The sequence below is a fragment of the Myodes glareolus genome, chromosome 11 (assembly GCF_982192425.1).
Source record: "Myodes glareolus chromosome 11, mMyoGla1.1, whole genome shotgun sequence".
Classification (NCBI taxonomy): domain Eukaryota; kingdom Metazoa; phylum Chordata; class Mammalia; order Rodentia; family Cricetidae; genus Myodes; species Myodes glareolus.
Window position 1 is genome coordinate 22,272,878 of NC_142036.1, and position 121,896 is coordinate 22,394,773.

Below are 121,896 nucleotides of genomic sequence, written 5' to 3' on the forward strand. Positions count from 1 at the left end.
TCTCAGGACCTTCAGTGATGAGTCACATTTTGCAGAGGCTTAAAAAGGCAAAACCACAAAGTCAACATACCATCAAGTCTAATCAGGAGCAAATATATATCTTTTTTTAAAAATTATTATGTATACAGTGTTCTGTCTGCATGTATGCCTGTAGGCCAAAAGAGGGCACCAGATCTTATTACAGATGGTCGTAAGACACCATGTAGTTGCTGGGAATTGAACTCAGGACCTCTGGAAGAACAGCCAGTGCTCTTAAGTACTGAGCCATCTCTCCAGCCTGCAAGCATACATTTTAACATACTTCCTGCCCAAGTGCCTCCCAGCTATATGTGATCAGGCATATACAGTTAGGTCAAACAAATTTATTTAGGAGAGCAAAACTGGTTTGTTATTGCCCATAAACAGTAGCTGCCAGCATTCCAGGGAGTTATCTGTCCTTGGGCCAGTGGGGCTTACAGGTTAACTTTGGCCCTTACAGTACCTGCTGCCAAGTCTGATGACCTGGGTTCAATCCCCGGAACCCACATGATAGGAGAGAACACATACACTAATAAAAAAATTTTTAAAGCTGTAATAACGCAAGTACTGTTGCTTAATTGAGTGGGAGTTAGAAGTAGGATAGACTGACAGTGAAATAAAGACCCTAAAATTCTTGTTCACTAAATTGTTTTATTTTAAAAAAAAAAATTAGGTAATACCTAAAAATGTCACAGGAGTGTTGAGAGTTACAGAGGCAGAAAAAAACTTTAGCAACAAAAACTGACAACCCCTGGAGAATGGACTCTGGGCAGAAAGGTCAGAGGCAGGGGATCAAACTGTGGCCAGCTGGTTAATTATATACTTGTTAATTATATATATTGTTTCAAGGAAATAAAAATTAGCTAGTTTAAAACTCAAAGGAATGGGTTATGAAAGCACAGATCTTATTTGGTCAGGTTGTCAGGAGTGGGGGAGGGGACGGTGACAAAGGGAAAGGCTAGGAGGTGGACAGAGGAAGGAGGGTGGAGAGGAGGGCTGGGGAGGGCTGCAGGCAGGAAGTGAGAATTTAGCACACTTTCAGGAGACCATGAAGACTCCGGTGTGGCCACATGTCCGTACACCACAAGGAGCCTTGGGGCCTTTCCCTGGGCATCACATTTGCTCACAGTCTGTCTACCCCAGGCCTACCCGCTGCCGCTGATTCCACACAGAGACCCTCCACCTCCTCAAGTCCTTGGCCATGGTGACCAGGGAGGAAGCTCCAAAGGCCTGGTCCTCCTGGTTCACTCAGTATAACGCCACCTATTTCTAAAGAGACTAACAACACACGATTCAGAAAGTGTGACAAAAATTCGATATAGTCACAGCGAAATACACCAGACATCTGTGAAGCCATGTAATGTGCCTAGAGGGCAGGTGAGATGCAGTTTTGTACAAGGAACTTGTGTGTCCCTGCTTAATCCTCACAGTGAACTCTGATTATGCAGACCACGAAGTTACACAGACTCACGAGATAACATCTTTAATTTTCTACTTGGTAAAGGCGTGCAAACCATAGAGAAAGCATTCTTAATTAACTTCTGGAAAGAACATTACACTTCTTACAGGGATTCAAGTGGGCACGTTTTGGGTGACTGATAAGATCTCACCGATTCACGGGCTTTGAGCGGATCATTCCCTAGGCGGCCTATTCTAGTGCAGCCAATATCCTAGAGGACGCTGTGCTGCTTTGCTAATATGGCTTTTATCATTTCACTTTCTTTTCCAAAGGAGCCTTAAGGAATACAGGTAGAACCAAGGAAAAGCCAAAAGTGGCAAAAATGGAAAAGCAACTCAATCCACAAGGGACAAGGTCAGCAGACTGCTGTGTGTGACCCACGGTCTGGCATTCATGCTCAGGCAGGAAAGTCATCCGTCGATGGTATTCCTCCCAGCCAGAGGACATGGCTGTCAGCAGGCAGGATCCTGAGCACAGCCTCCCTTCCCGGTTCCTTCTTTACCTGCGGAACAGGCTTCCAAGAGGTTCTAGCCCTGTGAGAAATCCATGCAGACTCAGTTGCATGCTCAGAAGAGGTTAGCATGCAATTAATGCAATTAAAACCTTTACAGACTAACAAGTCTTTTCCTCTCCCTAAAGCCCTGAGGTTAGTCGCTGCTGAGGGCTGTCATCTTCTGATCTGGCTCACAGGTCCCTGGTGAGATGGGGGAGGGGCAGCCTTGGTCTGCAGCTTTCCCTCCCCTTTTGGAGAATCCTAAACACTGGGAGCCCAGCAGACCCTGCTTGCAGGAAGGCATCCACCCTTCGACCCTATCTCATGAAGAGAGTGGAGCTAAAGATGACTAAATACACAAAGCCCTAGACCAGCTGTTGGGAGGCCAATATTCAGTCTCTGCCCTTTTCATGGGAAAAAGCAGCTTTCCTCTTGCCATGCTGTCCAGCTCCTGGGGACTGAACGTGGTTTCTGGCAGGGCCAGACACACTGGGAGAGAAGTTCTTCCTTCCCACTTGTGGGGTGGGGAGCCGGGTCCTCCACACCAGCCTCTGGATGGATCAGCCCTGGAGAAGTGCCTCCAAGATACTATACTGGAAGATGAACACAGTTCCAGTTAATTCCACTTAGACCCTGTTTCATGGGACAGAAAATGCTTCAGAGGCCAGTTGATGCCTGTTTCCCCTTAGCTATTGGCACAGGCTCCAGGAGTGGGCAAGGGAGGTCCCCTTCATGTGCACCACATCCCTTTAGCACAGTATCTATCACACCTGGCTCAGGGGCACACAAACCGTACCTGCGCTCCCTAGTAGCCTAAAGGAACCACAGCCTAATGGTGAACATGAGAGCCACTGTCAATGAATTAGAGTAAGGGGACACAGGTAAGATCAAGGGGCTGTACCTCTGTTGGTAAAGGGTTTGTCTAACATGTATATCACCCTGGATTCCATTCTCAGCACTACAGTGGCAGGTGGCTGACATCCCAGCACCTGGAAGGTGGAGGCAAGAGGACCTCAAGCTCAATTTACCCCTTGGCTATGTAATGAGTTCAATGCCAGCCTGGGTTTAGAGAAAGAAAGACAGATGGGGGGAGGGAGTGAGAAGCAGAGGGCAGTAGAGAGAAAAGAAAAAAAAAGGAAGAAAACACAAAAGAATTGGTGGCTGGTCCTCAACATCCTACAGATCTATACTTGCTGGGCTAATCACTCACACACACACGGTCTGTGTTGGCAATTTATTTAAAAAACAACAACACTCCAGCCATCACATTTTCTTCTCTGTTCATCATTTCCCTTATAGAAGAAGTTACAGAAACATCAGGGGGGTTTGCCATCTTTACAACCCAACCCACGTAGGAGTCAGGAATGACTCCTGAACCAGGCAGAGAATAAAGGACAATAAAAGAACCAATTTGGGTTCCAGCAACAAGGGATTACTATGCTGGTTTACAGAGCAGTGGTTATAAGGAAGTTCACCACGCAGTATTCTGAGCCGAAGACCAATAAAGCCGCCTGCCTGCTTGCAAGCCAGGAGGCCCAGCGCAAGCACCCACAGCAACAGAACCGACACGGTAAGGCTTTTCTGGCAGCGAATGTGGTGGGGAGGGCGCTCTGCTTGGCGAGGATGCGGAGGCCTCACTTTGAGTCTTCATTCTTCTCATCTAACAGCGCAGAGCGGATCCCCAGCTTTTTCAGTTCCTCCACCAGGTCCCCATTCTGGTGCATCTGCAGAAGGATGTCACAGCCCCCCACAAACTCGCCATTGAGGTACACTTGTGGGATGGTAGGCCAGTTGGAATAGTCTTTAATACCTGTGGAGAGATGGGAGATGCGTCACTAAACAATCAGCGGAGTGTCTCTTCCACCACAGGCGCCACATCCCCCACTCCTACTAGAAATCCAGACCTCTCCCTGGGCCCCACCCCACTCCTGGACAGCAGTGAGTTTCAAAGGGACAGCACATCACTTGACAGGTCACATGCTCCCTCAGCTTCTCTTTCAACCTTCAGTCCCTGAGGTTTCCGCGAGATTCAGGGAAGGTGCTTGGTAAAACTCTGACGTATTAGCCAGGGAATGGAACTGTGGAGCCAAGGCAAAGCTGTAAGTATCCACACAGGTCATGCTTTCAGAAATGTCACAGCTTCATTTCCAAATGTGCTGTGAAATGTGGATCCAGCTGAAGGTACTGGCTGACTGGGTGACCCCACTGCTGACCTACACCTAAGATGCTAAGTGGATGTTACTTTTGAAAATTACCAAGAGGCACAGAAAACCCTTGGCCTAAGGCTACAATTCTTAAGCCCCATGTTCTCAGCTCTTTGGATAGGCTCTACAGAACCTGGTGACAGGCATAGGTATACAGACATGATGATTGTGACTAGTATTAGATGTCGTTCAGTATGTGTGTGTGCACTTGCACACACATGCACATAAAACAAATTAAGAGAAAGTTTTTGAAGGGCTGGGAATATAGCTCAGCAGCAGAGCATTTGGTTAGCATGAGTGAGAGCCCCTAAGTTCAATTCAGCAACAAACAAATTAACAAAGACATAAATACTATTGCCAGTGTTTTTAAATGGCCAAAACGACCGTTCAAACACAAAGTAAGTGAGCAGGTGCCTCAAAAAAAAAAAAAAATAGCACACACATCTAAAAACCAGTCACACAGCGGGCTTTTTATGCAGACAAACTTGTTCTTATAACCTTATCATTCAACAATGGTTTTCCAAACAAAATTACAAATTTGAGCCAGGTGGTGGTGGCGCACACCTTTAATCCCAGCACTTGGGAGGCAGAGACAGGCGGATCTCTGTGAGTTCAAGGCCAGTCTGGTCTACAGAATGAGTTCCAGGACAGCCATGGGTGTTAAACAGAGAAACCCTGTCTTGAAAAAAAATTACCAATTTGAGTTACAACCCAACGGTCTCAGGAGACAATCTATTTTCCTTTTAAAACTTACTGTCTTTCTCTGAAAAGTACTGAGTTTGCTGTAAATAACAGAGCTGGAGGGAGCCCGAGTCACAGCTTTTATCTTGCTTCTCCAGACAGCAAACACTGAGAAACAGTCACAGGCTGGGCGTGGTGGTCCACACTTATAAAGCCAGCACTCAGCTAAAGCTGGCCTGGACTTCACAGAGAGGTCCTCTCAGGAAGAAGGGGAGGGTAAATCCTACCAGTTTTCACAATATCAAGTGCCTAGGCACACTAAACTACCTGCTGAGTCCAAGGTGTTCGTCATACTGATAAGGGGTGCCATGAGCCCTAAACAACTACTCAGTACACGGTCGTGGATTTGTTTTTGCTTGCATTTTAAACTTGACCCTCAAGTATAAACAGCCTATAGGTCAGCTGTGAATCTTTTACCTTTATGACTGAGGGTGGGGTGTGGGAATGAAGAACTATTTTAAATACAAGCTCCATCTAAGCCCCCTGACTAGACCTTTCCTCCACAGGGAACACTGCCTACCTCTACCGAGGGCTCACTGCTTTGGAACATCGAAATGAAATACATTTGCTGCCTGAGGACCACCCCAAACCACACTGGACCCGAAACAGTGCCATTGTCTTTAGTAAAAACCTATGCTGAGAAAGAATGGATTGTTTTCCCATCACTGTTATTTATTTCCAAAGGTGGTGGGTTTGCTTGGCTTACAGTGCCCTCCCATACAGTCCACAAGGGCAGGGATGTCATGGTGGAAGAAGCGGGAGGCCGGCCGGCCATGTGGTAGCAATTGTATAGCACCTCCCCTCACCCAGCCCTGGGCTGGTCCCACAGAGCAGCTCCACGCTGAGGGGTGTGTTATGGGGTCCTCCACCAGAGCGCCCATCACTTAGCTGCCAACAAGTGGCTCAGACCAGATACTGCCTCAGTTCTACTCTGCCCACTGTCCTGCCTCAAGGCTGATATTTCAAGAATTTCGCCTCAAGGACAAATGACGGCATCTTGGCAGGACTCAGGGTGCCACACACTGACTGACAGGTCACTGGGATTACTTTTTGCTGATGTTGCTTGCTGGGAGGTTTTTTGTTTTCTTTTAGCCCAATCTGGCCTGGAACTCCGTATGTGGCCCAAGCGAGCCTCAAACTTGCAGTTACTCCTGCCTTTGCCTCCAGAGCGCTCTATCTGCAGGTATAAGCTACAAGCCCCAGCTTTCATGAGCTTCAATAGTTCAGGAGATATCTGATTCTTCATACGGAGTAAAGCGGGAAACTTCTAGTAACAAAGACTACTGTCTATACCTTAAACACTAAAATGAACCATAAAGGCTTTTTTACTTCCCACTTAGTTTTCAAAAACGGCAATATTTAGTGACAGTCAAGTAGCTCCTGAAAACTAGAAAATCAGACCACGAACAGGTTATAGTGCGAATCATGTTGTCTACAACAGTGATCAAACTCACACCAAGTGCTGAAGTCACCCTAAGCAGAGACACTAGCACGGGGCTGAGAAGCTATGGACTCAGGCCACATACCACCACTCCAGCACACCAAAGACCAGACAGACAGGCAATCAAAACTCGCAGGCTGGGGAAATGGCTTGCTTCCCAAAGTGCCACCCTGCATCATGAGGATGTGAGTTTGAGCCCCCAAAACCCACGTAAAAGAGCTGGGCACCACAGCACACATCTGTAATCTCCCAGCTCTGGGGGTGGAGCTAGCTAAGAGGGCCACAGGGTTGTGCTGGCTCCAGGTTCAGTAAGAGACCCTGTCTCAGACACCAGACATAGACCGCTGGTGTCCACACCCTTCAGTCCTGAACACACACACGTGTGTCCCCCAACATTACAGTTTATCAATCCAGAAAAAATACAGTTGAGAAAAGATATGTAAAATCCCCCTGCCCTGTGCATTTTCAATGGTGCTTCCCACACTGAAGCACTTCAGCAAATGGCATTGTGGTTTTCCTGGCTCCCCGATGAAGTTCACAGCAGAACTCCAGGTGTGGCCACAGACCAGGCTCTGGGATCTCGGGCTAGGTGTCAGTCACATCCTAGGGTTACATTTCCTTCATGGAAACCGCAGAGCCTCAGGAGAGGAGAGCAAATGCTGGGAGCAGAGCAGGCAAGGCTCAGGCACACGGGTCGGCAGAGTGGCTCACTGGCCTCTAGGTACAGCCCCCCCCCCCCACCTCACCATCCACGTCCTCAGCTGCATAGCAGAGCTCCGCTGCCTCGCAGGTTTCCTGAGAAGACCAAACAGCATGTAACTGGTGAAATGGCTTGCTTCCTAGCACTGAGGCTATGGATTATGGATGTACGTGTACCACATAAGCAGAGCCACAAGGATGTTCTGCTCTGTGTGTCACAGAAGTGCTTTCTGGGCAGCGCAGTAAACAGAAAGCATGGGGCAAAGAACACAGGAATGAAACAAGCTGGAAAGTCCACACAGTAATAAGAAAGTAATATGTGCAGAGCTCAGGGCTACAGCGCTTCATACTCACGTATCTTCCATAAATAATCCCATTTGACAACTACAGATGTATGATAAAATTATCCTTGTTTGGCGGATGACATTAGGCTTTAGGGAGGCTAAGTAACTCACCCAAAGCCACAGAGTTAGCATGTGGTGGAGGACCCAGGGCCAGTCTCTGAACCCATGGGCCCTCCCCACAGTCCTGACCACAGTCTCTTGATCACTGCACACGCATGTAACATATATGGGACCTCTGACATCAGTGTACAGAGACAGTATTGATCAAACGTGTTTCTGACATTTAGCCTTGTCAAATGCACCAGGATCTGGTTTGTTTGAAGCACAGTATAGTTTTACCCTCCAGCACTGAACTCCCATCCACTCATCCAGTCTGCTAACAGACCAGGATTGCATTCGTGGGTTCATCCCCACCACAAGTCATGTTGTCATGAACACACTACACATGTATCTTGTCCTACATGGCCCCTCTAGACCTGGGGTAGCAGGCCGGTATCAGGCTAAACCTCTTTCTGGATTTGCAAATATAGTTTTATTGAATTCAACTTGCTCACTGAGTATGCAGCATCCAAGTCTACTTTCAGCCTCCAACAACAGAGCAACAAACCAAATGGGGACCCAGGAGCCCACCGACATCCTGGCCCTTCACAGAGGAAGTCTGTCTCCACTCCAGACTACCTCTCTGGGAGAAGGGAAACAGCTCTGCTCATCTCCAATACACTGTTACAATTCCAAAGTACTGGTGCCAGACACATACAGCACATGGCTTCCTCCAATATTCGCCAGAGCAGTAAGTGCCGGACTACTGCCTTGAATGCTCAGACACTGCTTCATACACATTTACAGGCTGTGGGAAGAGGCCTGGGAGAAGGGTGAGGAAGAAAAGGAAGTTCATAGGTGGGGCACAGTGAGAGTCAGAGATTCTAATAAACATGACAACCAGTGAGAAAACTATGGGAGACAACAGTCAGCAGAGAGGACTCCAAATGTCCCAGCACCAAGACATCACCATGTTCAAAGTGACAGCTAGGCCAGCTACTCTGATGGTGTTATGTAATGTACACACGTATGGCAAAATGTCACATAGGCTTCTGCGTCAAAAAGTTTCCAAGTTACAAGGACAAACAAAAGCAGGGTAAGAGTTATGCATTCATCAACATCCAGCCTCCTACTCTGTCAGGCAGTAAAGAACACATGGGGACGGACACAGGACTGCCAACATACTCAGAGGAGTCTGCGATGGGAACAGTCACAGAAAGCCTGTCGGCTCAGGTGGTGTTCCCAGCGCCACAGGCTATTGCCTAAGGGTGAAATGCTGTGTACAGACAGGCAGGATCTCGCCAGCAGCAACAAGCCCAAGGAATCATGCCCACACTGTGCCCTGGGTTCCTCAAAAGCCCTGTGGCTGTGGCCTGTGTACCTCCAGGTAATAAAAGCGAGGACCAGGGCCCTTTGTAAAATTCTGGCACAAGGGACAAGGGCTGATGCTACGCTGCAGTAGGGCAGGTAGGAGGGCCCCTCCTTGCCTGGCAAAGCAAGGATGAGCCTCCTGCCTCCCTGCCCCTGGGCAAACTCAGGGTGTAGACAACAGATTGAAGAGTCTTCACTCAGTAAAGGCCTGACCTGGCTAAGAAAGGCCCCACTGGGGGAGCACAGTCACATTGCTCTCACAGTCCAGAGGCAGCTCTACTCTTAGCCACATGTTTAACACAGGTTTAATTATTTTGATGACACACTTATTAACCAAATTAACAAGCCAATAAAATCAACAGTCAAGAAACGTAAGAGTTGTGGCTGGGCATGACAGCTCACACCCGAAATTCCAGCACTTGAATAGCAGCAGGATCAATCCCTGTTCTGGGGCAACCTCGTCTATACAATGAGTTCTAGGCCAGCTTGGCTCGCCTGTCTCGATACAAGTAATGGGGAAAAGGAAGGGTTAAATTCTTCTCTCGTTTGGTCACCTAATGAGACAGATCAGAGGCCAGACATGTGAGATGGAGGATAGCAAACCTCCTTGCTTTTAGTGCTCATATTAGCCGTATTCTGTTACAGCTTGCCTGCAGTTATACTACAGAGAGGAACATAAATTCTAAACCAAAGACCCCAGGACTTCATATTAAGCAAGATACCCACAATGCAACTGTCTGATAGGAGTCATACTTGCAGGGCAACTGTGGGTAGGTCCCAGGTCAGACTGCAGAGTGGGAGCTTATCTTCCCCAGCAGGGAGCCACCTGTCTCAAAGCTACAGCTTGCTCTGGGCTAGATAACCAGGGCTTCACAAACAGCCAGCATCAGCTGAGGAAAACACGAGGTTCTGAGCAGAATGCATGGCTTGCCACTCATTATTCCTGATAGCATAAACTTGTCTTCCTCCTTCAGCTTTACCCTAGAGTTCGGTCCATCAGTACTATCAAGAGAGCAAATGTAGGGCCAGCTGCTTTGGACAACATAGAGAAAAGTACTTTGGAAACCATCAAGTTTGATAACAAAGTAACTGCCACTAGTGAGTGTCTTTTGTGCCAGATAGGATGATAATATGTACAGTGTATAAGGGGATGGGGACATTCCCACCACGAAGTGCCGTTCTGGCCATGAACTGGTGATCCTCCTGCCTCAGGCTCCAGAGTGCTGGGATTACAGGTGCTGAATTACACGCTCTGCTATAATTTTTATTTTTCTCGTTTCTTCGTGGGCTCTTGTCAGTTTTGGTGCCATAATCTTCACTTTCCCGAGAAGGAAAAGCAGACGGACCACAGAAGATTCCAAGCCAAATCTGCTCTCCACAGCCCAGCCTGTCTCGTCCGGGGACGGACACATGAAGAATGACTATAGGCAGGAATTTCAAGCCTTGAACACTCCGTGCTAACACAGAAATGTCTCATTTCAGCAGTGACCAAACCAGAGCGCTAGGTCAGGAAGATGGGGCGGAGGTGGGGGTTGGGGGAGTTGTTACTCCAGCCCTGGAACTAGGGAGCAGGTTCCCCCGATTACAGTAGGCATTAGGACCCGGTTTCTCTGCCTCGGGGTCAGTGAGTGAAAAGTCACAGGTCCGGCTGTTCTGTACAAAGGCGTTTGTTAAACAAGTTGGGGTCAGAAGTCATTGTGGCTTCCTCTTCCCGCTGAGCCTTTCCCAAGCTCCAGTCCTCACACACTGCTACGGTATCTAAAAACCCAAGTTCGTGGCTTTCCCCCCAAATCGGATCCCAACGTGAGTCCAGCTGGACTATGGCACAACCCTCTGTGCAGCAAGAAGACAGTCCCGGACACTCGGGGCCTTAAATATGAGAGGCCAGCCTTTGACCTCAAGCACACACGGGTAAGCCTGAACCTCCCCCCCGCCCCGCCCCATACACAGTACCAGTGCCTCACCTAGCAAGTAGGCCGCTGGCTTCCAAGACCCTCAAAGTGTCCCTAGTGTGCCAACAAGTCGCGGGTACTCGCTGCGAGCCCCTCACAGCAAGCTACTGCCGAGCTGACCCGCTGGGGGGTCATGCTACTGACCACCCTCTTCCGACGCAGCCCGAGACAGCTTGTCCCGAGGTGAGGGCGAGGCGAACCCCCGCTCCTCTCGAGATCTGCTCAGCCCACGCCGCCGGATCCCACGGGCCTGACCTTGCCGCAGCTCCGGGTCGTCCAGCACGTTGTAGGCCGCGTAGTCGCGGACGCCGTGCAGTCGCAGGATCTGCACCACGGCGTTGCTGAAGCCGCACTGGGGCTGCTCGGGCGTCCCCTTGAGGAACACGACCACCTTGTCCTTCTTCACCATCGCGTCCAGCTGCTCCGCCTGGCCGCCCGAGCTCGCCGCCCGCACGCCGACTCCTGGCAGGCGGCCGCCTCCGACCGCGCCGCGACCCCAGCGCAGCAGAGCCGCCGCCGACCGGCACACGGACGCGCTCATGCCCGCTCGCTACCCACCGCCTCTGCGGCCAACCCGGGGCTGACGGTGGCCCAGGTGCCCGACCGGCCCCCCGGAGGCGCTCATTGGACGGGTTCCGGGATGAGCCTCGTGATTGGACAATGCTGGCTTGATTCCACCAATCATATCGCCTACATCGTGACGGTGGCCCCTCCCTGGAAGCCGCGTCCTACAGGCTAGCTAGTGAGTGTGGACGGTCGCTTTGCGGGTTGATTGGACAAACTGGACGTCCATCAGGGTCACACAGAAGGACTGAAGGGCAACTAGCGCAGGAAGTCGACTTTCCTTACGAGGACGGTCGAGGCCTGCCGGGATACCCCAGGACGGCCGGATCGGCGCTGGGCGTGGCTTCTGACGCCCGCGGCACGCCGGGAAGGAGTTACTTCCAGACGCAGGTTCCGGTTCCGTTGGCGGTGGCCGATTGTTAAGGTAACGCGGCCGGTAGTTCTGCGATGGCAAGGAGCGGAGAAGTGACGGGCCTTCGCGCCTCACCAGCGGAGCTGAGCCTCGAACCTGGCGTGTCCGGCCCTGCTCGAGACTCCGATCTCGAACTCGGCTTCATGTCCAGGCCAGCCTGGGCTCCAGCCTCGGACCCGCCGTGCACGTGGACGGCCAAGCCGTGCCTGTTTCGCGTGGAATTCCTTCTCTAGAATGATTTTTAGCATAAAAATCTAATTATAATGTGTACGTATGATGTAGTGCATGCACCTGCCACAGCGTGGGCGAGTCGGGTCCCTACTTTGCCTTTTACGAGGGGTCCAGGGACGAGAACTCGGGCTTGCCGGGTAAGTGCCGTTACCTTCTGAGCCACCACCCGTGAAGTGCGCGGCGGGGTGGCGATCGGCGGCTTCTGGGCCTGGGCGACCCTTCTGTCCGCATAACCTCTTGTACCAGGGTTAGGAAGGTTTATTGGCCCGAACTAGAAAATTGATGTGTTGCTCCTGTGGCCTTTGCCTGCAAAGTGCCGCCGCCCTGGAGGCTGAGACGGGAGAATCTGTTGAACTCAAGAGTTCCAAACCAGCCCGGGCCATATAGCAAGATCTTCAAAACCGGCCAGGAAGTGTGAGGATATACCTCAGTAGTAGATCGATTTCCTAAGTGTAAGCGGCATCGTGAGTTCCATCCCCAGCACATGCACACGAATAATAGTGTTCTGCCCGTGATTTCCCGAGCAGGTGATGCCGGCCACTGGGTGGAGCTCTCGCACAAAATGTAGCCGCACTTCTGCTAATGTTACTGCAGAAGACTGGGAAGGCCCATTGCTTTCTCTGCTCTCCGTATATACTCCTTGACCTGTACTTGTCCCCTAGGAGAGCTCAGCACATGGTCAGTGCTCTTACTTGGTAGCACGTGGGTCTGGATCCTGGCCAGCAGGACTCGGTGGCATGCTCCCTGATCTGTAGTCTTGGACCTGCGCTGGGTTGGTGGTACCCTAGAGCACACCAGACTTGCAGAAAAAGCAAACTCCTGAGGAACCCGAGGCATGCCTGCTTGAGAACCAGCGGTTTCATGTGCAATTCTCCTCTGATAGGTCCTGAGTACTGTTGCCACGGTGACAATGGCTGTGCCGTGCCATTGTCGATCCACCAACAGTAAGAGAAGCTTTGCAGACGGGATATAGTTTGACAGACTGAGTGGTTTCTGTTAGACACTTAAGTACTGCTACAAAACCTCGAGCCACTAAGAATGTTGCTAGAGGTGACCTGGTTGCGTCTGGGGAGTAAATTGTAAAAGCAAGAAGTCCACACAAGTGAGCGATGAAGTCTACTAAATCATGGCTCAGCAGGAAACATGAGCCATGTAAACTATGAAGACAGATGGGGACAGTCGTTGTTGTGAATGCTTGTTTTTCTAATGGCAAACCCGAAATTAAAATCTCTTTATTTTGCAGACACTGTGATCCCAGGCTGCAAACAAGAACATAGACAAGAAATGCTGGAAGGCGCAGCTGCTCCGAAAGTCAGTCTGTGCCCTCGGCAGCAGAGAGTCTGTTAAATTGCATCCAGAATTGGCAAGCTTTTATTCATGCTTGCATTGCCGTAAGTAGTTGTACTTTAAAAGATGAAATAAAGACTGGCAGATGTGCTCATGGGAAGCCGTGTGTGTTGCCTACTCTCTCGTAGACAGCCCCAGAAGTGTGTTTTCCTGGTGATTATAAATGCAGTCAGGTTGACAGGAAAGGTGGAACCCTCACACAGACCTAATGTACCTCTTTAAGTTAGGAAATGGTTTAAGTTGTCAGATAGCTAATACAGCTGTCACATGACAAAGGAAGCAAGTGGGCTGAGTGCTGAGCCCATTTTCAAAAATGTGGCCCAGCTGGGTGTAGTGGCGTGTGCCCTTGATCCCAGCGCTTGAGAGGCATAGGCACAAAGATCTCAGAATCAAGGCCAGCTCAGTCTACACAGTGAGTTCCAGTCCAGCCAAGGCTACAGAATAAGACTGTCTTTTTAAAAACAGAGAGAGAGGTAACACTTTGGTTTGCTGTTGTTTTAGATAAAATGAAAGTGAAAAAAATACACTTCTTTTTTTGTTTTGTTTTTGTTTTTATGAGACAGGGTTTCTCTGTGTAATTTTGGAGCCTGTCCTGGAACTTGCTCTGTAGACCAGGCTGGCCCTCAAACTCATAGAGATCCACCTGCCTCTGCCTCTTGAGTGCTGGGATTAAAGATGTGCACCACCACTACTTGGCAAAAGTGCAATTCTTTGGGTCTGGACCCTTAGTGGGGAAGGGAGATGGAATTTTACTTTGAAGAGTCCTAGGATTTGGATAAAAAACATAATTAGCCCCCAAAGTACACTCTGGGAACACATCAGCTCAGACATCCTGACAGTCTCCTCTCGGTATACGGATGAGGCTTTGCTGTATTTGATAAAATCCTCCTTTCCACCCAGCTCCCCAAAAGCACCATGAAGCCAGTGAAAACTGTTCAGTCGCCCTGTATCTCAGCCCCAAATCAGCCACTTGGAGATTCCAGAGCTGAGTGGGCTGCGGGCCCTGTGCCCTTCCCTTCTCTCACACCTAGTGCCACCACCTTGTGTCCTTCATAGTAGCTGGCTCTTACAGGGGAAGCTGGGCTGGAGAGACGGCCCCGAGGTTAGAACAGAACCCACCTTGTGCCCCACAACTGCCTGTAACTGTGGCTCCAGGGAATCCAGCACCCTCTTCTGGTGTCTTGGTGCTGTGAGGATATGGTTCACAGACATCCATGCGGGCAAAACACTCAAATACAATAAACAAAAACTTAGAAGGCGGGGTGGGGGTCCTGATCCTGCCCTAAGAGAAAAGTGGCTGCTTGGGTTACAGGGGTGAAGCCACCAAGCATTTCTCCACTAAAGATCGCTATTGGAACCCAGAACACCACAAATTGAGCTGAAACCTGGCCCATCCCTGTGAGACACTTAACTATCAATCCCACCAGTCTCCCCAAATCTTCCATTAACCTGATGTCCTGACAAAGGCTAAAACAGTGTATGGAAACCCAGGCAGAGCCAGTGTTCCCAGGACATTTTTTTTCATCCCTAAAATAAAGCTAGGAATGCCCTTTGGGTTTGACTTCCTTTATTTCCAGCAAGGTAGGTGGTCTTTATTTGGGCTTAATAAATACTTCTCTGACCTTGGGGTTGGCCTGTTCCCTACATCATAACAGGACTCTGCCTGGTACACAGGTTTCCCTTGCCTTGTCTACCCAGGTTACAGCATAAATAGAGATAGATGGTGTGCTACAGTTGTGTTAGGTCTGTCCGAATAGACCGTGGAGGTGTGCATTATGAAGAATCCGAGTGCTGTCCTGGGATTTGGAGTGTGGGGGTATGGTCCTGGGTTCTGGTCCTAAACATACTTGAGTTTTCCCACACTTCTGTTTTCTCTCCTTGTGTTTTTGGAGGGTGTTGCTATGATGGCCACTGGAGGTTGTGTCTATTTCAAGCTTTGAGTGTTGTACAGTTGTAAGGTGATCTGTGTCCCTCTTCTGTGTTCCCTGGTTGTGTTCCTGTTTCCAAACAGTTGCCTCAATATGTTTTTGCCACATATGTATATATTGTGATTTTTGTTCTTCAGACAGCTCTGTGTACACAAGTCTGTTGGAACCTTACTCAGCCTAGGATGCAAGGTGTGGCAGTGTGTGCCTACAATCCCAGCACCAGCACTCAGGACTGAGGACAGAGGATTCAAGTTGAAGCTGGCCCTTTGGAAAGAGGGGGTGCAAGCAATAAGATTTTATTACTTTTGTATTCCATTTTTATATTCCTGATGAATTATAGCAATCCCAGAAAATCCTGCAGAAGACTAAGTGATCTCTGCAGACCTGGAAACTCACGCATACTGCATTTATGTATGCATATTGTATAGATAGCATGCATACATACTTAGGATTGCTCTATTTACAGTTTATAACTTTGCAATGATCATTTTGATCCAAAGACTAATAGGTTTGGTTTTAATTTTTTAGACAGTCTCTGTAGCTCGGGTTAGGTTTGAATTTGCAGTGGCTTTCCTGTTTCTGCCTTCAAGTGCCAGGCTGGTTATAGGTGTGTGCCATCGCACCTCTAAGAGTGTGCTCCCATCCCCTTTGTCCTCCTGCTTCTTCCTATGCCAAGGACGGAACTCTGACTAGGTGACTTTACTTTATGGACTTTTTTATTTTTTGAGACAGGGTTTCACACTGACCTTGAGCTCATAGTCTTCCTGACCAGCCTCATGAGTGCAGGAGTTACAGGTATGAATCACACCCAGCCAGTATGTCTTTAAAGTTATACTGTCAGACTTTGTTTTATTGAGAAGTTTACTATACACCAAGTCTAAAAGAAAACACAGGAAAGGTTTCCTATAAGTTAAGAATTAAATAGTGGGCTGGCAAGATGGCTCAGTGGGTAAAGTGCCTGCAACAAAGCTTGGTGACCAGAGTTCAATCACCAGGTCCCACGCGGTAGAAGGAGTGGACCCACTCCCCCCATTGTCTTTTCCTCTGCTGCCTGTTTACTGTGCAGAGCTGTTTGGTTCGGTTTTTGACAGAAGATAGTTTCTGTTATGCATACTACCTCCCAGGGACTTGTGAGGAGCTACCTAGATCCCAACATAATAAGCAAGGAGCCAGTCAGTGTCATGAGACCCACAGCTCCTCTGATAATTGCTGCCTGCCACAAGGACACTAAGGCACCCCGGGCTCCTGCTGAGTCAGAATCTCACCCTGCACTTCCCAAACCTTTGAGGCTTGATGATTTCATGCCTTCAAAACATGACTATTATGAGAGTCCACTGCACAGAGATCCCCTAGCCAAGAGAGAGAAGTCACCCCAGGGTTCTGGCCAGGATGGTCACTATTAGAAATGGGGAAAGATAACTTTTCATTCTTCTTTTCGGAAGAAAATTGGGAAAGGGTTTTATTTTTTTATTTATTTTTTTAGTATTTATTTATTATATATGCAGTGTTCTCCCTGCACATTCCAGAAGAGGGCACCATTGTAGATGGTTGTGAGCCACCAGGTGGTTGCTGGGAATTGAACTCATGACTTCTGGAAGAGCAGCCGGTGCTCTTAACTGCTGAGCCATCTCTCCAGCCCCGGAAAAGGGTTTTAAATTGTTTGTTTATGAGGTATGGCCCAGTAAGATACCAAATTCTGAGTTAGAGAGATGGCTCAGCAATTAAGACCACTGACTGCTGTTCCAAATGACCCGGGTTCGTTTCTCAGCACCCACATGGCAGTTCACAACTCTCTAACTCCAGTTCTCGGGGATCTGGCACCCTCACACAAACATACATGCAGGCAAAACCCCAATGTACATTAAAGAAAAAAAAGTCAAATCCCAGAGGGTTTTAGTGAAAAATTATTAATCTGGTTTTTTTTTTAATGTAAAATAGGAAGCTTTTTTGCTATCTTGGCTGAAGTTGACATTTGTGGGTGTCTTACCTAGATAAACTGAGACCTGGTCTTCCTATAACCTTTTCCACGAAGCCTTGGTTTTTCGAGTTCTACCCTGCCTGACACTCCCATCCACCCATGCATCTGTCTTTCACATTATCATAGCTGTAGCCCTGTGATCATTCCTGTGTGTGCTAGGCTGTCTAGGGAATCTGTTGCTCCACCACACCCTGCCTTGGAACTGACCTGTAACTCATTGTGATCCTCCTGCCTCAGTACTGGTATTAAAGGTGTGCAGTATTACTCATGGCTCTTACAAGGTTCTCCTGAAAAAAATGTTGTCTGGGGCGGTGGTGACTTCAGAATCTGTTTGGGGCTTTTTGCGGAGCTGTGAGGGGGAAGTTGGGCATTTTAGTGAGTCTCTGTCTTACCCTCCAAGGCCAGCAGGGGGCATAGTCCGTCACCCTTTCAGAAGCCGGAGTATTGCCAAAGGAGTCTGGGAATCAGTGAAATGGCCCAGACCTGCACTTCTCCCCTGGAGCCTTTGCTAGAGCATTAGGAGGAAAACCACACTCTCAAGCCCCAGACACCGCATGGTCTTGTAATGAGACATGCAAGAATGTCACTAAGAACTGACAGGAGTGGGGTTGAGGGGACATCACAAAGGATCTCAAGGGCCAGGGAAAGCCCAGAGGGTGACACTGAGGCTGCAACTCAAAAGGGCCTCCATGAAAGAGGGAGGAAAATTCCAGAAAGAGGAAACAACCAGAGTGGGGTATAGACCTCAGAGTACTTGGGGAAGGCATGTACTTTTCTTAAGAGATGCAAAAATGTACTGGTTGCCCAGTGTGTGTATGTGTGTGTGAGAGTGATGGGAGCTTTACACAGAAGGAACGATCCCAGGAAGCCTCTGGCTGCCCAGTCAGGAGAGCGCGCAGTAGGAACTCTGAGCCTTGACTATAGTAGGGTGGACCCATTCTGGTCTCAGGCGGTGTGGCGGTGCCCATGGGAGAAGAGCTAAAACCCTGGAGCATGGAAGGCCGCTGCTGGGTGATTGATTGGTCGGCTGTAGGAGGTTCTGCTTAGCCATGTGGGCTCCTTGCTGAGTGGGGGTGCATGGGAGGAGGACAAGCCATCACAAAAGAGACCATGGATTGCTTTAGGACTTTGTGGTCTCGGACGCCTGAGGGATGTCTACACCATCAGGCTCCAACAGACGAGATTGTTTCCACGATTGCCTCTACAATAAAACTACTTTTACTGTAGTACCAGTAACAGGTAGGTGTGGGCCTGGAGAAAGGGCAGACGAGAGAAGAACCTTGGATCTGTGTGGTTGCAGAGGGACGACCATGAAGAAGAGTGAAAAGGAGGAACGAGAGAAGGACAGTGATGGAAAATGTCCAAGCCATAGAGAGGCCAGGTGAGGGCCCAGGCTTCCTGCTTTGGGCAGTGAGGGAAGAGTTGGGGGAAATCTACCAGTGGTTTTCTAGCTGTGAGTGGCCCCTGTGTGTGAGTCTGGGTTCTAGGCCATCTGGAGAGCGTGTGAAGTAAGCAGAGGGCCCAGCATTTCCCCCACATATGTCTATAACGAGCAAGCATTTGCATGAGATTGAAGAAACTGCCTCAGCCGCAGAAGCTGGTAGCTGACCTTTTCATTGAGTGCTTGCAAGACCTTCACTGCCCCGAGGCCACTGCGATGGGAAGACCTTCAGTTTGTCTCTCCACCAGCTTTCTACAGGGCTTGATTCTGCTTGCTGACTGTGGCTTTTCACCAAATCAGCAAGTGTATCCAGTGGCACTTACTATTTTTCTCTGTGTACCCACTCTACCATCAAAGAGGAAATTTAGAATCAACGGTCTTGGGCATTTACAGTTGTGAGGGCTTGCAGCAATCACTTGGAAAGCAGGTTATCTGTCTGGGTCAGGTGCCAATCAGCAGCAACAAGATTCTCAGGTTTCCTGGAATTAGGCTATTGCGGTAAAACTTGGTCTTCCCTATTTAGGAAGGGCCCCTTAACCTCAAGGATTGTGATCAAGAGGAGGTGGGAGAGATGGCTCAGTGGGAAAATTGCTGGCTTAGCCACACGAGCATGAGGACCTGAGTTCAATACTCAGCATTCACATAAAATGCTAGACACAGCGATGTGCGTATCTTGATTCTGGTGCTGGGGATGCACAGACAGAAGGTTCCCTAGAGCTTGCTGGTCAGCAGACAAGCCAATCGATGAGCTCCAGATTCAATGAGAGACCCTGCCGCAAAAATTAGGATGGAGAGTGATTGAGAAAGACATCCAGTGTTGACCTTTGGCCTCCACATGCGTGTGCTTGTAAACACATGTGAGTATACCACAAACACAGAGACACAGCGAGAAAGAGACAGACAAACTGCCATAAAAAAACAATAGGTTCCCCCCCTTTGAATTCTGTTTGAATTCTTTGACAGTTTTACACATAATGTATTTTGGTCATTGTGGAGTGAGTGCTTCTGAGGGAGAGGTGAACAATGTCTATTCACCCAGAGGGCACCAGTGAGGGACAAAGCACGATTCCACCAAAGAACGTTTTGGGGAGCCAATGGTTTCCTGGGCTTGCTTAACAAGCATGGCAGAGGGGTTCTTTATAGAACTGACCCCAAGCAACCACAGCAATGTAAAGTATCACCCCAGCACGGATGACAACTTCCCCACATCTGCCTACGTGGAGTCCCCCACCCCTCCAATTAACTTTCCTTCCACACTGCATTTACTCTTTGACTCCCAAGGATTACACACAGCTGGCAGGGAGGAAGAGTGACTGGAATTCTTCCCGGTCCCGCCTCCTAGCCGGGAACATCAGCTAGCCACCCACCCCTACACACACACCTTTGAGGGACTCTCACAAGCTGTCACAGCTACTCTAATAAAGATGGCAAGGGCTCTTGTGCGTTGTGCTGGGAGGACATCATCCTACAAGTCCCTTTCAGCCCTCACAGGGACCTATCTGACCCAGGCCCCAAATGCAGGCCTCCCCAAAGGCGGAGTACCTGTTTGTCTCTGGACGAATGGAAGCGGCACAAATGACCGCCTGAGCTCTGCTATCCTGGCTTGGATGCCAAGGCCACGCCTCTGGGAGTCAGACAGGGCTGGGCTCCTGGGCCTCCCTCGGCTTCCTGGGCACCCCGCCTATCACACGGCTTCTAATATTATCACAGTCAGTAAACAGAGAGAACACTCCAACGACTTTGAAAACTGTCTCCGGAGAGCAGAAACCAAAACCCTCCTCCTTTTCCCAACTCCAACTACTAGAAACGCTTGCTGGGAGCCTCTTCCTGAGATGATTTCTATGTCAAGGTTCTGAGCCGGCATTCTGTTTATTATTGCAGGTCACACTCGGGCAGATCTTATAATTCATGGCATGTTTCTGCCATCATATTCTGCATGATCCCCCTGACAACTGTCACTGGGAAGACAGCAAGAACTGGTGTTTTCTTTCATGGCTGTTTGGGGCCTGGAAGATAAGACATCGGGCCCTGCTCCGCTTGCTGGGGGTGTCAGGCCCAGAGAGGAACCTAGGCAGGAGGCTTTGATCCTGGGAGGCTTTTTTTTGCTCTGCCAATCACCCCGGGGCTGGAAACGTTGCTATTATGAAGGCTGCACGTGGCTTTCAAAAGAAAAAAGGACAAGCCGACAGGCCAGGTTGGCAGTATGTTGCTGCTTAAATATGAATGAGTCTCGGAGGGTGGGCGACCTTCAGCACAGTGAAAGTTTTGCATGTTTAGCCACTAAGGAGAAAGCAGAGCAGGGACATGACTTTTCCTGGTATGCAGCAGTTCCGAGAAAACAAAACCACACTCATTATGTGCAGCGAGTTCCAAGGCCTTGCGTGCCCCGCACTATCAGCCCCAAAGCTATGTTTTCTTGAGGCACAGGCAGATAATCCAACAGGACCGGAGGATCTGTGCTTGCACATGCGCAGAAGAGTGGTGAGCCTGTCTGGTGCTCTCAGGCAGCAGATCCATCAAATAATTTCTGTGTTACCAAAGCTGGTCCTGTTTCTTTACAGTGGATTTTATCTTACCGATAACCTTGACTAAGAACAAACTTGAACATTTTGGGCACTGTGTGGAATATACCCTAACAAACCCATTGGAATTTACTCATGACCCAGAAAATGGTTCTCTGCTCTGGCTACCACCAGAATTTGAATGACTAGAAGGTTGGTTAGATGGCACAATCGGCAAAGGTGCTTGCCACACAAGCCTGGCGACCTGAGTTCAGTCCCTAAACCCCACGTAAAGGTGGAAGGAGGTCACAGCTGACCCCATAAAGTCCCTCTGATCACTCCTACACCGCCCCTGCCCTATATACACAGTATGCCCAGAGACACTAACTTAAAAACAAACAAACAAAACATTAGGGCTGGAGAGATGCCTCTGCAGTTAACACTTGCTCTGGCAGAAGACCCGGGTTTGGTTCCCAGCATCCACATGGCAGCTTAGACCCCTCATGGTTCCCAGGGATCAATATCCTCTTCTGACCTTTGTGAGCACCAGGCTTACAAGTGGTGCAGGCATGCATGCAGACAGAACACTTAAAATGAATTAAATGATTTTCTTTAGAGAATTAAAGTGATTAAGAATATGGACTACAGGGGCTGGGGCGATGGCTCGGTGGGTAAAGTGCCTGCTGCACAAGCATGAGAACCTGAGTTCAGATGCCCAGTAACTGTGTCAAAAATGCCCGTCATCGCCGTGTGCACCTGACGCCCCATGCCAGGGAATGGAGACCAGCAGATCCTGGGCCATGCTAACCAGTTACTAGAGCAGAAATGGTAAGTTCCAGATTCAGTGAATAGACCCTGTTGCAATGAAATAAAACAAGATGAAGAAATGACTGAGGAGGAATGGCATCCCGACATTGACCTCCAGCTTACACACACACACACACACACATGGGGGAGGGGGGGACACCTGCTATTGTATATCTGATGAGGCACATGATTGATGGCTCGGTGATGATGGGCAAGGGGTCATTTCTCTCTCATTTGTAAAGCGAGATGGCAATCAAGGCTTTCAAGAAGAGCAATGATACAGGCAAAGGGTCAGAGTGTTGCTTGCCTCGTGGTAAGCCCTTAATAAATGCAAAATATCTTTAGTAGTCTCCACCATCCAAAGTTAATCCACAGCCCTCAGTCTCCAGAGGGCCTTCCCTCAGACACTCAGGGCTTCTCCTGCTTCTTCTGCCTCTAGGTTCCTCCAAGAGGCCATGATGCAGCACGGCCTGGCATTTGCTGCTTTTTCAGTACCCCGTGTGCCCCGGTGTTACTACCCCCACACACTCTGCAGGAACATGTAATTTGCTTTTATTGGATTTTCACAACTCAGAGCTTGGTCCAGAGCAGTTACTGGCACGCAAACATCCTCCCATCCCCCGCGCCACCATGCACACACCCCGAGTCCGTACACTGGCGGAATAAATAATTGGGAAGAACAGAGTGGGTGAGGTTGCCTAGGGGGACTATACCAGGCAACTGAAGATGTGAAGGCGCATGTGCGGAGCGTGTAGGGCAGCGTCACAAGAGAACGCTGAGCCAGAAGCAACCAGAGTTCTTCCATAAGGAGATGATTAAACCAGCATACCATGGACCAGGACTCAGCAAGAGGAATATGTTAACTCTCCACTTAAAACCAGAGTGGAACGAGCCAACTGTAAAGGTTACATTCTGTACGTAAAAGGTTACATTCTGTACATGTCTGAGACATGGTTTCTTTATGTAGCCCAGGCTGGTCTTGAGCTCCAAACCCTCCTGCTTGATCCTCCAGAGTGTTGAGGTTGCAGGCTTAAATCACTGTACCCAGAGGATCTGAGGTATGGATATCTTATGACAAACAAACAAACATGCCACAGAAATAAGAATGGGTTGATTGTTCCAGCATTTGAACGTTGCAGATCGGACAGGCTGGCAGCTTGCTGAGACGGAATGTTTTGTCTTTTGGTTTCTGAGTCAGTGTCCTCCCTGGGACACCTATCATTGTTCGACAAGATGCTGGCAGCCGCGGAATGAGAAGAAGAGGGGGGCCTCTGTGAAACTTCTTGTAACTACTTGTAAATTCACAATTCTCTCGAAGTAAAACACATAGTTAGCACATTTAACGGAAGCCCATGGAAGCAGAGAGCGCAGCTCTGGCTGCTCTCCAGGAGACGCGCAGGAAGCCTTTTCCAGAAGGCTTTCGGTTTTCAGAATCAAGTTTATCAACCATATGCTAGCATTTTTTTTTTTAACTTGGAACTTAGCAGTAGCAATGTCTAGTCACAGTGAATTGTGCTTTTGTCTAACACAGTGGTTCTCAGCCTTCCCAACGCTGCGACCCTTTAATACAGTTCCTCATGTTGTGGAGACCCCACCCATAAAATTATTTTCATTGCTACTTCATATCTGTGTTCTTGCTACTCGTATGAATCATAATCTGGATATCTGAAATGTGACCCACATGTTGAGAACCACTGCTCTAACAAAATCAAGATCCTCACTTTTTAAACTTTGACTTTATGTGGACAGGTGTTCCCTATGTATGTATGTCAGAACACCATGTTCATTCCTGGTGCCCAGGAAGGCCAAAAAAGAACTTCAGATCCCCTGGACCTGGAGTTAGCTGTGGTTATGAGCCACCATCTGGGTGCCAGGAGTAGAACCCAGGTACTCTGCAAGAGCAGCCAATGCTCTTTGTGTAGCTTTGGCTAGCCTGGAACTTGCTCTGTAGACCAGGCTGGCCTAGAACTCAGAGATCTGCCTGCCTCTGCCTCCTGAGTGTTGGGATTAAAGGTGTGTGCCATCACCGTTGGGCTGCAGCTAGTTCTTTTAACCAGTGAGCCATCTCTCCAGCTCCAAGATTCTCATACTTTTTAATTGTTTTAAAAAAAGAATTTATTTTTACTTTATGTGCATTACTTTTCCTGCATGTATATCTGTATGAGGGTGTCAGATACCCTGGAACTGGAGTTACAGGCAGTTTGTGAGTTGTTCTGTGGGTAATGGGAATTGAACCCTTGGAGAACAGCCAGTGCTCTTAACAGATGAATCATCTCTCCAGCCCCTCTCACAATTTTGGTGGGGTTTTTTTTTGTTTTTTCTTTTTTTCTTTTTTATTGATATTTATTGAGCTCTACATTTTTCTCTGCCCCCCCCTCGCCTTCCCCTGCCTTCAATCCTCTCCCAAGGTCCCCATGCTCCCAATTTACTCAGGAGATCTTGTCTTTTTATACTTTTGACTTCCCATGTAAATTAGATCTACATAAGTCTCTCTTAGTGTCTGCATTGTTGTCTAAATTCTCTGGGATTGTGGTTTGTAGGGTGATTTTCTTTGTTTTATGTTTAAAAACCACCTATGAGTGAGTACATGTCATAATTGTCTTTCTGTGTCTGGGTTACCTCACTCAAAATAATGTTTTCTAGCTCCATCCATTTTCCTGCAAAATTCGAGCTGTCGTTATTTTTTTCTGCTTTGTAGTACTCCATTGTGTAAATGTACCACATTTTTCTTATCCATTTTTTGATTGAGGGGCATTTAGGTTGTTTCCAGGTTCTGGCTATGACAAACAAAGCTGCTATGAACATAGTTGAGCACATGTCCTTGTGGTATGACTGAGCATCCTTTGGATATATACCCAAAAGTGGTATTACTGGGTCTTGAGCAAGGTTGTTTCCTAATTTTCTGAGAAATCGCTACACTGACATCCAAAGGGATTGTGCCAGTTTGCATTCCCACCAGCAATGCAGGAGTGTTCCCTTTTCCCCACAACCTCTCCAGCATTAAGTTGTCATCAGTGTTTTTGATCTTGGCCATTCTTACAGGTGTAAGATAGAATCTCAGAGTTGTTTTGATTTGCATTTCTCTGATGACTAAGGATGTTGAACATTTCCTTAAGAGTCTTTCAGGGGCTGGAGAGATGGCTCAGTGGTTAAGAGCATTGACTGTTCTTCCAGAGGACCTGAGTTCAACTCCCAGCAACCACATGGTGGCTCACAACTATCTGTAATGAGATCTGGTGCCCTCTTCCTACATAATAAATAAATAAATAAATAAATAAATAAATAAATAAATAAATAAATAAATTTTAAAAAAAGAGTCTTTCAGCCATTTTAGATTCCTCTGTTGAGAGTTCTCTATTTAGGTCTGTACTCCACTTCTTTATTGGATTATGTGATCTTTTGGTGTCCAATTTCTTGAGTTCTTTGTATATTTTGGAGATCAGACCTCTCTCTGTCTGATGCCCTCTCACAATTTTTTAAGTTGTAGAAAAAAGCTGGAGATGGTCTTTTCCACTTTCCTTTTGTCACAAACTGGAAAACTCAGACATGTTGGGATAATCTTTTTGTACATCACTTGAAGGTGTGTTTCTGTCCTTCCTCATTGCCTAAGGCACCTTCTGGTTAGTTTAATAAAGAGTTGAATGGCCAATAGCTAGGCAAGAGAGAACAGGTAGGATTTCTGGGGAGAGAGAGGAACTCTGGGAAGAAAATTGGAGGTATGGGAGATTCACCAGCTGAGAAAGTTGGTCATATGGTAATGGAGGAGAGGTAATGAGTCATATGACAATGTAAATTAATAGAAATGGGTTAGTTTAAGTTTTAAGAGCTAGTTGGGAACAAACCTAAGGCCAAGTTTTTATAATTAATAAAAAGTCTCTGTGTCATTATCTGAGAGCTAGTGATATAAAGAAAGACCAGGTATACAGAAGTGGGGAGCGAGAGGGTGGAGCCAGGAGCTGGGGTGGGGAGGGTGAATCAGAACAATGTGTAAATATATATATATAGTGTGTGTGTGCTTATTATATCCATACATATACATAAATATATTTGTGTGTCTCTCTCTCTCTCTCTCTCTCTATATATATATATATATAGAGAGAGAGAGAGAGAGAAGAAAGTGTTACAATGAAACCCATTCTTTATATACTAACTAAACATATTATTTTGAGACAGGCGGGCCTCAAGCTCACTGTGGATGATTGTGAATTTCCCATTCTCCTGCTTCCAACTTCCAACACAGGCATGTTGGACACAGGCATGTGCCACTATGCCTGTTTTATCCAGCGCCAGGCATCTGACCCAGGGCATCACAGATGCTAGGTGAGTGCTCTGCCAACTGAGCTACATCATAAAAAGTTAATAATAATAATAATAATAATAATAATAATAATAATAATAATAATAAACAAACTTGTTCTAGTTTGCTTCTGTTGCTGTGATAAACACCAGGACCAAACATAATTTGGGGGAGGGAAGAACTTATTTGTCTGACACTTCCAGATAGGGCTTCTGTCCCTGAGAGAAGTCAGGACAGGAACTGCTGATTGCCTTGTCCTCAGTGGCTCCTGCTCAGCCAGCTTTCATGAGACAGCCCAGGCCCACCTATCTGGGAATGGCACCGCCCACAGCGCCACCATCAAGAAGATGCCCACAGACCAATCTGATGGAGGCAATCTCTCAACTGACATTCCCTGAGATTATTCTGGGATGTGTCAAGTTGATGGCTGAGGCTAACTAGGAGAGGGGAAATTATCTTTCTAAATTGCCAAGAATAGTGATAATTCCACCACTTGGGAGACTGAGGCAGGTGGATTGCCACGAATTCCAGACTAGCTTGGGCTGCACAGGAGGTACCAGGATAGCTCAGGCTACATAGTAGCAGACAACCAACTAACTGGCAACTAGACAGAGGCTTGAATATTTTTAAAAAAGACCAAAAGTCTAAAGTGGCCTGGCTTGAACCCAGTCATACTAGAATCCAGTCCTGCGTAGCCCTGTGCTGCGTGCGCTCGCTGTTTAAAATCAAGGCAAGGGCTGGGGGCGTGGCTCACTTAGTGGGGTGCTTGCAGAGCACGCAGGAGGCCCTAGGTTTGATCCCCAGCACTGCAGAACAAACACAAAACCAGAGACTAAAACAAAACAAAACAAAACAGACAAACAAACCCAAAACCACAGCAAAACAAAATCCGGGCAAGTCAGGGTGCCCAGAAAACACTGCTACTCTAGTTCCGAGGGTTCCGGGCTGAGAGTTAGCTCTGAGAGGCAGCTGCCCACAGAATTGAACCTACCAGGGCAGTGGGTTCCAGCAGGACCCCAGTGGGGCAGTACAAAGTAAGATCTGGAAAACTGGAAGACAGAAACAAAGCTATTTAAAAAAATCACTGCCGGGTGATGGTGAAGAATGCCTTTAACCCCAGCACTCCGGAGGGAGAGGCAGGTGGATCTCTGTGAGTTCGAGGTCAACCGAGTCTGCAGTGCAAGTTCCAGGACAGCCAGGGCTACACAGAGAAACCTTGTCTCGAAAAACAAAACAACAAAACAAAACAAAACAAAACAAAAAAAAAATCGCTGAGAGTATGGTAGGAATAAGAACCAGAGAACGACTTCTCCGCTGGTGTGCCCCAGAAATTGTGTACCCAAGTGAGAGCCTTTCATCTGCGTCTAGCCAGCACCATTGCATAAACCATCGCTGAAAGAAAAGGCAGACAAGAGACAGGAGATAGGACAACACTTACCCTCCTGGGACTTCTGGGCAGGGTACCTCTTTCCTCTCCTTGCCTCTATTTACCCATTCATACAAAGGAGCTGTGTAAGCTAGGAAAGCCATGTCTCCTTAGCCCTTCTTTCCGGAGGCTGAACACATAAACAAATAGGAAATCACACCTACAGAATGGAGGAGTGGCCGAGGAGGCTTGGCTAAGCAGCCGCCAGTGTGTAGTGGGACGGAAGGACTCCCTGGGTTCTTTGAGTGGGTTCCGGCTTCCCCGTGAGTGTTGGTGGAGACACGCCACAGAGGAAGGGGTGGGAACAGTGGGAACTTCACTTTTGGGGAGACATTTTTTTGCCTTGCACAAACAGCTCCACAACGAGTGAGTCAGAATTTCCGAAAGGCATAATTTTAGTGCCCTTCTTGCGGTTGCCTCTGAAAGGGAGGCCTCGGGCGGGGTTTCCTGTGCTCAATTCCAGAGATGACAGAGGGGCTCTCCCCCAGCCATTTGCCAGAATTTTCTTTCCAGATACCGTTCTTTTTTCTTTTTCTTTCTTTCTTTCTTTTTTTTTTTTAAACTTTGTAGCAGCAGTTAATGCCTTCCTAGCTGCGAATTCTCTCCACACTTGCACAGCGTCCTCAGGGTTTCTTCCATGTGTGTGCGCTGCTTCGAAGTGGAAAGGGATCACTGAAGAAAACAAGGGCCTAGATTAGTGAGATGGCTCGGTGGGATTGGGGTTTGCTGCCGACTGTGAGTTCGATTTCCGGGACCCACGTGGTAAAAAAAACTACCAATTTCCACAAGTTGTCCTCTGACCTCCACGTACTCACTGTAGCACTGGACCCCTCCTTCTCCTTCAGTTAAATAAAAGAATGTAATTTAAAAACTATTTTTTATGGGGCTGAGGAGATAGCTCAGTGGTTAAGAGCACTGACTGCTCTTCCAAAGGACCTGGGTTCAATTCCAAGCACCCACATGTCAGCTCACAACTTTCTGTAACTCCAATATCTGATACCTTCACACAGACATACATGCAGGCAAAACACCAAGGCACACAAAATAAAAATTAGTAAATTATAGAAAATAAATAAAAACTATTTTTATTTTATTTTTACAGGAGCTGAGTGTTAAGTTGGGAGCGTAGTACCCAGCCCCTTGCATCCATCCCAGCTCCCTGGCCTGGGAGTTGTAATGCTCTGGACTCCAAATCCCAGCATGCCAGGTCCTGACCCCTGGGGCGGGGGAGTGTCAGGACCACTCCCACTGGGTATTTAAGTGAGCTCCCAGAGGAGAAACACGTGGTTTGTGGTTTTGGGTTTGCGTGAGCTCCCTGCTGTCCTGTCTCCCCTCCATGCACTGGGCCACCCGAAAGCATCATTCTTAATAAAATGATGGGCATTTTGATTTGGTTTGATTTGACCTAATTGGATTTCTTGCACCGGCAGAGCTGCCCTTTTCTTATAATTTTTACTTATCCCTGAGGCTGGAACCCAGGGCCATATGCATGCTAGGCAATGCTTGACCACTGAGCTAAGTTCCCAACCCTCAAAATATTTTTTTTTTAAAAAAAAGCTGTATTATGGGGGTAGCCCAGTGGGTTCCACCCAGAACCACAATACCAATAAACACAAACACCAATGCACAGTGAAGTCCTGGTTTTGATGGACGCACACAGCAGCCTTGTGAAAAGCGCCAAGTCCTGTAAAGACCAAGATTACACAAACAGCCAATCAGTACATATGCCATGCTTTGCGTGTGTGTCTGTGGTGTGTGCCTGGGTGTTTGCATGTAGGCACCATCATCTACTAAATATCCTCCTCTATTACACTCTGTGTTATTTTTTTTTTTTTGAGGCAAGGTGTCTCGCTGCACCCGGAGCTTCCTTCAGCTAGACTGGTGGGACAGAGAGCTCCTGCAGTGTCCCCACCCCCATCCCCACCTTAACAGGTGTGCCAACACATGGACTTTTTACGAGAGTGTTGGTGATGAGCACTCAGGCTTCAGGCTCGCGCAGCAAGTACTTACTGAGCAATCTCCCCAGCACTTTAATATCTGATGGCATTCTGCTGCGGCCAGCGCAGCCTGGATAGCCAAGACTGGTGGGGGGGGGGTGCCAGGATTGACACATGGAGGCTTCTTTTCAGGTGGAAGAACAGCAACCTTTATTTTGCCCAGCAACCTTTTATACCTCTGCTCCTTCTGTGGAGACACCCCCCCCCCCCCCCCTGCGAGAAAGAACACAAACATCCTTGTCAATTACAGACCACAAGGAAGTTCCACTGTCGGTCCCGGGGAGTGAGGGCAGCTGGATCACAACACATTCTTCAGGTTTTATTTTATCATTTTTTATGTGTTTTCTCCTGTGCAATGTCATTGCCATCCCCCTCTAGAATTCTAAAGAGTTACCTGGCTTGTTAATAAACAACAGAAAGGCAAGGGCTGGAGCTTGAGTGTCTACCGCTCTGAAAGTCTTAACCATGGTAGGGACCGCTGTGAACCCCTCCCCACATCCCCAGAGACTAGCATATGGTTGACCTCCGGAGATGTTTGATGAAAGACGTTAATAATCATATGCCGGAGACCCTAGCCACCATAACAGACTCAGAACCATAATGCAACGGCTCCTGCCAAGTGGTCCTCAGGACACAAAACTATACAAATATCTGTTAGATCTTTTTAACAGAGGAGGAAAGCAAGGCTGAGTCATCAGCTCAGGGTTGTGAATTGAGGTGATTTGGCACCATAGTCCTGCCCCCAACCCCAAGATAGGGTTTCTCTGTGTAGCCTTGACTGTCCTGGAACTCTCTCTTTAGACCAAGCTGGCCTTGAACTCAGAGATCTGCCTGCCTCTGCCTTCGAGGGTGCTGGGATTAAAGTCCCGCAGCTCTTCGTGTTTGTAACTCCTAGCTAGCTGCCTTAGGCCAGCTTTCAGAGCAGGTCTGTCCGTGACTCCAGCAGTCATAGCAGCGGCAGAGCAGGTAGCTCTATCCCAGCACAAAGTCCTGACCCCTCCATGCCTTGCTGTCCCTTTCAGACAAAGCTAATTACACTCCTCTCAACCACGGGAAAGCTCTTTGTAAGGGTTTAACAAGGATGCTGGTGGAAAGCTTTCTGAAGAGCAGAAGCCTTAACTAAAGGTGAGAATTATAGTAACTGTTAGTCATAGCCTGCTTGGCTGCTGGAGCCCCCGGGGCACACAGCAGCACCTTGATGGGCTCAGGACCAGAGGTGCTAGACCAGGGGAGGCCCTTTGTGTGGATCTTCTCAGAGTAATTATGACTTCATGAATGTGCTTGACTCAGGAGTGGCTGAGCCTATGGCACCCAGCTTCAAACTGGGTCCACAGCTGAGTTAATCCCCAGGAGTTAGGAGCTTTACCTAACTCCTGCCTCTTCCTCAACCCGGAAAAGAACACACACACACACACACACACACCACTCACTCTCTCACACACACACTTTCACACACACTCTCATACACATTGTCTCTCACACTCTCACTTTCTCACACACACACTCGCACACAAACTCTCTCTCTCTCTCTCTCTCTCACACACACACACACACACACGCACACACACACACACGCGCGGTCCTGTTTGACTTTAATCTCTTAGGACAGTGACTTTTACACTGACTTATTCTGCCAGCTCTGCTAAGACATCAAGGAGGTGAACATTGTGAATGGCCTTGGGCTCTGTTGACATCTATAAGTGGACCCGTCACGCCTGTGCCAGGAAGACAGAGGCTCACGTGGTGCTAGTTTTTCAAGTTGTGAACTCCTTGGCAGCAGGCTCTCCTTTCAGAAGAGACTCAATCAGGAGGATCTGTTACTGCCTGGAAGAGATAACTCTGGAGCCCCAAGGTGTTTTGTCTTTTTTTTTTTTCCTGAGGGGAAGAGGGACGGAGAAGGGGGACGACTAAGTGCAAACCCTAGGAGACTGGCAGGTAGAGGAGACTGGCTCTAGGCAATTGCAAGTGCAAAGGCTCAAGGGCAAGAAGACTAGCATTTTCTTTTCAGAAGCAAGGTTGAGAGGGGTGAAGTCTGAAACAGGGATTGACCAATGGTGTGGGAGGGTGCTGAGCAGGGGCTGGGTCAACAAAGAAAGGAGATGGACATTCTTGGGTCTTGGGTTTAGTGGGAGGTTCACTGTATGGGTGGCTAGTGGGCTGGAGAGTGGGAAGAGATGGGTAGAGTACCTTCTATTAGGTTGACTGAGGGCTGTCGTTTCATTCTTGTATTTGTTGACCTTGTCTGTGTTCCCAGCTCTGTTTTGTAAGGGCAATACCTGTCATCCTCTGATGCCCTCTCCAAGTCTGGACAGGTGGAAGAATTACCTCCCCAGACCTATCTCCTCCTGGGTGGTCCCCACAATTCTCTGGATTGGGCTGGAACAGGTGAAGAAAATCCCGGGTCGGATTGGTAGACCATCTAGGCATGGACACAGTATTCCCGCCCTCTCGTGCTTTAGGTTTGTGACTTGTAGCGGTGAGGTTCGTCCTCAGCCTTGGTTCCACTTCTGCTGTGTGGCGGGGCTCCGGGCAGGGCTCCGGGCGGGTCCCTAAGGGGGCGGGGCAGTCGCGTGTCCCCCGCCCCGCCCCTGCCCGGCCCCGCCCCGCCCCGGAGCCGCCCGGGACGCAGGGCGCAGTAGGGACTCGGCCCAGCAGCCCGCGGCGCTCCGCACGCTCAGGGCACGGTGAGTGCGGTCAGGGAGGCGGGAGGCCGCGCCGGATCGGGGAGGGTCGCGTCCGGGTCCCCAGCGCACCCCTGTTCTGACGCGTCCCGGGAGATCGGCGCCGCGGGAAGTCTGGGGACCCCGGGAGGAGCGCGGGGGCGGCGGCCAGAGTGACAGCTGCGGGCGGGCGGGGCTTCGGTTCAAATGCAACCGCTTCACCCGCTGCGAAATCCCGGCACCCTAGAGACTCGGCGGCAAAACGCCGCAGTGCCTAGGATAGCGCGTCCTGGGGGCCAGGTGTCTTCTCTCTTTGCCTCTAGAGGCCGGAGGACTTGCTAATGCGCTCTCATGTCCCCATGGCCCGGAATGTCCCATTCTGGAGACCACGAGCTCGACCAGGAGAGCCTGAGATCGCACAGAGAGGAAGGGAAGTCCCACCCGGTGTGCTTCGTTTCCTTTCCTTCAGCCACCTACCTCGCTGGGCTAGCGGCACAGTCTCGCTGATCCCCCTCCTACCTCTCTAAATGGGGGAACTAGATGTTCGCTTCATATGAAGTCGATCTGGAGCGCGATCCCAGGCCGGGTGTCTCACACAGCCTGGCTGGCCCCCTGCTTCGAAACTGTTCCAAGGGTGGTAACATTTAATCTCTGGCTCTGGCTCTGGGACACTTTTCCCTGTGTCTTAGAGACCTGCTTCATCTCTGTAAGGATGGCTTCTTTCTATAATGAGTAGGCAAAGTATGCTTGTGGGGTGGCTTTAGTGCCACGGAGGGCACACGTCGTACCTCATGGGTGGGAAAAAGCGACTCGTCTTCTTGGCGGGGAACTGTGTGTCACACTGGCTCAGTAACCGAACTGGACAGCCCCTTTCATCTACTCAGAAAAGAAGAAACAAGTTGAGAAAGGGGGCGTGACCTGCTCAAGGCGGCATAACCAGGATCCACGTTGCACGGGAACGTGGCTCTATGAAAGGGCTTAGCTTTGCCTCTTTCTGGGGGAGCCGGGGGAGAGGGAGGGAGAGCCGACAGCTCACAGAGGTCAGGAACTAGGAGGCAGGAAGGTGCATCTGTGCCAACGGACTGTTTTGCAGGCTTTCCTATGAACTGTGCTCTAGACCGACACTCCAACACACGTGGGCTGGCATATTCCCCCTGGCCTGCTGACAGTTACAGCTGAGCCAAGCTGCTCCCCGGGAGCCAGAGAGGCCCCTCTGGGGGTGGCTGTGTAGGAATGTACCAGGAGGCCTTATTTCTGGAGTCGCTGAGGAAGGGATGAGAACCCAGAATCATTTGTCCCCTCAGTCCTGAAAAGATCTCAGGGTGTGGCAGAGTTGTTCTGTCTCCATGGGAACAACTGTTTACCCTCCTTGGGGGCTTTGCATGCTTTGGAATGACTATGGACCTAGCCCTGCCTGGACATCCCCTTTGCCTAATGATACAGAGACCTGTGGTTGTTGGGGATCCTGGTGTGGCCACTCTAGAAGGCATGACTGGGTGGGGAACCATTGCCTCCAAACATCCCTGAAGTCTGTAAGCCGAGAGGTCTCCAAATCAGATAGTCACTTTGGCCTCACCTAAGTATTCAGCCTTAGGCTGGTCATTTCACTTGTCAGTTTCAGAAAAAGGGGCACCACAGCTCCCCACGGTCCCTTTGTCATGAGGCATTATGAGCAGTAGGCGAGATATTCGCAGTGTTTCCTGGGGTGTGGATGGATGTAGCCAAGAATGATTCTGTGGTCTGGTGGGGGGGGGCTGATCAGGATACCCGAGGGCTCTGCTGTGCCTCTTGCCTCTTTGTCTTAATTTCCCCAAATCTGTCTGAATCACTCCCCTGGGGTCCTCTCAATATTGGAAGCTTGTCCTTGATTCTGGGAGGAGGGAGATCAGAGAGAGTCTATAGGGTTTTCAGGTGTGGCTATGGAGTCTTAGGATTAATGTATCCTGTTGTTCACTTCCTGTGTCCCTGGCGAGAGTCAAGGATGCCATTACTAGCAACTACAGATAAGGGGACCGATAGTGCTATTCCCTGACTGTGTCTAGGGTTTGGACTCCAGACCTTTGACTCGCCGGTCCAGTGTTTGAACTCTAGACCTTTGACTCAATGTTGTTCATTACTTTACACATCCTATATTGGACAGTCCAAGGACAATGTTGTGTGCTAGCCACTGGAAAAACTGCAGCTCAGGCAGGTCCCAGTCATCATCAAGACACTGATGGGAAGAAATGAAAAAATGGAAAAAATGAAAAAATTGTGACCACCCCCACCCCCTTGTAACACCAATATGTTTTAGTGCCAAGACAGGACCCAGGAGGAACAGACTTCCGTAAGGAATATGACACCTCCCAACCTCAGGATTCTGAACTTTGGGTTTCGTAACCATTCCTGAGGCTGTGCAACTAGGAATCGGATAGGAAAAGGTCTCCAAATCCGGAGCCCTGATTTCATCTCTAAGGTGATGCCACTCCCTTCCGGTTGCTGAGAAGATAAGTCAGGGCAATGCTTGGGGGCACCTACCAGAGGCAGCAGTCCAGGTTCATACTCTTGCTTGTCTTTTTACTGCCCTTATGACATAGTGTCGCTGGGACCCCACTCTGCCTGGTGTCCAAACTACAGACTCCTAGCATCTTCTTAACCGGAAATCACATGCCACCATGGTGTGACAAGGAGCAGGACTAGGAGAATGTTGGCCCTTAGGAAAAAAGTTACTTTTCAATCATTTGCTAAGCATTTGTACAGGTTCTAATTTGTATAGCATTTGTGTCGATCCTAATTTACACATGAAGCTTTTTTTTTTTTTTTTTTTTAAAGAGCGAGGGTCTCTTATAAACTAGGGTGTCCTGGAGTTGATAGACAGCTAAGGAGGACCTTGAACTCCTGTCGCCAACTCCCCTTGCTAGAATTACAGGTATGTGGTACTCCTGAATGCCATGCAAGCACCCCACCAATTGAGCTACATTCTTGTTTATTTTGAGACAGCGTCTTGATATGTAGACGGAGCAGGCCTTGAACTCGTGATTCCCCTGCTACAGCTCTACAGTGCTGGGGTTGTAGACATGCCTTGCCACATCAGTGTAAGGAGGTAGATAAAAGAAAAAAGGGCAAGGGGTGTTCATGTAAACCATGTGGCTGTGTGGGGGATAATGTGAGAGATGAGCCTGTTCCCTCCCCTGTTCTTTTTCTTCAACCCAGTGCAGGCCTTGTGTGTATATATATTTAAAAAGTATGTAGAACGTTTATTACAGCATCTGTTGTATGTAAATGCACATGTATGCTGTGATCCACATATGAAAGAACAACTTTCAGGACTTGGTTCTTTCCTTCTACCATGTGGGGTTGGGGGCTGGAACTCGGGTTCTCAGGCTTGGCTTCAAGTGCTTTAGCCAAACCATCTCCATGTATTTTTAAAATATTTTCATATTCTATCATTACAAACTGGAGCTTTACTCTCCATTACATCAAATCTTACATAGTATAAAAAACTGAAAGATAGCAAGCATGATCAGAGTCTTTTAGAAAATTATTCACTGGACTTCAATGTTCATCTGGCTGGGTTTAAAAGAACAAACAAGCCCCTGTGTGACACATGAGTTCCCTTTATTGTGGGGACACAGTCTCCCTCTCCATTTGTCCTGCAACACCTGGCAGTGGCACAGCTGGGACTCTCAAAATAAAAACAGAATGTCTTAAAGTTCTGGCCTAATGATTTACATTTCCAAATCATGAATCGTGACATTTTTGAGCTGGGAGGGACTTCAGGTCACCTGGTCCAGTTTACTGGTTTAACAACCCAGAGAAGTGCCCTGGCCAAGGTCAACATAGGACACCAATGTACACAAGGAGGACAGTGCACAATGGCTAGCCACACCTGTGCGTGACTCTCATGGGAATTCCACCTGTCACACTAGCCTATCGCCCCGGGACTGCAGCCTCCTCTTGAGGGCGGGCAGGGAGGCACAGGTGTCTGGTCTGAGATGACATTGATTTGACTGAAGATGTCGGGGGAGCCACAGCGTGCAAGGTGACTCATGAGCAGAAATCTCACCGAAGGCGGTCCACGAGCTTGGCTGAGAGTCCTGTTTCCAAGTCCACTAAGGCAGCTGCTCCTTCTTCTCCTGTTTGATAATTCATTCCCAGACTGCACAGTGCTCTGGGAATGGTCACTCCTGCCTGGTTTGCTGTTGCTGGGGAAACAGGTTCACAGAGGTGGGCGATTTCCTCCAAATCCCACTGCAGGAGAGGGTAGGGCAAGAGAACCTGCAGTGAGATCTGAAAAGATGACTGTTTTGTTTTCTCATGTGCTGGGCTGTGAACACATTGTTTTCACTGTCAAGAAGCAAAAAGTCTGGCCAGCCCAGCCTGGCAGGCCATAGGGAAGTGGCCTTGTAGAAGACAGATGGGCGGGGTCCTTGTAGCTGTCACGCTGCAGGACTCTCTGAGCTGACAGCTCCCGCCTGGCCACACTGCACCATGCACAGAACATGCTGTCTGCAGGACAGAGGCGGGGTGCGCCTGAGGTCTGCCTAGTTTTGTTCCGGTGTATCTGGCGTACCTTCAGATTCCTAGCAACCTTCTCTGTTTCCACCGGAAGGTGTTCTTCCTGCCTGCCCGCTGGAGAGGTATCTGTGTGCTTACGTTTCCTAGGTACCTATGCATAAGGTATTACTGCCCTTGTGTTTTGAACATAGGAGGTCAGGGGTGGCACCATGGTGGTGCTTGCGGAGTTCTGGATTTTGGAGATTGGGAGTGTTCAACCTGTGCTTAGAAGTCACAGGTGCAGTGGAGAACAGAGAACCCCAGAGTTCTAGATAACCTTGTCTGAGCCTGTAATTTCACATACAGGGAAAGTGAGTCTCCACAAGCAGACAGAGTTGTCGTGTGTGTGTGTGTGTGTGTGTGTGTGTGTGTGTGAGAGAGAGAGAGAGAGAGAGAGAGAGAGAGAGAGAGAGAGAGAGAGAGAATGTCTGGCATGTAGGGGCCAGACAACAACCTGGGAAGTTGTTCCTTAGGAGCTGGCCACCTTGGATTTTAGACAGGGTATTTCACTGACCTGAAGTTGGCCTGGCTGGCCAAGAAGCCCGAGCATTCCTTCTGTCTTTACCTCCTCCCAGGGTTCTTCCTGACTGGTGCACACCCAGCACTGGGGTTAACAAGTGTGTGCCACCAAACATCTCTTGGAAAATGTGGGTTCCAGGGATCAAATTCAGGTCGTCATACCAGTAAAGCAGCAAGCAATTTGCCAATGAAGCCAGCTTCCCAGCCTGACTGGCTCAAGTCTTCTGGCTCTCAGGGTCAGCAATGGACCTCCTGACTCCCACCCAGTGCCCTCTCTCTCACACACACTCCCTAGTACTCTGCGCCATTGCTGATGGTGGTATGACGTCATGACCGCCTGAAGATGGGAAGGCTGGTTTACTGGGTTAGGCTCCAGCCATCATCACCGAGCTGGGAGTGGTGGGACTCCAATTAAGCCTCAGGTTTTATGTAAGTTCTGAAATGGCCAAACCCCTCCCAAGAAACATTTACTAGAATAATACCATAGGCTGACTCACTGAGTCTGCCTCTCTCCTCCTTGATGGGAGGAGCTAACATTTGACCTTTCGCCTGCATTTAAGGTGGGAGGCTCTACTTAGCTCTCTGAGGAGTTTGCTCACTTGGAAACCTAGCAATATGTGTTTGGGGATCTGAGATTTGCCTCTGCAGTGTGCCACCCACCCAGAAAGGAATAGATTTCTTAGGCTCCTCTCCCTTTCCCGGAGCGTTGGGTCTGCCTTCCTTCCTGCCCCCAGGGCTGCTTTTGGGTCCCACAAAGCCCCACATTCATTCAGACCACCTGTGGCAAGCAAGCAATTCTGCCAACTGCCCTTCTCCTATTCCTCCACCACGTGGTAGACATCGCCTCCTAGAAGATTCCATCGGATCATGATTTCTGTTTTCTGTTCTTTTGTGCGTTGTTATTGATATTTAATCAATGGCTTCCAGAACTCAAGTCTGGCTTCCCACCTGCCTGTTGCCCATTCATCTCACAGCTCGCTGGCAGCCCAGAGAGAGGCAGTTATTCTTATGACTTAGACCAAAGGCTTTCCAGCCTAAATCAGACCTGACAAATGCTAGGGGAAACACATGCTCCGGGCTGGGGAATGAAGTGGGAGGGGCAGACCCTAGTGTTTCTAGGCTCCTCAGAACCTCAGTGAGCCCTGGAGGGAAGGCGCAAGATTAAGTCCTGACACCTGTCTTCATCCCTCACGACCCTTGTCACTCGGGGTCTGTCTGCTGTCTGTGCTGGGAGCTCTGAAGGTCAGCACTAGAACTTTGACAGTGTCTTGACCTCACTGGTGGGGCACACCCAACTCCTCGCTTTTGCTGAGAGTCCCCAACCCCGCCATTCCATTTGGATCTCAGAGCCTGGTTCTGGTCCCAGAGAGAGAGCTCTCTGCCCACACAGTAGCCTTCCGGCACTCACCAGCAGGGTCTGTCTTTATCACTGGGTCTCTGTCATCTCAGCACTGTTTGAAATGGGAGCGCCGGGCCTGCAGCTGTGTCTATTGTCTATCTCTGCTACAGGAACTTGAGTGACACAGGGCAGGGACTGACACCAGCCAGCTTTGCTACTGTGTATATAGTTTCTCTCTGGCATCTCTAGAGGGCTGGTTCCAGGAACTCTGAGGATACTGGTTGAGTTATTACAGAATCCCCGTGGGAACGACTTAAAGAAGGGAGGGTTTATCTTGGCTGGGGGTTGGAGGGTACAGTCTGTTATTGACAGGGAAGGTGTGGCATGCTTGGCTTGCCTTTCCCCCTTTAATTCAGCCCTGAACCCTAGTCCGTGAGTGCTGCTGTCCATCCTCATGGGGTCTTCCTCCTCAGGTAAACCTTTTTGGGAACACCTTTCCAGCCACGCCCAGAGGTTTGTTGCCATCGTGATTCTACATCCAGTCATGTGGACAACGAGGAATAACTATCACAGACACCAGATCAATGACACGCAGACCTTTCTATAAAACATGTCCTTGTGTAGTTTATATACGCTACACACAGCTTCCCCCATTTTCTTTCTTTTTTTGTAAAGATTTATTTATTTAATGTACACTTGGGGTTTTGCCTACATATATGTCTGTATGAGGGTGTCAGATCTCCCCTGGAACTGGAGTTACAGATCACAGTTGTGAACTGCCATTTGGGTGCTGGGAATTGAACCCGGGTCCTTTGGAAGAGCAGCCAGTGCTCTTAACTCCTGAGCCATCTCTCCAGTCCCCCCCCCCCATTTTCCTTTTTAGTGAGCTTTCTGTTTGCTCTTAGACAGGATCTCTATCTAAATGCCAAACCTGTCTAGAACTTGAAATTCTCCTGCCTCAGCCTTCAAGTCCTAGAATTACAGGCAAGCAGCACTATTCCCAGTTCTTATTGTAGAGTTCAGGCTGACCTGGAACTCACTGGAATCCTCCTGCCTCAGTTTCCCTAGGGCTGGGATTATATCATGAGCCATCACACCGGCTCTGGTGCTCTTGTAACCGTCTCCAGGCTACTTACACTCTCAACCCAAGGTAGATGCCACGTGACTCGTTCCTAGGCTGTGTATTTAATGAAGAATAAAAAGTAAGCCCACTCTGGACAGATGCAAGTGTTTTCTGTCTGTCTGACTGCATCCTTGACAGTAGACCGAATGACTGATTATGCCTGCAGATTGCAGTGGTGGATGGACTGGGTCACGTAGGAGATTTCCTGCCCAGTCTTTCCTGACAGCCAGCCTCTCGGGGGCACTTGCTGCGGGTCAGCATTGCACACAGTTCAAAGATAAAGTTCTTTATCTTTTCTCCTCATTCCATGGCACTTCAGAGAGGTGTGCTGACGCCATCCCTGCTGGACAGAGGGTTAAATAACCTGCCCTTGCCATCGTCAGATGCCAGTGGAGTTTGGACTTGAATAGAGGTGCCCGGATCCAGGCATCACAGTTTGATTGTGAAAGTGGAGGGCAAACCTACCTAGACTTCAGCCCTCCAGCTGGGCAGCTCCTCTGGAGCTCCAGGGTCTTTCCTACACCAAGCCAATCCTCAGAGGAAATCCTTTGCCCAAGACCATGCACGGGCCCAGGAATGCCACAGGTCCCCCAAGAGCAAGAGCCCCACCCTGGAGCACCCTGCCTGGTCCCTCCCCCCTTTTCCCCAGAACTCCATTTACAACTTGTTGGTTAGTCACTGAGACTTGCTGACCACAGGCTGGAGGTTGTAGGTGGCACGTGAGCCAGTTGAGGCTGCCAGGTTAAACAGCCGGTTGTTCACCTAGCACCAGGCAGCCAGCCTGATTGTGTAATTTGCTTACTTGTCTATTTATGGACCTCAAACTCCAACTTTTCTTGGAAATGACTTTAAGGAATAAGGAATGGATTCGATTTTTTTTTCCTGGCGACTTCTCTTATTTCTGCTTCTTCTCTCTGGGTAAAACCACCCAGATGCCCAGTCTGGCTACTCCTGGGCAAAGTTTTGACTTCAGTAAAGAGGACCGAGGAAGGCCCTGTGAGTTCCTGTGTCTGTCACCCACAGGAAGCAGCAAGGTTAGTCATGAAGCTCCTAGCAGGAGCTGGCTGTGGTCTGGAAGCCAGAGAGACATGTGTTTGTGGCTGGGATCTGGGCTCTTCCACCCTGTAACCCACATACCCTGGGCAACTGCATTCCATCAGTGTACTTGACCTTGGCTGAGATGGGATGGGTAGCAAGATGCCAGGGACACATCGCTGCTCCCGTCCCTGCTCCGTGGGAACAGTTTGATGGGTAAGAAGGGTGCTCTAAACATAGGCCGCCCCAGCTGGTGAGAACCTGGAGGGAGGAAGCTCAGGGCTGGGCAGGCCAGAAAGCCTTTAAGCCACATACACACACGTGTGTGCGTGCACACAAACACACACACTCACTTTTTGAGCTCATGCGTATATATCATAGTGTGCAGGGGACAGCTGAGGAACCTCTTTCTCTCTGGAGTTTCTGCCGTATGGACCCGGAGAATGGAACTCAGGTGGTTAGGCTTGGTGGCCGGCCCCCTTACCTGCAGAAGTCATCTAGCTGATGGGCAGGGCCTTTTCATCTCACCCAAGAACAGTCTCGCTGAGCCTTAACTCCCTCTTTTAGGGAGAGTGGGGGAGGGAGGGGCTCCTTTTATCATCTTAATGGGTCTATGTGGTGAACCCTCCCACCCCAAGGAGTCAGGGTGTGTCTGGTCACCCCACAGAGCAAAGTATTTCCTATATCATTTCTCTAGGCAAAGGTCAGTTCCATTTTCTATTTAGTCGGCTGCTTTCTGTTCCTGGGCCTCAGGTACAGGGTGACAGACCTGCCGGCACCCCGATTCTCTCTCACCGGCAGTATATCTTGGCTGTCTCATAACCTTCTTGTACAGGGCTAACTCACCTGTCCAAGGAGCTGGCCACGCCTTCCCTGATCCCTGAGCATCTGTCCTCCCCGCGTACTCCTCCCCTTTTCCTGAGTGCTCCCAGGTGGGGAGGACAGGCTGCAGGAAGCTGAGCAGTTTTGTCTCCTCCACCCAGGGCACCTGCGTGGAGATGAGCTGGCACAGCTGCTGGTGACTCTGCCCTCGGCTCAGGTGACAGGATGCAAGCTACAAGCCCCAATTGCAGTTGCTGTTTTCTCTTGTGGAGCTAACCTGGGTGTGGGACCCAGCCCAGGAGGACCTGCTGTCGGACTTCCATCCATGATTCTCCTGGTTCTCAATGTAGATCTCAGAGTAGGGAAGAGCTCCCAACCAAGGACATTGCAGGACTGACCAAGAAACTGGATGTTACCAGCTCAGAGCACTGGTGTGTAGACAAGGACGACCTTGACCTTCTGACCCCCTCCTCCAATACCCCCCTCCCTGCTTCCACCTCCAGAGTGGTGGGATTACAAGAATGTGCCGCCACCACACCTGGTACAGGACGTGCTGGGAATTGAGCCCAGGGCTGTGTGTCTGCTAGCTAAGCACTCTGCTAGCTGGGCCACCCCTCTGGCCCTTTCTGGTCTTTCTAACAGTCCTGATTATAGGATATTTTCATGGTCACTTGGGTTGCTAATGGGCCAGCAGAATTAGCAATCTCTGGAAGTGAGGCTGCTTCTTGGTTGTCTTTGAACACTCCCAGGCAATTCTGATGAGTGGGGATAGTTGAGAGTCCTGGGTTAGCCTGGGACAGCCTGGACCACTTCAGGGTGGCACTAATTTGTCCTCTTTCTGTCACTCCTCTCTGTCAAGAAGCAGGTTTGCGCGCAAACTAGAGACACATCCAGAGAGAGGCACTCAAACGAGTTCCTATCCCCTGCCCACTGATTTCTTAGGATGTGTAATAGATACGCTTCCTGCTTCCCTATTTGAGGCAAAGATACAAAGTTTCCTTTCAGAATAAACTTAAGTCAGGAGGGACTGAAGGCACAATCTACTTTTGTGGTCAGCTCCATTCATCCCTTTGAGACACGCTTGCAGGGCAGCCCTGCAGCGTGCTGGGATGCCAAGTGTGTGCTTGTCCAGGCGTGTCCTGTGTACAAGTGGCTGAAGGGTGGGGCCAATGCTCTGGAGCAGCCCTCACCTCAGGTGATGATAACCCAGGACTCTCCAGAGAGCTGGGACACAACGGTGAGTGGGTGAGTGGCTGCGGGTTAACAAAGGGGCTTCCTGGGCTGGCTTTAGTCAGCCCTCGGTACTGGTGTGGAGATGTCTCTCAGTACTGCGTGTTTGCCTCTTATCCAGAACATTCTGAGATGTTTCCATCTGGTCCTCAGAATCTTTTCCTGGAGTCACCATTGCCCTGTAAACTTGGTGAATATATATATTACAGGACTTCGGTGTCCACGGGTGCCCAGGACCTCCCTGGCACGTGGGCAAACTGGTCATTCAGGAGCCGAGTCAGGAAGAGGCCCTGCTGCTTGCCAGGGCTGGATGTGGGTCACACCTGTAATCCCAGTGTTTAGGAAGACTGAGACAGGAACATTGCCATGAATTTGAGTCCAGCCACCGTAGTCTGAAGTAGGTTTTAGTGCTGTCTGCTGACTGTCCAGGGGCCTGAGGTGAGGTAACTCACGTGCTCCTTTACTCAGCAAATACCCAGCTCTTTCTGAACAATGCCCTTGCAGGGCCCTGCAGGAGATTACATCCAATTGATCTGGGAGCTTGCTGACAGGATTAACTTAATCAGCTTCTTTATCCTGGGGTGGGAGCTCTCATAACTCTGTCCTGCTGGGCCTCACATTCTTGGAGGACCAGTGTTGTTGAGGGGCCTCACCAGCTGCCACAGCAGGGGATGGCTCCAGGCTGAGGGGCTGCTCCACAGAGAGTTCCAGCCTACGGACAAACATTTGGGAAGGATTATGTTTTTTCTGAGTTTCTTCTGGACAAGCGAAGAAGGTTCTAGAAGGAACAGGATTCTGGAGTGGTCCTTTGGGAGAATGGTGCCCTCCAAGTGTTGTGAAACACACTGGAGATGAGCCTCTTACTAGCTCTAACCCTGGTGGTTTTTATTGTAAAATTCAGCATCAATTTTATTTTTAATTTTTATGTAGTCATTTTATTTATTTCTTAAGTCTTGCTATGGCTGTGTAATCCTGGCCTGGTTATTGCTTTACAATCCAGGCTGGTCTTAACCTTGTGGCATTTCTCCTGCCTCGGCCTCCTTAGTGCTGGATTTCAGGTGTGTACACCAGGCACTGCCAGCTTTGGTTTTCCTTGTGTGTGTGTGTGTGTGTGTGTGTTGTGGGTGGTCCAGCCCACGAGGCAACGACTGACCAGAAGCTGCTGTCTTTAGAAGCAGGATGACCTGAGCCAGGGTCTTCTACGTCCAGTGTAGAGATGGGGACACCTAGACATTGGTCCCTGGTGAGAGCCTCCCTTGTGGTCCCTAAGAGAAGCTGCTTGGTTCCTGGCTGCCTCTGAGAGCACACACACACATACACACACACACACACACACCACACACACATACACACACACATACACACACACACACCACACACACATTCATACACACACATACACACACACACACCACACACACATACACACACATACACACACACACCACACACACATTCATACACACACACACACCACACACACACCACACACACACACACACACACATTCATACACACACACACACACCACACACACACACACACACACACACACAGGCTGCAGGACGCCGTGAGTGGCCCCAGGAGAAGCTGCTTGGTTCCTGGATGCCTCTGAGAGTGCGCACACACACACACACACACACACACACACACACACAGGCTGCAGGATGCCATGAATGGCCCCAGGAGAAGCTGCTTGGTTCCTGGCTGCCTCTGAGAGTGCGCACACACACACACACACACACACACACAGGCTGCAGGACACCGTGAGTGGCTGTGGGGAGGGGAGGAGGACCTTGGGAAGGGACGTGAAAGTGAAAGTAAGCAGACAGCTGTCCTCAGTTTGCCCCAAAGGGAATATTTACCTGAGCTCAGTATCAAAAAAGTGCCCACCAAACCAGCACCAATGGATCATTCAAGGTCATTGCTGCCACCCTGATGGTGGAGGTCACCTCAGGTCATCCCTGCTGTTCTGACTGGAGATGGATGTGAGGGGGTATTGCCTCCCCTTGGGCCTCCATGTTCTAGAAGTCTCGAAGGTCCTGTCCCTCAGTCTGCTGAGAAGGAGGAAACTTCATTGTCCTGGGGCCAGCACTGCCTGTCCAGAACTTTGCATTTAATAATTGTTATCTCTGTGAGTGTGTGGATGTGTGGGCTAGAGGGGCATCCTTAGTTCCTCCTTGCTGGAGATAAGTGACTTTGAAGCAAATTCGTGCCTTGTACGACATAGCTCCCTCTCTGTATGAGCCTTTTCCCTAGCCACCCCCACTGTCCTTCCAGAGGTGCAGCCACCTTGTCCCTGTCTCCCCTCCCCTGAGCAGAATCCTCTCCCCGTCAGAGTCCCCTCTGCACTGAACCAGGCTCAGCCTCTCTCTGGGGCTACTTTGAGCATAGGAGATCCTCAGCATGGTGCAGGGCAGCAGGGAAGCCCTCTGAGGCTGTCTCCAACGAATGAATGGAGCTCACTTTCCTGGTGGAGGTCATGGGTAGGGAGACTGAGTGATGAGCAAGACTGGGAAAGTTGTGGTTGCGCTGGAATTGATATTCTAGAAGGAATAGAGATGTCCTCTTTTTTTTTTTTTGGTCTGTGTATATGTCTGTCTGTCTGTCTGTGTAGGTTATGTCAATCTTAAGTGCCATTCCTTCTTGGTTTTTGAGACAGGGTCTCTAACTGGCCTGGAGCTTGCCTAGTAGTAGGCTGCCTGACCAGGAGACCATCCTGTCTCTACCTCCCTATCGTTGGGATTATGGTTATGTTATCATACCCAGCTTTTTACGTGGATTTAGGAAATGGTACTTGTCTTAGTGTTCTTTTGCTGTGAAGAGACACCATGACCGACTCTTATAAGGGAAAACATTTAATTGGGGTTGGTTTACAGTTCAGAGGTTTAGTCCATCATTGTCATGGCAGGAAGCATGGCAGCGTGCAGGCAGCCATGGTGCTGGAGGGGTAACTGAGAGTTCTACACCTGGCTCAGCAGGAAGAGACACACAAAGGAGTTGGCTTGAGCATTAGAAACACCATCACCCCTCCCAGCAGTGACTACTTCTTCCATCAAGGCCGCACCTCCTCTGACAAGGCCACTTGTCCTAATCCTTTCAAATAATGCCACTCCCTATGAACCTATGGGGGCCATTTTCCTTCAGACCACCACAGAACACAAGTCTTCACTCTCGTGTGGTAAATAATCTAAAGACTTGGCTATCTCCCCAACCCTCGGTGTGTGTCCAGCCTAGCCACATTACACTGTGATGTCCTTTACCAATGTTTTAGGCCATATTTGCAGCTCCTGGGATGCCTGTGGACTGGTAGTTCAGTAGGTAAGTCAGTAAACAAACTTACCAGCAGATGGTAAGTGCTGCCAGGCCCAGATGCTGAGAGGGTTCAGCTGGGAAAGGTGTTTGCTTTAAAGGCCGTACCATCCCTGAGCTCTCAGGAACCCAGGAAGGGTAGAGAGAGCTGACTCCAGGAAACTGTCCTCTGACCTCCTCACAAGCGCTGTGGCATACACACCCCTCCCCCATCATACACCCATGTGTGCCTATAAGTGCCCGCATGTGTGTGCACGCACACACACGCGCACGCACACGCACACGCACATACACACTCACACAAGTGATCGGGCCTGGAACCCATGCCAACAGCTTAATAGCTATAGGGGAAGCGGCAAGAAGCATAGGCTCAGGCTCTCCTTTGTGATCAAGAGAATGCATCCTCCCAGAAACTGAGGCAATTTACTCTTTGTGGGTCCACTTTGTGGGATCATGGCATTTGCCTTTTATGCAAAGCCTGTCAGTTTCTTCCAGGAACTCAAATCAAAGCCAGCATTGTCTAAGAGGAGAGAGAAGATAGTTTAGAAAGCCAGATGGGTTTGTGTGCACAGTGTGTGTGTGTGTGTGTGTGCATGCCCCACCCCCAGAGGGCTCACATTCTGACCATCCTTTCCCAGCATCTAGGTGGGTGCCCTCAGTTGCTCCAGGGAGAGGCAGAGCCCTTCATTTCCCCCTGGCTGAAGAGAACGAGGATGCTGGGTAGACTCTCAGCTCCGCACACAGCAGGCAGTACCTGTCTCTCCGTGGGTCTGACTGGAAGTTCACCCAATAGAAGCCTTCACAGAGGGAGGGGGAAGGAGGGAAGAAAGGAGGGACTGAGGCTGAGGCCAGTGCAGTCAGGCTTGGGAAACAAACCACTCCCTAGGATCCTGGGGGAGGTTCACACTTCTACTGCCCAGGGGTTTGAAATAGTCCCCATTCTGCTGAGGTTGCAAGATGACACCTTGGCCATGTGAGAAGTACATGGGAATTTCTGTCACCCAACTTGTAGCAAGACCTGCAGAGCACCGTCATGTCATGGCTGGCAGGCAGTGGAGATTATAAATACAATGTACCTGCTCTTGCCAGGGCGTGGGGACATCAGACTGGCCACCTGTCTATGTGAAGCCCAGGGCATGTGCCTGGGGATGGACTAGCTTCTCTCACCTCTTTGTGGCTGGGCAGGGAAGACTCAGGCCTGCTCCTCCCCCAAGGGACTGTGGGAAGGACAAGGCAGCCTGTGGTGTGACTTGCTGTGTGACCTTGCTCAAGTTACTTCACCACTCTGTACCTGTCTGTGGATTTCTCATCTATTTAAAGAGTAGGAGGAGGAGTCAAGGAGCTTAGGTGCCCCACGCTGCTGGACGGTCCCCAGATGCAGTGATGTCAGCTTACAGAAACTAGGGAGGCAGGGAAAAAGGAGGGGCCCACAGGCGCAGAGGCAAGTTGGGCTGAACCTGGGAGCTATTTGGGGCTCCTGCTACCAGCAGCCAAGTTGGAAGGCAGGCAATAGGAAGTGGGTGACAAGGGCAGAGAAGGAGAGAGAGGCTTTGCTGAGCAGCCTGGGCTTTCTGCTGTAGGGCGGTTGGAAGAACCCCACAGCTAGTTCCTCAGAAGACTCTGCCACTCCCCCCCCCCCCCCGCCTCCCCCCATACACACTCTGGAAGATTCTCCGAGAAACTGGCAGGTGTCTGATGTGCCTCTCATCCACCCCTACCTTTTAGGTCCTCCCCTCCTCCTCTCCCAGCCTGGCCCTTTTATTGACTCAAGTGAAACCAAGTACTCTGGGCTAGTTTATAGGACCTGAGAACAGCCAGAGTTTCCTCAGACTGAAAGTGAAGCCACTCATATTCCACCTAAGGAAATGAAGGACCAGAAAGGTCAGTGCCCTGAGGTCATACAGCCAGTAGGTGAGGAAGCTAGATTTAGTCCTAGGACTTGGAAGCTATCTGGTTTCTAGACAGCAGATGGTGAACGTTGTGCTTGACTCTGTAACTTGTGCTGGACGTCTAGGGAGCCTGAACTCACTTGCTATGTTAACTTAAAAGCTTTCCTTTTCTTTCTTCCTTTCTTTTATTTAATTATTATTATTATTATTGTTCTGAGACAGGGTTTCTCTGTGTGGCTCTGGCTGTCGTGGAACTTGCTCTGTAGACCAAGCTGGCCTCGAACTCACAGAGACCTGCCTATCTCTGCCTCCCGAGTGCTGGGATTAATAGAGACTGCTGCCACCACTGCCCACCAAAGGCTTTTCAAATAAACAAATGGGGGCTGGGAGATGGCTTAGTCTACTGCTCTCAGAGAGCGCCTGAGTGCTCATGCCTGGCACCCGTGTGTCGTGAGGCTCATAGTCACCTATAATTCTAGCCTCAGGGGATCTTTTCTGATATCCTCAGGTACCTGCATTCAAATATACACACCTGGGGACATGTACGCTCTTGTGCATAAGCACGCGCATGCACACACACACACACACATCTGCTTATAATCTAAGATCCATTAAAATACCTCCTTGCTCCTATCACTTTAAGGACATTTATTTGTTGCTATTATTATTATTATTGTTGTTGTTGTTGTTGTTTTTGTTTGAGAAGAGGTGTCATATAGCCCAAGCTGGCCTTGGTCTCCTTTTGTAGCTGAGGATGACCCTAGAGCAGGGCATGCAGGCTGCTACCACCAGCATCCAGATTGCATTCTGAGTGCGCGCTGAGGATTCCTCTGCTCTGTTGTCCGTGTCTGTTTCTGTCTCCCTCAGTTTCTCACACAAGTAGGATGTGCGCAGTAGGGATGTGCGCAGTAGGGTTGACAGTGGTGGCCCACTGACCCGATACCACCCGCTCCAGTCAATCAGCTGTTGTTGGAACACAGCCCGCTCCTTCAGGGGTCATCTGCAGCTGCTCTCACACCCGAGGCAGGTTCCGTGACAGAGACCACGAGACCACAGGGTGTATTTACTGTCTGGTCCTTTCCAGGAAAGCTGGCTGGCTGGGCTGGTGCAGGAGCACACGGTTCGGGTCCTCCTCTGGTTGGCGCAGGAGCCTACGGTTCGACAGCTTGCCTCTTCTCTCAGCCCCGGCTGGTCTAAATATTAGTCATCACATTTCTCGCGGCAAATGGCCCCGAATATTCCACGGGATGGATGCCACATATTTTCCTTCCTTTGCTGGACTAATCTATCGCACCTCTGCCTCCCCCTCTCAGAGGCGCAGGCGTTTGGTGAATGTATAATTTAACAAACACGTCGGCAGCACCCACTGTGTGCCAGCAGGGCGCAGATTTAAGCACTTTACCAGTATCAGGTCTTCGGGGAAGCAGCCAGCAGGTTGTACTTGGAGGCATGGCACCCATTGACTGAGAAAGCGTTAAAGTTAGGCTTGAATCCAGGCCAATTGGCCCTGCTGTCTGACTCGGATCAGTTGTGAGGAGCTGTCCCGGGGAATCGGCCTTTGAGAACCCCTGTGCAGGATAAATCCTGTGCACCCATCGGGCTGTAACTCAGGTGTTTCCTACTCCACCCAGCAGCCCACACCACCCAGACTTAGCTCTGCTCTAGTCTTTGTTAACCAGGCTACTCAGCCCAAGTGACCACAATTGGTGTTTTGTTGATTAAAATGCCCCGTGCTATACAGAAGGCCAAAAGCATCAGTGACTTCGATCGGGAAGGTGCCTATGGGTCTGCAGTGGCTTAGACCGGAAGGGATGTGCTTCCCGACCTGAGGGTCCTGGGGTTCACCAGAGGTTAAGCAAATGATACAGTCACACATGATCCAGTTGGACTGAGAAATCCGAATATAGAGAGCATGACGGGGCTGGAGAGATGGCTCAGCCGTGAAAGGCTAGGCTCACAACCCAAAATATAAGAGCATGACCGTTTTGCAATCAGGAAAGGTTAAGGAGAGCTCAGGGTATCTCCTCTATGGAACATTCTGGGCCATTTACAGTAATAACTAATAGCAAGGATCACTGTAGCAGGCATGTTAGTTTTCCATGGGTCAGAATCCTTAGAAGGTTCATGAAAATTTCAGACATTCTCCCTGGAAGAGAAACATGCCAAAACGCTACTTAGAGTGATGGCTGCATCTGGCACCTGGTGACCCCTCCAGAAGCCCAGCAATTTTGGAAAGCGATGTTAGTGAGCACTTCTCAAGGACATTTATATTCTGGTGGTGGGTCCTTGAAGGTTGTGTCTCAGACAGGTGTGGGGAGTCCTCAGACCAGATGCTGTTTTTCCCATAGAGGGAAGAATCTGAGTGGTTGAGTCAGGGTCGGCTGAGAGCAGGGCTCTGTTGTTGGGGTGACAGGATCCTACTTCTTCACCTCTGTGATCTCTTGCCCCCACCCCCAGCCTTGAGTGGGCGTTGAAATGTGATTTGTCATCAGATGAATTTGGCGTCTCCCAAGCTTAGGAGAAAAGAGATGCTGACCACGGTACCCGTGGGAAGATAAGAGGCTCCACACCCAGGTGACTACGCAGGGATACAGTGTCTTCACCCATCCTTGGATGTGGGATGAAAGGACCACGCTGAGTGATGCTTAGCTGTCCGTCCTAGGCCAGGCCAATGCTCCTGTAGAATCATGGGCAGCCATGTCCTTTGGGAATGCTCGAGGAAGGTTCACCAGGCCCAGCAGCTCTACGTCCGAGCCCTGTATGCTGTCATGGTTGTCCCCACATCAGGGACACATACTCACAGGGAGGGGGCAGCCCGATGGGTCTAAGCTGCCACCTTGTCTATCTCTGCAGCCTTCTGGGTGTGAAGGGAAGTCCTGTTCTGACTCAAAAAAGGAAGCCCCCCTGCATTGCCTGTGACTCACTTCCGCATGTGGGTTACCGATTCACTGCTTGGCACCGTTGCTGGCAACAGACACACACGGACCCGTTTCCGAGTCAGGATCTCAGTGACTAACTGATCTGGGGAAGGAGAGCTGGCCTCTCTGAGCCTAGTTTCTCCGTCTGGAAGGTTGAGGGTTACTCAAGCCCTGGTAGTCAGTGAGCTTGTCAATGCACATACACGTGGCTGCTGCTAGGCTGGCCCCCTGTGGGAGAGCTTGCTATTGTAACTGGAACTTGTAACATTCTATCCAAACTATAGGATCCTCCTCTGACATACATAGATGACCTTGACAGGGCAGTTGTAGGTCACTGATGATCATGATGGTGGGAAGACTAGTTACCTTTCAGTGGCACTGGAGAGTATAGAGGGTGTGACTGGGCAGTTTTCTTTTATGCATTTATCTATTTATTTTCTCTCTCCCTCCCTCCCTCCCTCCTCCTCCTCCTCCTCCTCCTCCTCCTCCTCCTCCTCCTCCTTCTCTCTCTCTCTCTCTCTCTCTCTCTCTGTGTTGTATGGTCACACTCATGCATTCCATAGCATGCACGTAGAGATCAGAGGACAGCTGTGAAAATTAGCTCTCTCTTTTCCCTCTGTGGGCTCTGGGGATCAAACTTAGAGTTAGATTTGGTGGCAAGTGCATTTGGAGCCATCTTTTTGTTTGCTTTGCTTTTTGAGCCTGGGTCTCCCTATGTAGACCCGACTGTCCTGGAACTCACTGTGTAGACCAGATTGGCCTCAAATTCACAGAGATCCTCCGGCTTCTGCCTTCAGGGTGCTGGGATTAAAGGCATGTGCCACCATGCCCAGCCCTGCTAAGTCATCTTGAGGACCCACAGTTTTTAACCTCACGTAGTCCAGGCTGACTCGTTGTGTGGCTGAGGGTGACTGTGAACGCCTGGTCCTCCTGCCCCTAAGCACTATGGCGGTGCTTGCTTTACTACATTTTGTTTCCAGCTCCTACATTTAATCCTTTGGTCACTTTGAACTGGGGTTTGTATATGATGTGAAGAAGGGCTCCAGCTTCGTACTGTCTGTAATGTCCTGCATGCTTCGTTGAAAACGTATTTTCTCCCGTGAATGCTCTTGGCACCCTTGATGGAAACTAAGAATCTGTCTGTGTCAGAGTCGGTGTTTCTTGATCTGCAGGTCTTTGTGAAGAACTAGAACACCGCCCCCCAGAGAGGCCCAGGCTTCTTTGATGCCACAATTGAATCCTCGCTGTAGCTCTATCACTATTCCACTGTCCTGTGGGCCTGGCAAGTTAGATGTGGGTGGCACACCAGCACTCCCAGCACTCTGCGAGGTGGAAGCAGATCTATCTCCAGTCTGAAGCTAGCCCTGGCTCCATAGAGGTCGTCTCAAAATAAGATCCCAGGGTAACTCTCTTGACTAGACTCCAGCCCAGGTAGAGAGGATTTCCATGTGACGTGAATGAGGGATTGCCCAGAACTTTTCCTCTTCTTGGCTTGTTTGGGGCTTTATTGTGCTGTGAAGACCTACCCTGCAGCCTGAGACCTGGAACCACAGTCAGATCTGGGGTGGTCGCAGCCTGGCTGTGGGAGGCAGTGTCCGTGTTAGTGAGTGCTCACTGGGTAAGCAGCAGCAGGCCGGCTCCTCTGTGTCACTGCACACGCATAGGGGCTTTGTGCACTGAGCAGAAGACACGTGCTGATTTGAGTAGCAGTCCAGGGACTAGTAGGGGGCATGCTGGCTGTGCACTGAAGGCTGCAGATTCAGAGGGAGGATGGCAACACGAGGTACTACTAACGGGGTCACTCCGCAAACCTTGACCCAAAGCTAAATAAAGGGTGGACAGATGGAAGCAAGGAACAAGACAGACCACCATGAAGTGGACTTCTGGGAAACACTCTCCCACCTACTTCCCAGAGCAGCTGTTATTTTACTTGCCCATCAGATGGTCAACTTGACCACTACTGACCAACTGGATGTTGAACAAATGGCTCAGGGAAACTTCTCGAGTCAAATTGCTCCATCCTCCATCCTGGTTCTTAAGGTATGTGAGCAGGTATTTAACATCCCATTTCCATATTCATAACATACCTCATTATAGCATCCTCCTCATGAGGATGCTCCTAGAACGAGAGAGCCGTGGACAATGGCTGGAATTGTAGGGTGGAACAATGTAGCATTTAATGCAGCATTTTAAGGCCGCTCTGCTGATGGTTTTTCAGCCCAGGGCTAGGACGCCTTGTAACTTGGTAACAATTAACCTTTAGAAGGTCAGAACAGAAGACGCTAATGATAGTGCTTCAGACTTGGGGCTGCAAGCATTTCCAGTTTTTCCAGTGCATCTGTTAGAAATATGTCCCGAGGGGATCAAAGTGCCCCTTCCCCTATCAGCAACCTTCCCATTCGCAGCTCATTGATCTGGAAGGGCCTGGAAGCCAGGTGGCAACCAATGCTCCTATTTTAGCTGTGAAGAGACTGGACTTCAGAGCTCATTGGTGAGGGGGCTCCCCCATCTGTGACCTACAGAAAGCTCTTACTTGGGGATAAACAGAGCACAAGCTGAAGTCCATCCCTGTCTCTGGTTCTGGCCTTTTTAAGGCTTCCTGAACTGGTTGCAATTGTTTACCAAGGAATCAAATAAGCAGAGAGCCCATTGTGAAGATCCTCTATGCTGCAAGAGGGGAAAGACTCCTCTCTGCATTTCCAGTCTCACCGTCTCTCCATTCACACATTTCTGTGAGTACTTGCTGTTCCAGGTGTTGGAATCAGAGCAGGCCAGGGCAAGACCTCCTGTGTGTTTATAGTCTTACAGGCGCCTGGGCACACAAGCTCGGAGCTCAGAGCCCTGTGGAGCAGGTTGTTAATCTTCCGTCTTGATGCTGTTTGTGACAGCCTCAAAAACTACATGGTGGTCCAGGTCCTCTGGAGAGAGCTGCTGGGGGCCGGCAGGAAGGTGGGACCGAGCTCAGAGAGGTGCCTTTTGGAGCTCAGATTGCCCGATGCACATTGGGTGAGTCTGTTTGTTTTTCTGGCTTCACACCCTTTTGGCTGTTGGTTCAGAATGTCTGATTTTGGCCTCAGAGAGCCAAAGAGTTGGCAAGCAGAATCCCTGGGCCTGGAGCAGGTTTCTCTTGGCTACCTGCTCCCCATCACACAGCTCCTCATCATCTTGGCCTTCAGCCAGTGCCTGGCACTAGCGCACTAAGGAGCGTGGCGGGTGAGAGGTTTGGGCAATGCGTGGTGGAGTCTCCGAGCTCAGAAGCCCAGGAAGGGTATACTGGATCACAAGTGTAAAAACATTGGTAAGATAAGGCTGGCACGGTGACATATGTCTGTAGGGCCAGATATTAAAGAGGTTGAGCCCTGGAGTTTGAGCCCTGGGCAAAATAGCAAGACCCTGTCTTGTAAAATAGGAAGCTTATGGGTTCGGAGGGAGGAAAAGTGAGCTGTTATGTCTGGAGTCTCAATGGGAGGTATGCAGTGAGGGGTCCGTTGGTCACTCTGGTACATAGACAGTCCTTTGAGGAGGCACAGGTCTTATGGGAGAGGCCCAGGAAGTGGCTAGCTGGCCGGGCAGGTCTAGTGGGTTCTGAGACTTTCCCCTTATGTAGGTAAAAATCCTGCCTGGGGAGACAGAGTTAGTTCCTGAGGGTTGGGCCAGTGCTAGCTTGGCATGTGCCTTCATTCCCAGGATCAAATAGTGAGCAGTGAGCCCAGGGATGCTGGGGCTGGACCCCTGTGGGAACAGGATGTGACTTCCTGAATGACTCCACCTTGCTGAGTCAGGACTTCATAGGGGAGCACAGGCCAGGACTGGGGAACTGTCCTCCCAGCCCGGGTAGGCCCTTGGATATTCCTTCTGCAAATCCTTGGGCATGTGAGCGCTGTGTTCCCTGCTGAGGTGTGGACAGGACAGATCTGCTTACCCAGGATTCACTTCTTCCCACATTGTGAGAATGACTCTGGGTGGTACCCCTAAGTGAAAGCTTCTAACTTTGTCTGCTCCCCTGACCATACTTCCCAAATGGGACTCTGCTGGTGCCTTTTTTTCAGAGTACACACTGCACTGAACTCCTTGGGGTTGGGGGAGACAACTTGCTGGGGGCAGAGGCAACAAAAACTGGAGTTTAAGAGTTCTGGAAGGTCAAGGTCTGGGAGACATGGTTGCCATAGGGAGGTGACATCAGGGAGTGTTGCCATCTTGGACAGCAGCCAGCTCCTCAGGTGACCTTCAGTGCCTCTGGGGAGACAGAGAGCGGCACTCAAGACTACTGATTACTCTACAGAATCTACTAGAAACTTCTTGTAGTGACAGCTGTTAGAGTCTGGAGATGGTACTTGGAGTCTGGCTGGGCTGTTTTCCTCCCAAGGAGGAAGTCTGCTTTGCGTTCTGGAAGAGAAATGGTTGAGGCCATGTAGGCCAGAGTGTAGGGAGCAAAGGTAGAGGGTGACTGAGTTCCTGTTTCTCTCCTTAGCTCACGCTTACCCAAGCCAGGCAAGGCCTGGTAGCCCCTCACATCGTATATATGATGGGGACAGCTGCACACACAGCTGGAAAAAGCCCTGTCCTTCCAGAGCCTTGGTCATCCTGAAATGCACATTAGTAGTCAGAAATACACACCTAGGAAAGAGGCAATGGCTCAGGGAAGCCAGGCAATTCCTTGTAATCCCAGCAGTGGGGAGGTGGAGGCAGGTGGATACCAGGTCTCACTGGCTAGCCAGTCTGGCCTACTTGGAGAATTCCAGGCCAGGGAGGGACCCTGCCTACAAAAACGAAGGTGGATGATTTCAAAAGGGACAGTACCAAGGTTTTCTCTGGCCTCTATGCATACCAATTCTCTCTCTCTCTCTCTCTCTCTCTCTCTCTCTCTCTCTCTCCCCTCTTCCACTCCCCCTCTCTTAACACCACTCCCCCAACGCACACAAAGTGAAAAAACTCAACCAAGTTCTCAGGCAGTGAAGGACCCTGCTCTCCAAAACCAAATGGCTGGCTCTTGAAGAGGGTGCTAGGCTTGACATGTGTCTCTAAGGTATGTGCACACATGCCCATGGCCTCTCACACTCGGACACCTTCATATTCTCTCTCTCTCTCTCTCTTTCTGTCCTATTTCTGTCCCACTCCTTTGTTTAAGTGTATAAATATTCTACCATTCAGTGCCCACAAAGGCCAGAAGAGGGATCCCCAGAGCTGCATTCATAAAAGGTTATGAACCTCCATGTGGGTGCTGGGAATCTGACTCAGGCCCTCTGGAAGAGCAGCCAGTGCTCTTGACTGCTGAGTCATCTATCCAGCCCCCATCCCACTATTTTAGACTCTGATGAGTAAGTTCTGGCAGTTTGATTCAGCAGGACTTCTAAAGGCTTCTAAGGGGTTTGAGGGCAGGTGCCACTGTCGTAGCCCGCTGGTCTTCAGAGGGTGCGTGTGTGTATGTATATGTGTGTACACATCGCTATCTTCAGTGTAAAATATAGGCATTTAACATGCCTTCCCATGAAGTCTAGCTGTGTTGATTGGCTGGCATCAGCCTAGGATGGGGCAGTCCACCTCCCAGTCAGGTTCCAATAGTTCCAGTACCCACCTTAGCGTGATCTGGCCTACAGCAGATGGCCGGTCCCATGTCTGCTGAGCTCTGCCCACTCTCTGTCAGTAGCTGGCCCCGTTGCCAGGGAACCCCTAAGGACTCTTGTGACTTTCACAGCTTCTGATGGGCTGTCCTCCTGGAGCCTGCACTAATTGCACCTAAACTCGGGGAACCATAGACAAGCCCTTGAAGCCCCACCGTGTACCAGGGGTGCCCCATCCTGTACCTGGGCTGCCCACAGTGGCCCTCTTGCCCTCTCTCCCTTCTCAGCTTCTTATATTTTAACTTCAAGTTGCCAATGTCAGAGTTTCCCAGGAGGAATCTTGGCATCCCCCAGCCTATGCCTATTGACAGAGAGCCTGGGGCAGCTCCTTGAAGATGCTGTTTTATAGTCAGCCAATCCAGGGAGAGGGGTGGCTCCAGCAGCAGCCAGTCTTCCCAGCCAAGGACTGGTTATCTGTGATGGGAGGGCTGATCTGAAACCCCTTTCAGAGCAGGCTATTGAAAGCAGTTGCCGGCCTGTGTTCTCAGTGGCTTTAACGGAAGTGAGCCTTATCACTCTCAAAGCAGGGCTTCTTATACAGCCATGGACGGTCATCTCTCCGTATCCTTGGGGGATTAGCTCCAGGACCCTGCCCCCTCCCCAGTGGATATCAAAATCTCTCCGTGCTCAAGTCCCTTATGTAAAATGGCATAGTATTTCCATAGAACCTGTGGGTACATCCTGCATGCACGTACCACAAAGTCAACCAGTGTGCTCTTGGTAGTTAATATACTGTATGTATCAGGAAATGACTAGAAAATGCCTGTAATGTTAAAGGCATATGCTTTTATTTATTTATTTATTTAACTTACTTACTTTATTTATTTATTTTGAGACAGGGTGTTGCTATGTAGTTCAGACCGGCCTGAAAGTCACTGCGTAGCCCAGGGTAGCCCCAAACATGTAGCAATCCTCCTGCATTAACTCCTATGTGCTGGGATTGCAGGAGTTTTTACTGTTGTTGTTGGTAGTGGTGGTCCTGAGACAGGGAGAGCCTCATCTAGCCCAGACCGACATCAAACTTGGTTTGTTGCTGAGGATGACATTGAACCCCTGATCCTCCTGTCTCTACCCGCCCCCCCCCCCCCCCCCCCCCGCGTTTTGGGATGTGCACTGCTGTGCCCAGCTCAAATGCAGCTTAGAACAGCCACAGCAAGACCGACGCCAAGGATGGTGGCATACACCTTTAATTCCAGCTCTCTGGAAGCAGAGGCAGGAGGATCTCTATGAGGTTTAAGGCCAGCCTAGTCTACAGAGTGAGTTCTAAGGCAACCAGCTTCACATAGTGAGAAAAAAAAATGACCGTTGTGGTTGGCTGCATCTATTGATGCAGAAGCCATGGACATTGGGCTGACCGCGTACCCAGGGGACTGAGATGGTAGTGGCACCTCACTTCTCCAAAGCTTGCGCCCATTTTCCTCCGTCCCTTAGCCTGTCTGCTCTTGTTTTGATACCTCCAAGATGGGCTAAAATATTGGGGTTATTCCTAACTTTAGCTTCTGTTGCCCTGGAGGGGTGTAAGGTTAATGGGGTAGCATGTAGGTGCCTGGCTCATTAGCTAGTTCACACTCCCTGGGAGTGCCCCCGGCCCTCCTTTTAACACTCTGTTCTTAGAATCACCTTCTGTTAACACCATGAAAAAGACTCCCAAGGACTGTCCCTTGGCACTCTGGATGGCGGCATCTCTGCAGCACCCTCCACCATCCCCCTTGACGCAGAGGAAGGGAGCCTTCCGACAGCACACTTGGAGAAGCTTTAGGATTAAAACCAGCTGCAGCTCAGATCATGAAATTCTATCTTTGTAGAAGAGGCCAGAGGGAAGCAGAATGGAAGGGTGGGAACCATGTGTGTCGGGGAAGGACTGAGTCACTGCTGAGTCTGGTGAGTCACAGCCCAGGGAGCATGCCCCTTAGGACTCAGGGTCAGTGTGTGTGGGGCCCAGCTAGGGTGACCCGGCAGGAGCATCAGGATGTAACTTCTCAGTGGGCCACTGCAGGAGCTCGGTTTCCTTGGTCATAATCGCTCCATACCTTCAAGATCCTGAACGGAGTGTCAAGAGGCCCGATGGGTGGGCACAGGGCAGAAGAGGCCAGTGTGGGGAGCCTGAGGGGCCTGGCTGCCCCCATAGAGCCTGTCCAAAACCCAGGTCTCTGAAGATGGCCCACGGAGGGCTGGCTGCCCCAGTTCCCCACATCACTTGTCGGCTCTCAGTAGAGGCCTGGCACAGGCCGTGGCAGGCAAGCTGTGTAGCACTCAGGGCTAAGAACAATGGCTTAGACTTGAGTTGTCATGGATTCAAGTCCTGTCCATGCCTCTTGCAGGGTTTTTAGTATCCACAGACTCCAGTTTTCTTTTCTCCACGGTAAGGAGATTACTCAGCGCCTGCATGGCCTTTGTAGGGTGAATTAGTGGATAGATACAAACCCTCCTATAGAGCAGTGGTTCTCAACCTTCCTAATGCTACGACCCCTTAATACAGTTCCTCATGTTGTGGTGACCCTCCAACCATAAAATTATTTCGTTGCTATTTCATAATGATAATTTTTCGGCTGTTATGAATCATACTGTATATATCTGTGTTTTCTGATGGCCCCAAAGGAGTCGCGACCCACAGGTTGAGAACCAGTGCTCTAGAGCCAGGCGTGTGAAGGATGCCTGAGAAATGCTGGCTGCAGCTGTTCCCACTGTGAATCTAGAATCACCGCTTCCGGCCAGGGTCTGTGCTCCTCTGACTTTGTTTCCCTCACTGCAGAAAGGGACTGATAATGCCAGACATGCGTTGTTACGTTGGGAGCCCGACTTTGCTGCTTGCTTTATTTGAGGGTGTATGGTGTTGTGTTTTAGGGGTACCCTCAACAAGATGTGCTTCAGTTCTGAACAGCGTTCCGTGAGCCCCGCATCACTGGAGGGCAAGCAATACTGCAGGGCATGCCAGTGAGTGCCCAGCAAATTTCAGAAAGGGCCATTAGAGTAGTGTGTGTGTGTGTGTGTGTGTGTGTGTGTGTGTGTGTCTGTCTGTCTGTCTGTCTGTCTGTCTGTCTGTCTTAGTTTACTTTCTATTGCTGTGATAAGTACCAAAAGCTACTTGGGGAGGAAAGGGTGTATTTGGCTACAGGTTATAGTACATCTTGTACAAGGGAAGAAGTCAGGGCAGGAACTAGAGGCAGGACATGAAGCAGAGACCATAGAGGAGCGCTTGCTTCTCATGGCTTGCTCAGCCTGCTTTCCTATACCATCCCAAGATCACCTGCCTGGGGTAACACCACCCACAGTGGACTAGACCCTCCTACATCAATCATTAATCAAGAAAATGTTTCACAGATGTGCCTACAGGTCAGCCTGATGGAGTCATTTTCTCAAATGAGGTTCCCTCTTTCTGGATGCCAAGTTGACAAAAACACTAACCAGCACGAGGGGCTTGGGGCCAGGGGTTCAGCACTACCAAGAGCACTACAGAGCCAAGGAGGGCCCCCGCCTGCAGCTTCAGTTTGGAAGAAGAAAAGGAGAAGGAGGAGGTCTAATTGACCACAGCAGACAGGACATGAAGCTCTAACTGGCAGGGGGCCACGTTGGGCAATCTTGTCAATGCCAAGAACCCTGCCCTTCCTGCAAGACTGGTCCCTTGACACCAAATTGTAGCTCAGTTTTTTGCTTTGGGGGCCAGAATCAGGATAAAGGGAGCCTTTAAATGGGCAGTGTGCTTTGCTCTGGCCCAGTCCCTTCTAGCTGCGCCTCCCCACCCCGACTGTGCCTATAGTCATTGTCTTAGTCAGGGTTTTTGTTGCTGCGACGAAACACCACGACCTTAAAAAGCAGGTTGGGGAGGAAAGGGTTTATCAGACTATACTTCCATATCGCTGTTCATCATCAAAGGGAGTCAGGACAGGAACTCACACAGGGCAAGAACCTGGAGGCAGCAGCTGATGCAGAGACCGTGGAGGGGTGTTGCTTACTGGCTTATTCCTTCCTGCTGCCCCCAACACAGGTCTGGTAATGTCACCACCTTCTTTTCTTTGCAGCCTAATGGCTGATCTCTGGGTCCCTTTTGTTCTCCGGCAGCTTCTTGGCTCCTTTGTTTCGTTCCACCCATGTGGACATCGTGAACAGACCCCCAGGAAACTGTTCAGACGACACAGAAATCACAAACATGGGTGGAGAGAACAGTTGGAAACTAAGAGGAAAAGATGTTTATTAATTTTTAAAAATAGACCACATGTAATAGATTTACTTGAAATATATTTGGAATCTATTAGATTCTTCAAAAGCATTTTGAAAAAGATTTTATTTTTATTATCTGTATGTGTGGGTATGTACATGTGAGCACCGTGTCCATTGAGGTCAGAGGTGTAGGATTCTTCTAGAACTGGAGGTGCAAGTGGTTGTGAGCTGCCCAATGTGGGTGTTGGGAACTGAATTCAGAACCTCTGCAAAATCAGTATGTGCTTTTACCTCTGAGTGATCTCTCCCACCCTGGGAAAGCATTCTTTTAAAACTTCATTTAATTTTATGTTTTCTTTTGATTGACACATATAGTATCCTTATTTATGTGCACAGTATTCAAATTCAGTGCAGGTATACAAGGTGTGCTGTGCCCAGCGTCACTCTCCTGTGCTCAGCGTCCTTCTCCTGTGCCCAGGGTCCCTATGTTGTGCCCAGCATCCTTCCTGTGTCCAGCATCCCTCTCCTGTCCCTCTCCTGTGCCCAGCATCCCTCTCCTGTGCCCAGAGTCCCTCTCCTGTGCCCAGCATCCCTCTCCTGTGCCCAGCGTCCCTCTCCTGTGCCCAGCATCATTCTCCTGTGCCCAGCATACCTCTCCTGTGCCCAGCATCCCTCTCCTGTGCCCAGCATCCCTCTCCTGTGCCCAGCGTCCCTCTCCTGTGCCCAATGTCCCTCTCCTGTGCCCAGCATACCTCTCCTGTGCCCAGCGTCCCTCTCCTGTGCCCAGAGTCCCTCTCCTGTGCCCAGCATCCCTCTCCTGTGCCCAGCATCCCTCTCCTGTGCCCAGCATCCCTCTCCTGTGCCCAGCATCCCTCTCCTGTGCCCAACATCTCTCTCCTGTGCCCAGTGTCCCTCTCCTGTGCCCAGCGTCCCTCTCCTGTGCCCAGAGTCCCTCTCCTGTGCCCAGCGTCCCTCTCCTGTGCCCAGCATCCCTCTCCTGTGTCCAGTGTCCCTCTCCTGTGCCTGGCACCATCTGCTGTGCTCAGTGGCCCTCTGCTTGCTGTCTTCATGTCTGAGACCTTCAAGCTCCTTCTAGTTTTTCATAAAGTGTCCAACAGGTTATAGTGAGCACAGTTTCTTTTTAAAATACTATCCCACTTGGGAGGTTAAGGCATATATATTAATATATATTTAATATGCATATAATCCTATACATATATATTTATACATACACATGGAATTTATTAAGAGCAACTTACAGGCTGTGATCTGGCCTGTTTAACAACTGTTGTCTATCAACAGTAAGTACAAGAATCCAGTAGTTATTCAGTCTGTGAGACTGGACTCTCAGCTGATCTTCAGTATGTATGCGAATCCCAAAGAAGTAGGCCCTAATGCAGTGAAGGAATAAGTAGGTCTTCCCAATTTCGGAACACAGGTATACCCTGTTTTGGTTAATTCCAGATGTTGTCAAGTTGACCACCAGGATAGTGTAGAAGTGACTGCCTGTCCTGCACGTATGTGCATTTGTGTGTGCACTATGTTTGTGTTTGGTGCCCATAGAGACCACAAGAAGCATCGGATCCCCTGGAACTAGTTACAGATAACTGTGAACTGCTAAGTTCCTAACTGCTTGCTCTGTTGATGCTGGGAACCAAACCTGGGTTATTTACAAGAGCAGTAAGTGCTCTTAACCCCTCGACCATGTCTCCAGCCTTTTCTTTTGTTTGCTTTTTCAGCTGTCTTCTTCTTCTTCTTCTTCTTCTTCTTCTTCTTCTTCTTCTTCTTCTTCTTCTTCTTCTTCTTCTTCTTCTTCCTCCTCCTCCTCCTCCTCCTCCTCCTCCTCCTCCTCCTCCTTCTCCTCCTCCTCCTCTTCCTCCTTTGGGGGAGGGGGGTGATTCAAGACAGGGTTTCTCTGTAGCATTATAGCCTTTTCTGGAACTAGCTCTTATAGACCAGACTGGCCTCGAACTCACAGAGATCCACCTATCTCTGCCTCCCTAGTGCTGGGATTAAAGGCACACACCACCACCGCCCAGCTTCAGTTGCCAACTTCTTACGCTTGCTCACAGAGATAGTCTCCTCCCATTAGCTAAACTTCAGGCTGTCCCATAAGGGTCTTTGTACTGACGAGGCCCCTGGGTGGAACTCAGAGACCTGTGGTCTTAGATGGGACGCTGACTCCACCCTTACCTCAACTTGACCCTGAGCAGATGGCTTTCCTCCACGTACACAGGCAGCAGTGAAGACCCCTGCTGTTCGCGGGGCCTGGCATTCTCTCACGTGTATTTTTAGTTAATGGTGCAGCTGTCACACATGTCTCCAAGTGTCGTTTATGTCCACTGTTATTTCAGTTGCAGGAGGTATCAGATCCATGGTTAGGTCATGTGATATACTGTGTTAATGTAGTAGTAATAGGAGTAGATCATGTGCGTGCGTGTGTGTGTGTGTGTGTGTGTGTGTGTGTCTGTCTGTCTGTCTTTGTCCCTCCCAAATATAATTTTCCATGTTTGGTAACTGAGTCTTACTATGGCTGGTTTCCTTCAATTCTTCGCACGTGGGAAGGAGCCTACCCTCCCGCAGCCACACATGCTCTGTGGGCGGCTGTCTTTCCTGACCGCTGCCAGGACTGTGTCTATTTATTTACTGCTGGGGCTACAGCGTCAGGTGGGCTGGGTGCTGTGTTAATTAAATTCCTGGGTGGGGCAGCTTTGTCCAAGAGGTTCAGATCTCCCGAACTCCACCAGCAGCCTCAGCAGCCAATGTGAGTGCCGCCTGAGGCTGGGTTGAGCCCTGCCTGCTGAGAGGTACATTACCGGGTCACCAAGCTGGCATGCTTTGCTCTGTCCGCACAGCCCTTGGAAGGGCTCCACTAGACCCACTGCTCTGGGGATCAAAGGACTCCTGTCTTCTGGGGTGCTGGGGATGACTTTCTGTCCCTGCATTCCTGACTTCATAAAAATAAAAGCAGAATTCTTGGAAGTTAGACAAGACCAGCTACTAGACAGCCGTTCAGAGCCTCAAAGAACCAATGTCTAGGCTAGCACATGTGAAGATGCCTTCAAAAGAAGCCCTAAGAGACAGGGAGTGGCTGCAGGTGTGTATTAAGTTTCTAGAAAAATATTAAAACAGCACTAAAAGAAAAACAACACATTGGGGCTGAGCCCTGAATGGGCAGCAGCCACTCCTAGCACGTGGCCTGTTCTGCACCACCCACCCATGCCCATGTCCTTTGGCCCCGCATGGCTAGCCTGGCCTTTGTCTGTGTCTCTTTGTCTGCCACAAATTCCTCCACCCAGTGCCATGGGGATTGAGGCCAGCCAGATTCCCAGCCAAGGCTTTTTGAGTGATTCAGTCATGTTCGGAAAAGGTTTTGCTTATTTTTTAAATCCTAAAATGATGGTTGCTCTTTCCTGAAAATGTTCACAAAACTTTGTGAGGTTGAAAATGAGGAAAGGATGGACTGGGGAGATGTGTCGGCAGTGAGGAACACTGCTCTTCCAGAGGACCCGAGATCGAGTCCCAGCACCCATGGCAGGAGGCTCACAGCCACCCGTAATTCCAGCTCCGTAGGATCTGACACCTCTGGCCTCTGCAGGCACCCGTGTTCACATACATATGCATGCATGCATGCAAACACATGCATAATTTAAAAAGATAAAGGGGTTGGGCGGTGGTGGCGCATGCCTTTATTTCCAGCACGCAAGAGGCAGAGACAGGTGGATCTCTGTGAGTTCTAGGCCAACCTGGTCTACAAGAGCTAGTTCTAGGACAGGCCCCAAAGCTATACAGAGAAACCCCGTCTCGAAAACAAACAAACAAACAAATAAATAAAAGAGAAGTGGGGAAGTCTTTCAGTGGTGATCTTGGCATGGATAGTTGCTCTTTGCCAAGTAACTTCTGAGGTCATGGTGGCTCTCTACATGGGAGAAACATCAGGACTTTGAGGGGCTGGGCCACTTCTACACACCCTCAACTCTAACTTAGTCACATGGTCTCAGTAACGGGGATTCCCTAACCTTTTTATATGAGTGATGTTTGTTTTTTCTTTTTAGTGTTGATTTTTTTTAAGATTTCTTTTTTTTTTTTTGCTTATGTAAGTATATGCAGGTAGTACCTGTGGAGGCCAGAAGAGGGCGTCAGACACCCCTGGAGCTGGAGTAATGGGCGGTCATGAACCACCATGTGGGTGCTGGGAACTGAGCTCAGGTCCTCTTGCCAGAGTAGCCAGTGCTCTTAACGGCTGAGCCATCCCTCTGGTCCCCTGTTGATGGTGTTTCAGTCTTGTTAGGTGTCGGGTTGTAGCTGCTAAACACATAATCTTGCCTAAGTTCTTGGTACTGCGTCGTCAGTGTTGGCTTCTGCAAGTTCCCTGCACGCCTGGATTCTGTGGATGTCTGTAGAGTGTCAAGTACACGTATACCATATACCATAAAACATGCCACCAAGTCCCAGTGACTGGGCGTGGAGGTGGCTTCTAGCTTCCTTTCAATTAGCCGCCTTATTTTTATTAAGTTTTTTAGTTAGCATACAGAATAATAGGTTTCATGATCCACAGTACATCTGCCCTTCATCCACATTTATTGTTGTTCTTTGCTCCCATCCCCCTCCCCCTCCCCATCCTCTTTATACCCCCATTGGTTCCTTCATCATTCCAAATAGTCTCCTTTCTGTTTCCATCACATGTATGTATGTGTATGATATAATTTCAGATTTTATATATGAGATAGAGAATGTAATATTTTAAATACTTTTTCTACTTACTGCCTTTCACCCTCTCTTGTTCCCCTCTCTTTAGATCTCTACTTCCTGCCCTGTAGGCACCTTATACTCTCATGTCCTATGGATACAGCTCCATGGCAGGGTGTTTCTTGAGCAAATGTTTTCCTGTGTTTGCAATGAAACAAAACAATGAGAAAATGGTATGAGAAGGCATTGAGTGTTATTGTGTGTGCCCATTCTGAGCGGCTTCTTCCAGGAACCTTGGGCTTTCTGTGCAAGGCATCATGGGAACTGGCAGATAAATCAGAACCAATCCCTTGCTATGAAATGTGGATGTAAATAACCTTCATCCAAAGCAAGTTATTGTCACTGTCAGCTGACACCTAGATCCGGAGTGCAAAAAAGTATTTTGTCCCCACTTAATGGGATTTTTCAAACACTGGATGAGAAATTCTGAGACTTTGTGTTCACGGTGCAGGATGAGGTTAGGAGTCTCCTAGCCGAGGGGATTGGTGTGGGCGGGCGGTTTGCCTCAGCTGACTGGTGTTGCTAAGGAACAGGTGGGCTTTATCAGAAGGGCTGGGTCAGCGGCTTGTCTGTCTGTGAGGATCCCCCCGCCCGCTCCCCACCATCACCACAGAGGGACACAAACAAGAATTGCTGGAGACCCAAGTTGGTGTGAAGGAGGGACAATCTAAGCTCACACAGCCGTCTCCTTGCCATGTTGATTTCAGGAGTGTTCTGGGTTTCTGTGGGTTCCGCTGATGCCAGAGGCAATGTTCTTTCCGGTGAAGGCTTGGATTCATTCAAATCAGGCTCATTTTGGGTTTCGCCTTCCATGTCTGTGAGCTTTGAGAGTCTTTCGTGGAGGGCCTGAGAATGTAGGGAGGAGCCACCTTGTTCAAGCTAAAGAATGGGACAGGGAGGCTGTGTGACAAGGGAATGTCTGTACCAGCCGACTGCTCGCCTAGCAGAGGCTATACCTGCTTTCTCCCTGCCCATTTCAAGCTCTGGGCACTTTAAAATTGACAGCTGTGTCAAGTGGGGAGAATAATAGAGGGGACTGATACACTGTGCCTGCTGCCTGGGGTCTCTCCATCACTCTGACCTCATGTGGTCTTTCCCAGTCTTCTCAGGTGCCATGACGCAGCAGCCCCAAGAGGACTTTGACAGAAGTGTGGAGGATGCCCAGGCGTGGATGAAGGTGGTGCAGGAGCAGCTCCAGGTCAATGACAACACACAGGGGCCCCGAGCCGCCCTGGAAGCACGGTTGCGTGAGACGGAGGTAGGCTTTGCCGGCGCTGTGGGATTGGCTGTCTCCCCTCTGTTCTAGCTGAGGCACTATCGAGTTGTTCACACCCTGACCTGTGTTTAGACGTCCTGGTCATTTTGCTTAAATATGCATTCTGATAAGTAGTTTGGGACTGAAACCGAGGTTCTGATCTTCCAGAAAGTTCTACAAGATGATCCGGTTGTTTGTCCATACAACTGTCACAGATGCCCCTCCTTCCAGACCAGGATGGGCATCCTCACATCTAGGAGAGTCACCTACCCCTGTTGGCCCAGGCTTGCCTCATGCCCATTACCCACCCCTCAAATCCAAGGCTTCTGTTGGGTTTGCATTGGCTCACTTCTACCCTCAGTGGGGAGCAATTACAAACCACTGGTTGGAGGCTGGAGAGATGCCTCAACTCTAAGTATGTCATTCCGCTCTTGCAGAGGATTAGAGTTCAGTTCCCAGCATTCCTGTCGGGTAGCCCACAGCCACCCATAACTCTAGCTGTAGGGGATCTGTTGTCTTCTGGTCTCTGTAGGCACCTCACACAGACACATGTACACATAACTAGAGATAAAATAAATTATTTAAAAAAGTGGGAGGAGTCTGGAGAGATGGCTCAGCAGTTAAGGGTACTCAGAGTTTTTCTGACAACCTGAGTTCAATTCCCAGCACCCATGGTGGGCAGCTTATAACAGCCTGTAACTCCAGCTCCAGGGGATCAGAAACTCTGTATCCTCTGTGGATACAGATGTAGCATACATACACAGGCACACATGTGTTGATTTGGCCAGAGCCCTCACAGACACCCTCAGAGGTGTGCTTTGCCAATCTCCTAGGAGGGTTTCAAAGCAGCCACCATGACAGTTGAGGCTAACCATCAAGAGTCTTCTGTTGGTTTCCTCTGAAACTCTTTGTGGCTCCCATTGTCTACCAAAGGAATAATGCATTAGAAATCCTCCCTGTCTAAGACCCCCTCTTGTTACTCCAGAAATCCTCCCTGTCTAAGACCCTCCTTGTTACCCCAGAAATCCTCCCTGTCTAGGACCCCCCCTTGTTACCCCAGAAATCCTCCCTGTTTAAGACCCCCCCTTGTTACTCCAGAAATCCTCCCTGTCTAAGACCCTCCTTGTTACCCCAGAAATCCTCCCTGTCTAGGACCCCCCCTTGTTACCCCAGAAATCCTCCCTGTCTAAGACCCCCCCTTGTTGTTACCCCAGAAATCCTCCGTGTCTAAGACCCTCCTGTTGTTGTTCCCCCTCCCAAACCAATGCCCTCCTCTATTTCCTGTCACTGAGCCTTTGCCCATGAACTCACAGCATCTCCTCAGAATACCCATCAGTTGGCATGAGTGAGCACGTGAAATGAATACTGGCTTCCTGGTGCCCTCCTGCTCATCGCTGCCCATCAGCACCCCTGTCCTCCCCTGCCCTTCCTCAGCTGCCTGTCACGTGAAACCCTGCACCTGCTGGCAGGCTGGCCGGTTGCGATTGAGGGCCAAGAAGGACATAGGAGGAACTGTTTTCTAGACTGGTGTGTGTGTGTGTGTGTGTGTGTGTGTGTGTGTGTGTGTGCGCGCGCGCGTGCGTGTGTGTGTCTGTGTTCATATGCTTGTGTGTTCAGGTCATGTATGTGTGTACATGTGTGTGTGAAAGGGCCCAGTCCTGGTAGTGGGAGGATCATTTGCTTCCTATGGGTTAGGACACTGTAAACACATGCCATACTTGTGGCCACAGGGCTCCCAGATTTTCTCCCAAATTTCTGTGTCTCATTCTCCTCACTCTCTGGTTTCCAGCCTTCTGGGGCCCGCCCTTGAGTCCCATCCTCAGATCTTTCACCGACTTCCAGGCCTCTTCCCTAGCAGGAGTGCCTCAGCCTTTGCTGGGGTCTGACCTCCAGAAGCTGGGTGTGTGCACCCCGAGTTATGTCTTGCTTTTCTACTTTCGCTTCTCTGCCTTTCCAGTTGTGGGCACTATTTCCACGTAAAATGGCATCAGTGCTGCCTCCTCCAAGAAGCCCTTTTGGATTTTCCTCAGTTCTTCTTTGAGCTCCCAGGTGGTTCTTTTTACACCAGCCTCTGGGATTCTCTTGTCTGCAGCCTTCCCTCTGTCCTGCCCGGAAATCCCAGAATAGGCCACACTATCCATTGCCTAGTCCGTGGCCAACTGGTATTGGCTGGATTGAGGGAAGCCTTTAGCTAGGATTGTCCTAGCTTTTGCTGCCTCCTTCTCTCCATCTAATTGACTCCCATCCTTATCAGCAACTGCCCTGACCCAGCAAATTGACACTCCTGCTTCCTTGCTTGACCTCCTTGGGATCCCTGCCTGCTGGTGAGGGTCCTTATGCTGAGCAAAAGCTACAGAAGGGAGCCCCCATGCCACGGCAGGGTGGGTGTGGCAGAAGGAGGGACCAATTCTTCATCTCTGTCTCCCCTCCTCCTTCTCTGCTGTGGCCTCAGCCTCTCCTTGCCTTGGGCACAGCAAATGTCTCTTCTGGTTTGATGACAGGTAGGGACAAGCCTGTAAGTCTGGGGAAGGGAGGTCGCTTAGGGTTCTGTTTCCTCTGGGACCTGTCAGCTCTTTTGCCCTTTCAAGGACACATCAAGATTACATACTTGGAAAGAGCAGAGGGTCTCGGTGTTTTCATGTCTCTCCACGCCCAGCCTGTATCCCTCCCGTGGGAGATCAGATGGACAAAGGCAAACTCACCCAGTAGGGCGCTTAGTTTTGCAGTAGGAGAGCTTTGTTCTCGTCACCTCACAGGCAGAGCGGGTTCCTTAGGGGTGTGGCCTGCAATGCTGGATTTCACTTCTTCCCCCAAGTTAAAGGGTCTCTTGATTTGTAGAGGCCAACAGAGTCCAGTGAGACTCAGGGACCTAGGAGCCTCCCTGACTGCTGTAGTCTCTACCCAAAGCCCCTGACATCTATGGGTCCTCAGCATTCTTAGCTGTAAAACTGGAGAGAGCAACACATGCATCCTGCAGGTGTGAGGACCGTGGCGTCTCCTTCATACATCTGGGTATGAGAGATACCGTCTCCTAGTTATTATTCTTAGTCAGATCAGATCTCTGGCCAGCAAAAGATTCATCCCCAGCCATTCTGCAGGACCCCGTTCCTGGTGGTGGGCGGCATCCCGCATGCTGGATGCACAGTCTAGAACACTCTGCAAGTAGCTCTTGCGTCTTCAGTCTACCGTGGTCACAGAGGTATTGCTGTCTTCATCACTGCTGGTTGTTACTGAGTGGGACACAGGTTCTTCTGTGGGGGGCTCGAGAGAGGGTGGCTTACCACATCTTGCCACCTCGCAGAACAAAGGAAACTTCTTCTCTCTTATAAGGATGCTCCCTGCACTCCACCTGACCTGGTCCCTCAGAGAGACGGGAAACGGGAGGGAACTCTTGAGCATTACTCTTTGATAGTGTGTGTGAGTGGGAAGTCTCCGCATTATACACTGCTGACATCCTGGCTAACTTTTATCATATGACACAGAAAAGAGGGGTGGGAACTGTTCACATGTGTTGGAAGAGGATCTGTCTAATTATGTAGTAGTTTTGTAACAGTTGGATATAACTGGAGGTTCCTCTCCCGCCTGCCAGTTCCCGAATAATCACTCTGAGGCTTAATATTAATTACAAACAGTTTGGCTGATGGCTCAGTCCTCTCACTGGCTAGCTCTACATATAAATTATCATCCTGTGCCCAGTGGCTTACAGGTAATGTTCTGGCATCTTACTCTCTTTCAGCAGCTGCTGGCATCTCCCCAACTCCGCCTTCTTTCTCCCTGTATCTCTGTTTGAATTTCCCGCCTAGCTGTATTCTGCCCTGCCGCAGGCCAAAGCAGCTTCTTTATTAAGCAATGGTAATAACACATGTTCACAGCATACAGAGGAGCGTCCCACATCAGTTGGACTTAGCAGGGATTTCTGTATTGAAGTGAAAGGGGTGCATAGAGTAGTTATGTGATCTGCCTGACGTCACACACTGTCAGAGAGGGCCTCATTTGAGTGTCAGGAGCCCTTCCTTCTCCATCCACTTAGAAGGGGCGGAGACAACCACGCAGTCCAGGACATGAGTTGGAGAAAGATTGCAACTAAACTTGAGGTTAGGCCAAGTAGGTGGGTGGCAATCAAAGAGAAAAAAATGAAAGAGATTCTATTGTCTGCAAAAAATGTAATAATAGCAGACAAGTATTGATGGCCAGCACCGGGAAGGCCAGGCAGCATGCTAGGGTGTGACTTACTGCAGCCTGGTGTTGACATTGCTACCTTCTTGCCTGTCATAAGTCTGATGTGCAGAAATCACACGGCAAAGGTCACTCTAGAGTGATGCTTTAGTCCATCAATGTCCCTGGAATTGGTCCTGCCACCCAATCTGTGAGATGGAGTAATAGCAATAGCGGCAGTAGCTGAGGTTCGCTGCCTGTTGTGCTTTATGCCCACCCTCAGACAAGCTGAAGGCAGGATGAGATTCAAGATGTTGGACACTGGGCGGCGGTGGTGCACACCTTTAATCCTAGCACTCAGGAGGCAGAGGCAGGCGGATCTCTGTGGGTTGGAGGTCAGCCTGGTCTACAGAGTGAGTTCCAGGACAGTCAGGGCTACACAGAGAAACCCTGTCTCAGGGGAAAAAAAAGATGCAGGACATCTGTGAGGAGGCGTACCCCTGAAAGATGATGATGAGGTACAGGACTGGCAAGGTTTATCGGAAGGGTTGAGGGGCTTACTGCGTGTTCTAGTTTCATCCTGCGGCTGTGATAAACATGGTAACCAAAAGTCCCGGAGTAGAAAGGGATTATTTGACCTACACTTCTGGGTCATAATCCATCACTGAAGGAAATTGAGGCTGGGCATCAAGCCTGAAGGAAAAAACACGGAGGAACATTTCACTCTCAGTCTCTGTCTCTCTTTTGCCTCTCTCTCTCTTACAGCCCTGACCCACCTGCTTAGGGACGGTGCCACCCACAATGGGTAATGAACAATCAGGACATTTTCTTCACAGGCATCGCTGCAGGCCAGTCTGATGCAGAAGACGCCTTAATTGAGACCTCCTCAGATGAGTCTAGGTTTCGCTAAGTTGACATACATCTGGCCACATGAATCTGACTGAGTCCCAGGGCCCAAAATAGGAGAGAACACAACCTCCCAAAAATCCTCTGACCTTTACATATGTACCATGATGTATATGCACCCATACTCATACACACACACACACACACACACACACACACACTCACTAAGGTTAAAGAGGCAGAGATGAGGGCACAGACTGGAAGAGACAGACCAGATTGGCTGGACATGGGCAAGGCTCTGTGGTGTTGAGTGAGTCACCCATCAGGAATGGACTGTAGAATTCCTGTCACCCGTGGGAGCAGGACCTTATAGTGATGAACAAAACAGTGTGACTGACTCCTCTTGGGCTTGGCTGGGTGGGGACCACAATAGAGTCTCACAGCAGACTTTAGGGTGTCACCTCACGGCCACACACATGGTGATGCACGCGCCTAGCCTTGTTTTCTTCTGAGTCAAAGCCCAAGAGGTAGGTCTACTCATACCATGGTCCAGGATGTGAAAAGTATCCCAGGAGAGAGTGAACTTTCTCTGAGTTGGAAGCTGGATGCGGCCGGTGGGAAAGGGCAGGGCTAACCTCCAGAGCTCCCTCTCCCTTCCCCAAGCCCTTAGCAGTTTGCTCCGGGACACATCAGAGGAGTGCATGGCCTTAAGCCGAGCTGCAGCGACTCTAGCCTCGAAATCCCAGCTCTTGGTGCAGGGCCATTGCCTGTGCCGGTGGTGTTGGGGCTAACGCTGGGAAACTGCTGTCATACCCACAGAAAATCTGCCAGCGGGAGCCTGAGGGATGCATGAAGGTGGAACTGGTCCTACGGGCAGCTGAGGCCCTCCTGGCTACCTGCCAGGAGGGCCAGAAGCCCGAGATCCTGGCCCAGCTGAAGGATATCAAGTCCCAGTGGGAGGAGACGGTCACCTACATGACTCACTGTCACAGGTAGGGATGGGCAGGGGACCTCATCTACATGCTCAGGTGCTGGTGACCCTCCTTGTCCAGTACTATATTGTCGAGGGACCCCTGTTAGAGAGACACTTCTTCAGGCTTAGGGTCCTGGGAACAGCGTGTCCTCTTCGGATTCAGGCCAAGGCCTCTTTGTAATACCATGCAAGCATAATGGTGATGATGGGTGGACATGGGAAACGTCAATCGTTGCCCCAGCAGACCTAATGGGTTTGTGTACGTGTCCTCTGCATTATGGCAGACATGCGAAGGCCTGTCCCTGCCTAGGGAGATGGTTCAGTGGCTAGAGTGCTTGCTTTGCAAGTAGGAGGACCTGAGTTCAGATCCCCAGAGCTCATGTAAATCTGACCCAACAGCTGTCTGCCTTCCAAGCCTTTCTCCGGCATCACAAACAAATGTCTTGATGTTGACTGTAGAGCTAGGGCCATCTCCACATTAGAGAGGCAGGCACTGGGGCAGATAAAGGGGCGGGACTGCCCTGAGAATTCACACAGGCCCTCAGTCCTCTATCCCTAATTGGTGGCCACTAACAGGCTCGTAGATAGTTGTATTCTGCCTAATGTCAGGCACAGTCCTGGGATAATCTTCTAATTGCTTCCAGGTAGCGTATGCTAAGGGCCTGGGACCACTGTAGGCAGAGCAAAGGATTTGTGTACTGGCAGTGGGAGTTCAGAGACAGAATTTGGGGTAGTAGTGGCTCAGGGCCACCTGAACATCATCTCCCCAGTGGGTGGCTGAGGGTATGTATAGAATCTGGGCTTGGCCTCATCTGGGAGATTACTTACAGACTGCAAGGTCTCATGGGAAAGGAGAGTCTAGAATCTGGAGTGTGACTCAGTGCAGAGAAGGCACCTTCATGTCCCTCTAACACAGTCCCTAGTATCTGGGAGGGGCCGTGACAGGGTCTCTCACCCAGGGGCCAGGGGCAGGCCTCTTAGCCTGGCCATCTCTTCCACAGTCGCATCGAGTGGGTGTGGCTTCATTGGAGTGAGTACCTGCTGGCCCAGGATGAGTTCTACCGCTGGTTCCAGAAGATGGTGGTCGCCCTGGAGCCCCCTGTGGAGCTGCAGCTGGGCCTGAAGGAGAAGCAGTGGCAGCTGAGCCACGCCCAGGTGTTGCTGCACAATGTGGACAATCAGGCCATGCTGCTGGACAGGCTGCTGGAGGAGGCGGGCTCCTTGTTCAACAGGATCGGGGACCCCAGCGTGGATGAAGATGCCCAGAAGAAGATGAAGGCTGAGTATGATGCTGTGAAGGCCAGAGCCCAGGTAAGTCGTGGATGCCTCCATTTCTCACCCACCACTCTTCTGCACGCTCACGGCCAATCCATCTTCCCGTTCTTTCATTAGCCACCTTCCATCAGTCTATCTCCCCACCCCCACTCAGCCTCCTGGCCTGTCTGCTCCCTTCCTCAGTGTGTCTGCAAGCCTCCCTTTCACTCCCTACTACCCGCCCCGTCCATCAGTCTCCACTCTCCTATCTCTCCTACCCATCTGGTCCCTCACTCACCGGTCTACCGCTCCCTAACTAACTCACCTATCTGTCTCTTCAACCACCTAGCCATCCACCCCACCCATCTGTCCCCCGTCAAGACATCCTCTCATGTAGTAATTGTGTTCATCTATTTTCCTGCCCACCACCTACTCACTGTCTGCTATCCATCCACTTGCTCATCCATCCAACACCCGGTTACCCATCGGTCAGTCTTGCACCTACCCATCCACCTATCCTTCCTCCCATCGTCCCCGTGCCCAGACTTGCTTAGGGCTTCATACACGTGTGGATGCTTAGTAAATATGCTGAAAAGTGATAGATTGTGCTGTCCAAGTGTCCCAGTGACTTCCCTTCATCCTCCATCCCTCCTAACCACTCTACTCCCCTGCCTCTTCCCTCCTCCCCTTCATCCCTTCATCCCATCTGCTACTGTTCTTGCTCTTACCCCAATCCTGCCCATCCTCTTGCTTCATCCTGGCCACATTTTGGCAATGGTTCACTGAATTACTACGTTAAATGATTACCTTTTAGAAATTCTGTTTTTCTTAATTGGTTGTTAGTATGTCTACCTGTTCCTTTCCATTATAAAAATGTCCCTTTCCTGCACTGGGGTTATGTTCTTGCTTCTATTAAGCATAAGTGTCTAACAGTGGAAGCTGCAGGGGTGGACACTCGGTGTCACTGTGTCTCCTATGGGTGGATGGGCTTCCCTGTGCCTCTGTGATTTCCTACTGAGCCTGTTCCATCAGGGCGTGACACCCATCCCCATGGCTGAACCTGCCCTAGCAGATCTCTGTGTTTGCTCCAGCCAGGCGCCCTGGGAATCGACCTTCATGGTCCCTGTTTCTCTGTCACCATGCTTGCTTGGTGGTTCCTGAAGTGAGTGTGCTTATTTATTTCTTTTGGAGACAGGGTATCACTGTGTAGCTCTGGATGGCCTGGAACTCACTCTGTACACCAGGCTGGCCTCCAACCCTACTGCCTTCTAAGTACTGGGATGAAGGGTGTGCACCATCATGCCCAGCTGTGAGTGTGTTTTTAAAAACTGAATCCTGGACTGGAGAGGTAGCTCAGAGGTAGCTCAGAGGTTAAGAGCACTGACTGCTCTTCCAGAGGTCCTGAGTTCAATTCCCAGCAACCACATGATAGCTCACAACCATCTTTAATGAGATCTGATGCCCTCTACTGGCCTATAGGATATATGTAGGCAGAACACTGTATACATAATAAATAAATAAATCTTAAAAAAAAAAGCTGAATGCTGAGCTCAATTAATGACATAGGCTTTTTGTTCCATGTTCTGCAAGATGACCGGCTTTGCTTGTTGCCTATTTATTTACTTATATTTTAGGCAACTGCTTCCTTCTCACTTTGCATTTGTAGAAGTGTGTGCGTGGTCCCACCGTGGCGGGGAGTGAGAGCAGCTCTCTAGGGCTCGGTCTCTCTGCAGGGTCGCTGTTCCTTTGGGCTTGAAAGTCATTATTCAATCTCTTACAATCCGAGGGAAGAGCCCCAGACCTGGGTGCGCTATGTGCCTCAGGCTGGTGGTCATGGTGTCCTACTTCTGCGGAGAAGTGTCCCTTTCTGTGTCTGCAGTTCCAAAGGATGCGTCTCTCTTTCCCACATTCCTGCTGGTGCTATGGGAGCGTATACACTTATTGTCCTCAGTGCTGGGGTCTCTTGGGGTCCTCATTTTACCCACAATTTATGGAGAAGAGTTTCTATAATAAACCAGTATGTGACTTCCATGTCGGAGAGAAAATACCGGAAAACGGCTTCAAGGAGGAGAGGTTTTTAGTTCAGCCCACAGTTTTAGCCGGCCCAGTCTGACTCCTGCTCTGAGCCTGAGGTGACATAGAGCATCATGGTGGAAGGAGCTTGTGGTGGAGCGAGCTGTTCACTGCTTCAGCCAGGAAGCAGAGAAGAGTCGGTAGCCTCCACTTTCCAACAGCCCATTTGGCTCAAGATCATCCATGGATTGGCCCATTGGAGTTAGTGCCCTTGGGATCCAATCACCGCTTCACAGCACCTCCATCTGGAGACCAAGCCACATGCACCGTAAGGGGACATTGACATCCAAAACACAATGGCAGAGACTGGAAATCCATTAGAGACCCCGAGGGCTTGAGACAGACTGGGCTCCAGGCCAGACCCTGCCGCTTCCCACCTGTGTAGGGGCTGCTCACTTCATTGTCATGACATTTCGAACTCTTTGAGAACTGGCCAGTGTTTGGCCACCATAAAGGATGTTCCTTATTCTCAGTGTACGAAGGACAGACAAAACCAGCATCCTTGTTTGATACACAGAACTGTTTATGAGAATTCCACCCACCCCCCGACACACACATACACAAATGCTCCTGGGGACATGTGACTCCCCAGGCTGCTGGCCTGGGTCGGGATGGATGGATAAGGTAGCATCAGGTTGACTTGGTTCTTGCAGCTAGTTGCTCTCTTCTGGACTGTCTAGTCCCATGTGGCCAGGGCAAGCACAAGAGGGGTTGTCTCTCCCAGTCTGCTCCTCCAGGCCTTGCTAGGAAAGGTGCCTGACCGTTCCGTTCCCTGTGATGCACAGAAACAGGTACTTGATCAATCAGCAGAACTCCGAGCATAGGAAGCCGAGGAGAGGAAGCGTGAGTTCTGTGTGTTTATATGTGAGCACATGGGAGTGGGAGCTAGGTACCAGAGAAAAGCTGTGTGAGTACCCCTCCCACCACAATTCTGAAACCATCATGACTCATTGCCTCTGGGAGTCTTACTGTCCCCTCCTATGGTCCAAAGCCCCACAGAAATCATAGCTCTCAGGAGCAAGACTCTCTTTCCTAAGCCTCTTCCTGCCTCTACCGCTTCGATCCTCCAGCCGTCTTACAGTGTAGACAGACAGGGGAGATGTCAGCAGGTGCATTTATACAGATTAGACAGAAACAAACAAACAAACAACAATAATAATAAAATCCAAAGGCCAGGTACCACTGACCCAATAGAAAGTGCCAGAAGTTCTTGATTCCCAAGGTAGACTTACATCCTGGGGCGGTCGCCACACCTGAGTCCATCGATAGGGTTGAGGGGGTATAGATTTGATATTCTTGAAGGAGCTGGGTGTAGGAGTATGAGACCTCCATAATGGGACCAACAAGGTTGGTGGGAAGCAGGAAGCCTTTCTGTACAGCTGTGGGTTGATCCCAATGAAATGAGGTGTTGGGGCGGGAAGGGAGTGAATTCTACAGAAGTAAAATTTGACTGCTGGATGAAGCCTGTGAACGCTTGATTCTCTCTTCTTGAACCCCAGAGGAGTTAGAGGGACTGTGTAAGTAGCCAGCTGGCTTGGGAAAACCCAGAGGCCCACGTGACATCACACTCAGATGTGCGTGTGTGTGTGTGTGTGTGTGTGTGTGTGTGTTCTTGTAAGGCGAAAAAGGGTGTTGGATCTTATGAAGCTGAAATTACAGGCACTTGTGAGCTGCCTAACTTGGGTAGTGGGAACTGAACTTGGATCCTGTGTAAGATCAGCAAGTGCACTGAACTACTGAGCTGCCTCTCCAGCCTTCTCTCTTTCTACCCTGTGTGTGCATCCTGGCTGTGCATCTTGCTGACCCGCCTCGACAGCCCCAGTCTGTTTTTTATAGATGTCCGACATGTGAGGCGGTGAGCCTCTGATATGGGTGAGGATAGGACCATCCTCTTTGGCTTCAGGGACCACCCCTGCAAAACTTCTAGGCCCAGTGCATAGGTGAGCAAAAGGGAAGTGCAGGCAGGCCAGCTGGTGTCAGGAGTGTCTTCCTTGTTTGATGTGAAACCATTGCTTCCGAGTAGCAAACAGCAACATCCTCCCTTTTCCGCCTCTGAGAAGGGTTGCCTGGCATCAGGCCATGGGTCCTAGACTTTCTGCAGCCCTTTGTTGGGGACATAAATCCAAGCCACCCTGTTAATTGCTTGGGTTTTGACATGGCTGATAACTCGGCTTGCTGCAGATGGTTTAATTGTTTGGTTTAATGAGAAGGCGGAGCCCTCAGCTGCTCCTTACCCTGCCACCCTCCCACTGGCTGAGCTGGCTTTGAAATGGCTGTGCCTGGCACTCAGCTAGTCTGGATTCCTGCCTGCTGCCACTCCTTGCCAGCGCCTGCTCCTCATCACACGGACTTTATTTACTCTGGACTTTTCTGGGTGCCAGCACCTCATCATTCACACGGGCAGTGCTCTACATGATTCATTTATGGGGGGTCCCTTCCAACCCTCATCCGTCACCTTCACCATTAGCCTCTGAGGTCCCTGGTAACCCGCTGTGGCTTATCAGGGCTTTCCTGGGATTGGAGGAGCCATGCGTGCAAACCACAGGAATCGAGGGGCCATCGAGGGAACTGAAGAGGCTCCACCCACTTCCTGAAGGTTGAAGACCGATCTGTGAAGGCAGTGGTCCCTGCCAAGGCTCTACTTTGGGATGCAGGTGGCCCTTATCTTGAGATTCTCAGCCTCTCTTCTAAGTAACCTGATCCCAAGCCTTGACTACCCCGTCTCTAAAATGGGGAGATTTTCTTCTGCTTGCTGTGGTTGTTGCTGAGGTTCAATGAGTTATTAGGTAGTGTTGGTGAACAGTGTCTCAAAGGAGGGGAACCGTGCACAGACTGCTGGGGAAGGTTTTCAAACCCACCTGCTTGCCCTCCTTAGTGGAGGACTTGAGACTCAGCTTCCCATAGGCTCTGGGCCTTCCTTAGACACGGCCTTTTCCACAGCAAGGAGCTGGGATCACCAACCTTCGACTGTTGCACTGTCTGGCTTCTCGTACGGCTGCTTGGCATTGGGTTAAGAGCGGCTCTTAGGTATTTAAATGGACAGGGGAAATTTCAAAGCTATTTCATGACATACAGAAATGACACGAAGTTCAAGTTCTAGGCTTCCTAACGGAAGGGTTCATAGGGACAGGGCTTATTTTCCCCACTGTCTGGCTGCTTATGTGGCACAGTGCAAGTAGCTCCTGAGTGAGTAATGGCAGCGGAAGTCACATGACAGGCAAAGCCACAAGCCTTTGGCTTGCTAGAAACAGCCTGGGGTCCCCCAGGTTGAGGGTCCCCCCCATCCCTATGTGGGGATGGAGAGTTTAGTTAGTGCCATGGTTGCTGTCTGGATCTCAGCTTGGGCCCTGTGAGAGTCCTAGGCCCTCCTGACTCCAGGGTGCACCTTTTCAGGAGGGTGACCTGTTTAATACCCATAGTTCTATGGACAATGGGTGTTAAGTAGGTTATGGTTTATGGATGCCCAGCCACACAAGGTGGTGTGGGGAATAGTCCCCCAATCCTTTCCTTGACTTTCTCTGCAAGCCCTTTCTGTCCTCCTTTGCTCCTCTATTGCTGTGACATAAACTAGTTCTGACCAAAAGCTTCCTAAAGAAGAAGGGCGTCCGTTTGGCTTACTCTTCCAGGTCAGTGTCCGTCATCCAGTGTCCATCAGTCAGGGCAGGAGCTGGAGTGGAAACCATGGAAGGACGCTGCCTGCTACTGATGTTCTTTATGGCTTCCTCTCCAGGTTTTATACCTTCCTCACCCACCCTGGACCCTCCACATCTCTGACTGTCCTAGCTGGGTGACCTTGGGCATGTCACTCTCTGGTCCTTAATGTCTTTGTCTGTCCGTTGGGATACAATTGAGAGCCCCTTACAGATGGGCAGGGGACTTTCCAGAGTTGGCATGGGACTTTCTTAGCAATGCCCACAACGAGCAAGGGTGAAGGCGAAGGTGAGGACAAGGGCTCAGAAGGGCAGTGTTCTGTGGTCGGTACTGTTGTCGATGTTACTCCCATGCCCTAGTCAAGTGGCATTCCCTGGACATAGCAGGATGGAATGCCAGCTGTAGGGTTGCCAGGCCAGGTGCTGGCATGGATGGGACTCCAGGGCCTGGTTCTGGCTCCAGCATCCCCGATGCACACACGGACACATCCATATAGATGCCCCCAGCTCCCTGCCAAGCCAGCTATCGTTCCCTGACTTTAAAGGGCCCCAGCCACAAGCAGTGGGCTCCTAGCCAGGCTGGGGCCCCTCATGGCGGGCCATTCTTCCTGCAGCACAGGGTGGCCCTCCTGACCCAGGTGGCCCAGGAGCATGAGCAGTACCGGGAGGATGTGAGTGAGTTCCAGCTGTGGCTGAAGGCGGTGGTGGAGAAAGTGCACAGCTGCCTGGGGCGAAACTGCCCGCTGACTGCGGAGCGCCGTCTCTCTGCGCTGCAGGTACGCTACTGGAACACAACCAGGACAATGTCCCCGCCAGGGCGTCTCGAGCCCTGGCTGAGGGAGACCCTACATGTTGCAAATGGGGATAATATGAGTTTTCACACCAGACACAGACGCCCACAACCTACAGCACAGACTCTTGGGAAGAGTGCCGGGGGACCCAGGACAAAACATTTGGGGTAGTGGCTGAGAGATGGGACACTATAGGATTCCAGTAGCCAGGTCTAGACTCATGGGTCTCAGTGCAGGGCTCTTGGCAAGTCAGGAGCCATTTTTATTCAGTACCAGTCTGAGTGGGTACTGCCCCTGGCTCCCAGAAAATGGAGGTCTGGGCTTGCAACTATACTATAGTAGACAGAGCAGCACCACAGTGGAGAATCATCCCGCTCAAATGCCAATCATGCCACGATGAAGAGCTTTGGGTGGGCAGGGTCAGAAGTGGGTCCGTGACATCTTTCACACTGCATGGCCGCTGGGGAACCTCTAGATCCTGCACCTAGTGAGTGTATGCAAGGGTTTTGGTCCCAGATGTATGCAAAAGATGTCCAGTGAAGAAATTGTTGACTTGACTCCTCTATGGTATGATTAAGGGAAGTTTTTTGTTGAGAGTGAGAACGGCCAGAGGCCTCTGGTAGTGCCCACAACAGAGAGAGAAAGAAGTGGACTGAACACGGCTAGCAGAGTGGACACGGCCAGGGCTGTCTGCAAGAGAGGGGAGACCAGGAGGGGATGGAGAATAGAGAGCGCATAGGGAGAGAGCAGGAGCTGAGGATGGTGAGGATGCCAGGCTGTAAGGGGCTGTGGTCCAGGCTGAGCTCATTTCGTGATGTTTGCACTGCCTGTTGGAGTCTGGGGAACCATAGTTCCCTTTGGACCAGGCAGCAAATTATCTTCAGCAATTCAAGAGCCACTTCTCAGCTTTCCCTGCACTATGTGCTTGGTGTGGAAATTTATATTAAAGTGAATGGGCCTTTGAAGACGTTGGTGAACATTTAGAAGGAACACCTAAGAGTCAGGTGGAGGTGCACAGCCATCAGCCCAGTGCTTGGGGGCTTAAGGGGAAGGATTGAAACTTTGAGGCCAGCCTGGGAAAGATAGCTATAAAGATGTGTGCATGTCTGTACTTGGAGCCTGTTACTGAAAGAGGAGAGAAAAGAAAACTTGAATCACTGTTGTAAAGGGGAAAGCGAATACCATTCATAATACAGAAACAAAACCAGGCATGGAGCTAGGTAGTGGTGGTGCACACACCTTTAATCCCAGCACTCAGGAAGCAGAGGCAGGTGGATCTCTGTGAACTCACTGCCACTCTGGTCTACAGAGTGAGTTCCGGGACAGCCAGGGCTACAATGAGAAGCTCTGTCTCAAAAAAAAAAAAAAAAGAAAAAAAGAAAAACCATAACCAAAACTAAAGCCAAAAACAAACCAACCAAAACCAACTAAACAAACAAGAAACAGGCATGGTTATACATACCTGTAATGCCAGCACCTGGGAACTCCGAGTGTCATAAATTTAAAGTTATTTTAGGTACATATTGGGGCCAAGCTGAGCTACATCAACCACATGCACACTTTCCATGTATCTATAAGATACAGCATGCAACTGAAATCTAAATAGGTATTGGCACACACACGTACAGTGAGGCTCAGTGCCCCTTGATTCCCTGTGGCCCCATGGCATATCTTGCTGATGGCTTCAAGTTGATTTGTTTTAGAGAAACATTAGCAAATGCCAGACAGTGCTGAAGACAGACACACCCAACAGAGACATCCTCCTGTAGGTACTCAATGGCTTGGTGGAGACACAGTTCACATCCCACAAGTCCACGGTACCCAGAGCAGACAGTCACCCTTGGCATGATCCCCAGGTCTGCTCTGAGAGCACAGCTAACTTTTGCTTTCCTGCTGCCTCCCTATCACCCTGGACAGGACATCGCCAAGGATTTCCCTAAGGGCGAGGAGTCTTTGGACAGGTTGAAGGAGCAGGCTGAGGGTGTCATTCGGAACACCTCTCCTTTGGGTGCAGAGAAGATCTCAGCGGAGCTGGAGGAGATGCAAGAGGTCCTGGAAAAGCTGAGAGTCCTCTGGAAGGAGGAGGAAGGGAGGCTGCAGGGCCTGCTCCAGGCCAAGGGGGCCTGTGGGCAGCAGATCCTGCAGCTGGAGGCGGAGCTGGGAGAGTTCAAGAAAAGTCTTCAGAGGTTGGCCCACGAGGGCTTGGAGCCCACGGTGAAGACAGCCACAGAGGATGAGCTGGTGGCCCAGTGGAGGCTGTTCTCGGTAAGTTCAGGGGTGCAGTGGACCTCAGGTTGCCACTTGGAGTCACTCTGTGATAGAGAATCATAATCGGCTTTATGCATGCTCTCTGGTGTGAGTGTGCTATCCTTTGGCACCTGAGTTCCCCGAAAGGGTCGTTTAGAAGGCAAGTGTTTATTTCCATTTTCCAGACAAAGAAATGGAGGCTTGAAATACATCCCCCCTTGAAATACCTAAAGGAGCACAGTAAGTTAGCGACTAATTAAGACCCAAGGAACATAGGACACCCAGACTTGGACTTTGAAGTCCTTTCCTTACTTAGCACTGGGATGAGGGATGGATGTTCTGGCCAGGGAGCAGTGAGGTTTGCAGTGGAGGGGAGCTCACGGTGGAGAGATGACGAGAGAAAAACACAGGGCAGGGTCTGGGAAGATCGAGCAAGGACACCCATTTCGGGAAGGCAGCGTGGGCTCCTACCCGCTCAGGAAGTCTTAGCCACCTCCATGTTACTGTAATAAAACAGCAAAGGCAACCAATGTATGAGGAACAAAGGTTTGTCATGGCGCATGTTCTGGAGGTGCCATTGAGATCCACTGGTTGCATTTCTTTGGGCCTCTGGTGGGGACAGCGAGTCATGGTGAGAGTCTATGGCAGAGTGAACCATTCACCTCTTAAGTTAGAAAGTAGGGCCAGCCAGTTGATAGACAGGCCCTATGGATCCCTTCAGTGGCACACCTCCAAAGACCTAAGGACCATCCCCTGCCCTCCCCAGAAGCTCACAGTACTGCTGCCAGCACCATTCAAACCACAGGAAGTGTGACCTGCAGACAGGTTTTAGATAAAGGTTCCCAACAGTCCCCAACCCTTACTTTATTGTTCACATCGTGATGCATTTGAAGGCAGTGCTGAGGCTCAGTGGTAGAACTTACCTAGCTTGACTGAGACTCCAGATTCCTTCCCTAGCCCCTCAAGGAGGTAGGCATCAAAGGAACTATCTTAAAATAAATAAAAGTCACTCCCATCTCTCTCCTGCCCCACCACAGCGCTGAGGTGCTAAGGTGTCCTCATGCGCCTTTATGCATTTGGGAGCTTTTTCACCCAGCCTCCCTGCAAGTCAGATCACCCTGCATCTTTCTACACAGGGAACCATGCATCCTGAAGGGCCACTGCTTCATTCTGAGTTGCAGCGTGCTACAGTGGTTGAGAGTGGGGATTGTGGGACCAGACTGCTCTGGTTCAGGCGGGTTCCTCTCCTTTCTCCAATGGTCTACATTCTCTAAATCCCTCCTTGTTGGCGCTTTGTTCTTCATCGTCATTCTTTCTGTTAGTGTCAAGATTGAACTGCAGTTTAAGATATTCCAGAACCAGGGTGGTCAGAGTTACATTTAGGTCTTTAATCCATTTAGACTTGAGTTTTGTGCATGGGGATAGATATGGATATATTTGCATTCTTCTACAGGTTGACATCCAGTTATGCCTGCACCATTTTGTTGAAGATGCTTTCTTTTTTTCCACTGTATAATTTTAGCTTCTTTGTCAAAAATCAAGTGTTCGTAGGTGTGTGGATTAATATCCGGGTCTCCGATTCAATTCATTGGTCAACCTGTCTGTTTTTATGCCAGTACCAAACTATTTTCATTACTGTAGCTCTGTAATAGAGCTTGATGTCAGGGATGGTGATGCCTCCGGAAGTTCCTTTATTGTACAGGATTGTCTTGGCTATCCTTGGTTTTTTGTTTTTCTATATGAAGTTGAGTATTGTTCTTTCAAAGTCTGTGAAGAATTGTGTTGGGATTTTGATGGGGATTGCATTGAATCTATTGATTGCTTTTGGTAGGCTTGCTGTTTTTATTATGTTTATCCTACCTATGGAAGAGCATGGGAGATCTTTCCATTTTCTGCTATCTTCTTCAATTTCTTTCTTCAAAGACTTAAAGTTCTTGGAACCATTCTCTTTGGATGGATATCTTGCTCACCCTGGATATAGTGGGGAGGGCCTTGGTCCTTCCTGGGAACAATGTGCCTTGGTCTCTCTGGGGAGTTGGTGGGGGTGGGGGAGGGAAGGTGGAGAGAATGGAAGGGAGGGAGTGGGGGGAAAAACCCCAAAACCAATAGGAAAGCCCTGTATCCAATGGGAACAGCTAGAGTAGAATGAAGCTGGCATTTGTCACAGTGTCACTGTGAGGAAGATGACATCATGTGTAACCGGGCTGCTACAGTGCTACAGGGAAGGGAGCAGGGGCTGAGCCTAAGGGTGAAATCCCCCCAGTCCATGCCCTTGGTGACCAGCTCCTCCAGCCTGGTCAGTCCCCGGCCTCCACTCAGCCCCTGCACACACACTGTCATCCCCCAAGGGGCCTCACCAGCACCTGGTTGTCATGTCTTGCAGGGGATGCGGGCTTCACTGGCTTCAGAGGAGCCCCGTGTAGACCGACTACAAACACAACTGAAGGAGCTTGTCGCCTTCCCCGACCTACAGTCGCTCTCTGACAGTGTGGTGGCTGCCATTCAGGAATATCAAAGGTACCCAGGGAGGCAGAGGGCAAGCAGGACTTAGGGTGGGCAGGGCTAAGGGTGCTGGATACTTGGCACTGTGTGTGTGTGTGTGTGTGTGTGTGTGTGTGTGTGTAAGTAAAATGGGCAGTCAGGGGTAGCCAGTCTCCACTCGGCAGAGAATCTGCCCTCTCCTTATATTTGCATTTGACTCTCAACAAGAGGCATGAGCTTTGCTTTTTGTAGCTCGGAGGCTCAATGGCCCACCTCTGCTGGTCTTGAGTGGCTGACTGTTGGGAGGGTTTCGCCATGCGGGGTCATAGGAAGGGCTGCTATGTAAGTGAACACCACTCCTCTGCCTCTGACCATGCTGAGACTTAAGTATCAGAGTGTATCTTCAACACTGCCTCTACTTACCTCTCTGCCTGTGGGAACAGTCGGGCTCAGCAAAGAGCAGAGCCATGGCCTCCCATTGCAGAAGTGAGCACTGTATATTTGGGGTGCTCACCTAGTTTTGCCCAGAAGGCATCCTAAAACTAGCTCAGCCATCCCAATAGTACCCCGATAGTACACCTTATACACCTGCCTGGTTATGGGGGATTCCTTCAGGTGGACAGAGGAACTTCATCTGCTGTGTCTCTCCCCCACAGCTGTTCCTAGGCCTCACATCTGTAAAATAGGGATAGTGCTAGATGTTGAAGCAGGGCTAGGCCGGGGATTATGAATGTTCCCGAGAGCAGTGTGGAAGGGCGTTGGGATCGTGACTGTTCCCAGGAGCAGTGTGAAGGACGTTGAGATCATGAATGTTCCTGGGAGCAGTGTGAAGGGTGTTGGGATCATGAATGTTCCCGGGAGCAGTGTGAAGGGCGCTGGGATCATGAATGTTCCTGGGAGCAGTGTGAAGGACGTTGGGATCATGAATGTTCCTGGGAGCAGTGTGAAGGGTGTTGGGATCATGAATGTTCCCGGGAGCAGTGTGAAGGGCGCTGGGATCATGAATGTTCCTGGGAGCAGTGTGAAGGGCGCTGGGATCATGAATGTTCCTGGGAGCAGTATGAAGGGCACTGTGTTGCTAATTCTCCAGAGGAATTGACAGCTAAGGCACACAAGCCACAACTGCTGGGCCTTACTCTAGACTCCCAGATTTTCAGATACTACAGAACCAGAGGATACTAGTATATCTCATTTCCTTGAGCACTAACAGGGCTGAGGGAGTCAAGGGTCTGTGCTCAGGAAAACTCCAGGCCTGTGGTTACTGCTGTTCTGTCTCAGCGGTTACCAGTTCTCCCCTATGGCCTATGCATGTGTCCATACACACTCAGCACAGCCCGTGTGTAAGGAGGACATTCACTGCCCTGGCAGCCTGGGCAGAGGCTTTACCCTGAGCTGATCTCACTCTCTTCTCTCTGGATCTGTGCCCTGTGCTGCCCCGGCAGTATGAAGGGAAAGAACGCCAGGCTCCACCATGCTACCAGGGCAGAGCTGTGGCAGCGACTCCAGCGGCTCCTCAATGACCTGCAGCTGTGGAAGGCCCTGGCCCAGAGGCTCCTGGACATCACCACCAGCCTGCCAGACCTACCCTCCATCCACACCTTTCTACCTCAGATTGAGGTAAGCAGTGTGGGGCTGGGGAGGCTGCTGGCCTAAGGCGGGCATCTCAGCTACTCTCCCGGGTCTCAGTTGCGCACCCGTGTCCTCGAGACACCTGAGTCCAGCTCACTGCTCTGTGTCAGCCAAGTGCCAAGTGTACAGGAAGGGCCATCACTTGTTCTCAGGGACAGAAGTCATCCTTAGTCCTCAGGTAGAGCCAAAGCCTGGTGTGACATTTCATGGATCTTCTCGAAACCACAAGGAATTTTATCTCCCTTGGGGACTCCACCATAGGCAGAGTATTAATGGCTCTGCCAGCGTCATTGCCTTCACCACGTCTTCAGTGAGAGCCTGACCAGTAGAAACATCAAATACAGAGGTGATCAGGCCAATTTAATGGCTCAACAGTGTCATCTAAAACATAAGCTCTGCTAGCTCCAACGCCTGTCTCTTTCTGGCCCCCACTTAGCTGCCAAGTGAGCCCAAGGTCTCCCTCCATCATCACTTTCACTGCCAACAAGGAAGTAAAGCCTTCCTGAGAATCTTTCATTTCATTGGCTGGTCAGGTCACATGGCCATCTTTTACCCAAGTGTCTGGTTGAAGATGGTGAAATTGTCATGACTGGCTATACCAGTAACACTAACAATTCTGCACCTTCAATTGAGCACGAAACAAATGTTGGCTGTTTGGAGAGAGAGAAATGGTTATAGGGAGAGCATTTGGCAGCATCCACCAGAGTCCCTCAACACTGGGGCTTTGATTGGCTCATAAACCCCGCTTTGTGAGACCACTGAGCTCAGTCCATGAGATGCTCCTGTGTCCAGGGATTCTCAGACACACAGTGCAGACAGAGGTGTGAAAAGGTGCCAGGTGCCAGCCACATTTTATATGTTTTTATTCTGCTTATAAAAACATACCTGTGCTCCTGAGAAAAATGTAAAGATTGCTGGGGAAAGTACCCACCATCCCACAAGGCACAGGACCATCATCTACACATCAGAACAGTTTTCCCCCTTGCCATTCTGACCTCCCGGGTGTTGCTGGGAGAATCTTTACTCAGGGTTGACCCTGCTTCCCCTGGAGAATACTGCTCAGCCTGTAGTTTGGGGCATGCACATGTGTGACCCTGCAGAACCCTGCTCAGCCTGCAGTTTGGGGCATGCACATGTGTGAGCCTGAGGTCCATGTTGGGAATCACTCAATTGATCTTTCACTTTATTTGCTGAACCCAGAGCTCACTTGTGTGGCTAGCCTTGCTAGCCAGCTTGCTTTAGGAATCCGCTACCACCTCTGCCGTCATAAACTGAAATTACAGCTGGGCCACCACTGCCATCCAGCATTTGTTTGGGTTTTTCAGGATTCAAACTCGGGTCATCAGGCTTGTTCAGTAAGTGCCTCAATGTTGAGCCATCTCCCCAACTTCAATCTCTCCCTAATTATTTATTTTATTTAGTTTTTGAGACTGGGTCTCCCTTTGTGTGCCTGTCTAGCCTAGAGCTTACTATGTAGATCAGGCTGGCCATTAACTCACAGAAATCCACTTGCCTCTGCCCTCCAAATGCTAAGATTAAAGAAGTGTGCCATCAAGCCCAGCTCCCTGGTTACTTACAGCAGGACATGATCCTACCTCTCAAGGGTCCAACAGGTCCCTTCTCCCATGCGTAGGCACTGAAGGATGCTGGCCATCTTTTTTTTTTTTCAAGTTGAAAACCAGATTTGATTATGTGTATGCCCTTGTGTGGGTATGTGCTGTGAGCAAAGGTTCCCTAGGAGGCCAGTTCAACAGGTCCACCTGAAGCTGGAGTTACAGGTGGGTGCTGGGAATTGAACCCAGGTCCTCTGCAATTGTTGTGTGCTTTCTTAACCACTGTGCTATCTCTGAGGCTCTGGTGGCCATCTTTCTAAATTTTTTATTTTATTTTATTTGTGTGTGTGTGTGTGTGTGTGTGTGTGTGTGTGTGTGTGTGTGTATGCGTGTTTGCCTGTGTGTGTACCTGTGCACCACTGTGTGCCTGATACCCACAGAGGCCAGAAGAGGGCATCAGATCTCTCTGGAGGGGAACTAGAGACACTTGTCAGACGTTATGTAGGTGCCGGGAATCAAACCCAGGTCCTCTGGAAGGGTGGCTGAGCCCTGTCTCCAGCCTCTGATGGTCACCTTTTTAAGGTGATCCTCATGAGCATCTATGAGGTGATCTCAAATGAAATTTGTGTGACTACAAACCTCAGTTTAAGGTCAGAACGGCCCAAGCCTGTCCTTTTATTTGATAAAATCCATTCATACCGTTCCATGTGATAGACAGAAATTCTAATTAATGTATAATTTTGTATGTGTAGGATCATGTCATATAGCTGTGGACTCTGATGCTACTGTTCATGTTTGTAATCCCAGCACTTTAGAGACAGAGGCAGGAGGATCGCTGTGAGTTCAAGACAAACCTAAGCTATGTAGTAATCTTCAGGCTACAACCTGGGCTACAGAGTAAAACCTTGTCTTAAAAAAAAGTCTATTGTCTCCTAGCTCTCAAGGCTAGGAATCCAAAAGCAAGGTGTTTTCAGGATGTCAGAGGGTCTGTTGGTGATGAGGGGTCACTGTGGAACAGTGCTTCTCAACCTGTGGGTTGCAACAGGGTCACACAGCAGATATCCTGCTCATCAGATATTTACATTATAATTCCAAGCAGTAGCAAAACTCCAGTAATGAAGTAGCAACAAAAAATGTTATGGTTGTGAGTCACTACAGCATGAGAAACTGTATGAGAGGGTCACAGCATTAGGAAGGTTGAGAGGCACTGGTGTAGAGGCCTGGGGGATGAAGCTGGTAAGGTATGGAGGGTCAGCTCTGGGGTACCAGCTTAGAAACAGCAGGCAGGCAGGAGCCATGGTCCAGGTGAGAGAGGCTGAGCATGTGCCATAGCTAGTGGTGGTGATGATGGGGGGGACAGGGTGCCATAGCTGCTGCTGGTGGTGGTGGTGGTGGTAGTGGTGGTGATGATGGGGGGACAGGGTGCCATAGCTGCTGGTGGTGGTGGTGGTGGTAGTGGTGGTGGTGATGGAGGGGACAGGGTGCCATAGCTGCTGGTGGTGGTGGTGGTGGTAGTGGTGGTGGTGATGGAGGGGACAGGGTGCCATAGCTGGTGGTGGTGGTGGTGGTGGTGGTAATGGAGGGGACAGGGTGCCATAGCTGGTGGTGGTGGTGGTGGTGGTGGTGATGGAGGGGACAGGGTGCCATAGCTGGTGGTGGTGGTGGTGGTGATGGAGGGGACAGGGTGCCATAGCTGATGGTAGTGATAATGGGGAGGCGGCGGGGGGCGGGGGAACAGGGTTTCCCAGACAGAAAAGGTAATGAATTGCTACGTGACCTTTGGTAATGAGATGGGTGAGGCTTGATAGAAGACCACCAACATGGATCCTGAAATTCAGGGCCTCCCAATGTATTTCTACCGGTCTGTTTCTACTGTGCTGCTTCTTCCAACGCCACAGAGTCACAGCTCCATTGCAGCAACAGTAGGAAACGGTGTGAGTTTAGGCCTACCTGGCTGTCTGATGGGCATGGGTCCCTTGTCTCCCGCAGGCAGCCCTAGCAGAAAGCTCCCGCCTGAAAGAGCAGCTGGCGATGCTGCAGCTGAAGACGGACTTGCTCGGTAGCATCTTTGGCCAGGAGAAAGCAGCCGCTCTCCTGGAGCAGGTGGCAAGTTCTGTGAGGGACCGAGACTTACTGCATAACAGCCTTCTGCAGAGGAAGAGCAAACTGCAGGTGAGCATCAGAGTGTGGCCACACTCTGCCCTGGAGTGTGGCCATGGGGCGGGCACAGCCCTTCTTGGTACCCTGATTTCAGCGTCATCCCCCTTCCCCATGGCTCTGGATAAATGCCTTTGTTACCCACAGTTTCAGGTTCTATGTCCATAGACAGGGCAAGACTTTCACGTGACCCCTCTAACTGGCTCCCTAGTCACCTGTCTGCTGCTGGTCACTCATAACCCTACATTTCAATCAAGCCACCCCGTCTTCTGCAGAGCGGATGGGCAAGCAAAGATGGGGTGGGTGAGTTGGCTCAACCAGTGGAGGTGTTTGCTGCCCAGCCTCCACTCGATTTCAATCCCCAGGGTCCAGATGGTAGGAGAAGAAAACTAACTCCTACAGCTGTCATCTGACCTCCACATGTTTATATGTGTGCAAGACGTGCATGCACACACATACGTAAATAAACTAAATGTAATAGAAAATACAATTACAAACGCCTGCTAACTTTAACCTGCCATGATCCTAGGAGTGAATGTAGGTGGAGTTTTTCCATCAGGACTGCTGGCCAGATCCCAGACTTAATATTAATTTTAAATGCTCAGCCGTTAGCTTAGGCTTATTACTAACTAGCTCTTACAACTTAAATTAACCCATATGTCTTATCTAAGCTCTGCCACATAGCAGTACCTTTTATCAGTGTGGCATGTCCATCTTGTCTCTCTCCTTGTCTTCTCTCCTTGTCTCCTGGCAGTTCCTCCCTCTTCTCCCCAGGCTCTCTTGTTGTCCACATGTCCCGTCAAACCTTTTTCATCCTAGCTATTGGCCAGTCAGTGTTTTATTAACCAATGAGGGTAATACATAGTCACAGTGTACTAAAAGATTATTCCACAGCTAGTGAATTCTATTAATGGCATGCTTCTGACTGCAATAAGTCAAAGCAATGGCTTGGCACTCTGCAGACAGCCAGTTCTAGCTGCCAAATATTTGCCGAGTGACCAATAATGATGATAATAATGGTTACAGTCTACAGATGTTGGCTCTGGGCCAGGCACCTGCTACTCTTTGTCCAGCTGACATTGTGGGGGAGGTGCTGCTGGCTTCCCCGTTTTACAGGTGAGGAGAGTGTCAGGTATCTCATGAAGGCCAGGTTCAGGGTTCAGGCTGCATCACCTGACTCCAAGCTAGCAATTCTCACTTCAGCAGGATGAGGCAGGGTTGCAGGAGCTGGGGAAACCAGAAAGGAAGTGAGGTCTGCACTCTCACCATCGTGGCTGCTGGTAGAGACAAGCATGCAAGGGTAGTTGCAAGAGGCAGCTACAGAGTGGTCTCAGCGAAGTCTAAATTAGCGGCTCGCAACCTTCCCAGTGCTGCGACCCTTTAATGCGGTTCCTTATGTTGTGGTGACCCCCAACCAAAAAAAAAAAAATTTTTGTTGCTACTTCATAACTGTAATTTTTCTATTACTATGAGTCATAATGTAAAGATTTGAGTTTTCCAATCATCTTAGGAGAACCCTGCGAAAGGTTCATCTGACCCCAAAGGGGTCTCGACCCAAAGATTGAGGAAAACCTCTGGTCTACAGGCTGCGGCTGCGGCGGCGGCAGCTGCTGCTGCTGCTGCTGCAAGCGCCCAGGCAGTGAAGATGTCATGTTTGTCAGGCAGTTGGCCCAGCTCCACCTCTATATCAGAGAACCAAAAGGAAATGAGTAGGCAGGACCACAGTCTAATAAAACCTTATTTACAAGCAAGCTTCCGGTGAGACTTGGAATGTGGGGGAGGGCTGTTCTCGAGGACCGTGGCTGGAGTGTGGTAAGAGAACACTAGCGTGGCCCATCAGGGAGTGCTTCCTGGAGAAGGTGGATCAGGAGCCAGTACAGAGAGAGCAGCCTTGTCGGTTCTTCCCAGGCGCTGTGAGGAAAATGCTTCATTTGTATTTGCAGAGCCTGCTCGTCCAGCACAAGGACTTCGGGGTGGCTTTTGACCCCCTATACAGGAAGCTTCTAGATCTCCAAGCCAGGATCCAAGCGGAGAAAGGGCTTCAGCGGGACCTTCCTGGAAAGCAGGTCCAGCTCCTAAGGTTGCAGGTGAGTGTCACTGTCACCTGGCGCACTGTTGGCTGCGCGGGAGCTCCCCCTGCTGGCAGCAAGCTGCAAAGCAGTGGCCAGCCTGACCCCAAGATCCTCGCTGCAGACTTGATGGGGGGTCTCAGTAGAATCTGCTTATTCAGCTGGTAGTTCCTGGCCTCAGCGGGGCTGTTAGCACCCCCAAGCCGCTAGGTCTGGAGTCTAACTGGGCGACAAGCAATTGTTTTGTTTGTGTGTGGGTTCCGAAGTTTGAACAAGGTACTCAGTCCTGCTCTCCTTTTATTCCGTTTGGGACTCCAGCCTATGGGTTGGCGCCGTCCACATTCAACATGGATTTTCCCTCTTCGTTAATCCCCATAGACACACCTAGAGGTGTCCTAGGTGATCCAAATCCAGTCAAGTTGACAATAAGAACTAACTGTCGTATGAACTATTTTTGGTGAGCCCCGAGACTTTCAGTTGAATAAACCAATTTTGCGATTAGGAAGAGATGTTTTATATCATGTGTGGACTGCATGCAGGCGGGTCATTGGTAATCACTGGCTGGCTGGAGAGCTTTACTGGTTTTTATCATGCACATGACACAATGTTTATTGTTTCAAACCCAAACACGGTTCCTGTATAAGCTGACAGCGTTCTCTGGAAAACATTAAGTGTGGCACATTTGAGGCTTTAACACTGAAGTGGTTATAATTCTTTCTAACAGCCAGTGATCACCAAGTGAGAGTCCAGACGTGAGTTTCTTTCCCAAGATGCTGTCTGGTCTTCCTGTAGTTTATTTTAATAGTGCCCTGGAATATTTGTGTCTGAATTTTAAAGATTCATTTGCCCTGAAAAGGAATCCATTGGACCACCCATGTGCTGCAGCCACTGATAGAGGGAGCATGCTATTCTGGGAACCCCAACTAGGGACTCTTCTACTCAGAACCCCTACCCCACTGGGTCTCCAGGATAGAGGGTCTTTTTGGTGGAGGGTCTTCTGGATGGGGGTCTTCTGTGTGGAGGGTCTTCTGTGTGGAGGGTCTTCTGGGATGGGGGTCTTCTGGGTAGAGGGTCTTCTGGGATGGTGTCTTCTGGGTGGAGGGTCAGGTGGGCAACTTCACTTGCTCTTCTCTATCACAGGGGCTGCAGGAAGAAGGCCTTGATCTGGGGACACAGATAGAGGCTGTGAGGCCTCTTGCCCAGGGGAACTCTAACCACCAGCACAAAGTGGACCAGATTTCCTCTGACCAGCAAGCCCTGAAGAGGTCCTTGGAGGTAAGGGACCAGTGAAGGGCCTGAGCAGTGAGGGCCAGGTCTTAGAATCCTCCATTCCTGGGTTCTTTCTCCTTCCATCCTCCATTCCTTTCAGTCTTTCTTTCTTCTCGTCTTTATTTGTGTAATTTCTGATTGTTGAGCAATTTATGTGTGCCGGCTGCTGTTCTGGGCTCTAGTGGTAGAGACAGCGCACACGGACAGACAGGGCCTTGCTTTCCTGGAGATTGGGAGAATGGACAGTGAATCAGCAAATGAGCGGCACCTGGGTTTCAGGTTGGGAGGAGGGCCACAGAAGAGAACTCACAGACTGGCTTGTCCCATCTACCTGTGTGCCTGGGGACACAGTTGTTTGTGTCCCCCAGCCCTGGTGGCCTCAGAGCCTTGTTTGCAGCGCCCTCTAGTGGCCTCCCGAGCACTTTCTGGTGCCCAGGATTGGTTCTACTTCCTCCAGTCAGATGTTCAGAATCCCAGATGTCTAGACAACTGCTGGAGACAAGCAGAGATGCAGGCTCCAGGCTCCCTACACACCCTGATTCAGACAGACTTGATTCTGCTTTTTAATTAATCATCATGGAGTTCAAGCTGATCCCTGGCCACATCCCGAGAAATCTCAGTGCTAGGCTAACTTCTTCCAGCCCACCTGGCCCTGTACGCCCCGTTTCCATAGTAAACACCTTCTCTGCCATCTGATGATAACAGGTGGACACAGCACTCTCACAGACCATTTAGAAATGTCTAACATGGAAAGAAATTCTTAAAGAAACATTGTAATCAAGTCGCGCGTAAGTGGCTACAGATAGCTAAGCTCTGGCCATAAGGAGAGGTCAGGAAATATTCCTTTCATGCCACAACCACTAATACCACGTCAGGCAGCCTTGCCTCTGAGGAGTGAGATAAAACTTGACCAAATGAAAGCACAGTTTTGTATATAAGATGGGTGTGTTCTCAGACAAGCCAGTGGCCTCTTTAGAACTTCAAAGACTCCCTTGCACCTGTGTGTGGCGTTAGAACCTGTCTTGATTAGGGTTCTTACTTCTGTGAAGAGACACATGACCGCAGCAACTCTTTCTTATTGTTTTTATTGAGCTATATATTTTCCCCCTCCCTTGCCTCCCCCCTTCTCAGCTTCCACCCTTTCCCTGCCCCCCCCCACTCCCAATTCTCTGGAGCTGACTACAACAACTCTTAGAAAGAAAAACATTTAATTGAGCTTGGCTACAGTTCAAAGATTTAGTCCATTATCATGGTGGGACGTGGCAGGGTGCAGGCAGACACGGTGCTGGAAAAGGAGCTGAGTGTTCTTCAGGCCGCAGGAAATGAACTAGATCTACACTGAGTGTAGCTTGAGCATCTGAGACCTCAAAGCCTGTCTCCACAGTGACATACTTCCCTCAACTATACCCACTCTAACAAAGCCATGCCTCCTAATAGTGCCACTTCCTGTGAGCTTATTGGGGCCAATTACATCCAGACTAACATAGAACCCTATCCCAGGTCATGGCAAATAGGCTTTTAGTCCCTGTGGAGATGGACGGGCATGAGAGAATTTTGTGGTACATGGGGCAGGGATGTCTTCCTCCCTCCACAGAGTAGGAGCTCCTTACATGGGAACATGATGATTACCATACACTGAGGACCGAGGGAGCCCTGTTGGCCTAAGTGACCCTGGGTCTGGATGAATTTGCTACTTCTGCTCAGTAGCTTCTGTCGTCTCAGGGGTAAGGAAGGGCATAGAAAGACAAATAGGGCACTGTTCCCACCTTCTAGAAGTCCCTAGAAACTGCAAATATCAACTCCAAAAGCTATATCCAAATGATGAGCTAGGCCAATCATTAGAGGACACATTGGCTGCTGTCATTCGAGGTCGCAAGAGGGTGACGTCCCCATCATGCTCTGTAAAGAGGAACTGACCCCCTTATCCAGACATTCAGTGCTTGTTAAGTCGAGTGAGTGTAAGCTCCTCTTTACCCCCCAGTCAGGCGACCTTCGTGTCCTACCCTCACTGTGACAAAATCACCTAACCAAGATGACGTTAACAAGGTTTGTTTCGGCTCACAGTTCCAGGGTGGAGTCCATCATGGTTCAGGGATCCGTGGTGGCGGGAGCTTGAAGCAATCACTCTCACTGTGTCTTCAGTCAGGAAGTAGAGAAAGATGGACCTTGTGTAGACCAAGCTAGCCTTGAACTCACAGAGATCCAACTATTCCTTTTTTTTCCCCCTATGTAGTCCTGGGCCCTGGCCCATGGAGTGGTGCAGCTCATCTTTATGATTTGTCTCGCCTCAGTTAATTGTTCCTAGACAATCCTTCAAAGACTGTTTCCATGCTGATTCTAGTTTGGGTCAAGCTGACAAGCAAGATTGACAATCACATCCACAGGGAGCATGCTTCTGTGTCAGAGGCCGCAGGTCCCTATGGCAGGATGCTACTGGGGATGGTTAGCTAGTATTGGTACCCAGGTCCTGGCACTGTGGATGCAGAGGAACAGGGCCTAGAAAATGTTTGAGGCCATCTTTGATGGGTTGTTGAAGGCAGGTTCAATATGTGGAATACTGAGCCCCCACATTGGACTTATAGCCTCTGGGCAGGGGCCTGGCATCCTTATCTTTGCCAGTGATTTTTTTTTTTTTGAGATACAGGGAGATAGGGTCTTTAGAAGCCCAGCGCAGAGGCATGAGGCCATACTCTGTGAACAGTGGCAGCAGGCTGGAGTCTGAATGGTTCATGGTGGACTGAAAAACGGGGGTTCACAGAGTCCCACACAAGGGGACCAGAAGAATGGAGAATGGCTATCCTTTTGAGGACAGTGCCCAGCTTTCTTGGAGACAAGGAAGAGAAAGGCTCATGATTCAGGCTTCTGAGAAACTGGCAGGCCCCAGGAAACAGGATCCAGGAATGGAGCCAAAAAAAAAAAAAAAAAAAAAAAAAAAAGAAAGAAAAGAGAAAAGAAAAGCAAGGTAGCCTTGAAAACCTTTATATAGAATCATAATCATATACAGAAAAGAAAGCATGTTGGCATGGCTCCACAAATCTTAAAGAACAAACAGATCTATGTAAGCACCCCCGGACAAAACCTAGGGTGACACCAGCCTGTCTTATGCCCCACCCCTTTGTTCTGTCCATCGCTTACCCTGGAAGGCAGCCCTCACCTCAGAGCTGTTTGCTCCGCCTCTGCACACAATGTTTGCAGATTCCTCCACAGTGCTGCAGGGGCTCGCAGGCTGCCCATTCTTTTTAAAGGCTGTTTTAAGTTACTCTCTGGCAATCTCCTACACGCATACAATGAATCTTCATCATATCCCCACCACTGCCCCCTACTCCTCCTGAACCACCCCAGCATGTCCCCACCCCACCTTCTTGCCCTTTCCACTGAGTAGTTGGTACTGCCCAGATGGGGCTAGATGTGGAGCCATCCACTACCTACAAGAGGCTATATCCTTGTAGTCATCATATGACTCCTCCTCGTGAGCCCCTTTCTTATCCAAGCTGAAATGCTAACTGGCTCGGTTTTGTAGCTACAGCTACTGTGAGCTCGTGAATGTACCCGCTGTATCGTGCCAAAGCAGCCTTCCCAACTCTGGCCCTTACATTCTGTCTACCCCATCTTCTGGAATGGCCCTTGTTCTTTGTGGGGGGCATATTGTCAGATCTAGGTATCTAGGAGAATTGGGGTATCATTTGCAGTCTGCCTCAAGCAGCATTCAGACTTCCTGGCCCTCCTGGCTGTACCACAGGACCTCGTGGACAGGTGCCAGCAGAGCGTCCGGGAGCACTGCACCTTCAGCCACCGACTGTCAGAGCTGCAGCAGTGGATCACCATGGTCACACAGACACTGGAGTCACACCAGGGGGGCGTGCGTCCATGGGATGCTGAGTCCCAAGAGGCTGGACTTGAGGTAAGGTGCTGGTTCATCCTTTTGCCGGCAATCCCCTAAAACCTTCTGGATGCCCTTCATACTGAGGTGCAGAGACTCCCCCAAACTAGTACCTCACATGCATGTGGGTCGATCCATGTGTCCCACAGAGGCTGCTGGCTGAAATTCCAGAGAGAGAGGTCCAGCTGTCCCTGCTCCAAGCACTGGGCCAGCTTGTGATGAAGAAGTCCTCTCCAGAGGGGGCGGCCATGGTCCAGGAGGATCTGAGGAAGCTGATGGAGTCCTGGCAGGCCCTGCGGCTATTGGAGGAGAATCTGCTGAGGTAAGGGTTTTTCTTGCTCCCCACTTTTTCTCATACAATGCCTCCCCACCACCTAGGGTCCCGAGTGCATATGACTGGGGAATGTGTGCCAGGAACCTGGGGATATCCATGCCTTTTGTCCAGTTAGCGGTTCTGGTAGGGTTCTGAGGATTGGAGAGCATCCCTCACTAGGGAGTTAGCCTCCAGCCTGTTCTTGCCTGAGCTGACTTCTTTATCTGCATCCATAGGTATATGTACCTCGCTTGTATGGTAAGATGGATTTAAAATAAGAAATGGCATGAACATGTCTGGAAATCTTCTGACTGTCCCCAAAGGTGGCTGCTAAGTTCTGAAGAGTAGTAGTGAATCCTCAGAGTTTCCTTGGTGCCCCAGATACTATTGCTTCCTCTGGGACCTGATAGGTTATCATCACACAGCCACTTTGAGTAAGTGTGTTTGCCTTTCCAGTCTCATCAGAAACCAGGAGCTGCAGAGAACAGAGGTGGACACGGGAAAGAAACCAATCTTCACCAACAATATTCCAAAGGCTGGCTTTCTTATCAACCCCCAGGACCCCATTCCCAGGCAGCGGCGTGGGGTGAGTCTGTCTCACAGGCTTTGGGAGATGTCAGTGGAGGAGGTAGGGGACTCCAGCACAGCTCAGTTCACAGGATGTATCTACTTTTTTTGTTACTTGCCCCTGATGTGACCTCAGAGTAATCAGTTTCTAGAGAACTGAGGGTCTTGGGGGTCTAAGATTTCAGAGGTCCTACTGGATCACTCCAGAAGGTCAGGAACACACCTGGACCAGACTGACCTTCGCTTATCTGATCCCCCGCAGTAGCCAGTGTTGGGAGAGGACTGGAGTTAAAAACCTCCTGCTGACCCCAGACAGATTGGAGACTCAGGTCTTGATCCGGTAGCCTGATTCTGCATGGCTAACAAACTCCAGTGTATGGTCTGTGCTGTTGAGATATGGACCACAACTTGAGAAACAAAGGAACAGGGTCCAGGCACTTAAGCAGGCTTTTTTATTTTTTTTAAAGATTTATTTATTTATTATGTATACAGTATTCTGCCTGCATGTATGCCTGTAGGCCAGAAGAGGGCACCAGATCTTATTACAGATGGTTGTGAGTCACCATGTGGTTGCTGGGAATTGAACTCAGGACCTCTGGAAGAGCAGGCAATGCTCTTAACCTCTGAGTCATCTCTCCAGCCCTTAAGCAGGCTTTTCAAAGGTGTGGCATATGCTGGCAGCTAGGCTAGATGCTATACCCAGTTCTGGGGTGAAGAAACCCTTCTAGGAATGTTGAAATCCCAGCTGAACCCTCAAAACTGAGCGGGAAAGGGAGGGAGAGGCATTGTCTTAATTACTTTTCCATTACCATGACAAAATGCTATGATCAAAGTAACTTAAAAAAGGCAAACATTTACTGTTTACAGTTTCAGAGGGTTAGAGTTCAGGACCATCATGGCAGGGAGCATGGCCACAGCAAGGAGCAAGGAGTCATGATGCTGGAGCAATAGCTGAGAGCTCACATCTTCATCCATAGGACAAGAGCTAACAGGGGATGACCTGGTTCTTTTGAAACCTCAAAGCCACCCCCCCCTCCAGTGATACACTTTCTCCAACAAGGGCATACTACCAATTCTTCCCAAATAGTCTACCAACTGGGAGCCAAGCATTCAAATATATGAGGTTCTAGGGACCATTATCATTCAAACCCCAGCAGGCATGTTCTCAGGAGAGGGGGTAATGTATACAGAGACCCAGAGGGAGGGTGAGTTCAAGGTGCTGAGATGCAGCTGCAGGCTGCACGAGGGGGGAGGAGGGGAGAAGGAGGGAGGCAGCTTAACTGTCAGGAGCCTGTAGAGCGCCCGGGGTGCTCTGGCCACATCAGAGAAGAGTGAGACACCACCAAGGGATAGGGAAAGGACTTGACTGGACTGGCTTTCATTTCACTCTGCCCACGTGTCCACAAGAATGGAGGAAAGATGACCACTTTCAGGATGGGTAGGCGTCCTGGTTAAGGTTGATGACCACTGGGTAGGCATCCTGGTCAAGGATGATGACCACTGGGTAGGCGTCCTGGTCAAGGATGATGACCACTGGGTAGGCGTCCTGGTCAAGGATGATGAGCACTGGGTAGGCGTCCTGGTCAAGGATGATGACCACTGGATAGGCGTCCTGGTCAAGGATGATGACCACTGGGTAGGTGTCCTGGTCAAGGATGATGACCACTGGGTAGGCGTCCTGGTCAAGGATGATGACCACTGGATAGGCGTCCTGGTCAAGGATGATGACCACTGGATAGGTGTCCTGGTCAAGGATGATGACCACTGGGTAGGTGTCCTGGTCAAGGATGATGACCACTGGATAGGCGTCCTGGTCAAGGATGATGATAGCTTCTGGAGCTCCAGAGAGGTGATGGTGAAAGATGCTCTTGCCTTCTAAATATGGATTAATAGAGAACCCTTCAGCATCCCTCTGAGCCTCTGCCATGCCATCCAAGTCCCCTGTCCTCATCTTCATCCTTCTGCTTTCCCCAGGAACCGTGGCCAGCAGGCCTTTCTCACATCTAATCACATGCTTGCCTGCAGGCAAACCTACCGGAAGAACATGACCTCCATGAAGATTATTCCCAGCTCCTGAGGGACTTTGAACAGTGGCTGCAGGTTGAAAACTCCAAGCTCGCTGGAATCGTCACAATGAGAACAGCCACAGCCAAGGAATTGAGGACCAGAGAGATGAAGCTGCAGGTCTGTTCCAAGGAATGATCCAAATAGGGTCCATGCCACCAGAAGTTCCTCAAATGAAGGAGGTCATACTTAATAGCTATTTGTAAGCCAACCTGAGTCTAAGTAATCGTTTTATATTTTTTTGGTTCAAATATTTTAGAACTATTTTTTTCATTGTATCTGTCCATCCATGCATCCATTTATCTATCCATGCATCCATGCACGCATGCATCCATCCATCCATCAATCATCCATATATGCATGTACCCATCCATCCCACTTTATATTTCTCTATTTGAAAAATATCACCACTGATTGCCTAACTCTGGTATTGGTTAGTTGTCACTGTATCATAAACCATCACAACAGCAAGTTGCTTAAAACAACAGCTCTTGTTTAACTTGTGATTTTGACACTTGGTGATTTGAGCTCAGCTTGGTCTCTGCCAGTTCTGGGGCCCAGGACACATCTGTTGGGCAACTTTATCTTTTGTCAGATGTGGAACAGCTAGGTGACCCTGGTGGGGGTCTGGAAGTTGGTGGAGACAAACAAGACATGGACCATGCAGGTCTCATTCTCATATGGGACAGCCCAGACTGCTCCATGTGGCTGCAGTGGGAACGGGAAAGGCCCTTGGATGCCCAGATTAGGAACTTGTGTGCTAGGGTCACGCGGATTCTTCTGTGTTATGCTCTACAAAGAAAGCCAACAGGCCATCTCAGGATCAAGGGAAGAGAAAAGGGACTCCACCCCTTGATGTAAAGTCAAAGTATGGTGGACAGGGGAAGGGAATTCCACTCTTGTATTCAGTCTACCACAGCTCTCCCCTTCCTGCCGTCCTGCTAGCCGTCTTGTTGCCATCCTGCTAGTCTTGGTGTCTGTCTACTGCTATCACGAAATACTCCAGACATTATAACAAATGAGAATTTCATCACTCCAAAGGCTAGAAAGTCCAAGTGCCAGAACCTAGCAAGGGCTCCTTGTTGAGTCAGCATATGGCCAAAAGATGGAGGAGTCACAAAGAGGCAAAGGATGTGAAAAAGGCCGTTTCATGGTAGCAGTAGTCCTGCCCCTAAGGGTCATTAACCCCACCCTCGGCCCAGGTCATCTCTCAAAGATCCCATCTCCCAATACTGTCAGCTTGGGTTTGGGAAGGGATGATCATTCAAACCATGGCAGTCACCAGACCCTTCTGGAATCCACTTCCTGGATACTTTCACTGATCACCTGTTTATGGTAGCAGCTTCCTCCCTGCTCTCTTTTCTGGTGGACTGTCACCAAAGTCATGGCTCCTTCTGTGGGCAGTCATGATCCAACAGAACCACTAATCTGACCTTAACCTCCCCCACCAAGAAAACATTTTAGTATGAAGTTCAAACCTAAGCCATTGTCCAAGACTCCCTAATCAAGCCCACTCTACGTCTCCTCTCCTTTATTTATGTGAAATATCAGTGATATTTTAGGGTCCAAATTTTTTTCCTATGTATCCTGCTTCATTGGCAATCATTTGAACTGCATTTGTGGTGTGGAGTCTTTATGAAAAAAATAATCTGGCAAGAGCTCTTAAAATATCACTTTTGCCTTGATGACTTTTTTCCATATGTCAATGGAATCTACATTTTTTTCTTCCCACTATATATTTCTGTCTCTTTGTTTCTTTTGTGTATTTTTCACCCTTGACTCAAGAGTGTTGAATTCTGAATATTTTTTTCTAACTCGGCTTCCACTTGACTAATTGTCTTTCTGGCTGTGTCTCATTTGCTGTTGTATATGTCTATGAAGATCTTAACGTTGGTTGTCATAGTGATCAGTTTTAGAGCTTGTATTTGGGTCCCTTTGATCTGGTTGGTTACATTCTCTGGCTTTCATCACATTCTTGATGAAATGTTTAAGCTTGCCTTTTAATTCGTTGACCTGTAACCCACCATAATTACACTGTCTAATAGTCCTGATATCTCCAGGTGTTTAGGAGTATTTCTGTCACATATTTCTGCTTCTCATTCTTGGTGCCATGCATTATTGTGTGGTTATTTTTTGTCCTGAACAAAATAGACATAAGACTAATTTGGGACTTAGGATAATCTCTTCCTCCAGAGGGAGCTTTGTTTGATATTTCCCAGAAGCAGGGGCCTTATGATTCTGGGGCTACTGAGTCCAAGTTCAAGGCTTGTAGTTCCCTGGCCCACTAAGGTGATCTGGAGCTAAGGCTGTACGCGTCCTCAAGGTTCAGGTTCACTTATGATTCCCTTTACTCTGAGCATAAGCCTGCAGCATCCCGTCTACAAAGGGAATCACTTAGTCCCTTCCCCTGCAGAGCCCAGGCTTTGACTTTCACCACCTTACCCTTGGGAAGCTGTGGAAACATAGATTGTTTTCAAAGCTGATATTATTCCCTCTAGGTTGGTAAAAATCCTAAGAGCAAAAGAAGGTCTGAACAGAGGCCTTGCTTCTCTGGGTTCTCTTCCCTCCCCAGAGCTTCTGCGGTCTTTATTTACAGTGCCGGGGATCAAACCCAGGGCCTCAGACATACGAGCCACGTGCTCTGCCCTGAGCTGCACTTCCACCCGCTTGGCTGAGTTTTGTCCTGACTAGCCTCTCCTAGTTGTTAGCCCATGGATGGCTTTAAACGCTACAACGTGTTCTCAATGCATAGTTCATGGGGCTGCATATCGCAGCACGTCTTGCCACCCACCTCCCGCTCAGATCTGTTGCCCGCCCTTCATCACTCCAATCATATCAAAGCTGACCTCTCATGCAGCCTGCAGCATGGTGAGTTCTGAGCAGCTTAGCCAGGGTCCAAGCTGGGGCTGAAGCCTAGGCTCCAGCCTGTAGACCACGCCTCCATCCCACTCCTCCTCTCAGGACTCCAGAGGAGAGCTGCAGTCTGCTTAGATAGAGAACGTCTATCCACCCCTCCATCAGTGCTGCCGGTCTCAGCAATGCCAGCAGGTGGCAGGTCCACGGCATGTTCACGGTGATCACTTTGTGATGGTGACCCACTGTGGCAAACCTCTTGTGGTCCTGGAATGTCAGTGTTAAAGGTAAACACTGTGGGGTCTTCTCGCACATTCCGGATGCATAGATGAAGGCTGGAAAGGTGGCTCAGAGGTTAAGAGAACTTACTGCTCTCACAGACGGCTGGGTTCAGTTCCTAGCATGCACATGGTGGCCCACAGGCACTCATAACTCCAGTCCCAGGGGCTCTGACGCCCTCTTCAGATCTCTGCAGGCCCCAGGCACATTCTTGATACACAGACATACGTGCAGGGAAAACATGCATACGCACAAAATAAATACTCCTAAGGCCAATTTTTAAAAAGAATATTTGATGTGTGTGAGTGTTTTGCTTGCATGTATGTCTGTGCCTCCCCTGTGTGTCTGGTACCCTTGGATGAAAGAAGAAGGCATCAGATCTCTCGGGACTAAAGCTAAAAGTAGTTACGAGTCAACATTTGGGTGCTAAGGATTGAACCCAGGTCCTCTTCAAGAGCAGCTACTAACTCTTAACCATCGAGCCTGCTCTCCAACCCTAAAAGCAGTTTTTAAAAACTTGCATGAATGAAAGTCTCATTTTACTGGTCCTGTCCACATCTCCCAGCATGCCTCAGGTAGCACTTGCTTGGCAATCCTTGACGTCAGGTGGGGCTCTTGGGCCACAGAGCAGTCATGGCATGACGCTACCTTTTCTCTCAGGAACTAGAGGCTCGAATCCCAGAAGGCCAGCATCTGTTTGAGAACCTGCTCCATCGCGGGCCAGCAAGGGACCCCTCCAACGAGCTGGAAGATCTGCGCTATCGATGGATGCTGTACAAATCCAAGCTCAAGGACTCTGGCCACCTGCTGGTAGGTGCTGCGGGTAAAGGTTGGGGGTCCCGGGAAGCCTGGGAGAGACAGAGCTGGATCTCTTTAGTTCATCCTGGTGCGTCCATACAGCAGGCCGATGTGACTGCTCAGAGGAAGAGAGGGGCACACCCGGGTCTTAGGTGCTCGACTTAGGTCATTATTTGTCCATCTTACCTCCCGGCGACACCGGAGTTCTGTGAAGTGTCCGGATTTCTTGCTCCCACCATGTCACAGCTTTATGTGCATTTCCCGTTTGGTCCTAGAGCCACCCTCAGCTGGAACGTCTGCACCCCATTCTCCAGAGGGGATAACTGAGTCCTACCCCTGACCCTAATGCTAGAAACTCGGGTCTCAGATCTTCCCTGGCAGAGGCAACATTCTGTTAAATCTCTGGGATGTGGTGCCGCTGTAGGGATGCGTGGGCTGGATGCCGGGGGTGCATGGGGTGGATGCTGGGATCCATGGGGTGGATGCTGGGATGCATGGGTTAGATGTCAGCAGTCCTGAGAGTTAGTCCTCTCTTCCTCTGACCTTGGCCTAGCATTTTTTTTTTCTCCTGGACTTCCTGTCTCCTACGCAAACCATGGGTAATGATAGCCTTTGTTAAATACTATGGTCTCTCCTGTCACGCCCATACAGGAGAAGGGGTATCCTTCACCCTGGACTGATGATGTCAGTGAGACAAAGAAGTTAAGCTTCCTAGGCCCAGGAAGGAATAGGCAAAATGCCCACTTTAAGGCTCCCTTTCGGGCCTCAGAGCCCTGAAGCCATAGCCTTGGACACTCTAGGCTTTTCCAGTCTCACAACTGCCAGTTTGGCCACTAGGTGTCAGCCCAGCCCAAGCCAGCTAGGCCACATCCCCAGCCCTGGCCAAGGCCATTCAGACAGTGCCACCTGGACCTGAAGTGTGTTAAAAAGCTCATTAAACGGAATCCCCTGCTGGCGCAGGTTGTCCAGATGACCAGAAATTTTAACGAAACACTCCCCTGACAAAATGGATATTCTCCTACGGGTTCTGCTGGGGTTGAAGTTTTACGCGCCTTGCTGATTTTTTTTTACCCATTTCTTTCCATTCCCTAAAATAACAGACGCAGAGTTCTCCAGAGGAGCCGATTGCATTCCAAAAGGTACGTGTCTGCCGTCTGCTCCACAAGACTAAAAGACCTGTGATTCTGGGGCAGTGTGTCTGCACTTTCTAGAATGTTCCATGATATCTGAAGGGCACGGGTAGAGAACCAAGTTTGGGTTGTAATGGGTTGGGCCCTGAGGTATGTGTTCTCAAGAAGCCCCAGCCTCAGGAAAGGATTGAAAAGAGTGTGTAGAATAGCCTTCACACACACACACACACACACACACACACACAAAATGGAGGAGGGACCTTAGATTTGTCATCCAGACCCAGAACACACTGGATACTGGATTATCGGCTAGATACTGCTTTGATTACTGTACCAGCAGGTGTAAACCAGGACTGACCCAGGAGCCTGGAATATTCGGGGGAAATTGGATTGTGTGGCGTCTTTGGTCCTAGGGGACACATTAGAAAGGAGTGGTGGAGTCCTCTAGCAGGCCCGTGATTTTTCCTGTTAGTCACAGCTCAAGTGAGAACAGTACCAGTTCTTGCCTCTAGGTGGCACACCCACCGCCCAACTCTGTGCGCCAGGACTGGTTTCTAGGGGGCCTCAGTTCCATTTCTTGTGTTTTGACCAAAAAACTTTGAGAAGGGATTTGCTTTGTCTCAGAGTTTTGAAACGTGCAGCCACAGTCGTTAGGACTCTGTGCTTGGGCAGTATGTCTTTGTATCGGGAGCCTGTGGGAGAGGATGGCTCTCCACTTCCTGACCACCCAGGGAGGGAGAGGAAAAGCGAGAGGTTGAGGGAGGGGGCGGGGAAGATGGGGAGGGGGAGAGAGGGAAAGGGAGAGGAGAAGAGGGAGAAATTGAAGACCCCGACCTGGTATGACCCTCAGCCAGCTAGGCCCTAACTCCCAAAGATTTCATAACCTCCCCTTGTTAGGACCCACCACTAGGGACCAAGCAGTCAAAACCGTGAGCCTGTGGGGATATTTCCAATTCAAGTCAGGACACTTGTGGCTAGGGCATCTCATTTTACCCTGACACTGACACCAAGGAGCATGCTTAGCTCAGCTCTAAGCAAGCCTGAGGGGAAAATGGCATGGGGAGCTGGCGTGTCCACCAGGCATGTGTCGGCTGATGGCATCAGCCCTCAGGTCTCGACAGCTATGTTTTAACTTTTCACAGGGTACCTGGGGAGCATCCCTGGGGCCTTTCCCCCAATTCCTGTCCCTTGCTGTTCCCAGTGCTGCCCCTGATTTCTTGTCTAACATCGACTGTAGTGACATGAGCCCCCAGCATACTCTGGCTCACAGAACCTGGAGTCACTTCAGATCTCATTCCTCAGAGTCTAAACCCCAGGTGTGGGCTCCCTGGATCCATTCCTGGCCTCTGGCAACTTCAGGAGAATGGGTGACTCATGGATCAAGTAGGGCTTATTGTGAACCAAAGCTACACCCGGGGCCCTTGGCCAACCACCTTTATGGCCTTGGACAAATCACCTTGCCTCAGGGTTGGTTCCCTTTTCCATGTGTGAAGTGGAAGTGTCAATATTGTCTTAATTTACTCTGTGAATTAATTTTGAAGACTGTGTGAACCAGAATACACCAAGGCAGACAAATCCCGCCCAGGATTCCCCCTAGTTCAGAATGACATGAACCTCTGGGACTAGGAAGGGATGTTTGGAAAGGGCAGTGGCCCGGACTGCCTGGCCTGGTGGCCCCTGGTGGAAGATGGAAGTCCCGATGTTTATTAATCTGCCTGTTGTTTCTTCATGTTAAGTCCCTCCATGGTTGGGAGTCTCCATCCATGCAGCCTAGGCTAGAGTTGGTCAGAGATGGCCGACCTTTCCACTTAACATCTTCTACAAAGTTACAAAGAGTTTTGGACCACGTCCCTAGCTACCCTGGGGTGCACGTGACTTGTGGGCCATGGATTGCACACCTCTGTCAGACAGATTCTAAGTGGTGGCTGCATCCAGATCCCTGGCACGGTCATCGTCTCCTCTGACTTCTTCTCGTTGTTCATTTACTTCGTCAGTGCCGAGTCAGTGATGACTCTGTGCCTGTTTAATGTGCTGAAAACCCATCAGCCAGCCAAAGAGTGGTAGTGTACCATCCTGGAGTGTGTGCACCTGCTTGGTTGCAGAGCAGCAGGAACATCTGTGTAGAGCTGGGGCTTGGCCATCTCTGCATCAGAAGGCTCTCGAGCAACCATGAGAGCTCATAACCGCAGTCGTCACCAAATAGCCCTGTTTAGCTACAGCTAGGAGATGTCAGCCATTGTACTGTTGGATATACTAACTAGGAGGTTTTACGTGTTTATCCGTGCTATGTTTCAGAGGTAGGCCTATAAAAGGCTGACTTCAGTTCTGGTTTCCTTTTAAGCCAGTAAACCTTAGCTTCCTATAAAGAAGGAAGCCATGCGTGGCGGCTTGATATTCAGAGACAATTCGGACGGCCTATGAACCCAGACGGCTGCGCCCAGCCCTGAGCTCCTGATCCACTGGTCCGGATAGTTTGTGGATCTGTGTTTCTGACACAGTCCCAGGTGTTGCTCACACTTCTAGCTCAGGGACCACACTTTGAGAACCGGTGTTGTATGCTTTGGATTCAAATCCAGGCTCAGTCATGGTGTATGTGACATTACTCGGCCACGATCTTCCAATGAAGGAGTTGAGTCCACTGAACTAAAGGCAGGAAGTTTCCTTCCTAGCGACTGGCACATAGAAGGCTCTGTTTGTCGTGTATGTGAGGGCCTCAGCCTCAGAGGCCTGTGGACACTGTTTCTTCTTCCTCCTCCTCCTCCTTCTGGAAAGAGCAGCGACACAGAGATCTTGTGTTAGTCAGTTTTCGGTTGCTATTAGAAAATGCTTGAGAAAATCCACTTATAAAGAGGGAAAGGTTATTTGGCCCACGGGTTTTATAGAGTTTCCCATCCATGGTCAGTTGTCCCTGTTGCTTTGGGCCTTTAGTGAAGTAATACATTGTGGTGGGAACATGAGGTGGAACAAAACCACCCACCTCATGGCCAGGAAGTCAAAGAAGAGGTAGGGAAGACCCCGGTCTGTTCCACGATCCTTTTCAAGAACACACTCCCTAATGACCTAAGGGTCCTCCAATGGGTCCCACCTCCTTCATCATTATTACTTATTTCATGTGCTTGAGTGTTTCACCTGCATGTGTGTCTGTGCAGCACATGCATGCAGAGCCTTTAGAGGCCAGAAGAGAGCATTAGAGCCCCTGGAACTGGAGTTAGACAATTGTAAACTGCCCTGTGGGTACTAGGAATCGAACCTAGGTCCTTTGCAAGAGCAGTGTTCTTAACAGCTGAGTCATCTGTCGCCCCACCTCTTAAGGATTCCATTTCTCCAAATACTCTAGCATGGAGAACCGTTCTGTAACTCACAAGTCTCTGTGGGGCACTCAAAACCCAAATTCACAGTTGTCATGTGTTTTTAGCTGGTTAGATATGTGCAGATATAATAGGACTCCACACATGTGTGCACACACAGATGCACACACATGTGCATAAACTCACATGAGCATGCACATATGCACATATGCACACGTGTACTTGTGCACACATACACACATACATGCGCATACACATGACACACACACACACACACACAGAGGCTAGCCAGGTAGAACAGAAGTGCCTTCTGCAAAAGTTGAAGTCGCACCAACTTCAAACCCTTCTGTGTATTATTTTCAGCCCACAGGGAAGAAAGACACCCACTATGGAGCTCATGATTTATGTGCGGTTGATTCTCCACACTTCCCTTACTCCCCCCAGGCCTCGAGTCATCTAAGGCTCCAGCTACGTCGGCAGCTTCAGCCTGTTTGTTTGCGTAAACAGAATAATTAAGATTTATTAAACTTGTACTGCCAGTGTGTTAGCCAGCTCGGTGCTGGTGAATGCTTGCCTGCAGCACACAGATACACAAATCGTAGCTGCCGCTTGAGTGGCAGCCAGGCTGTGAGTCACCTCAAGCCCCGCTGTGGCCTGGGACGTGTGTCGCCCTCCCGGAAAACAGACTTTGCACTGGAGCCCTGAGCTGACTGGAGCTGCTGCTCCCCAGTTTGCAGGGATCAGGCGCAGTGTGCCAAGGTACTCTTGGTGCACTGGCCCACGTGTGGTGCCACTCAGGAGTGGCACTATCTGACCGTATTCCCATGGTTTTAAGATTCATAATTTATTTTACATTTTCCCCTCACTGGAACTTAGATTTTTTTGTTCCATTCTTCTTCACCTCCTCTCTTTCTCTTCCTCCCTTCCCAGAGTCTCCCATAGCCCAGGCTAGCCTCTAATTCGCTGTCTGTGAGGATGAACCTGGATTTCTAATTCTGCCTCTACCTCCTGAGTGCCAGAGTTACAGTGGACACTATACTCGCTCACCCAGTGTCCCTGTGGACTGTATCATACCCACTTACCCAGTGCTAGGGATCCAACCAGGGCTTTATACATGCTAGACGCACACTCTACCTACTGGAGCCACAACATCCCAGCTCCTTTGTGGAGGCTGTTCAGTCGAGTGCATTCTGGCATTGGTGGTGGTTGCTTTGTTTCTTGGTAGGTAAGATAATGGCTGCCTTCCAGCAGGTGCCTGGGGTGGGTGGGGTACAGTGATACCAACCTTGGAAGGCATCTGTTGGCTTCCCATGGTAGAGTTTAGCTGTCACAGCTGAGGGTTAAAAATTCGAAGCCTGAAGTATGGTTTCCGCTGAGTATGTTTTGCTTTCTAAGTCAAGTCTTTGTGAGTTTGGGACTGTGGGTTCACCAGCCAAGGGCTTGTGTCATCCCTGGCCGAATCTATGGTTCTGTTGTGCCTTTTCCTTTTGAATCCTGGAATGGTTTAAGGAAACTGCAGAGATCCTCGTGGCTGGCAAAACCAACATCGGCTGGATGTCTTAATTTTCTCACTGTTGTGAGAAATTACAAAAGCAACTTAAGGAGGGGTTTGAGGGTACAGTGGGGAACAGTGGGGACTTCCCTTGTGCGGAGTCATGGTGTCTGGTCACACTGTGTCCACAGTCAGGGAGCAAAGAGAGGTGGATGTTGGATGTTTTCTCCTTTTCTTTCCCTCCCTCCCTCCCTCCCTCCCTCCCTCCCTCCCTCCCTCCCTCCCTCCCTCCCTCCCTTCCTTCCTTCTTTCTTTCTTTCTTCTCCTTTTTCTTCAGTCCAGATCTCAGCCTATGAGATGGTGCCACCCACAGTTCAGATGGGTCTTCCTACCTCAACCCAATCTAGAACTCCCTCATAGACGTACTCAGAGGTTTGTTTCCATAATGACTCTTGATTGACAGCCAAGACTAACCATCGCCGCTCTCTTCCCAGTGGGCAGACTGTGCACCTGTGGTCACACAGTTTATCCAGCATGTCCCCTGCCCCACTCCCCCTTGAGCCTCCTAGTCGCTCACGGTGTATCTTGCGTTGGTTCACAGGGTCGACAGCAGAGGCGGTGGCGGAATCCCTGCTCTCTCCTACAGAAAGCCTGCCGGGTGGCGCTGCCGCTGCAGCTCCTGCTCCTGCTCCTTCTGCTGCTGCTCTTCCTGCTGCCAGCCGGGGAGGAAGAGCGCAGCTGCGCCCTGGCCAACAACTTCGCCCGCTCCTTCGCTCTCATGCTTCGGTACAACGGCCCCCCGCCCACCTAGTCCTCTGGGATCTACAGGTGACGTTCTGCAGTCCCTCTGAGTCTGGCTTTGGGGGGAAGCTGGACAGACCAGACACCCAGAACAGTCTCAGTCTAAATGCTGCATCTGTTCCCAGAACAAACTTGCTTTTTTTTTCTACGATGTCATTTCTGTCTATTTATACTAAATATGTACTATGTGTGGTTAGGGAATAATGTACAGAATTTTTATATGCGTGTTTGTATATGCTCAGTGTAGATAACTGCAGATATGATGTTTCTTTGTGCCTACGGGAGTCCCCAGCAGTGTGTTTCCCTAAGGGGGTTTGTGACACTCGTGCCTTAGCCTCCTGTCATCCGTGGCAGACAGGAGACATCACACGTTACTTTTATGACGACCTGTCACCCAGGAACCCAAGCGTCAGTGCAGAGGTCTCCAAGCTGTGCGCAGAGCTGAACAGAACCGGAGTCCTAGGGCTCTTGTGCATGTGACGAGTTTAAAGCCATAGGCACAGGCACAGTCAGAGCAGTGAGACCGGACAAGGGACAGAGGGACAGAGGGACACCGAGAGAGGAGCAGAAGACCTGTGAAGGAAGGACAATGTGCCCCAGAGTGATGGTGCTTAGCGCCCCACCCCCACGCGGCAGCCACTGATAGCACAGACCGCGAGGAATGCCTGTCACCATGACCGAGACCCTGTGTCTTCAGGAAGTGGCTGGGTTTTGTTTGTGTGTTTTCTCCAGGAGAAAGAAAAAGGAAGATGAACTTGACATTTTATTCTGATGCACAAGGGTGAAACACGTTGCCAGTGGCCTGTGCCAGTCCCAGGAGGGCATTCTACCAGCTAGGGTACGAACTGAGGGCAGAGTGGAAACACGGGTCCACATGAGGCAGAGAAGAAAAGACTCAGGTCATCTGAAGGGGTCTCTCTTCCCTTCCGAGAAGGAACTGTGCGGACTGGTGGGTCTACAGGGCTGGGCAAGTCCTACCTTCTTCCCCCGTGGGCCTAGGGCTCACCACCTAGACCCAGGCAGGAGCAGGCAAAGTGGGCTCCAGGCATGCGTGGGAGGCATCTGGTGTGACTCCAGGCTATGCTCGAGGCTGGAAACATAACCAGGGAATGCTGGAATGATTCCTAAGAGGGTTAAAACTGGATCAGGTTTGACCTAAACTGACACTTTTTTTTTTCTTTTAGAAAATTCTTAATGTCCCCTTTTAACAGATGGAATTTGTCTGTAAGGTGTGGATACTCTCAGGCTTAGCCATCAGAGGCACAGCCAGTGTTAAAGACTCGGAGAGGCACTTTAAATACCACAAATACTGAGGCCCTAAGAGGGACCCAACTCAAAGATCACCACCCTTACACACACACACACAAACACACACACACACACACACGTCCCTCCCAAGCTGGCATCAGGCTACACCATGTGCGGCTTCCATCTTAGCACAGAACCTAGGAAAGGCTGGGCATTGGCTAGCAGGAGTACAACACCTTAGGGGTTGTTGCTTGGTCTGTAACCTCAGCCAAAAGGCCTCCCCTGGACCCAGCCACTTTGCTGGGAAATCAGCGATTGGTGAACCCCGACCTCAGACCCAGGTAGCCGAGTCCAGATGCTCACTAAGGCCATTGGTCCACCACTTAGTCAGAACTGTGGCAAAGACATCAACATTTCCTTTTCTACTTCCCCATTTCACAGGTGAGAAACCTGAGGCCCAGAGAAGGGAAGTCATTTACCCATAGCCACACAGCAAGAACCTATAAAGCTATAAGTGGGTTGGTCACCACAGTCTTCAGGTTGTAGCACAACCTCACAATATCTTCCTTTCCAAGAAAAACAGGGCTAGGGAGTGGCTCTGAGATGGGACACTTGGCCAACAGGTGTAGGTCCTGGGTTCCATCCCCAGAATTTGAGAGAAATAAAGAAAAAACAGAAAAGAGAGCTGTTTACTATGAATGTAGCCCTGTCTCGTGGCAAATGCTGGGGAGGGTGAAGCTGCAATATGTGGGTGGTGGGGTGACTGAGAACATTGTCTGTATTTTTAACTATTGCCAGTGATACTGTGGGTTGCTCGTTTGCATAACTTTTTTAACAGAGGGATTGATATTTTTATTACTTTCATATGGATATAGCTGGAATATGACATACTAGCCATTTCTGGGTGCTTTTCAGATGCAACTTCTTTTGCTTAAAATGGATATAGACACCTGCTATTGTGACGTGGCCTCCTAGCCAATTACCATAGCAAATTGGAAGGTGTCGCTGGAGAGAAGTGCAGAAGCTTAAAAAGCTGACAAAGTCTTTGTTAGGAGTGTGTGTATGTGTGTGTGTTGTACGTGTGTGTATGTATGTGTATGTGGGTGTGTGTACGTATGTGGGTGTATTGTACGTGTGTGTATGTATGTATATGTGGATGTGTGTATGTATGTATGTGTGGGGTGTGTGTGTGTGTGTTGTATGTGTGTATGTATGTATATGTGGGTATGTGTATGTATGTATGTGTGGGGTGTGTGTGTGTTGTACGTGTGTATGTATGTATATGTGGGTGTGTGTATTTGTGTATGTGTGTGGGGTGTGTGTGTATGTATGTGTATGTGGGTGTGTGTATGTATGTGGGTGTGTATGTATGTATATGTGGGTGTGTGTATGTATGTGGGTGTGTATGTGTGTATGTATGTGTATGTGGGTGTGTATGTATGTGTGTGTGGGTGTGTGTATGTGTGTATATATGTGTGTGTGTGTTGTACGTGTGTGTGTGTGTGTATGTGGGTGTGTGGGTGTGTATGTGGGTGGGTGTGTTATTGCTCTTTTGTCCTGCAGACTTGCTCCCATGTAACCATCCTAGGTCAGCCGGGACTATGTGTGTGTAAGGATCCAAGCAGGTAATATCAATGCCATTGGTCCCCTACCCTGTGCTCCTCTTTCTGCCCCATTCGTTCTCTGAGTGCAGAATGCAGGGGCAGAGTGCATGTTTATAATGCAGGTGGAGTAAGTGGAGTTAGTGGTCAGGACAGCAGGTGAGCTAGGAAGCCTGGGAGGTGCTGGTGGGAAGGGCACAGGGTTGGCTTGCTAGACACAGGCTGTGATGGTTTGAGAGAAAATGGCCCCACAGGGAGTGGCACTGCTAGGAGGCGTGGCCTTGTTGGAGGGGGTGTGTCCCTGTGGGCGTGGGCTTTGAGATCTCTTTTGCTCAAGCCTCCCTCCGTGTGACAGCCAGTCAACATCCTGCTGTCTTCTGGTAGAGATGTAGCCAGCACCATGTCTGCCTGCATGCCACCATGCTCCCTGTCATGATGATAATAGACTGAACCTCTGAAACGGTAGGCCAGCCATCCCAATTAAATGTTTTCTTTGTGGTCATGGTGTCTCTTGACAGCAATAAAAAACCCTGAGACACCGGTGATGTCTTCCCATGGGAAACCAGCAGCAAAGGGCTGGCATTTCATTGATTCCCACAGTGCCCAGCCCAGTTCAAGCTGAGAGACCAAGGGGCACCTTTCTTCCTCCCTTTAGTGTGGAGCCAGGACTGACCAGATCAGCAAGAGCAGCAGAGGGTTTGAGAAGCAAAGCCAAGCTGACCTTCCTGGGGGTAATCAGATGGGAAGCAGGAAAGGAGGAGAGCAGGGTCAGGGACCACAGAGAGCGAAGTCAGGGACCACAGAGGCTGAGGCCACCGGTGCACACTAAGTTGCCATGGAACCAAAGTTTATGTTGTGTGTGTTTACCACTGTTTAAGAAGGGAGACAGCAAGGAAGGGAGATAGGAAATGGGGAGTAGAAGAGAGAGAAGGAAGGAGGGGAAGGAGGGAGGGAGGGAGGGAGGGAGGGAGAGAGAGAGAGAGAGAGAGAGAGAGAGAGAGAAGAGGGGGAAGACGGGTGGGTAGGTAGATAGATAGATAGATGAATAGATAGATGGATAGATAGATAGACAGATGAATGGATGGATGGATGGATGGATGGATGGAATGTATGGATAGATAGACAGACATATAGGGGAAGTGCCCTGTCCCCTCTTCATCCTAACCCATTTATTAAGCCCTTGGAGTTCCTTCTTGGGACCACACATGTTGGTGCATTAAGGTAAACAAAATCTAGGCCCTACCCTCTGGATATCCTGGACCAGGAAGTGTCTGTTCTGTATAAGATGTTGAACCCAGACTAGGGGTTTTGGCCCTTGACTTTGCTCATCTGCCTCCCACATGTGCTGCTCAGCCTAGCAGGAGCTAGAGGGACACGGAGGAAACACAGGGGGACTGGGAATAAGTAGGAGTGTGTCTCGTGGCCTCTGCAGATTAAAAGTGACTGTGACTTTGAGGGCAGAGGAGATGGACTAGGGAGGCCAGCTGAGGGACAGCAGAAAGGGGTTGAACACAGCAGAAGGGAAAGGAAGCTCACAGGCTGGGCCTCTAGAAGGCTAACGGGGATCCTTGGGGTCTGAGACTGAGGCCTGGCAGGAGGCCCAAGGCTGTCTATGGCTGTGGACATCTAAGTTTTTAGATACAACTCAGGAGAGATCACACCCCTCTTCCCTCTCGTGGAGGTCAGCCTATAGTGAAGGCTCCTCTGCTCCCCTCACCCTAGTCTTGTAGTCTGTCCAGGTCAGCTTGGAAGAGAGGAGGGCCATTCCCTCCCTTAACATACCTATGGTTGACATGGGTAGTTGGTCATTGAGCCTTTCTCTCTCTCCAGCCTGAATGGACTTCCTGATCCTCAAACTACTTTGAGTGTTACTGCTAATTTGTCCTGTGGGAAAAGTACCTGCTTGTCATCCTCATCCCTGATCCTAGCCCCCTCAGAAGACCAAATTCTTGTCTGCTTCTTTCCCGCATCCCCCACATTAACTTAGAACATTCCAGTAATAAGTCAGTTTTCCTCGGCAAGGAAGAAAGGTAGAATGGATCAGGCTGGTGCCTAGGTGTATCGACTACTATTGGAACCAAAATTCCGGGTTCTTCTGAGCTCTGCATCCGGGCCTCATGCTCTGCTAGTAGAACTTGGAGGTGTGGCCTCTGTGCTGTCTGCCAGCCCCTGCTAGTTGTCAGGAGTCTCTGAGCCCGTCCGGTCCATCATGGAGTATCCTTCCTGGTAAACCTGGGAGTGAAGAGAGGCAGCTGCTCCCCCATCCTGCAGAGCCCGGGCTGCATTTGCCACCCTGCTCTGTGTCCACATCTTCCAGGAAGCACACAGTGGCTTTCAGTCACTCTTGGCTACACTGAGCTCCTAAGAGCAAATCCTGGAAAGGGAAAAAGGGCCACAGCTCTTTCCATAGCACCAGACTAGTGCTCCTTCTAACTGAGACCCACTATCACCCAACAGACAGACCCCAGGGCCTCTCCAGCACAGGGTTGCAACTGGCGGACTTAAGATCAGCCAACATTCCCCCCTTAGCCCCAAGGCACAAGAGGATGGCCTTCTATTTATCGACGTAAGAGCAAGGCGAGGTGGGGTTGTTCTCAAAAAATAACCAAAGAACAAAAGCCTAGGGTCTCTTGGCACAAGCCTTACAGGCAGCCCACAGGACTCATCATTCTTCAGGCACCTGCCTGCCTTTGGTTCCCATGGTAACATCATAGGTGCTCACAGCATGGTACCCAGTCATCCCTAAACACAGGAGATAGCAGTGGCAGAGGAGTTCGGCTTTCCAAGAGATCCCAGGCTTCCTTTCAAGTCCAGAGCTGACTGAAGGTCTCAGCGCCTCTCAGCTCTGTGGGAAGGGTCATGTGATTCCTCGGGTCCCCACTCAGTATTGTTGTGCTAGCTCAACAGTCAGGCCACCTGGACACTGTGCAGATGAGGGACAGAGCCAGTAGCCCCTCTTCTAGTTCTAAGGGAAGAGAGCAAAAGAGACTCACAAGGTAGGGCCTTCAATGCAGCCCAACTCCTAAGAGCCTGGGCTATGGAGTCATGAACTTATGTTTAGGTATTGAGCCCAGAGCACAGACAGGGCTAGCAACCTATCTAAAAGCAGCCAGCCAGTGGGTAAGTGAGACGTTTAGGATTTGAACCCAGAGGTGACTGGTCACAAGTTGGGTATTTTTCTGCCACTGTGTGGAGCTTGCCTTCGTCTTGCGTTGTTTTTCTTTCCCTTATGGACCACAGGCCACTGTTACTCCCGTATCTATCTGGTTAGCTTGTTGGAAGGTACCATTTCTGTGCAGGGGTTGCAGAGTTCCTCTCCTGTATCAACTCTGCCAGCCAGCTCTTTGACTCCCATTGCCAATGGGAGCTGGGAGCACCAGGTTAGAGTACCAGGGGCAGGGCTGGACATAGACTCAGGCCACTGCTATCAGGGGCAAATACAGGACAGAAATTGCTTTGAGAGATCACTATTCATGGAGCCAAATTCTTCTAGAAGAGCAAAGATACAGGGTTTGAGCAAGTTCTTGGAGCTCCTGGAATAAAGAGGTGGACAGGGAAGGTGTGTGCATGTCTGTGTGCGTGTGTGTCTGTGTGTGCGCACGTGTGTGTGCATGTTCATGTGTATGTGTGTTGCATCAGTGTATTTTGGTGTCCAGAGCAATCAAATTCATTGTTTCCTTGTGTAAACAGTATGGAGGGACCATCTCCTCATGTCACAGGTCTGTGATTATAAAACATGAATTTTTGATAAGTTCAGTTTTGTGGGAAGGCAGCAGAATTGGAGCCAAATGATTGTCTTGGAGCATGTGTGTGTGTTATCTCGGTTCATATCAAGTCCAGAGCTGACTGAGGGCCTCCGTGCTTCTCAGCTCTGTGGGAAGAGTCATGTGAGTCCTTGGCCCCTGCTCACTGCTGTTATAAAACTGCGTGAGGGTCCCTGCCTCTTGCTCACTTTGGTGGCAGCAGTATTCTGAAAGATGAATTCATGTTTTCATTGTTGCTTTATGTTTTTCTTTTAATGTATCTGCTCTATGTTTGGAAATAAAAAGCTCTATTTTGGTCTATGAGATGCTGTGTGGTTGCCAGTCCTTCTTCTGAAGTCGGGGATTATCTGGGGAAGGCATGAGGTGGAAGATACAGCAGGATTATTGTGATTGGCGGTTTCTCTCCCACCCACCAGTTCCTGAATAACCACGCTGAGGTTTAATATTAATTACAAACCATTTGGCCTATCAGTTCAGGCTTTTTATTAACTAGCTCTTACAACTTAAATTAACCCATTTCTATTATTCTATATTGTTGGGGGCTGCAGACCTCTGGCCCCTTGACTTTCTTTGCCTGCCTCAGACCAATTTCCACCTACAGACCAGAGCCCAGTAGCTCTTTCAGTTCTTGGGTTTGAAGATCAGCCTTCTCCACCCACAGTGCTTTGCAAACTTCAGGCAAGAAACAGGATGGATGGGATGATGTGGCTCTTGCAGTAGGAACCACATGGGGACATGGTGTGTGTGTGTGTGTGTGTGTGTGTGTGTGTGTGTGAGAGAGAGAGAGAGAGAGAGAGAGAGAAAGAGAGAGAGAGAGAGAGAGAAAGAGAGAGAGAGAGAGCGCACATGTATGTACTTGTACATGTACATGTATGTGTGTGGTATGCTGTCCGGCAAATGCTCTAAATCATTCTGAGATGCAGTCCACCTCACATGGCCTGTGTGTTTCCCAGACAAAAATTGCAACTCTGCTCATAGAGAAGTCTGAGAAGTCAGCCACTGACCCGGGGCTCACCATTGGTTAACTCCTGAGGACTTCCTAGCTGGGCAAGGAGATCACAGCTGTGACAAAGAATTTACTCCTGAAGGAAGGGAGTCCACCCAGCCCATGTGGTTTAAAGTCTTAAATACCATAAATACCACTCTAAGGGATTCTGGTGGGCATTATGGCCCCCAGAGGCACATCCCTCCTAACAATCATCATCAGCAACAATGATAATGGAGCATGCGTAAGAACTTTGCCCCACGGGGTCCTCCACCCTGGGTTTGTATGTAGGTTTGGTTATGGTGTTCTGCTAAGTAACTTCCCTGTAGAAGCATCCATATATCCAGGAGTTAAGAACCTCGGTGTGAAAACACACTTTCGGTAAGAAATCTGGACCCAGTCCCTCCCCTTTCCGTCTAGCGCCTCTCAGGGACTCCACTCACTGTAAATGTACCGTTAATCACACACATGCTTTCCCAATCTGCCTGGAGTGCTCGTGTGCCTGGCTGGGTGATTCATTCTGTTTTATGAGTGTGACTTTTTTTCTAAGTCAGGTGTGAAACAGTTCCCTCTGATTTCATCCACAGCTTCCAATCGCAGCAGTGACAGGTTGCAGAGGGAAGGCTCACCCTCTTCTTGTGCACCCCTGGGTAAGAGCATTATCCTTCAGCAGGGCCTCTCTGTCATCGGTCCCTGCCCCCCGAGACCTTCTTTACACTGCTTCCCTCGGCTACGCGTCCCCAGCAGAAATCCGATTTGCTGGGAACTACCGTGGTTGGAAGCCATTGCAGTTGGTGTCTGGCTCTGCTTTGGCCTGTCCTGTGGCCTTCAGCTGCCAGGTTCCCTGAGAGGGCTCGTCCACCGAAGAGTGTAAAGGGAAATTGCTCGAACCGTTTTGAGCCACAGCCCGGCTCACGTTGCTCGTGCGTGTGTTTCTCGGCCTTGAGCATGTGCAAGTAATTGAAGCCCCTTTTCTCTTGGAAGGAGGTGACAAGAAAGAATAATTTTTTTAAAAAAAAGTCTAAGTGCAGTGTGTGTTCTGGATTGCATCCTGGAACAGCGAGGGTCCATTAGAAGGAAGCCAATGAAATGCTGTCTGGAGTTCCCTTAACACGGCTATGCCGGCGTTAATGTCCTTTGGATTTTGACAAATGCTCGTGGTATGTAAGGGGTCAGTGGAGGCTGGGAGAAGGTGGTGGGAACTCTGTGCTGCTTTTCCAGGCTTTCTCGAATCACCCCAAAATTAAGATTTTATGTTTTAAAAAGAGTCTTTACGGGCTCTCTTTTGCTCTTCATTTTCTTTCTTCAGAGGGGTGAATCTGACAGGGTTGGAGTGGCCTAGTGAGCATGTGGTTTGAATAACTGCCTCTCCAAGGCAATTGGCCCTGGGTAAGTTCCCAGCCTCGCTGACTATTCCCTTGGAGAAACACAGTTTTGAGGACTGGGTGAGATTGGACTTGAATATACAGGTGCATGGTAAACAAGGACAGGGACCGTTTGTCCAGGACTGGCCCCATCGTCTTCTCAGTCCTCCTTGGTGGATCTGAACCAGGGTATCCTGTTCATCATCTGTAGCTAACATTCTCCATCATGTTTAGGTTGACACTAAAACCCTGTGACAATAGGTCTCCCAAGTGTCCTGGGGAGACTAGCAGAGGGAAGATTCTAGAATCAGTCAGTTCAATTGCAGACAACAGAGTTCAGTCTAACTGGTTTGGGGAGAAACGGGTTTGTCACGGGTGGGGAAGTGCCTCACATGACTATTGCAGGAGTAGGAGTGGATGCTAAGATTCCACAAGCAACCCTTCTACCCCATACCCTCCCCGGATCCATGCTGGCCCCTCCTGATGGTGCCGTCAGGAGGGGTTGCTGAGCCACGGCGTTGCCAACGGAAACGTCTCCTGGTCTCCGTTGCCACTCTTAACAATGATTGACGGTCCTCAGCAGGCTGTCTCCTCCAATTCTCCCCTTCCTTGTAGAGAATCTGAGTTGAAAAAGCCCAGATATCCAGAACTTTCAGACAAAGGGTAAAGCATATGGTATCCCCACTTTTACCCTTTGTGAACCAAAGAGGAGCACTTTGCGAAGAGTTCAAGGGCAATGATCCAGCAAGTCCACAGCACCTCCCTGGGCCACACCTCCGGGTGCTCAATATCCATGTACCCCCTGTCTCCACATGACCTCTTTCAAACAAAACCAGCAACAGGACTATCCTCCCTAATGCCCCTCCTTCCTACAGAAGTGGCAGCTCACTAACCGGTTTCCTTGACAACGCATGCATTTCCATGCTTTACTAATTTCCATCTGAGTTTCATGTCCTGAAGCCTATGTACTAAATAATGTCATTGACCGCCACCACCCTTCCTGCCATGCCTTTGTTCATGAGCGAGTATGGGGGAGACTGGAGGTAGAGGAGGGCTGGTGTGCTCAGGGTGAACGCTTTTGTTCACCTATCAAGAGCCCTTCCAGAGGGTTCACAGGCTTGCAGCGGTAAGATGGGAGGGTGACTCCGGTGGAATGCTTGCCTAATATGGTAGAGATCCTAGATTCAACCCCAGAACTATAAAAATTAATAAGAGATTATGAGCTTCTATTGTATGTCAGAAATGAAGAAGAAGAAGAAGAAGAGGAAGAGGAAGAGGAAGAAGAAGAAGGAGGAGGAGGAGGAGGAGGAGGAGGGTAGAAAAGACTTGTGGCAGGGTCAGTATGTCTTGAACTCTTGTTCTACATCACTGTGGGTCACATGATGACAGCAAGGTAGCAGGTTGTATAGAGAAATAAACCCGAAGCAAAACTTCATGTAAGGGTAG

General features: G+C 49.9%; 2 protein-coding genes, 1 long non-coding RNA gene and 1 other non-coding gene across 7 annotated transcripts; 3 read left to right on the forward strand and 1 right to left on the reverse strand.

Annotated features, from left to right (window-relative positions):
• Positions 1 to 3,190: 3,190 nt before the first annotated feature.
• On the reverse strand, positions 3,191 to 11,338 carry Glrx5 (glutaredoxin 5). The gene is made up of 2 exons (XM_048431484.3): positions 11,017 to 11,338; positions 3,191 to 3,780 (listed from the first exon to the last, which is right to left on the reverse strand). Exons 1-2 carry the CDS (start codon positions 11,300 to 11,302, stop codon positions 3,605 to 3,607), a joined length of 462 nt encoding a protein of 153 aa, XP_048287441.2. The 5' UTR covers positions 11,303 to 11,338; the 3' UTR covers positions 3,191 to 3,604.
• Positions 11,339 to 11,447: 109 nt separating this feature from the next.
• On the forward strand, positions 11,448 to 13,415 carry LOC125398457 (uncharacterized). Its single transcript, XR_007231401.3, has 2 exons — positions 11,448 to 12,105; positions 13,212 to 13,415. It is a non-coding gene; the product is annotated as an uncharacterized LOC125398457 (long non-coding RNA).
• On the forward strand, positions 12,715 to 12,990 carry LOC125398639 (small Cajal body-specific RNA 13). Its single transcript, XR_007231501.2, has one exon.
• An 18,880-nt stretch (positions 13,416 to 32,295) lies between the features above and the next one.
• Syne3 (spectrin repeat containing nuclear envelope family member 3) lies at positions 32,296 to 118,404 on the forward strand. Of its 4 annotated transcripts, none has more exons than XM_085697894.2 (18): positions 32,296 to 32,374; positions 66,702 to 66,859; positions 72,677 to 72,849; positions 73,832 to 74,141; positions 80,422 to 80,583; positions 82,516 to 82,863; positions 85,229 to 85,362; positions 86,769 to 86,943; positions 90,498 to 90,680; positions 92,609 to 92,752; positions 93,875 to 94,009; positions 97,743 to 97,904; positions 98,033 to 98,205; positions 98,653 to 98,782; positions 100,789 to 100,947; positions 104,620 to 104,769; positions 105,858 to 105,896; positions 111,289 to 118,404. In XM_085697894.2, the coding sequence occupies exons 2-18, from the start codon at positions 66,716 to 66,718 to the stop codon at positions 111,496 to 111,498; spliced, it is 2,931 nt and encodes a 976-aa protein (XP_085554020.2). In that variant the 5' UTR covers positions 32,296 to 32,374; positions 66,702 to 66,715; the 3' UTR covers positions 111,499 to 118,404. The 4 variants fall into 4 exon arrangements, with proteins under 4 accessions (XP_085554020.2, XP_085554026.2, XP_085554021.2 ...); XM_085697895.2 differs by lacking the exon at positions 32,296 to 32,374 and adding an exon at positions 36,819 to 36,969; XM_085697896.2 differs by lacking the exon at positions 32,296 to 32,374 and adding an exon at positions 53,708 to 53,805.
• Positions 118,405 to 121,896: the final 3,492 nt, after the last annotated feature.

Excerpts from the sequence above, each read along its gene's own strand:
- Glrx5 (XM_048431484.3), bottom strand. The coding sequence starts at position 11,302 with ATGAGCGCGTCCGTGTGCCGGTCGGCGGCGGCTCTGCTGCGCTGGGGT. Across the intron at positions 3,781-11,016 it reads CGACCCGGAGCTGCGGCAAG|GTATTAAAGACTATTCCAAC; the intron begins GTCAGGCCCGTG and ends ATCTCTCCACAG.
- Syne3 (XM_085697894.2), top strand. The coding sequence starts at position 66,716 with ATGACGCAGCAGCCCCAAGAGGACTTTGACAGAAGTGTGGAGGATGCC. Across the intron at positions 85,363-86,768 it reads GCCATTCAGGAATATCAAAG|TATGAAGGGAAAGAACGCCA; the intron begins GTACCCAGGGAG and ends CTGCCCCGGCAG. Across the intron at positions 92,753-93,874 it reads TCCAGCTCCTAAGGTTGCAG|GGGCTGCAGGAAGAAGGCCT; the intron begins GTGAGTGTCACT and ends TCTCTATCACAG.